The 106,085-nt window shown below is 33.5% G+C and overlaps 1 protein-coding gene across 4 annotated transcripts; it reads right to left on the reverse strand.

Annotated features, from left to right (window-relative positions):
- Positions 1–233: 233 nt before the first annotated feature.
- LOC143239985 (Golgi-associated PDZ and coiled-coil motif-containing protein-like) lies at positions 234–82,072 on the reverse strand. 4 transcript variants are annotated; one of them, XR_013021490.1, is made up of 11 exons: positions 81,715–82,072; positions 56,393–56,557; positions 53,959–54,134; positions 52,593–52,758; positions 50,250–50,339; positions 49,709–49,873; positions 36,308–36,399; positions 35,875–35,952; positions 31,446–31,760; positions 11,717–11,911; positions 234–7,785 (listed from the first exon to the last, which is right to left on the reverse strand). XR_013021490.1 is itself a non-coding variant. In XM_076481714.1 (10 exons), the coding sequence occupies exons 1-10, from the start codon at positions 81,928–81,930 to the stop codon at positions 7,746–7,748; spliced, it is 1,503 nt and encodes a 500-aa protein (XP_076337829.1). In that variant the 5' UTR covers positions 81,931–82,062; the 3' UTR covers positions 234–7,745. The 4 variants fall into 4 exon arrangements, 2 of the variants coding, with proteins under 2 accessions (XP_076337829.1, XP_076337830.1); XR_013021491.1 differs by lacking the exon at positions 35,875–35,952 and having other exon boundaries at positions 81,715–82,060; XM_076481714.1 differs by lacking the exon at positions 11,717–11,911 and having other exon boundaries at positions 81,715–82,062.
- Positions 82,073–106,085: the final 24,013 nt, after the last annotated feature.

Below are 106,085 nucleotides of genomic sequence, written 5' to 3' on the forward strand. Positions count from 1 at the left end.
GGCATAGATCTTTACTATGAGTAATTGAATATACTTAGGTGTCTGTCAATTGATATTTGTGAAGTCAAAATAATATTCAATGATAACTACAATGAATAAATTAACATAACATGGAAGCCACTGTAGATAAAACTTTATATTATGAATTAGAAATTGTATTACATGTATTAATTGGGAGCTTGTTTCTAAAACAATAATAAAATAATACACATTAAAAAAAAAGAACTAAGTCATTACTTCAGAAATACTTTTATTCTCAGAAACACCTAGTAACAATTTACCTAATTTTTGAAGTGGTCATTCAGTAACTTCTATACTAATTACATATTTGAAGCTGAAAAGTGTAGATACTTACTAAGAATACTCAGTTTCAAAAAAATAAATAATTACATTACAAAGAACCGAATAAACTGACTAGGCAAAGAAAATGCAGTAACATGTCTTGATCAATCAAAACAATGTTTGAAAGCACACTTTCCCTTACACTTCTGTTTTTTTTTTTATGTATGTAAAAGGATAAGTAGAACAGAAATCAATTAAACAGAGATTAAAATAAACATTTCCATCTTTAGAAATTAAAATTTACAAAAAAATGAAAGGATATTTTATCTTCAATCAGCATCTCATAAACCAACTGCATTTCAATCCAAATAAACCTAATTAATTTGATTTCAAAGTTTCCTCTCATATTTAATATTTTCTGCATGTAATGAAGCATGGCATGTACTCACTTATAACACTGACACTAATGCTAAAGAAAATTTTTTTCCGATAGTTATAAAAATCTTTGATGAAATGTTTCTTGGCAATTTGGTCCATCATTTTAATTTTCAGTTGCTAATGTTTTTATATACACATAGTCCTACTATATTGAGAATGAAATAATTCTGTAACATTCACATATTTATTAAGCTTAGGCAGAGCATGTACACAACTACAGTGTTAACTTTCTAACAGGCTGAATTTTAGATGTAAATAATGAAGCATGTTGGATTTACAGTGTCATTTCAATTGAATATTAGTATCAGATATTGGTTAATAGTAATTTACAACAGACAGTCAGAGATAAAAACACAGACATTCTTTTGACAGCTTTACATTTCAAGAGGTTCAATCTAAGGCCAATTTTCTGTTTATTTAAAAATGTCTTCTCTAAGTAATGTCAGCTTTTATTGAATACATATAACAAAAACAAGAGGGATTCTCAATAGTCACCAGTAATACTAGTAATGGGGTGCACATATAATCAATTCAGTTTTATTATACATTAGGATCTCTACCAGTGTACCTTTAACTGAAATTCTTATAGGAAGGATTACAGTAGATGAATCTTTGAAATTCTATGCATGGTCAAATGCATCAATTAAAAGTGTTTGACTTCCTGAGTACAAAACTGCAATTTGAGCTGAAACTGGTCAAGAGATAATGGTGCTATAAGCTAAAAGTTTATACATGAAAAAAAATCAAAACCATTCTGTATAATCCATGGCTAACAATAAAAAATACAAGATATTTACATTAATGCTAAATGGTTGGTTTATCCTTCATTTATTATCTAAAATAATTGAAGGAATGAAATTATTCTTTTATGTGTGTATGTATGTAAATGTTTATGTAAATAAAACTAAAAGCTGCATATTTTCAAGGAAGATGACAAACAGCTTCAGATATTTTTGTTTTTTTAATCTATCTGATGTTTCATCCTGTATCTTTCTTGAGGGTATCTGAACATCACAGGTTACAAAACTGATTTTAAATTATAGTAACCAAAATAAGTACAATGATAACATACAAAGGTGCATGGTGAAGCATACTAAAAGTACTGTCAAACACTTTGGAGTCATTGATCACAAAAGTTAATGTAAAAAACAGAAACAAAATAAACCATATAAATAATTATAGTTTACATGGGTCAGGCATTGTACCTTTTAATAGAAGGACATACTTTTCTTGTCAAAAAGTTGGCAAAAATCACAAAAGTTTTGATCCAATAAGGTGTCTTTGTTAATTATGTGATGTACATTGACAATGTTCAGCAGTAGTTACTTCAAGGCTGGCAATGGCATGAACATGTTCTATGAAACAATTATGTACTGGAAGTTAGGTTCACTAAAGTATATGGCTGAAAACTGTGTTGACATTTCACAGACAGTGCCCTTAAGTGTGCAAGATTACTCTAAACCATTGTTCTTAGTAAAGCACTTTTTAGATTTTACAAGATTGTTGTTATTGAAGGCTGGACAATAATAATATCCTTCATGCTTTTACCAGGTTCCTGTATGATGTGTATATTAAACTAGATATTCTAATCACTTGAAAGAGAGTAGTAGTTAAAGGTTCATACATAAAGAGCATAACCTATGAAACAGTGTTTTGATATGATGGTATGTTTTTTACTCTCATATACTAAAACCTTGCAAGTTAAAAGTGTGAATTGTCCTAGTAATGTAACTATAAGAATAGCTACTGATGTTGCAGATTTTCCAATTCTTTAAGTTGACCAATAATGATATCCCATTTAGTAGATGGTGTGAGTTAAAGTGTAGAATAATGGGTTTAACACATGGTTTAGAATATAAGGTACTAACAAGTTTGCTGTTTTCAACAGTCAGAGTCTCCAAAACTGAAAGAACCTCTCATACAGGAAGAAAAAGAGAAGTATGAAACCTGGTGGCCAGATATGTCATAGTTTTTGGATGAAGATAAGCTGAACTCTGTTGAGATGAGAGAAATAAAACATCTGAAGGTACAAAACATTGGATAGGTGTGAGAATAGATCCCAGGATAATTCCCCCTCTCCACAACCAAGTAGCCACAGCCTCCAAAGAATGGAGGAAGGGAAAGAGAAAATATCTCAAAAAACAGTTGAAGATAGGTCTAGAAAGGAATGCCAACCCCACACCATGAATATGGTAAAAGAGAGTTCTCACAATGCCAATAAATACAAGATGGGCCATCACTGAGTCAAAGGGATGGTAATACACAAAAGAGGTGGATATAACATAGAAAACGATGGCAATGGGAGAAGGGGCTGAAAGAAATGTGTAGGAAGGTGTCTGACACACCGACCATGACCAGCTACAGAATTGGTGAAGACGCTCATATATGGGATTGGAAGGAGGAGGAACAAAAAAGGGAAGAGAAAAGAGGAGCGAGGCCAAGGCAAAGAAATGAAAAATGACTGTTGTAAGAATTGAAACTGATAGCAGAAGAGATGGATACCCACAGAGTCTAACATGCATGACTGTCCTTAAGTACAAAAAGTGATGAACTAGACTACCAATAAAGGAAAAAAATAATGAATGCCTGGAATCAGGAATGGAAAGGTTTAGAGGAGACTGATTTAGAAAAGGAAAATGAGTAAAAGAGAAGGCCAAGAAAAATGAATAAAGCTGGGAAAATAATGAGGACAAAAGCCATATAACATTAGTTGAAGTCTCAATGGAGAAAGGAATACCATTGAAGGCATTTGGAGAAAAAAAATGGAACCAGATTAATAATAATTACACATGAAGAAATGAGTACAGCAAAGAACATAACCTGGACAACAATGTATGGAGGGATAGAGCAGCAGATGTGGAACAGACCAAACAGTAAAGGGATGAAACATCTACAGAGCCCCATATAAAGCACAAAGAAATACCCCAGATAAAAGACAGAGTTAATGGAGAGTATACAGAAGGATAGAGTGAAAAATAAAATGCAAAAATTAGAAACCAAAAAACAAAATACAAGGTAAAAAGCTTAATCCTCAAGTTGACCAGACAGATAACAATAACAGGAAAAAAGTCTACAAATTAAGATAAAAGGAGTCACAAATGTGATAAGAATGAGGCATTAGGACATAAGAAAAGAGCTACAAAAGAAATAGTATAAAACTAATAATCAGCATGAAGACCAGATAAAACCAAGAATCAAGGGTCAGAAACTGAAAAAAAGAAAAAAAAGAGAACATTGGCAAAAAAAAGATGGAAAGGACCAAACCTTACAATGAAATTCAGAAAGAGGTTGAATGATTAAGGTCATGTGATGAAGAGTAAAGTTTCCATGAGTGCAAATACTTAGAAGTTGTCGTTCATGGAGATGTATTGCTTTTCTAATGGTGGAGGGGTTTTGCTGCATTATGATGCCATTATGCAATAGTTAATTCACATGGAATTAGGTAGGAGTTGCCTTAAAGCTAATGGTGTGCAAATCTCTCTGGCAGATGTGTAAGGAAATTAGTTAAACTGTATGATGATGCGAGTTATCTCAGAATTCCCTATTTTGTCACTTCATGGAAGGTGCAGTTTCCATACATCTAATCTGATGTTATAAAATCTAGATGTATGCTTTGAAAGAATTTACAATATAGCAATGTCTAAGTGTACCGCAGTCTCTAATAAGGCTAGCAGGAATTCTTAAAGTAAATGGTACTAATGGAGAAACTTGTAAGAAAAACAAAACCTGTAATAAGAAGGAACATTATTATGATTTTGTTAGTCAGCCTTTGTCTTTAAAGGGCAAACTGGATGTCATCTGCAAGGCTGCTTCATTTGTAAAATTTAAACTTCAAGTACTTAAATTCCTCATAGCATATAAAAAGGAGATATAACCAACAGTGAATGATTTAGATATTACTTGCCAAGAATAGCTCACTGGGATTCATCTGTTCAATTGTATACATTAAAAGAAAAGTTTTTTTTTTTTAAAGGAAAGTGGTTTTATGTATTACACATGTTTGGAAGATAAGATTATGTAAGGGCTGGATCCTTGGTTCAACTTTCTAATGAACTTTAGTAAAATGAGAAATAAAAGTATCAGGTACAAAGCATGCATTTTCTTACTTGCCCATTATTGCTCAAAACTTGTTCAAACTTCAATGGTTAAGCAACACTAATGAAGTAATAAAAGCACATGTGGAACTTGTCACTGCATAGCTCTGAAACCAATACTTGAATTAATCAATATCTGGTTCTGAATCCCCTCAACCCAAAACACCTTGTTTGGAGTTTGATCAAACAGATAAGTCAACAAAGTTAACTTCTTTGAAAAAGTTCAAAAACTTTAAACATCTCTTTAAGAAATTCAATATAGCTACTGTACTTTCAGTTGGAATTAAAGGTCATGTTTACTATAATAGCTATTATTCTTTTCTCAAAGCATAACTATCTCTCCAATAAAGAGACTTTTATGTTTATTAAAATCACTAACTTCAACTAAAGCATTTTATAAACTTCTACCTTTTTTTAAAAAAATATTTTTAATCTTTGGAGGTAAAAACCATGATGTAAAAGCATTTTAAATATCAAGTTTAGTTAAATACTTTGTACTCTAGTACTGTGGAACCCCTCTAAAGCAGCCACCTTTGGGACTGAGACAAACTGGCCTGATTAGGGGGGTTCCACTGTATTTAGTATTTTGTATCTAAATACTTCTCGGTTAAGGTTTCATATTTAAAATATTTTTCTAAGTATTTTGACTTATCAGTGGTTTTCTCTTGTCATATCTATGACAACACTTTCTCACTGATATATTATAATTCACTGGTAGTACAAGACATTCTGTCATGCCAAGTCATAAAATACATAGAAAATATGAATCTGCCTCTGACAAGTCTAGATGTTGTTGCCAATCTTTTTTTTTTGTTAAAACCTGAGTTTTTCTCAGGTAAAATCATTTATATTCAAATTTAGTATGTATAAAAAAATATAAAGGGTTCCAACACATTATACTCCAGTATAAAGTACTTCAAGTTTCATGAGCAGAAACTTTTACATAATGTACATATTTTAAAAGGCTCACTAGTCTAACCTTTTAAGCTCTAATAACCTACTCAAAGAGCCAATCATATTTTCTTTTTTTTAATAATAAAGTAGAAAGTAATACCATTAACCTGAACAGTTAAATGTTATTCTATGTCAATTGCTTACAAAATTAAAGGAAAATTATTTACCATACTCCTTTTTTGCCAAATAATATACTAATAGCCACTGCTTGCAGAAACAGGTGAATATAAACCAAATTCCGACATTCCTTGAATTCTATCATATAGTTTCTTAATTAGCCTATTTTATAAATAACTGTTAACTATTTTATTAAAAACTGCTACAAAGACTATATTTTAAGCAATAGTTGATTTTTGTGACATTTTTTCTTTAATTATTCTAGTTAAGAAACCAATCACTTAAAAATAGATGTTATATTTTTGAGAAGTAAACTATTATTCTATGATAAATACTTAAAAAGTAAAAAAAAATATCTTCTCCTACCTCATGATATTGAAAGCTAAGAAATCGGTCTATAAAAACAGCAAGTTTGTGAAAAATTGGTTGTCAGTTTGTGCAAAAATTTTATTTCTTATTCTACACTTATAAAACTATAAAAAAAAAAATTGTCCCCAAATATTTTGGTCCTTAATCCATATTTAAACACCCAGTAGCTCTTGGTCTGACTTAAATTTGTTACAAAGTACAATAAAATATTTATTACTGTTGTTCACACAATTTCCCTTTGTTTATTTTTTAATAGGCAGAAAAAAGCTAAAAGACAGTGTCATTTCCTGGCAACAAAAAATTATAATCCAAGCAATCAGTACTTACATCTGAATGTTACACAAACTGGAAATCTAAACATTAAATTTGCAAAGAATATATGAAGATGTACACATCATTTCTAGTGCACTGATAATTAAAACTATGAACTACAAAAACACAACTCTCTCAACAACTAAAAAAACAAGTGCTGATCATTCTATCCAAAACACTTCCATTTTTTTGTACTTTTAAAATATTTTCATAAACACACAACTTGGTCTTTAGATTTTTAAAGAATTATCTGCAGCAAACCCATTTTTTTAAATTAAAGAAAGAAGTCAATGATATTCATCACACAATACAATAACATGGCTAAATAAAGTGTAAAAAAACAATAAAATACTCAAGGAAATTGTTAATATGATGACCAACAAAAACTCTAACTACTTAAAAATTACACAACATAAGAATAAAATTATCCAAAATAACACTTTTCAAATGTAACTGGAAGCATCAGATATGCAAGTGTAATATTATTTTAGCATAAAAAAGACCATTATCAATATGCCGACTTATCAGGCAAGCTGATGCTGTAAAGTTGATATTCTGAAAGTACTAGCTCTTGAATAATTTTCATATCTTTCTAATTAACATCATTATCTAATTGATTTTGTTTTTGATACACAATTTACTTGCATATTTGCCTCATTAGTATTAGTTAATATAATTTTAGTACAAAACAGATAAAATTAAAATGACATTCTAAAGCAACCAATAATGATTCAAACTTAAATTTCTTCCTTAGAAGTCCAAAACTAACTGAAAAATAAAATATAAACTTCATTTGTAGTAAATAATTGACATTCATACATACACATATAAAACAATATAACACCCACTTTTAGATTCACTGTAGTTGTAACTTAGTTGAAAGTTAACAACCTCTAATAATCTGTGGAGACAGTTTTATTATTTTGAATTCAATATACATGTTCTGATGAGAAAAAAGTTCAGATTTGCTATTTCTTTTGCTTCACATAGATGTAAACTAATGATACTAAAACATCCATAAAATTTGTAATTTTTTAAAAATATGTTTTAGAAACAAAGCTTCAGACATATAATGACAGGTAGATTGGTTCAACTAAAAGTGCTCAGGCAAGTCAAAAATATTACTTGTGCTAATATCAGAAAAGCTTCAATACTATATTTCAATGAGCAGCGACTTTGTTATTTTGTTGGTTCCTCTAAATTTTCACATGGCTGTTGCCTGCAAAGAGTAGAATAATGTGGATATTTAGAATATCATTGATATTGGTGCTTTTTAGTTGTAAGTCACAATTCACAGATTTTAAGGCTCACATTTAAAATATACTGTACAAATATATATTTCTTTGCTTAATATGACAACCTTATTCAATCTGATTTGTCAAGGTTTTGTAAGATTTAGTGTAATAAATAAGTAAAGAGGATTAAACTGCTTTAATGAGTACACAAATTTCTACTTGTGATGTTACTTACTTTCCTTCTACAGTAACTGAATGCTATTATCAGAACTCATAATTCATTAAATGTATTCACAAACATAAATTTCAATTTTAATTCTCCATTCTCCAAACTAATGAAAATTTGGATTTTTCACAGCAAATATACTTAGAAGTTTAAATCTATTTTAAAAAAAACTAAAAACTACATATTGTCCTGTGAAAATAATATTTCTGTCATCCACACATGGCACCAAACACCTATATAGCTAAACATAACTGTCATTAATCCCACAAAGATTTCCAGTGCATAGAAATACTTGCTTGAAATGCATGATTTTAATATTGTCTTTGTAAAAGAGCCTAGTAAAAATATAAAGATGTAAATAAGAAGGACTAAATCAAATCCATTCCTGATAACAGGCAATTTGAAGTACACTTGATTTTTAAGTACATTTTTTCTTAATACTTTTATCTTTCATTAGATTTATAATGAATATCACATCTGACTTTTTAAAATATTCAGAATGATGTTCAACTATACAATGAAAGTTATAGAAAATTTTATCAAGTTACTGGAGCTAATTAAGAAAATTTTTCAGTACTTTCCAGAATTATCAATATAATGTAAACAGTTATATATGCTATAGAATAGAGAGCCAAAAATTAAAATAGTATCTGTTTCAAAATTATACTTAGAATGTTTTTGGGTAAAATTTTTCTTCAGATTAATGCATAACTTTAATATATTTTTAAGTACATACATTCTATAAACAATGTTAAAATATTATTTGTAACAGTACTACAATAATTCCATGTTTTGTTTCAACAGTGGTATTAGGAACATATTTGACCAACTGAAGCTGCACACATGGAACACTAGGTGCTTGTCATCACTTTGCTGTGAGTAGTGAATTACAGCACAACAAAACAAAACAGCATGTTCATATGTGTTTGTCAATCATTTTCTTATCTGTTCCACAAAACATCTGAATGGTAACTATTAGAAAATGGGTAAACTAATTGGGCTATCATTTGAACATTTCTTCATCACATTTTGGGTGCTATTCTAGAATGATGCAAATTTCTATTTTAAGACATTTTTTTGCAGCCTCAGTAAATGGGTTGGGCATATTGGCTGTATATCAATATGTTATACAACTAGTTCTTAATTTACACAATAGTTACATTCCAGTAACTGGTTGGATAAATCAAACACTATTTGCCATAGCATATACACAATGCGTGCAATCCCAATGGAAATGTCATTAGTCAAGCCTTAATATACTGAAGGAGTGCTGCTTATGCTCATGTAGTCATCAAAATATACTTACAGAAAACATCAACTCCAGTGTGAAGCATAATAAATTGATTTTAATGACTTTGTTGTAAGACCAAATGGACTCCATAACCATCTGGTTACTGCAGAGATAAACATAATGTTACTGTCATTGTAATGTCACTTCAACTATCATGTGTTGTGTCATCGTGGATGTTATCATAATAAAGCATCTGCATCAGTTAAGCCTTCAAACACTGTTATACAAATTGCCCCAAAACTACATTAATCCAAATTTGCAAACGTGTAAATTGAGAAATGGTATTATTCCATCAATTTTGTCGATCCACAAACGTGTGAAATGAATTCACATAAATTGAAAAAAAAATACCTGTATTATCATTTTCTAATGTGCTAGCAGTGGCATAAATTAATCTTAATATTTAAAATGACTTGTACTTACAATTATTCCACAAAAGATAAAAAGAATTCTGTGTAATTTTGAAAATGTACTGAAATGCAGATTTTATTTGTTGGATCTTTTTGGAACTTTTCTTACTCACTGACTGAATTATTAAGATTATTCTAGAACTGCAATACAATAACTACTGTTGGTTAAAAATTACCCAGAAAAGGAATTCTATTGAAAAGCAATGAATTATTTTGTAGGATTAACATTTTTTAAAAGTAAAGTTGAGAGGTCAATGTTATCATTAATGAAAGTGAAAAATTTTATCAACAACACAAATTTTTAATAAATAGTGAAATGAGCTTTATACTGACATATTGTTACCAACCAAACATGACAGCATCTGGAAGAGAAAGACTGGGATTAGAGGTTTATAATTTGTTCTCAAGTTGGTAAAGTAGCTGGTGAAACTTCTTAGTCACATATTACAAGATTAATTAATCTTGTCCTAGAAGTTTTGTTATTATGAAATAAAAAATTCAGGGAAAACATCGGGCCACAAACAGCATCAGTCAAAATGTCATCCCTTTAATCCAGATCAGCATGTTTACTTAATTTGATAAAGGTTAAATCAATTGTATGAGTAAAGAAGATGAAAGCACTTCATTTTTCACACCATGAAAATGGAAAAGAGCCAGAGAAAAGCCTTTATTAATGTTGTGGATGTATAATGCATGAAACATACTGTGGCCATTCACAGGTGACATTGACAACTTGAAGAACTATTACCACAAATATGATTTCAATCTGTCAATACTACTTATAGATGTAATAAAAGTTATTTTAAACCATCAACATCACCTACAAATAGATACGTAAAACTGTAAGTTCTATAAGTGCAAGAAAATGCCAACAGTACTTCTAAAAAACTACTTACAAAAACACTCCATTCCATCAAAACTTGGCAAAATTTATTTACCTATTATGATTTGTTTACAAAGTGTCTTAAACATTTTTAAATTGCAAAAAAAGTTCTGATTACATTTGTTAAAGAAAGAAGTTCTGGTTGTTGGCTAGGGAGATTATTCTGATATTATTGATGAATGTGTTGTTAATGTGAAACTCAAAACTCATCTAGATCCTTTAATCTTTAGCTCAATTAATTATGCTATTATCTACATTGTTTAATGTTAAGCAAGAATTTATAAACAATGACCAAGCAGAAAACATTTCCTTATAAAACCCAAGAATAAAAGATAAACAATATCTTAAAAGAACTATAAAAGCAAGTTTCACCTCATCCCATAATGTAATATACCTAATCAATCAATGGTATTAAAGGTTTGATTTTGAACTGGATCAAGCATGTGACTTCATTATGCCCATTGCCAGTACCAAAGGGCATAAGGATCAGTTAAGTGTTCATAAAATGGTAGCAAATTGTAAAACATGAAACTGTTTAGTTGGGTGAAAAAGTTATGCGAGATTCAACCTAAGCTGTGGAGTCTAAAAATATCTCTCTCCATAATAAGAGTATAGGACTACATAATCCTTGTACTTTATGTACTGTGATAATAATCTTTATCTTTTGTTTTTAAATCACATGCAATGACTTTAACTTGTTCACTTAACTCTATCTCGACAGATATTCCTATGATTAGAGGTCAAAGAGCATGGCATCACATCTTATATATGTAAAAACAGCTGGTATGGATAGAGAAAGCACTATGTAGAGGAGCAAACAATGCTTTGACCTTCTTCGGTCATCGTTTTTGTGTCATCACATCTGTAAACTTACATTCATAATTTTATTTAGCTACTACATTATGAACATATGTCAATAAGTTTTGTATGAAATAGAGATTAAATGCAAATTTTAGTACTATACAGTAGTTAATTTCTTAATTTAAATGTAGATATTGATTTTGGTTTCATGTGACATACTGAATGCAGTTTTGGTTCATATTTGATATTTACGATATCCAAACACAAATTCTTACAAAATAAAAACTCAAATTACCAATCTGACCTGCTAGAATATAAAATTAAAACATCCTGTCTTTTCTATTTGCAGAGGTGTCACTTTATTTAATGAGTCAAACAAACTGGCTCCATCCACTCCTTCATTTTTTGAAAATACTCCCTTATGTGTACCTGCTTCTCTTTCATGGCTTAACAAATCAAAAGCTCAGAATCTCCCTCCCCACATGGTTTTCTCAGGCTCCTGGAGTTGGAAAATTCCCAATAATTTTACTTTTTGTGCCTTAACCACGAAGGAAAGGATAAGTGAAAATACTGTTCAAAATATCATTTTTTAAGACCAATAAAAACCTTAGTTACAAAGCTTTACAGTGGACTTTTGTAGTATTAATGTTTTAATTTATGATTTTTTTATTTCAAAATGGATGTATAAATCCTAAAAATTATTTTGTTTTGCTTCCTCTACATATGAAATTTAACAAAGCTTAGCAAATTATGGCAAGTGGCAAATGACTACAAAGCTAGTAGGTAGAAGAAATTATTGTTTTTTATACTTTATTTATTTTTCTATATTTTAATTAAAATAACTAAAATTAAGGAATTTTACTATTGGTTGTGTTGGCATGAATGCCAGTGCACCATATCATTGCAACTTCTGTAATGTTAGTCAGAAAAATCTGAAAGGTTAATAAAATAAAAATAACAAATTACACTTTTATGAGATTTAAGCTAATTAGACTAAACATTTGTGGTTTATCTTATAATTTGCAGCCATTCTAAAATGAAAAAAAGTGTAATTTATATCTATTTCATAATTTTTTATTGCAGATACAAGGTCAGTCAAATTAACCAAACCCATACAGAGACACAGTATTGAAAATAATGGAAGAAATATAAAGTTTTTGTATAACAAAAACATTTGATAATAACTTGGAGGTTATAAAGATTTTATATGTGAAATTTGCCAATTTTCTGATGCAAAAAAGCATTTTTAATCTTTAAGTTAAAATTACTCTTCATGTTGGACAGTCAAAATTTGAAAAGAAAAAATGCACAAGCAAATAATAAAAATAATAACTTTAAAATGTAATAAAAAATACCTGACATTTTCTTTACAAAAGCCTTGTAATGTTTGCTGATAATCTATAAACTTTTATGAAGATATGCACACACTATTACAAGTTATATGATGAAAACTATAAAAACCACAAAATGGTTACAAGATTAGTCTGTGGGACTGAGACCATAGTGACAGAATTAAGAAAAGATGTATGTAAGAGTAAAGTTGGTTACTGATGAAGGTAGGACTCTTGTAACTAATGAGAAACAGTGTGGCAAAAACATGGGAATATGGAGCAAATGGGAATGGAAAGTAAAATTTGTAAGCTGCAAAACAATTCTTAAATCACATCTTTATCAGCGTAAAACTGTCCTTTTGCATTTTAAGTAAAAAAAAAAGTAAATAATTATAACAACTAAAAGCAAAATACAGTTGTAATGTTTTTAAAAATGAGTTGTAAATTAGAATAAAACTTAAAAAAAAAACTCAATTTCTAAATGATAGACTGAGAGTATAATTAAATGATAGTCTAAGATCTAAAAACCATAATAGTAATTATATAACAACCTGAAACTGGTGAAATTACAGTTAAATTCAAATCTTTTACTATTTGAAATTAATAGTATATTTAAATGAAGAAACTTGATTTCTGAAATTTACTAACAATCTTAAATAATAGCTTATATGTATAATTGATGAAAAAAATGACTAAACCAAAATCCTAAATTTAGTGAATGTTATGTTAAAAACATTTAATAACAGACATTTTTGGCAGCATCATTAAATGTCAGACTATAAACTGTAACATGTTTTAATTTAAAGCCATCACTAATAATATACAGTAGAACAGTTAATTCAAAACCCATGATTGGTGAATTGCTTGTTCTGTTGAGCACACAGCCATGCAATGAGATATCTATGTTGTGGTCACCAAGTTAAAAGTCTATAAATCAAACACTAAGAAACAAATACACAGCAGTATTTTCCTGCCCACTGAAGGTTCTGATATCCCAAGTGTTTATGCTTAAAAAAACAACATCTCTTAAAGCAAGGTTTATTTCCAATGCATGTGCTGACTTACATTTTAGTTAACATTTTGTAATAACTTCCATCACCAAATGTTTCCAAAATAACCTTAATTTAAGAAGTACTATCTGATGCTACCTAATTTGCCCTCAAATCATTTATACTTAACATTTTGGCATATCCCAATTACCTAAATCAAATGATCTGTGTTTTAAATTAATCTCAGATCTGTCAAATGATGCTTTCTAATTAACTATAAATGAGCTAGTGTTTCCCAGTTACTTTCACATTCAATGGTTTTTAACTAACTAATGTTAAGTAAGAAAAAGCATCAACCTGAATCAGGTTATGTAATACTCCAAGAGATAACACTATAATAAATTGGAAATACAAGTTTGTGCAGACTTAAAATTAAAATGATCAAATGTGTGTACGTATATATATAAATATATATACTTACATAAATTAATATGTACTACCAAGTGATTAAAAACTATTTAATTAAAAATGACCAACAACAACAGACAAAAAAATTGTAAGTAAGAAATATACAATTATTGGTAATTCTCTGAGAATATCATCTGCTCTGGTTTGGGTGTTTCTAGTGGTTAGCATGTTGGGCTGAGATTGAAGGGTCTGGGGATGCAATAACTGTTCACTGGGCAAGTTTCAAGAAGTGAAGTACAATATACACAAGTAATGAAATAAGATACTTACTTGTTAAAGATAATTACTACACTACAGGATGGTAACTGGATGAAGGCAATATCCCAAGGGAGATAAAACTGCCAAACAGTGTAGATAACAGAACACAAAGATTTTTGGGTGTAGTTTATGTTCCAGTCTGGAGGATCTAGTTAAAAGGTCATCAAAAGTGTGACACTAGAGAGTAGGTGAAGTGGTGGATTTGATGTGATGAAATATTTCACAGCCTGCAACCATTGCCATCCACAGAAGAATAAACAATACATAAGAGATTACGAATTGATCTAGTAAGCACAGAGGATAAATGATCCTTGGAAAAAAAAGGGGTTACATAGCAAGAATAAATGATAATTGGAACCATAAAATGAAGTCATGCATGCCAAGTAGCACCTGACCACCAAGAATGGACACAAAAGGCAATCAGAGTCAGTTCAATCATGCAGAAGGCTAAGATTGATGGAAAAGATATGGGGAAAAAAAACATGATTTTCCTCCACAGCAACTCACATCTTAAAAGAAATAAACAACCAGAGAATAAAATTAGAGAAGACAGTAAAAGAAAGCACTAAAACATATTGGATACATCCATAATATAAAGAATCTGAAAAATCCACTAGAAAAAAAGAGAAAACAGGGTTTAAGAGAAAAATAGCATAAGAGCAAGAGATCAAGGAGTCAAACAGAACTTGAGTGAAAGCATGTAAAACTACATTAAGTTTCAGTTGGTCAAAAAACTGGAATACAGAGACAATGAATCAGGAATAACAAAAACAGTGAAGATAAAAATGGAAACATAGTAAAAAAGGTAAGTAAGAGTATTGTAGCAACTGTTGAAACAAAACACAAGCCACTTTATTGATGGACAGAAAGAGTAGATGGGCAACATGAACAGCATAACAGAAAACCTACATGGTTAAAGAAACCTGACCAGCATGCAAGAACAGACAAATTCCACACATACAGACAAAGAGATGACACACCAAGGTAAAAAATTGACCTAGGAGGTTGGACCAAGAGTGATTGAGATGGAGCCAGAGGAACCTTCCTTGATGACAGTCAATGAAGAGAAAGATACAAAGAATGAGGAGGCCAAAAAGATGCTATCAACAAAATTTGACAAGGAGTGTTACAAATAAATGGCAAGACACATGGGGAAAGAGAAAGGTGCACATACAGAAAAAGAAAAACTAATCTTAGTGGAGAGCATCCATAGCCAAAGCTGCCAGATGAAGTACAAGGGATCAAAGTAGTAAAAAAATCAATCATTGGTGCAACTCAGAGGGGAAAACCCAATGAAATAAAATACCTGAGGACAAAGTGACCACTCTATAGGAAGAAGCCTGTTCAACTGAGAGAGTCATTCCACAACTAAGTTTAAAGTTCCTGGAATACCACAGGTTTTCAGACTAACCTGATGCGAGTGGGCTCAAAGCAGAAAGTCAAATGTGTGGAAGTAAATATCCATGGAACAAGTCCCACCCTGGTGACTAATATGGAAAACAACCATAGAATTGTTAAAGACGATCACAACCAAGTGATCCTAAAGATGAGATAGGAAATGGAAACATGCCAAATAGGTAGTCAAGAGTTCCAGAACACTGAAGTGGAAGGTATGGTCACAGAAGATCAAACCCTCAAGATAAGAAGTGGGGTGGGGAAGGCAGTTGGTTAGTGAACCTAGTGTTGGCACAATACTATCAGCAAAACAAATCCTTAAGAAAAGAAGGCAGCAGTGTAGCAAGAGGTAATAGAGGATTGCAAGAAATTTTCCACTGGTTGCTTAAATTCCACTGAAGATACTTCATATGAGCTTGGCACAGAGGAACAAAGTGTTCTATACATATGACAGCCTTTAAAAAATAGAGAACCTCTCACATAAGTATATGAGAGTCAAGGTGACCAGATACCCCATGTGTGCAAATGAATGTGAGAACTTGAGTAAAAAATTTAAGAAAGCTCCAAAGTGGACTAAGTATTGAATTGGAATTGGGAATGACTAAGAAAACTTGACAAGACAACCCAGGTGAGTTGCTACTTAGGGGAGAAACTATATGATACAAAAAAAGCAAATAGAAACTAGTCATTTATGTAATAATGAAAGCAAATTCTTGACCATGAACATGGGAAGCAAACACTTCCACGACTTGGTTGAAGATGTAATGAGCCTGATCTTGGTAAAGGAAATAATGTAAAGGTGGGGTAATGAAATGGAATAGAGAGAAAAAAGTCCAAAATGTTGATCTTGGTCATCCATAGTCTAGAGGAAAAGGAACAAAGAAGAAGAAACTTCTTCATCTTGAACTGAGGAACCACCAGATAGTGGTTGAAAGAAGAATAATTGATGACATGATGCCAGTTTTTGGTTTCTTAAAGGCAACAAAAAGATGAGAACACAACCCTATAGATCTGTGAACACAGCCTTAAGAAGCAGAAGATTCTGTGGATTATATACCTTAATTAGAAAGCCAGATAAATTGCAGTGATTTTGTGTACCAGTATAGTAATTTGATAATGTTTTTGTTTCCTAAAATGTATCTTTGAAATTACAAAAAAATATTTTGATATTTTTCTCCACTTGAAGGAATAAATGAGGTACAGCAACACTTAACAAGTATCATGCACAAACACGTATCACCTCAATAACATTGAAGCTACTAGAAATCATTGGTACTATATTTATTTATTGTGCTATGTTTTAAGTAAAATAACTAAAATTAAGAATATTTTAATAAATATTAATGTATACATATTCATAAACACTTAGACACTTTCTACACCTATACTGATAAATGCTGACCATCAGGGAGAATAACTAACACCCCAATACCTGTTAAGTATATTGGATTGCCCAGAACCTTGTACAGAGGCATATCATAAACATTTTCTTGCACTTTTATTACTTTATACAGCTCTTGTTGCAATCAGTGCATTATAAGCAAGCCAATAAATCCTCTTCCACTGTATTTATGCAACCAGAACTACACTAAACTTTGTGGAAAAATTGTAGTAATTGCACCTCATAAGCTTATTTGCTAATGATAGTGTTGTATTACAGTGTCATGTAAATCGTATAATGGCATTGCTTTATGAATAGTAGATTTCTACTTGAACTGCTAACAGTCAAAAACACAGGAGATGGATGTGAAAAGGTTAGAAGTAGAAACTCTAAGGCAGAAGTACTCTGGAACCTTTAGTCAATATTAAAAAGGACAGATTGGTACAACTTACTTTATTTTGTATTTTTCAACCTGTCAGGTGTTACAATGGTTAAGAGGGCAGTCAAAGTGATAGAACCTGAACTGAGTTACAGTAGAAAAAATAACACAAAATAGTTTTTCTGAAGATTTAAAGATTATGCAGTTGAAATTTCCAGATGGTGAAAAGCATTTCTGATCTTAAGATTAAAATAAGTTGTCAATATTTACAGACAAATTTTGAACAAAAATACTTAATTAAAAAATCAGATTTCTTTTCTACAAGAGAATTGTTATGTTTACTAAAAGCTTGGCATATTTTATAAAGATACACAATACATGTTAAAAGCTCTAATACCCAATGGTTGATGTAATCCATTGAGTCACTGAAGAAAGAAATATTAGAGGCAATTTATGTACATCAAACACTGGTAACTGGGTGGTATACACCTTATGGACCCACATTTCTTCTTAGTATTGCTAATTAAACTTTCAGAAAAACAGTTCTTCAGATAATTTTTTATGTTACCAAGTTCTAAACGGAATTCCAGTTTCTTATTTGTTAATATAAAGACTATAAACTAACAAAACAAATTAACTTATTTTTGAAAACAGGTGTGAAGTAGCTATAATTAAAACAGTTGATTTATTATAACATGATATCTTTGTTTTGTAACTTAAATTTTTAAGGTTCAGAAATGTTAATACAGAATATTTTTCTTCTTCAAGAAAGTTAATATTTTATATTTCACATTTAAATACAATGAAAACTTCTGAATATGACAGTTATGTTTAAAGACTACAAATGTATCCATACAATATCTTACATAGATTTGGCTTTAAAACATCTGCACACAGCTGCAGTTGTAATTTTTCATGTTGAGAGAGAAAAGTATTAGGTAGGCAACATGGCTAAAGACCAAATTGCTACACTATCTATCTAGGCATGAAATTTTCCTTGAAACTGAAAAGGTGATTGCTCTGTTGTAAATTGAAGCAGTTTAGCTTTCTCACTATTAGCTTATTTATTTAATTATATCTGTAACCACAAAGCGGTCATCAGAGTTTCCATACCAGAAGTTCTCATACATTTTGTATCTTAATGATATTTTGCAAGCTTTCGGTAAACATTACAAGCCTTTCATATATAAAAATTAAGATTTTTTAATAAATTGCTTTTACCAAAAATTAGTCCATAATTATTTGGAGTCAGACCACTGACTGTCCTAAAAGCAAAGTGATTTTTCATCTTACGATTAAAAATACTTTTCTTTATCTAAAAATTATCTCTACCCTAACTCAATACTTATTCAGTCAATGTGGCCAAACTCAACCACCATAAACAAATATGAAATAAATCTAAGTTACTTTCTTTTCTTTCTAAATGACTACAGATTCTAACATAAAACTACAAATGTTTATCTTAAAAAGTGTGAACTTTAAACTGTTTACACTTAATCTAGTTGTTTTATTGCCATTTTAACCATGTCTAACTAATAATCCTGCTACACAAGTTGTAAGTCACTTGAAACATTGAGCATTTTAAATGCTTCAAGTATTGACAAAATATATGCAGTAAGTACAATACATGCTCACAAAGGCATAAAACATTGTTTTATATAATGACGATTGATCAAGAAGAGAAATGGTTTTGTTTGTGCTAACTACAAACGACATTACTGATATCATAAGAAAGATTATGAAAGTCTCATCAGAGAGGCTGGAAATTAGATCTTTATCAAGAGATTGGTACTACTACATCAGAAAGAAAGCTATTGGAAATATTTACATTATCTCGCACAAAGTTGTCAAGAAAGGAACAAGTCAGAACTATAATATAGTATCCACACAAAAAAGATACAAGTATACTGCTGATTTATTGACTTTATCAATAATCACTGAACAGGTGGTTTTGGTTCTGATTTTGAGAATTATGAAACGATGAAAGAATACAACCAATTAACTGTTAGACCTACTTGTGGCTCATTATGCACATTATCTGGAAAATCACAACAATATCAGAAAGATTTTATATAAAAGTCCATGTTTCAAGCTAGAAAGGCAGAATGAAAAGATGAAGATGTATACAGACTGAAAAGCAGAGATTGTGGAGGAGTTTATTAGTTTATTCCAATATATTTAATCAGTTGATTGTAACAACATTTTGTGACAAAGTATAATAAAACTGTTTCATTCTTAGACTCAAGAGTCAGATTTTTTACTCTAACTGTAAACTTATTCGAGCCAGTACTTGTGTGCTCTACTTGTCACTACATTCCTCAACTTGATATAAATAAATTGTGATTGGTAGTAATAATCAAAGCTCCAAAGGCTAGCCTACCAGCCTGCTCATTACACACTCAGCAAACATGCAGTTCACATTACCTTAATGAATTACATAACATATGAGCTAATTGCAAGCATATCTCATGAAGAATTTTTATCTTACCTAATTTAACTGTATCTAACCTAACGAGTTCCTATTTTTTACATTTTAGTTACAATTATAAGAATATATAAATAATACACATACTAAACAAGAAATATAGTACTTACCGGGATCCTTTTATTTTTTGCAATTAGCTATTGAAGAAATTTAAGTTTTTCTTTGTACTAATTGTACTAGTACACTAAATAATTTTTACTTAATGAAATAATGAATCTCAGAACACAGAGTAATAACATGCAAAAGTGAACAATGTCATATAACTGTTACAATTTTTCTGACTTTCTAACTATGTGATAAGAGCCTTGAAAAAATTTAGCCAAGTTTATCTGGAGGCACAATTGACAATTCTTTGTAAAAAACAACAAAAAACCATCATACAACAGATTAAACTTTGGCTTTCTGTTGATCATAAATAATACAGTACAAAACATTAGTGAGAGCTACTGGCAATTTGTGAAAGAGAAGATGTGATAAGTGGACTTGGTGAGTAGGTCTAATTTTGTAGTTCATGGTTCCATACACAAATAAGATTGAAGGCTAGAATAATTATGCTCTGCCTGAGTGATATCTATATTAGAGAAGAGGGAAGACCTAGAAAGCAAATGTCACAATTTTCATAACACTGAAGACTGATAACAATGAGAACTGTAAACATATATAAAATATCAAAATCTGGTTTATTAACTACATTTTGATGCCAAGTTTATTTAGATAGATTTACAATAAAATGGTTTAATTATATTTTGAATGTAACTCTTATAAATGTTATAACATGCTCACTTTGACCTGTCCACAGTAAGAAGGTTATGAAATTCAATTTTAATTATATCATTTACAGCTTCAAAATCCTTAAATATCAAGTTCGTATAGAAATTAGTCACTTCTTTTAACAGAATATTATTGTATAACAATACCAGATATATTCATAGCAGTAAAAATTATTTCTGAGTATTCATTAGTGGTTAATAACATATGAAATAAATCTAAATATTTTATTTTATAACACACGTACCTAAGTTAGTAGATATGATTGGTCAAATAGGTCAGTCAGATTATGAATTTTGTATAACCCATAAAGAAAAACATTATGAATCTATGGGTCTAATGCTATGGTAAATCTCTTCATAACTGAAATGGTATCACTATTTTTAAGAACATATAAATTTGAACAAAATAAATAATTCCAGTATTTACAAAAAATAAAATATTCAAGTAATTTGGAGCCCTGCAATATATTTCAGCATTCACTTCTCAGCAAAAAATCAAAGAATGCTGCAGATAAAGACTTCATATGAAACCAAGCTTAACTAATATTCTTTTGTCCTTTCTAATTTGCTCATCACAGAATTTTCAAAGGAGCTATTGAGAACCACTGTTTTTAATTTATTAGCCACTATGGAAATTGTATGATAGGCATAATAAAATATAAATTGAACAATAAGACAAAAAGTCATGCAATGTGACATGTAAAAAAAGAATATTTAGTTTTTTTCAATATTTTCTTTCAAACTAAGAAATTAAAACTTCTATAATATTAAAATATGGATTATAAATAAAACTATTTAACAAAATTTTTACTTTTTCTTGTTCCTGGGCAGAAAGTGTTATTTCCCAATTGCTAATGCCTAACATAAATGGAAAAGACCTATTTTTCTCTTCAAACTTTGTTTTTGTAACCTGGGTTATGAAATTTTCACATTTACCCATTTTCCAGGTAGATTCAGTGGCATGAACCCACTGACCACTCAACCAATTGCTACTTCTGCATGGTGGACCCTTCCAAATGTTGGGCTGGCAAGAATGCATCTGTTATTATGTATCTGGACCTTCCATCACCCATCGCCCCAGTGCCACACTGCCCTGAGCTCCCTGTACCCACTCTGCTAGAGAGAAACAGCCATCCTCAGAAGAGAGCAGCAAATCAGAAGAGGAGGTAGACGTTGAAGACCCAGATTACAATTTCAGAGGTGCAGCTGGTGAGAGAAACTCATACTACCCCAACGAAAGAGACCTTAATGACTTGATCAGAGATCTTGGTCTAACAAAATTGAATTCCAAGCTTTTGATATCTAGGCTCAAGGAGTGGAATTTGTTAGACAAAAGTGTGTAAGTCACAAGTCAGAGAAAGTGTCACAACATTTTTCAAGCTTCTTCACTTGTGAAGATGGGCTCTGCTTCTGCCACAATGTATCCGGTCTGTGCGAGGCAATTGGAATTTTTTGTAATCCAAACAAGTGGCACCTCTTCATTGATAGCTCAACCAGAAGCCTCAAAGCTGTGCTGCTCTGTAACAGGAATAAGTATCTGTTTCTTTCCCTGGCTCATTTGGTGCACCTCAAAGAGAAATACAACAGCATCAAGACCTCGCTAGAAGCCTTGAAGTATGATGTGTATGGCTGGGAGGTTATCAGAGATTTCAAAATGGCAGCATTCCTGATGGGTCTACAAGGAGACTTTAGCAAGTTTCCCGGTTATCTTTGCCTTTGGGACAGCAGTGCACTACAACAAGAAGCACTGGCCACAATGGACCGAGTTCTCTGTGGGAAGGCACAATGTCAAATGTGAGCCACTAGTGGACCTCCAGAAGATGATGTTCGCACCATTGCACATAAAATTGGGTCTTATGAAACAATTTATCACAGCTCTTGCCTTTAAGTACCTTTGAAACGTTTTCTCTAAGCTGTCTGAAGCAAAGGTCAAAGCTGGTGTCTTCGTTGGACCACAAATAAAGAAGATCCTGAAGTGCACAGGGTTCTCCAAGAAGCTCAGTAGGAATAAAAAAAAGCTTGGGGCAACTTTGTTGCAGTGGTTCGGGGCTTTCTTGGGCAATCACAAGGCTGAAAATTATATGGAACTGGTTGAGGTTCTGGTGAAGAACTACGGCAAAATGGACTGCAGGATGTCCTTGAAAGTCCATATTCTTGATGTTGATCTTGATACATTCAAGGCAAACATGGGAGCATACTCAGAGGAGCAAGGCAAGCACTTCCACCAGCATATACTGAAAACATGATGGGAGGCTATGTTTGGGGGCTGATATGTAAAAGTGATTTACGTTACAGTCACAAATCTCAAAAAACTACTCATTTCTAAATATTTTTCTTCATTTTTGTATAACTTTAATATAAATACATATAAATCTTAATTCATATGTTGTTTTATTCAGACCTTATGTAAATGAAAATGTGCAAATTTACCTGTTTTCACACAGAAAATAGGTAATTTCTAAATTTAATTATCCAGGAAACAAGAGCAAAGTTTGAAAGGAATAATAGCCATTTTCTGTACTTTTACAACATAAGTGATTAAAAAATAACACATACTATCCAGGATCAAAATTTGTGTTACATAGTGTAATATTTCAATCAATTTTCCTGAAGTATTTTGATAATATCGCTTTTAATTATATTTTGTAAATAAATCTAAAATATTTTGACACTTGTTCTTTGACCTATCTCTAGCAAGAGGGTTAATATGCACTAAAATGAAATCTCAAATTTCTTCTTCATATGAAATATGTTGACATGAAACTAATACTTTTACCTAGGTATGCTTCAACAAATTTATTAATATCAAAACTAAAAGAGATAAAATTCTTCAGATAAAAGCACAGTCTGAAAATTAATTTATACTCATTTCAGTCCTGCACCTCGTAAGAATGAATCACTAAGTAACACCAGTAAATAGAGTGCAAATATTGAAAAAGTGAAACATGTTATCACAAATGTAGAATTTAAAAAAGTCATATACCATAACACTCTTTTTGGTAAAAGATTAATGACTTATAAAAATTAATTTCCCTTGAAGTAAAAATGTATTTCAAACAGTTATGGTTATTAAAAACTTTTATTCAAAGAAAGTAGAGAAAAACATTTTTAACTTCCAGAGGTCATTTTCAGGTTAAAAAAGAGAAAGTTTGAATATGATCAGTGAGGGACATGTCTTAGGGACAAGAGCATAAATGGGTATGGGATTGTAGGGGGCGTTGCAGGTGAATGTTGTGTTATTAATTAATATAGGCATCAAGGTGTTCTTTTATATTGGTTTAATTTTGGTTTTAGATGGTATGTAAGTAGTGCTTCTTTGATTTTGCATTTGTTTATATTTGTTTCCCTACTTAATATCTGGGCATTTTCTATGATTATGTTGTGTTTCTTTGATTTGCAGTATTCAAAAACGAGTGAAGGTGGTTTTTTTTGTGTTCTTTGAATCTAGTTTCCATTTTGCTGCTTGTTTCTCCAATATAGAAGTCATGGCAGTTGTTGCATTGTATTTTATAAATTATGTTGATGTTATGTTTTTCAGTGTAGTTTTTACACAGTATGGATTTTACTTTTGTACCTGGTTTTTGAATAAATTTGGTGTTTACTGGAATATAATTAGTCATGGTTGGATGGGATGGGATAAGTGGATACAGCTATGTTACCCAATTCATCCAAATGTGCCTGGACAGGAAAGTCAAAAGGAAAAATGATAGGCCATCTATTCTGAAAAAGTATGGTCCTCTGAGGAAGGAAAACACAACCCTAGGTGGGATGCTGTGGTAAGAAACAAAGTTTTGAAGTGCACAGTAAAGACAGTTGCAAATAGCAAAGTTATAGAGAAGGTTCATGAGACACAGTGTACAAACTCTGGACTGGAAAAGTGTGGAAGGCCTCTGTGCAGAGCCTAAGCCCCTGATGGTGAACAGGGTTCAACATCTTTAAGGCCGATATCCTGGTAGAGCCATAGACAAAAGACTCATAATCCAGTTAGCACACAACATTGATGTGCTTCCCAAGAGGAGGAAGAAAGGATATGGAGGACGTTCAGTGTCCTTGTAGACAGACATGTAGCTGCTTGATGTGTGGAATAAAGATCAGCTTATAGACAAAGATAAATCCCAAGAACTTTGCCTCATGGACCACAGACAGCACAACTTCACCAATATGGAGTTCAGGATCAGGGTAAATACCCCATTAGCAGCAGAAGTGTATGTATATAGTTTTGGAACAAGAAAAGGTAAAACTGTTTGCTGTGGTCCATTTCAGTAAGAGATTGAGGGAAGTCTGTAGCTGCCATTCAATAAACTTCATGCTGTGTGAAAATATGGGAAAGTGTCAAAACTTGCAATCACTGGTTCATTGAAAAATGTTTAACAAAAACGGGTAAATGGCCAAGCAACCCATACGAATCAAGGTCTTGCAAGATGCCATACTTTCACATTGTATCACAAGTTTTCTGAATGTCAAAAATACAGAAACAAGATGTTGTTGCTTGAGAAATGTTTCCCTGCTTGACGTATCAAGTCGAATCAGGTAGTCCATGGTAGAGTACTGTCGTCCGAACCCACACTGGGTGGGTGAGAAGAGGTTGTTTGATTCGAGGAACCAAACAAGACGAGCATGAACGATCTTCTCTAAGATCTTTCAGAGATAGCTCGTCAAAGCAACTAGATGGTAGTTCAAAGGAATCTTGGGACCCTTCCCAGATTTAGGAAAAGGAAGTATAATAGCATGGTGCCAAGCATCAAGGAAAACATTCTTCTGCCAGACTCAGTTAAATGCAACCAGAAGAATAGCAAGAGAGAGATGTACTGCCAGACCAGTGAAGAGCAAGCTTGAGTTCCACCAGCATAAAGAGGCTATTATAGTTATATAGATGATCAGTCCAAAACAAAAGAGGTGACCATTCTGCCCATGTCTTGATGGCTAAGAAGGTGGAGGATGAAGCAGAGGTGCTATCTGCAGGAAAAAAGCTTTCACCAAAAGTACTGGCAATGCTAACGGCATCAGCAACTTCCTGGTCATTAAAGAGCAAGATTGAAAATGGGGCAAAAGTATCCTGTCTACTAACCAATTGAATCTTGTCCCATATGACTTTGAAACTTGTTGCAAAAGAGATGTTAGAGATGTATTTAATCCAAGATTCATTATGGCTTTGACATCTAACTTGCTGATCAGGTGCATGGGCCCACTGAAATGCAATGTGATTTAAGTGTGGAATACCTATTTTATAGGTATCTCAAGCCCATTTACAAGCTTTCTTTGCCATGTGGTAGGCAGGATTCCACCAAGAATGAGAATACTGTGGGAAAAGTGTCAAGGTTTTGGGAATACACTGAGTAGCTGCCTGAACAATACAGTCAGTCACTGTTGCCACACAGTCATCTATGGATGACAGGATCAAGTTCTGAGTGAGCAGTGAAAGAGAGCCAATTGGCCTGATCCAATTACCAATGAGGCATGTGGGTTGAGTGGCATTGAACATGGCCAGTCTCTCTCAAAATGACAGAAAAATGATCACTGCCTTATGGGTTACTGCCAACCTTCCAAAGAAAGTAAGAGAAAAGTGAAGGGGAGCAGATGGAAAGATCAATAGCAGTAAAAGACTGACTAGGTACATGAAAACAAGTATAAGAACCAGTACCGAAGAGAGAGAGGTTGTGTTTCAAGAGCATATGCTCTATGGAATGATCCCTCCCCCTATCAGTATCAGCACTGCTCCAGAAGGGATTATGTCCATTAAAATCCCCCAGGATTTTAAAATAGAGACAGTAACTGCTCAATGAGAGCATCAAGGTCTGTCTGATCATAGGTCTCTTCAGAAGCCAGGTAAAGAGAACAAATAATGATGGCACAACCAAAGGAAGGATGGATGTCTACAGCCTCCAAGGATGTATCAAAGATAGAGTAGGCACATGCTGATCAACCAGCAGTACCACCCCACCATGCACTTGTTCATCACACAACCTGTCATTTCTCTACAAAGAAAACTTCCAGAGGGTAGTTGGATCAGCAGGTTTCAGAAACATTTCTTGTAAAGAATGGTAAGAATCAATCAAATCCTTATATTTGAACGAACATCCTGACAGTTCCACTGGATTAAAGTGGCTAATTTTATTTATGTGGCAAAGATCCCTTCCATTTTCAACATATTTTTTTTTTCATTGGACAAAGGTTTAGTGACCTCTATGGATCCTGCCCTGGGTCAAGTAGGCAGGTCTCTGTCTGTGGACGAAGATTTCAGTGACTGAGGGTGTGAATGATTGGTTGTTTTACTTCTTGAAGTGTTGCAGTAGAGGACAGACCTAAGGAAATACCCAAACACAAAGCCAAAGGAAGTGTAACTGGGCAGTCACTGGAAAGAATGGCAGGAACAGAGATGGAAATCGATGTAGATTTGTCAATTATTTTAATCATGGATGGCAAAACATTCTTCAGATGTTTTACAAACTACTCTGCTGGAGGCTAGGAGTGATCTTTCTGCACTCCCACTGTGGAAGTGGAATGGAGTGCAGAAGCATATGTCTGAGATGAAGTGGAGGACAATAACTTCTGAGCCTCTGGGTAGGAGATACTGTTTATAGTCTTCAAGCATTTCACCTCTTTCTTCTCCAGCCACTCAGAGCAAGAGATAGAGTAAGAGGGTGGTTCCAGTTCAAACTCATAGGCTTTGTGTTCTTTGCCACCACAACGAGCACATGTTAAAGATCCACACATGATGCCCTCAAGTGATTGAACTACTAACAATGGAAATATCTAAGAGGATTGGGAATGTATGGCTGTACCTTACAGTTCAGATAACCTGCTTTGGCTGTGGCAGGAGGATGTAAACGTCAATATCAGAACATCAGTAGGTACCATAATGCTGTCTTTGCAAATGGTGATTCGGCACATGCAGAACACCTTGGATGGAGAAACTAGTGAGGAACTATGACTCAGGAATGTTCTTTAAATCCCTCTCAACAATAACTCCTCTGGAAGTATTAAAGGTTGTTAGGTATATTGTGGTGCAGATGTTTCCACCAAAATGTCTCCAGAGTGCAACTTATTCACTGACTTAGGAAAGTCAGCAAGCCCCTCTAATTCCTTTTGAATAAAAAAGGGGGACATCTGCCCTAAAGGTTTCTCAGATAAGGAATGGATAATTAGAAAATTGAGATACAGAATCTGACTGTGATTTTGACTGTACAACAGAGTCATCCATGAGTGGTCATTTTCCTATACTTTTTTTTTCTCCCATTTTTAATTATTTTTCCATAAATGGGGGTATCCATAATAAAGATGCTACATTTCAGTGCCCACTGACCTACCCACAACTAAGCCCTGCGAGGGGATGCACTATAATGCCAAACAAGGACATTGCAGCAATGCTAGGGTTCTGCGAGCACTATACCCTAACACCAGTATCAGACACAATGTCCACAACACCTGTTGAGAACATCCAACACTGGTACTTATTGACCCTAACCCAAGTGGACCAGCTAATTGACCCTGGGGGCCACCCCAAGGTTGCCTGTTTACAGAAATTCAAGGTCAAAGTGGTGTGTTGGAGTTGGACCTCTCAACCACCAGTATCCTCTCCTCCCCTTCATGGGTTGCCACTAGAGGCAAACACGTGGGTGGATGTTTAGATCCCAGAGGAAGTAAACATGAAGTATAGAACCTTCTTTGGGAGGTCCTCCTTCCACATATAAAATCCACCTCGAAGGGTTGTTTGTTGTTGACCGTGTTGCTGATCTAGGTGTCTGTGTGTGTATAATTTTTTCAACATCACTTCTCAATAAAGATCACAAGAACCGATACAAAATTGAAAACAGAAATCCAGAGAAAATCACCCATACTGGACTATACATTCCCCGGGACTCACACATGAAACAAACCAAAAACTTATTAAGAAACCAAATAAACACAGCCATGATACTATGATCATTGACAATATTAACAATGAAATCACCAAATTTAAGTAACACTTCATCAACATTAACAAATTTCCTCTAAAAATTGTTGAAAAAATTATACACATACACACACCAAAGTCAACAACAAACAAACAATAATAAATTCCAAGAAACAACAAACTACAAAACTTTACATTGCTGCATACCACATATTCCTGATATCAGCAAAAAAATAACCAATATTTGGAAAAAACTTAACATAACACAACATTCCAGTAAACACCAAATATGTTCAAAAACCAAGTACCAAACTAAAGTCCATACTATAAATTAATTACACTTATAAAAACAACACCAACATTATTTATAAAATACACTGCAACAACTGGAGAAACAAGCAGAAAAATGGAAACCAAATTCAAAGACCAGAAAAAACACCTTCACACATTTTTGAACACTATATATAAAAAATGGCTCATTTGGGTTGAGAAAATTTTTAGGTAGAGGAATGAACAGCGTTTCGAACTTCTTTGGTCATCGTCAGGTTCACAAAGAAAGAAAGAGATAACTAATATTTAAAAGGGGTTGTGTAACTGAGTGTCAGAATGTAGAGGGCATGCTTAGATGTTTGAATACATAATTTTATATTATTTATTTTATTATTATTATTTTTAATATAGGTATAAAGGTATTCCTTTGTATTGGTTTATTTTGGGCTTGAGTTGTTGTATAAGTAAGGCTTTTTAATTTTGCGTTTGTTTATGTTTGTTTCTTTATTTTGTATTTAAGTGTTTCCTATGGTTATGTTGTGTTTATTTGACTTGCAATGTTCGTAAACCTGTGAAGGTGACTTTTTATGTTCTTTGAATCTGGTTTCCATTTTTCTACTTGTTTCTCCAATGTAGAAGTCATGGCAGTTATCACATTGTATTTTATAAATAATGTTGGTGTGGTGTTTGTCAGTGTAGTTTTACATAGTATAGACTTCAGTTTTGTGCCTGGTTTTTGAATAAATTTGGTATTAACTGGAATGTCATATTTTGTTACTAGTTTTTGCCAAATGTTGGTTATTTTTCTGCTCATGTTGGGAATATATGGTATGCAGCAGTATATGGTTTCCTGGTGTTTTGATTCATGAGATATATTTACTTTTGTTGGTTAATTTTGCTTTCTGTCTAGGTGTGTGCATATAATGTTTTCTACAATTTGTGGAGGAAACTTACTGATGTTGATGAAGTATTGTTTTATTTTGTCTAATTCATCATTAATTTTACCTGGTGAGCATAGTTTTATGGCTCTGTTTATTTGGTTTCTTAGTATGTTGAGTTTCTGTTTTGTTTCATGTGCTGAGTCCCAAGGAATGTATAGTCCAGTATGGGTATTTTTTCAGTGGATTTCAGTTTTGAATTGTGTGTCGGTTCTTGTAATCTTGAAGTTAAGAAATGATATTTGATTGCTTTCTTCCTGTTCATATGTGAAGTTAATGTTGGGATGTATAGAGTTAATGTGATTGAAAAAATTAAGTGTGTGTTCTGTAGATCTGAATCCTGCAACCGTGTCATCTACATATCTGTACCAGTATAGTGGAGGATGTAATGCTGTGTTAATTGCTTGTGTTTCAACTTGTGTCATAAAAATATTGGCTAGAACTGGTGATACTGGGTTGCCCATGCTTTGGCCATTTGTTTGTATATAGTTGCGGTTGTTGAACATGAAGTTTGTTTTCATTGTGGTGAATTTTACGAGGGTTGCTAATTGGTTGCTGGGAATGTCTATAGATGGGTCAGGGTCTTGGATATAGAGTTCTAAGGCTATCTTGCAGGCTTCAGCACTATAAAATTATATATTCAAACATCTAAGCATGCCCTCTACATTCTAACACTCAGTTACACAACCCCTTTTAAACATGTGGTCAGCTTCCGGTCAGTTACCTCTTTCTTTCTTTGTGAACCTGACGATGACCGAAGAAGGTCGAAACGTTGTTCACTCCTCTACATAAAAATTTTCTCAACCCAAACGAGCATCTTTTACATATATATTTTTCTCTATGAGTGAGTTTTCTCAACATCACTGATTTTTGAACACTGCAAATCAAATAAACACAACATAACTATAGAAAATTTCCAGATACTAAGCAGGAAACAAACTCAAAATCAAAGAAGCCCTACTTATACAACAACTCAAACCAAAATTAAACCAATATAAAAAAACACCTTTATACCTATACTAATTAATAACGTAACACCTACTACAATGCCCCTTACAATCCCATACCTGTTTACATTCTTGTCCCTAAAATATGCCCAGCAATGGACAGTTGCAAATTTTCTTCGTTAACCTGAAAAGGTGATGACCTAAAAAGGTTGAAAAGTTGTTCTCTACTTTATTTTAATAAAAGTTTTAATACCCATGCCAGCTATCTTGAGACACATTTTTACTTCAAGTGGGTTTCTTGTCATCATGAAAGCATGAACAAATTATGCCACATCATACTTTCCTTATACTATGATAGATTTGTAAGTTAAAATAACACTGGCTACTTCATGTAAATCTGATATAAATAAAGATTCCAAAGGTCATTGTTTTCATTTTTTAAAAAAGTTATCTTAAAAGTCAATGTATAATTTTCTTTCAATAATAAGTATAGAAATTATGGAGCATTTTATGAAAAAAAATATTTACCTATTTTCAATTAGCTCAATTAGATTCTCTGTCTCTGAAGTTGGTGATAGCACAGATTTTTGATTTTTGGCATTCTGACTAGATCTGGCACTTAAGTCATGCTGACAAGTATTTCTGGATGATGATGACGATGATACAGAAGCAGCTCCAGAATGATGTCTTTTTGAAGAGATATTACCATTCTCAAATGATGGTAACTCACCACCACCTTGAACTATGCCTTGGAAATGAAAAGGACTCAACTCACTAGAATTGGTATTTTCTAACTCTTGGCTACTAGTTTGGCTGCAAATATCTGGGCTAAAATATTGGTATCTGCAAATTAAAAGTACATAAAATAGCAGTATAACTGATATTAATGTGTTTATTTTCTTAAACATAAATATGTCATAATAGCAGCAAAAACATGAACATGTTACTCTTATGTATATATGAGATATGTACACCACATACATAATATATATGTACTTCTTAGAGGGATGTTACATACATGAGAGAAGGCCATGAGAGCCAATTACCCCAAGTTTCTTACTGTGAGAGATTGAGAATTTTTAAAAATATTTTCTTATAAAATTAGAAACTTAAAACTCATATTAAAATTTGATTTGTTAGCTGTGTTTTGATGTCAAGTTTATAAATATATATATTGTTTTAGCTTGTTTTTGTTTATTAGAAAATGCTATTAGTCAGAGGTTGGGATTTGCTGTTTTTAATTCAGTCCCTCCTTTTGATTTATTTTATGTGATTACTGAGTCTTAATATTCTATATACAAAAAACAGAAAACAAGCCAAACCAAAAATAAAAAATGTTGTACAAATTAAAAGTATCCCTAGGGTATAGGCTATAATTTGGGACATAAAAATGTACCACAGGTTTTGAGGGTGACTATGGAAGTAGGACCCACGTTGCATTCAGAGCCTTTTAAGAAATTAGTAAAAGAGCAGTTTTACTACGCTTAATCTCACCAGCGATGGCACGTTGAGAGAGACCTTGCTTTTGCAGCTCGACAATTCTGCCAAGTTCAAACTCTGTCAACTTTTTAGCTTTTGCCATGTTTTTATCCAATGTAACGCAGGAGATGTCAGTGGGAGATGTTGACAACGCTAATGCTTGAACACAAATGACTAAATTTCATTATGTGTTTACCAATTAATGCTTCATTTCAGTATGGTCTTAAACTTTTGAACAGCTAGTATTTAGGCTAATTTCATAGTGTTCACATTTTCCCTATTAAATGCTAAAAAAGTTTTTTTTTTTCCTTTTCTTATTTTCATCTTTTGAAGCTCTACTCAATATGTTTTTTTGGCCTTAAGGTTTTGGCCAGCAGTGTGTGTATATATGTAAAGCACAAAATATTCTCTCTCTTTCCTTTACCTAGCTACTTGTAAGTTGCTTGGGCTAATCTCAAGAAAACTTGTGGGATGACAGTTTCAAACATGGGGAATGTTAATGGGGGATGGAGGGCACAAAAACTTCTTATATATCTCATTAATATTCTCTACAGAGGAATTCAATGGAAAAAAATGCTCTCACTATTGCAATACTACATAAATTAAGCTAAAGTTTGACCTATGTATAATGACACAGTTAATACTTTTGCAATATGAATATCCTTTCTCAGAAAGGACTAGACCAAATATTTTTGTTATAAGTATATCAGAGGTGCCATTTCACACTTTATGGCAAGTTCTCTATGAACAGAATGCATGGGAGCTAAACATGTCACCCATGACTCCATGAGCAATGCTCATGTAAAGAGCAGCATGACACTCCAGAAGCATATTCAGGTTATCCTTAACTGCATTAAACATATGTAACCCAACCAGAAGTTATGAAATAAATTAACATCATGAGATTTGTTTAATAACTTTCTATAAAAGAACAATATATATGTAACATGAAAATAATTATCCAGGACATAATGAAAACTGCTTGAAATCCTCTTACAACTAACTGACACATCTAAATAAATTTGTATAAGCTTTTGCATCTGTAATATAATAAAAGTTTTATTAATATTATCATTTCTCTCTCTCTCTCTCTCTCTCTCTATATATATATATATATATAGCTAAAACTAGAAATGGGAAAGAAATGGAATTTCATAATCAATTACTTGCATGAGACTTGGATAACCAAAATAAAAAAAATAAATAGAAACAACAATTTTAATTAGTGGATTACTTTCATGACATTTGTCAATTTCACTTTAATTTCAATGAATTTACAATACTAGTGATGTAATCAATTACAGTAATTAATCTTATTAATTCCCAGGTTTAGCACCTTTTGGTGCTGAATAACAACTTTTAATGTTTGGCATGGTGCTGAATATATATGTTTGACACTTCAACTAATTACAGTATCAGCACTAAAAGCATGATATCTCAGCAATAAGTCAACAAAAGTCCCTAAAACATTCAGTGATTGTACCCAATACTATATATGTTAAATCCAATATATAAGAGTAACAGGAACAAAGGATGGTCGCCTGCCGAGCTGAGCCTTCAAGTTGACAGCGGTCGCCAACTGAGCTGAATGGGTTAATTTTAATTCTAGTTAAATAATAACATTTAGGCAAATTGTAAAAAAACTGTTACAGCTAAACCTGAGAAACAGCACTTTTAATTTTACAAAAACTTTTTTTTCTCTCTAACAAGTTAAAATTTTTTTTTTTAACACTGGCGATACCAGATGCAATCAAACATTTAACAGTGGTCTATTAGTGTGACAAATTAAAACAGACCATTAACCAAATACAACAATACTCCTTGCAGCAATAAACACTAACCCAAATGATAAACAATTGGTAACAGCAATAACTCCACACCTGAATTTAATAATATTACAGATATCATTAACCCCAATCACGAAACCACAAAATAACTAGAGAGCAAAAGCCACATATTTAAAGACTACAGAAAACAGGCTATTTTTAGTGCTTGAATGTGTATGTCATATTGTATTAAAAAGAGCAAATAAAAAAAAATCATTAAATACTCAAGCTTATGTGGTTCTGAGCCATATTTGGTCATGGTTGGATAGCTATATAAAAACTTGTGGAAGCAGCACACAGCAAACCTATATCACACAAGGTAAACAAAAATGGCAACAGCAGGTGAAGAGAAATGTACATGTAATGATGTGTCAATCATACTGTATATATTTGAACCAGAGCTTACAGATGATATTGTATCTAATATCAACATTTGTAAAAGTGGCCAAAGACTGGCAAACTGTGTGACCTTTCTTGGTATGGAATTGTTTCAATAGTTATATGTTACGAAGTTATAAAAGACAGTTTTACAATGCTAATGTCAGGAAAATGGGACAAAATATACAGCTGTCAGTGTGGTCATGTAGGTAATAATATAACAAACCTATGAGTAAATTCCAGTCAATATTTGTTTTATCAAGTGCTGGATATATCTAGATATTTAGATGTAGATCTAATATCAGTTAATAGACTCCTGATACTGTATTATGTACACACTTTGATTTATATGTATAATGACTATGTATACATTAGCAATGGAAAAGGAAACATAGCTGTGATAATATTTCAATAATTAATATTGTACATATAGCATTTTTATGTTGTATATTGACATATCCAATAAAATTTAATTAAAAAGTGTAATAAACAAAAAATAAATCAAAAGAACAGCTAAATGTTTGTCCATGCCCTTATTACTTGGTAAATAATAGCTGAAAGTGAAATTTCAATAAAATTTTATGTTTTAGCAGATCTACTAGTGTGTTTATAAAACCTGAGTAGTTGCTGATAATTTTATATTGGCATAAAACTTCAACTAAACCCTGAATTTACACTTCATGCCTCTCATTTCTGAGCAGCTGCTTGGGCATGACCATCATCACTGTATTGGTGAGGGTGATGTGCCACTGGCATGAACCTGGCTGCTGCTTGCCATGCTTGTTGGATATTCCTTGTACTTTAGATACACACTGGCATTACACCTTTGTTTAGTGCCAGTTTTTTCTTACAAATCCCATTTAAAACTGTTGTTTATTTTTAAAGTCTGATTCCAAAAAGTATTCACTGGCAGTTTTATCACAAGTTCTTGATACAAACTTTGTCCAGACAATGTCAGTTTTAGATGAAAATTTCTGCAGAGAAACTTCTTTTCCATGGGAATGTACTCACATCCATAAGTAACACAGCAAATAACCATACTTGTTTACTCACAAACAACTGTATTAACTATGTCTGTTGAATGAAATCTATCCAGAAAAGTTTGTTATTTTAACCGTCCAACGTCTAAGTTCAATATCACTTTCAACTGCCTATATCTGAGTATAAAAAAGTCATAAACAGTTAAAGGCCACATAAGAATTAAAAGAGAAATAATAAAAACCCACAGCTAAAAAAAAACAACAACCAATTAACTGGTAGCAAAGGTCTCATACCTTAAGTGAAACAAATTACACATTGTAAATATCTCATATCCAAAGAAAAACAACTTGCAGGTAGCAAAAGTTTCATACCTGAAAAAGAACAAGTAACAGGTATGAAAAGTCTTGTAACCTAAAGAAAAACAAGTTACAGGTATCAAATTTATCATACATGCAAAAGAACAAATAGAAAGTACCAAAGGTCTCTTACCTACAGAGACTCAAGTAACAAGTACCAAGGGTCTTACACATAAAAAGAAACAAGTAATTCTCTCATACCCAGAGAGAAACAAGGAAAAGATACCAAAAATCTCATACTCAAAGAGAAACAACTTACTAATAGGAATAATCTCATAGCTAAACAAAAAAATTACACCTGCATTTGAACAAGTAATGTACCATAAGTGTCAATACATAATACAAGAAAGTATAGATAAAATTTATATACCTGAACCTAAATTCACCTTCTCCATCTTCAGTTTCTTCATCACTTGCTTCTTCTGGAGAAACAAAAACAACCTCCATAGTAATCTCTCCTTCCTATATTAGACATGTTGAAATGAAACTTTAGTGATAGTTTGTTTTAGTGTATACAGTGAAAAAAATTAATAATAATTAACTAAGTACCAATTCCCTTTGATGGCACAACCTTTTCAAGTAGATAATAAATTTAAAGTCAAATGCAGTCTTGAAATAGCTATTTCTTACACTTGCATGCAGCTGAAGAACGTGGAAGTTGATTATATTTAAAAATATTTTTAGCAAAGTATACTTTTAACTCATAAAATTCTACAATGTCATGTACTTTGATACTAATATAATATCAAATTGTTGAAATACCCAAAATACTTTACACACTACGTTCCTTAAAGTGCACTATCAACTGCTATATGACATAAATTACAGAATTGCATGAAAATGAGGTTATAGCATAAATCATTTGAATGCACTCTTAGATCACAAAGCCAATCAAAGCTACTGAGCAAAACAATAAAACTATTCATGCTTAGGCTATCAACTGTCAGTTAATTGACAAATAAACCCTTTTAAGAACAAACTGCATGGAATGTCAAGCCTGCATTTAGATTGCACATTAGAACAAATGTATTTGCCCTAAAATTGTTTCTTGCACTTTCTGCCCTAATTTCAAATATGAAAAGTACTTTACTATTATTTGTAATCCACTTATTATGTTTAAATACAGAATAGTTCTTACTAAAAATTATTCTTTTAACAACACAAAAAGATGTTAAGTTAAAACATGGGTTTTTATCATAAATAAAACAGTTAAATGGTTAAGCACAATTCATTAAAAACAAAAGCAGTGAAAAATACTAAATACAAGTGACCAATCATTAGTTATTCTCATGCAACTGTAACCATTATCTACTTATTTTATATACATCAGTACACTGAAGACAAATAAGCTTAACAGGTAAAACAACTGTACATTAGTAAACCTGATGTTATACAGTAAGCAAGAACAATTTCATTCTTCACGTATATAAGGCTTGGTCACTTTGACCAACCTTTTAACCATCACGTAACCATAAATATACACATACTATAACTTTTAATTGGCATGCTATTATTTACCATTACAGGTGTTTTGAACAAAGAAAAATGGATTTTTAATTATTTTGAATTAAATATTTCAGTGTGAAATTACAGATTCTCACTAGTTTGAGCACAAGTTAAAATTAGGAATAACTTTTTCATCTTATAGTAGTTTTTTCAGTGAAGCTATATTTTATGTAATTCCTCTAATCTTACTCTAAACATGTTTGGTACTTTTTACCAACCTTCTAGCTTCTGCAAAAAAAAAAAAGAAATAAATCTGTATTATCTTTTTTTTTTTCTATCCAAAATTAATGCAAATGGTAAAAGAAAATTACAATTATCTATCATAAACATCTCAAGCTTGTAACAGTTTACACATTTCTAGTTTCTTTTATTGCTCTTTGAACCATATATAACTACTGTATTTGTGTAAAAAATCTATTATAATGGCTTTACTATTATATATTTATATTAATATCAGTGTTTTTTTGGTTTAGTATATATTTAGAGATGCATGTAACTTATACTGTTAAATGTGTATTGCAACTGAGAGATGGCTTACACTGTCGGTTTACTACAGTTAGTATCTATAAACCTTGGAAACTATAACTATACATATCTGACCAGGAATGCTTGTTGATTTTAAAAATTAGAAACCTTTAACTTCAGAGAATTAATTTCGGACATTAGTATTTCTACAATGACATCAGGTATCTTTGTCAGTGAAAAGTTAGTGCGTAAAGGAAGTGAGATCAGCCAAGTAAAAAGAGCAGGCTAGCTACCTATTAAGTGAACTATACTGATATCAACTCAAAACTAATTCCCTTATCATGAGCTGTTGATAAAATATTCAGTTCCAGACCAGACAGAAGGCTCAATGTTGTAAAACTTTTGTATATAAAACATTATTTGTAGCAACTGTTAGTAATAACCATTATTATAAGTTGTACATTAAAATGTATTTGTGTTAAGAAAAGAAACTGTGTATATCAATCTTGTTGGCAAATATAATAAATTTGATACATGTCAATATTCAATTAACTTCTAGATTTAGATTCAAATTTCAGTCTTTTTCAAGTCATAATACATAACATATTAAATAAGAGACTCAACCAAAATAAATTATAACTGGCAAGTAACTCTATAAACAACCAGTAAGCAAACAGCTCAAGTATAACAAAGAATTGATTAACATCTTTTAAATGGCATTTTAACTAAGCTGTAAGTGAGTCAAGTTATTTCCCTTACCCTGTCAAGGTGAATGTGGCAATAGCAACTTTTAATATCTAGGCTGAATAATTAAAAAACTGTTATAAGAATGAGCTAGCCTATAGTAATGTGGTATACTAAAATATCTTCTTTTTAATGGTTGTAAATAACGTATTAACAAATGTCAGAAAGACTTACCGACATTTTTGTGACAGTATGGTATAAAAGGGCCCAAAATGTAGGTTTGGCTTTTTTTTATGTATGTAAATTGAGGTGGTTGGAAGCTATAATATTAAATTTTACCTTAGCAGTTTCTATAAGTTAAAATTTGTATTAAAACTCTGAAGCTCAAACAGAGATTGATAAATACCTAAACTTGGCAATTTTGAGTGTCTGAGTGTTCTGTGATACAGAGAAATTGACAAATATATTTTTTTGGAAATAAAGAAATTATAATATATTAGAATTTACATATTAACTATGTTTTGTTGCCAAGTTTATTTACATACATTGTTGATAAAAGTCATTAAATTAATTTTTTAATATAAGTGTAAAAATTGTGAAATGTGCACTTTTACCTATCTATATCCAAAGGTTATCAATTCACAAGAATCTTAAAAATTGTGTAGTAAAGTGCATTGAATATCCCTGTTGTTAAAAATATTCAAGTGAAACCCAATAAAACCCTAGAACATTCAACAGGTGTACCTGACATGCTCAGACAAGCCATCAATTAAAACAAGTTTTACAGTGTGATAACTCAATATCCAACAAAGCAGAAAAGTTTGGCCCTCAAAAACAGGAAGTTCACGGCCTTCACATGTAGATAAGTTTCTCAATAGGTGTGATGGTGTAGCCATACAGAATAAAACAGGATTTGCATATTTTTGAAAGAAATCAATCTTTATGTCTCCACAGAGAGGCATACTATTTTTCCCATTATCTCTTCTTCCAAACATTTTTCAATCAACTCAAAAACAGGAAGTTCATGGCCTTCACATGTAGATAAGTTTCTCAATGGGTGTGATGGTGTAGCCATACAAAATAAAACAGGATTAGCATATTTTTGAAAGAAATCAATTTTTATGTCTCCACAGAGAGGCATACTATTTTTCCCATTATCTCTTCTTCCAAACATTTTTCAATCAACTGCCATTCCTTCATTTCTTGTCAGATTGACTTCAAACTTGGCAAGATTATACCTTTGTCCAATACACCCAGATAACCTTTTCATTTTTTTTAGCTCCTTTGCAGTCACATTTATGGCAAATCTAGATGAAAATTGGCACAAGTATTAACATTTTCCTAAATTGAAAATGTATTTCCAAGTAACTATTTTACCTCAACTGACACATTAGCTACTCCTTGACCTTACTTTGCTCATCTAAGCATTATTCTCACTTGCTCCAGTCTTTTATATTCCATATAAATGTTCTTGGAATTACAAGACTCTCTCCACCCACATCAATGTATTTTCTATCCTGGCACTGTATATTAGCATCTTACTCAGCTAATATAATCACCTTTTCTAGACTTACACAATCCCAGTCATTAACACAAGCTCTTAGTGGGAAGGAAGGGTGGAAGAGTATCAAATCTAATCTGGTATTACAAGTACGTTCCTGCAGAGGCTAGTGCCTCTCCTACTGACATTTGAGAAAACATCTAGTGACCCAGATAGTAGGGCCTATGATCTTCCCTTCTTCTCCAAGAGTGAAAAAAACACTCCAGAGAAAAACCTTTTCCTCACCACCACAGTTATTGAAAACTGGATGTAGTAAGGAATCTTTAGCTCCACTAGCAGAAGCTGCAGATATTATTAACATTGGGAGTCCTGAAAAACAGTGCAATAGGTAAACTAAGTTCCCTAAATTTTTAAAAGCAAATCAACCCAGAATTATTCATTCCTATGAGTGACAGACAGACAGGATACTCTTTCAATTTACTCGTGAAAGTCCATAAGGGGCAGTCCAGCAAAATATGGTAAAATACCATTTGGTGTGTGCCTACCTGATCTTATGGAACACTTGCCTATTGCAACCAGTAAGAAGTATAGTTAAAATGGTTTCTAGTGCAAAATTGGATTAAAACACAAAGAAAACACCAGTTTGGGCAACAACATTTGGCAAAGAGTGAGATCCAATGACAAAAACCTAAGGAACCCTGAAAAGTAAAGAGAAAAAATGAGGACTAAAGTACTTTACCTTAATATCTAGCAGGTGGTATTAAAATGGCCACAGGGAAGAGTCAAATCCTCAGAAAAAGAAACTGCTAGATCATGTAAAGAATGTGAGAAAAAAGTATTGGTTTTGTTAGTTGTTTGATTTGGTGTTTTATGGCACAAAGCAACTAGACTACCTGTGCCAAACATCTGGCAAAAAAATAAAGTAAAATTATTAAAATCATAAAAGGAAATTCAGATAAAACAAAACAAAGTTGAATTTTTAAATTAAAAACGTAAATAGCATTAAATCCAATTTTTACATCTAGTCTACAGTGGTAAGAGACAAACTACAGAAATACAAGTTGTACAGGACTTTCTGCAGCATAATTGAAATTATTATAACTCACCAGGAAGATTAAAGGTTAACAGGTAAGTTCAATAACCACCATTAGTCACCTGAAGTTGGCCTTTCTAGTCCTGGTTTCAAGTTATTCAATGTTATGACCATTTTCTAATTTCAAATTGAACTAGATGTACTTTAATTCTTAAAAGCGAAACACATTAGAAAAAGGTCTAATGTATAAATTAAAAAAAAGTAAACAACTTAAACAGCATTTAAAAGATTAATGACCTTTTAAAAACTAAAGACATTTCTAAGGTGGACAATGTCACCATCGCCAATAACACTAATGTTATGGATAAACCTTAGGAAAAAACATGTTTAAAATGGCAAGAGACTACAATGTGGCTTATTGTAACCTGAGTGTTACACAGACAACACACTAGTGCATCAGTTACAGATAAAAGAAAATGATGAGTTAAAAATCTGTGATCACTGTGTAGTCTAGTTAGAACAACGTCCTCTTTCCTATCATTACGGTAGTGAGACAACCAAAGTCCAATCGAGGGTTTTATTCAGAAAAGCTTGTTTTCACGTTGCTCACTCCAAGTTAACTACCAACTGGCATGGAGCCGAGACATGAATACAGGACCATAGTCCATGTATGGAATTGGCACAGCAGTGATAGTGCCACAGCAGACAGATTTAGCTGGGATGCTGACGAGCCCATTCCTGCAAATACCAATGTGGCCAGGCATCCAGAAAAACTGGATAAAGGCAGATGTTAAAGAGAAATGGACCAGTCAGTTTTGAATATCGACGAGAACAAGGTGTGAACTAATGTGAAGCGATTCCAGGACCAATAGAGAACTGAGTGAGTCAGTATAAATAGTGCAATTTGTGTACTGCCTAGCTTTTATGTGATCCAGGGCAAGAGAGATAGCATACAGTTCAGCAATGAACACAGAAACTGTAGAGGAGATTCTGTGCTCAACCACCGAATCACAAACCATGGCAGAGCCCACACAGTCACCTGATTTTCAACTGTTCATATAAATAGGAATGGAAGGATGGTTTAAAAGATGTTCAACAAATAATGCAGAATTTCCAATTAGGAGTATCTGCTTTTCTCAGATTTCTTAAAGAAAGGTCACATTTGGGGACTATAATAAGCCATGGTGGGTTGGGCTGACCAGTGGATACAGCAATGTCATCCAAAGACAGACCCAATTCATCCAACTGTGCCTAGATATGAAGGCCAAATGGAGCAATGACAGATTGTCTGTTCTGAAAAAGTATAGCCCACTGAGGAAGGAAAACACAATCCCAGGTGTGATGTTCTGGTAAGGAATGAAGTTTTGAAGCATACTGTAAAGACAGTTGTAAATGGTGGAAGTGCAAAGAAGGTTCATGAGACTCTGTGTATAAACTCTCAACTGGGGAAATGTGGAAAGCCCTGGTGCAGAGATAAAGTCCCTGATGATGTATGGGACCCAGTATCTTCCAGGTTGAGGTCCTGGCAAAGCCATAGACCAGTGATCCATAGTATAGTTTCGATCAAGTAAGAGCACGATATATTTTTAACACAGATCATTGATCCGCTCTCCAAGTGGTGGAAGAAAGGATAGGGAGGATGTTCAATGCTCTTGTACGTTTGACCCATAGCTGCTTGATGTGTGGTATAAAGGTCAGCTTATGGTCAAAGATAAGCCCCAAGAACAGGTAGCACAACTTCACTAAAACAGAGTTCAGTACCAGGGCAAATACTCCATTGGTGGTAAAAGTATATGCATACAGTTTTAGAGAGGGATATAAGTTAAAACCATTTGCTGTGGTCCACTTCAGTAAATGGTTGAGGGCAGTCTGTAGCTGCCACTCAATATATCTCATATTCATATCTCATGAATGACATGAGATGTGAATGTCATCAACATAGAGCCCTTTTGCAACAGTAAGAGGGAGTTGTTCAGTGATGGCGTTAATCTTTATGCTGAAAAATGTGTCACTCAAAACACAGCCCTGAGGAACTCCAAATTCCTGTAGAAAAAAGTGGGAATCACCTGTCAATTGAAAATTTTTAATAAAGAATGGACAAATGGCCATGTAACCTATATAAATGAGGGCATTGCAAAATGTCCTCCATATTGTATCATAAACCTTCTCAACATCAAAGAATATTGATAAAAGATGTTGTCACTTGAGAAAGACTTCTCTGATTGATGTTTCAAGACAAATCATGTGGTCCATGGTGGAGTGCTGTTGTCGGAACCCACACTGGGTGGATGAGAGGAGGTTGTCTGATTAAAGGAACCAAAAAAGACGAGTATTAATCATCCTCTCTAAGGTCTTACGGTCTTACAGAGACAGCTCGTTAAAGCAATTGGATGGTAGTTTGAATGAATCTTGGGATCCTTTCCAGGTTTAGAGAAATATAGGACAATAGCCTGGTTCCAAGCATCAGGAAAAACATTATCCTGCCAGAAGAATAGCAAGAGAAGCAGGAGGTACATGGCACAGCATTTCCTTGTGTACATCATCATGTCTGACTGATGTACTGCCAGACCAATGATGGGCCAGTTTGAGTTCCATCAGCGTAAAGGGACGATTATAGTCATATAGACAATCAGCTCGAAAGGAAAGAGGTGATTGCTTTTCCAGTCTTGATGGCTAAAAAGGTGGAGAATAAAGCAGAAGTGCTAGATACCCAGCAAAACCTAGAGTATCAGCTATATCCTGGCCATCAGAGAGCAAGATCGAGAGAGGGACTGAATTATATTGCCCACCGATCCTTTCAATCTTGTCCCATATGACTTTGGAACTGGTAGTAGAAGATAAGCTGGTTGTGAACTTAATCCAAGCATCCTTCTGGCTTTGACACCTTACCCACTAAACATGTGCACTGGCCTGCTGGAAAGAGATGTGGTTCGAGAGTGTGGGATATGTACGAATAGTGTCTCAAGCCCCTTTTTGAACCTTCCGTACTATGTGGCAGGCAAGATTCCACCACAGACAAGGAAAACATGGAAAACATGTCAAGGTTTGAGGAATACATTTAGGAATACTTTATAATACAGTCAGTTACTGCCGAAACACAGTCATCTATTGATGGTTTAGAGATCATGGCAGGATCAAGTTCTGGGAGAGCAGTGAAAGAGGGATAGTTTGCATCTGGAAATGTGGGTCAGGTGGCATTAACCACAGACAGTCTTTCTCAAAATTATAGGAAAATGATCACTGCCTCGTGGGTTACTGTTCACCCTCCATAAAAATTGGGGAATAGTGAAGGAAAGCAAATTGAGAGATCAATAGCAGTAAAGGACTGACTAGGTGCATGAAAATAAGTATGAGAACCAGTATTGAAAGGAGAAAGGTTGTCATCAGAGAGCATACACTGTACAGAGCTACCCCTCAATCAATATCAGCACTTTCCCCAGAGGGGATGATGTCCATTAATGTTCCCCTGGATTAAAAAGGAAGACGGCAACTGTTCAATGAGAACATCAAGAACATATTCATCATAGGTCTCACAGGGCAACAGGTAAAGAGAACATACAGTGATGGTACAAACCAAAGAAATACAGATGGCTATGGCTATGGCCTCCAAGGGTGTGTCAAGTGGCTAAAAACAGGGTGGGCTCATTGTGATCAACCAACAGTGCCACCCCTCCCTGCACTCATCCATCACACAGCCTGTCATTTCTATATAAAAAAAACTGCCAAAAAGATGAGTGTATTAGCAGATTTCAAAATGTTTCTTATAAGGAAAGTCATACAGGATGGTAGAAAGAAATCAGTGCTTTGATACCATCCAGATTAGAACGTAAACCTTGACAGTTCCATTGTATCAAGGTGACCATTTTTATTTATGTGTAGATGAATTAGGTGGAGAGCCCTTCTGTTTATGTCCACTTCTTTTTTCTTTATTGTCTTTAAAGGAGGGAGGTCTGTCAACCTTTGTGGATCTTGTTCTGGATTGATTGGGCAGGTCTTTGTCGTTGGAAAAGGATTTTAGCAACTGAAGATGTGAACGAATGATCGTTCTGCATTTTGGAGTGGGAGAAGAAGATGTACCCAAAGAAATGCCAGTACCTGGAACCAAAGGAAACAGATTTTTGGGTTTGCTGGAATGTATGTTAGGGACAGAGATGGGTGTTGACGTTGATTCATCAACTTTTTTAACCATGGAAATCAAAGGATTTTTCATTTGGTTTGAGAATGATTCTTTTGGAGGCACAGAGAGATTCGTCTGCACAGCAACTTTCGAGCCTCAGGTAAATTAATGTTTTGGTTCATCTTCACATGCTGCACCTCTTTTTCTTCCAACCATTTAGGGCAAGAACGAAAGTAGGATGGGTGAGAGCCTTTGGAATTGACACAACGAGGTTCTGGTTTACACTCATAGGCATCGTGGTCTTTGCCACCACAATGAACACACATCAAGGAACCATGACATGATGCCTTCAAGTGACCGAGCCACTCACGCTGGAAATAGGTGAGGGGGTTTGGAATGCATGGCCGTACCTTGTAATTAAGATAACTTGCCTCGATGGTGGCAGGTAAATGTGATGATGTAAATGTTAAAATGAGGACATTGGTCAGCATCATAATTCCATTTTTGTGAGTTGAGATATGTCTTAATGCAGAAACTACTTGGATGGAGAAACCAGTGAGAATCTCTGACTCGGGGATGTTCTTCAAATCCCTCTCAACAATAACTCTTCGTGACAAGTTCAAAGTAGCATGAGGTGTAACCTCAATGGGTATATCCCCAATCACCTTTGAATGCAAGAGGAGTTCACTGTGTTGAGATGTGGATGTTTCCACCAATATGTCACCAGAGTGAAGCTTTTTGACTGACTTTGGAGAGCCAACAAGTCCCTCTAGTCCCTTCTGAATCAAAAAGGGAGACATTTGGCCTAAAGGTTTGTCTGAAAGACAATGTAGTATAAGAAAATGAGGTACAGGTGTTACAGATGCTGAAGATTGCTGCTCAGAATCTTCAAGATGTCATTGTTTACCTATGGACAGTTTTTTCACTATTTTATTTAAGTTTTTATTTGGAGGATCCATGATAAAAAAGAATTTTTCTGTGTCCACTGACCCCAACCCACCATGGAGTCCTATGAGGGGACTCACTATAATGCCAAACAAGGACACCCCAGCAATGCGAGGGTTTCATGAGCACTGTACCCAAACACCAAGCACCAGATACAACATCCACATCACCAGCCAACTGACCATAGAGGAGCCACCCCAAGGCTGCCCATCTACAGAAATTTAAGGCCAAAGTTATGTGTTAGGGTTAGACTCCTCAACCATCAAGATCCTCTCCTTCCTTTCATGATTCACCACGATTGGGTGAACGTTTAGATCCCAGAGGAGGTAAAATGAAAGAACAGAACCTTCCGTAGGAGGTCCCCTCACCACATACAGGAATCCAGACCAAGGAAATGTATTGGGAGATGCCCACATACCAGCCTGTAAGATGTTCCCCTGCAGGTAATTGAAATGAGCACCAGAAGACACAGAAATGTGATGAATCTGATAAGACATGACTCTCCAGAATAAGCAACATGAATATTTGCATATCCATATGATTTATGTAATTGTGAATATACCTCTGGTAACTGAAGGATCTCAATGAGCACAGATTCAAGTAATATAACAATGTGTAGGGACAACAAGGGACCTGTTGGTCCATCTTAACTGGACCACCCTCTAAGCCAAATTAAAAACAAACAAACTAACCCTTATAATTTATATATTTGTCCAGAATATTTTAAAACTCACTCAAATTGACTGCCTCCATAGTATCCAAAGGCAACCCATACCATTAGGCAATAACTCAATTTGAAAAATAAAATTGTCTCAGTTGAGAACAGCATATACTTTGCCTAAATTTATATTTGTGTTCCTTACTTCTATACTTCTAGCTGTTAAGTGTGAAAAATGTTGATGCATCAACATCATTAGTTCCTTTTACAATCTCAGACACTTCAATCAGGTACCCCTCTAACTCTTCTTTTTTTTCAAGAGTAAACAATTTTTAAGAATCTTAATCTCTCCTCATATAACAATCTTTCCATTGCAGGCACCATTTTAGTAACATTCCTTTGAACCATTTCCAACAATTCAATGTATATTAAGATAAGGAGTCCAAGACTGAACACAATACTCCAAATTTGGTCCAATGAGTGACTTCTACAGTGAAATTATAACTTCTTTATACTTTTATTCAATATTTTGTAAATACAATTTAAAATCGTATTTGTCCTACCATTAGCAAGAACACACTTCTTGGGTGGATTAAGAGACTGATTTACCATTATATAAAACTCTTTAATTTTATGACACTTTTAAGGTCATTCCCATCCAAATTATACTTATAATTCAAGTTATAACCCATGTGCAATATCTTGCATTTATCTTGATTAAAATATATCTGCCATTTATTTGCCCAATAATAAATCATTTTATAAAGTAGCAGCATACTCTTCACAGCCAGCAACACCTTGGACATAGAAATGGTCAGCAAATTTAAGTATTTTATTAACCATTCTTTCATCTGTGGTCACTAATGTAAATTAAAAAGAGCAATGATCCTAAGACTAAGCCCTGATATACATAACTTAAAATATTAATCCAGTTTGATTAAGCTCCATTTATAACAACCATCTGCTCTATTCCATCAAGCAACTCTTCCATCCAGTTAGTTAATTTATCTCTTACAAATACAGAGATAAGTTTATTTACAAGCCTTTTATGTGGCACTTTGTCAAATGCTTTCTGAAAATCCAGATACACCAAATCTATACCTTTACTCCAATTTACATATGCAGTAACATTTCATAGTGTGTTAAAAGATTTGTAAAACACAAGTTTCCCTTAGTGAAATCATGTTGACTATCGGATAAAATTCTAAACTTCTTTAAATGACTTTGCAAAGTGTCTTTTATTAGACTTTCCAAAACTTTTTCCACAACTGTTATAAGATTAATAGGCCTATAATTACTGGGACAACTACTACTACCTCCCTTCAAGAGAGAAGTGGCATTAGCTAATTTCTAATCTGTTGGTACTTGTCCACCATTCAAGAACAATTGTGGCAAGTGTCTCATTTATTCAATTCTTGACCTTTAAAACACTCAGGAAAATACTATCTCATCCAGGACCCTTATCATTCTTTAAACGCCCAATTTTATTTTAATAAACTCACAATTTATGCAGTTGTCATGTTTTCATCTGTCAGTTGTTCAAGATAAAGAATACTGCTGAAGTCTTCATTAATAGAAACTAAAGAAAACTTCAGAACTTAATAACCTAGCCATTTCATAATCATCAAATACAAGCCTTCCTTTTGTCATCCCTTGTGGGTCCTATCCCCATCCTAACATTTTGTTTACTCTTAATGTACTTTAAAAAAACTCATTGAACCTAATTTTTATGTTTTCATCCAAATTTTTTTCATACATCCTTTTGGATATCATAATTTCTTGTTTGTCCAAGTTTTTTATCTTTTACAATCTTCTATAATACCAGTCAATTTAGATTTCTTAAATTTGTGATGCTTTTCTTTAATTTTATCCATTATACCCTTTGTGAGCCAAACTGGATTTTTTACTTGCAGCTACCCTTTTCTTTCTTTAAGGAGTGTATTTGTTTTCAATATTGAAAATTTTTCCATAATTATTCAATGTCTCCAAATAACTCAGCTACCCAATTCACAGCAGATAATTCTTGTATTCCTTCAAAATTTGGAAACAAAACACATTGTTCCTGATTTCCACATAAAGTAAAACATAAAACCTAATAGCACAATGATCACTTGTATCTAGGTGTTCCTCAAATTCCATCCTCTGAACTATTTCTATATTAGAAGTTAACAATAAATCTAAAATATTATTTCTAGTGGGTTCCTTGACCAATTGGTGAAGAAATCCATCTTGAACAATTTCCAAAACCTTCTTCCCTTAAAACTTAATATGTCTGGAATTAAAATCACCTATAATTATGACTTCATTAACAGCTGAAATCTTAATCTAACTGTAAAGTTTCTCACTAATTTCATCACTTTCACCTACAAAAAACCTGTGCTTCACTCATTGGCAAATTCAAACAAATACTTAACAAAATTATGAGCAAAAGCCAAATGGCACCTGCACAAATTAAAGTGAAATGAACTCCAAAGTTACAATAAAACAAGAAGTACTCTCAGAAAGTAGAAAATACACAAACCTTTTACTGGCAACTAAAGGAAGAACTTTGAGTTCTTACACAAATGTAAAAGTTAGTAAAACACAGTATGAAAACCTAATGAAAATTTACTAAAATACTTGTAAAATTGACATGGAAATGAGTAAAAATTTTAGACAATTTTGCAGAATGACAAGTTAAAAAAGATAAAGTTGAGTTAAAGTATGATTTTTAATGCAAAATGTTACTGGATATAACAGCAACTAGGCTTTCATAATTTATTAGCTGGAATTCTAAGTCTTAACAGGGTTTATGACTAGAACACTTTATAAGAGAAACTTAAAAATATGCTACAAAGAAAAGAAAGAAAGAAAATAATTTACCTGACTAGATAAAATCTTCACTGCTTCATCATGACAGGCTTGCCGTAAATCAATATTGTTAACAGATAAAACAGCATCTCCAACAAATAAGTTACCACTGCGTGATGCTGGCTGGTTGGGATGAATTTCAGAAATTAAAATTGGAACACCGTGTTCCCTTCCTCCCTGAAAAAAAATTGGGTTGAGAAACTAAATAATATGTCTCTGAATTTAATAGTAGAATTATAAATAAAAAGAGAGAACACTTATAAATTTGGTAACTCACAGAGTAAAAAAAAAAGCTATTTAAACCAGATGTATCAAAATTACACATTCACCTTTAACCATTATCTTACAATATACAAGTCAGATAAAACTAACTCAATAACCTAATCAGTCAATACCTTCTTCATTTTTTCGTTTGTTTGTAAAAAAAACAACAAAAAATGAGAGAATTAGTTTAACATTGAAATAAACCTGTTTTATTTCATACTTTTCTGACGTTCAAGGTCTAAAGCTATTATTATTTGTTCACAAATAACACTATGTATAATACACTTACAGTGATAGATATTCCTAGACCTTCACTTTCCCCTTTTGTGAGATGAACAGTGCGAATTTGTCCAATACCCTGTCTTGAATGTTGGCTTTCCTGCATTTCATGTAAGAAAACAAAAATCAATTACACTTTAGGAAATATTAAAGAATTAACTAAAACAACGACAGAAGAAAAAAGACATATATATATATCCTGAAGAGTTTAATGCTTCAGTATGTACATAGATCTTTTCTAAATATTCAATTATATTAAAATAATGTAACTGCCATTCTTAAAGATAAGCTGAAAATTAACTAGTTCAATACAAGATATATATTTGTCAAAGTACAAGTAATATCACACAAATAATTTTTCATATCAGAGAAAATAACTTGAATTATAAAAGATGGTTGTTAATAAAAGCTCTATGTAACGAAATTAATTATTCTTGGAAACACTGTCTTGAGTTCCTCAATAAATGCATGGATTCTAATTGCAAAAAGTTTTAAAAACAAATAAAAATATTCCTATCACTAATATTTTACTATATGAATTAAAGAAAATTAATTAAAACTGAGGTAGGACCTTTTAGTTTTATATTATCTATATAGTTCTATTACTATTTAATAATTGATTCAGAATGTTTACTTACTTTTTCTGTATAATATATACAAGTATGCAGGGTAGGTTATTTTAATGTTTGAAACAGCTAAGGGCTTTATGTGATAGAAAAAATAAACACTAAGTTATCTTATGTTTTGTATTTCCAAATGTATATGATAATGCAACCACAACCAAATAAAACTAGATTTATCTTATGTATGTATACACACACACAAAATTTGTTATAAACAAAACCAAGCCCAAATAAATATAAAAAAAAAAAAGCACTAACTGAAAGGATTCCCAGGGTACAGGCTATTAAATTTGGAATATAAAATGTAATTAGGTTTTGGAGGTGACTTTGGAAATAGGACACATGTTGCAGAGAGGACACACTGTCTATCAGTCTTAAATTCCATTTGCCAGTCTCACATGAAGAATAATTAAATAATGAAATAAATAAATGAAAAGAAATAGAAATTAGGAAAGTGAGAAGTGAGTGTTCAAGCCCACCACATCCCACATCTCTATCATCCTTCATTCCCTTCAGACAGTTGTGGGAAAGTGACTGCTCTCCAAAGTAAAGAAGAAAAAAGAAGAAATTATTGCTACCTGAGAATAAGTAAGTTAAATAAACATACCTCCTGAACTTGGCATTTTAGTCCCCATTATGGTAGTAAGGCACTAACTAGCAGCCCAGTTGACAAATTATACTAGTATAAAGGGTTCTCACCACTTATCTAAACTAACTAGTAAAACGTCCAACCACCACCCATTAAGTCCACTATAATTACCAATTTTCCAGCTCTAAACAAGCCTTTATATGTGCTAAGATGTTCATCAGCATAAAGTAGTGTAAATGACATGACCTTATTAACAACTAAAAATAGTTATCAGAAACTTCCAGTAAAATATCCTTAATTTTACTTCTTGATATTTATTTAACACATTCTTATATGTATCATAGAATATTTTAACAATTTTTAGTTTTTATTAAATTCATTAAATATTAATTTTTGTATTAATATTTCAACATTAATAATAAAATATTGTAATTTATTAAAATTTTTCAAAATCTGAATAATTGTGATAATGATTATAACAAAATATTAAAACTGATATCATTATCAATTATTTTAATTTCAGTTTATGAAGTAATTTATTTTACTTGACTGTTGAAGTAATATTATTTTTTTAAAAACCTTTTAGTAAAAGCACTTGTAGTATTAATTTAATCAAGTTTGACTTGTGTGTACAATTTTACACACAAAATAAAATTACAAGCTTTATCAATCAAGGTAATAACAAATTGTCTTTGAATTTCTTTTACTTTTAAAATTACAAGCTTTATCAATCAAGGTAATAACAAATTGTTGTTGAATTTCTTTTACTTTTAAAGACATTAAAAGAAATATCTAATTTATACTGAGAAAAGTTTAAGGTTCTTTATAACTTCTTTATGGAATTAATAGAATAAATTTTCCATTCAAAAAAAGAAACATGAAGGATCATAGGACTGTTTACTTATTTTAAGATTTCTCATTTTTTGTGCATTTTAAAATTCTGTACTTAGTACCTTTTTTAATATTGATTGTAATTCTTTACCTTCAATAACTTCTAAATGTCCTGTAACAACATGTTGATGAAAGATATCTTAAAAAACAATTATAATTAATTAATATAATCATTAGTTAATAAACCATTCATGTATGCACCTAAATGCTAATACTAAATAAAACATTAATTCAAAAACAAAAAACTTACTTGCTCAGGCAGGGCAGGAAGTTTTGGATTAAGTCCAATCTGACTCCTACAAGCACGAATAACTGTTTTATGGCGATGGAGATGAATTTCAGCCTCAAGTTGATTCCAGAGATGGTTATGATCAGTTTTTCCAAGGTCTTGACTCAGTAACTGGATCTGTTGAATTCTTGGCAATGCAAATATGAATAATATTAAATTCTTAATGATCAAATGAAATATAATATGCAATACCTGTAAAATAATCTCTTTTTTTTTTTGTAAGTTCAATTGCTTCTTATTCAGAAATGTAGATTAAAAGGTCATCAAAGCATTAAATATTAAACCATAATATGAAATAGTTTTATCATAATAGTAAACATGAGATATAAAATACTTAAACTCTGGTTGATGGGAAAGCATTAATTTTTGCAAAAATAAACAAATAATGAAAATTCTCAATATTACATTAAATCTTTGATTCAGATACATATTTCACAGTTTTAACTAATAGTTTAATGTGGTTGTTTTAAACATTTATTGCTTAGTTCCAACCTATTTACCATTAATAACTGTTGATCATTCATGCATTTTATAAAGATATAATTGATGTATGATTGGTTCATACTAATACATGGCTTATAAATTTAATAAAACTAACAAGTACATATTTTTTTATAATCAAATATTTCTAAATTAATGTTTTACCATTTACTTTAAGTTTTACACTCATCAAAGGCTATGAGACAGCATGACAGATTATCTGTTGTATTTTACTGTATGCAGGATAAATATAATGCACATTAGTATCAAGATATCTGTTGACCAAAAACAGAAAACACACTAGAAAAATCAAATTCAACAAAATCTAGTTGCTTTTATCAATCAATAATGAAAATTGAAAATATTTTTCTTTTAAAATGTTTTCCAAAAAAACTAACATCAAATTAAGCTCAAACTAAACCTTTACTGTTTCAAGTGTATTTTCCATATGCACATCACAATTTCTGTCAGTAAATTTCATGACATTATTAAAAGTTTGTTTTAAATTATACTAAAAATCAAGAAGACTTTAATTACACATTTCTATTAAATTATACATTTCAGAAAACACAACCTCAACAAGGACAAATACAAGGTAAGTTAAGTCAGTTTCATGCTAGGTAATACACTGAAGCATTTTAACTTCCTGAGATAAATCTTTATAAATAAAAGAAATATTTAAGATTTTGTATGGGTATGAGAAACCATTACTTGCTTTATAAATCCTGTGACAGTAATGTGAACCCATATAACTCATTTCCTTGCTTGGAACAAGTAATTATGGAAGACTGTGTACAATGTGTGGAAGACAAACTACTAATATATTATATTACTATAAAATTTTTACCTTCCAGCTAGCTCTTTATCTAAATACTTTGCTGCTAATCGAGCTCCATAAAGTTCACTCTGTAAAGCCAAAATGAATTGATGCAATCTGTTGTTTTCTTTATTCAGTTGAGTGACTTCAGCTATTAACTGACTTTCTTTCTTAACATCTGTTCTATACTGTTCCATTTCATTCTCCTAAAGAAATATTATGAAAGACTTTAGAAAGTTAACATTTTCCTTACTTGAAAATGTATTTCTAACAGGTACTCTTCACATAACTTAGATTTCTTCTTCATGTGCTTGCATATTCTGCTAAAAAATTTGTAAGCAAACACCCTTATGAAAACTTCCAACTAATTTCACGTAAAACTACATGAAGTTGTGCCACTGCATGATGATGCCATTATGCAGCAGAACCCTCCACCAAAAGGAATGCAACACATCTCCATACATAACTCCCTATACATTTTGTGCTTGTGAATCCTCATTCCTTGATGTGGCAATAAAGAAATGTGCACAAGGAATGAGAAAAATGAGTAGGAAGAGGTATCTATTGGAAAAACATTAGCCTCAAAACAAATACCCAAGCATGTACACAGTTTGGCTTGAATCCCACACTAAGATAGTGGATGGACTTGTCTTCAAGGAGAGGTGTTACATCAAATAAGTTGTCAAAGGTTCATAAAGATCCTAGGCAAGAAAATGAAGAATGACATTCAAATTCTAATCAAGCAAGGGAGTCATGGATAAAGAAATGAAAATGGGTAGAAAGGACAGGTGAAGAAAATATCTTGCACTATTGAAAAAAGGAGAAGGTGGTAGATAATGCTGCCCAATAAACCACAATTGTAGAGACAGACAAGCCACAGTCAAGCAGCTATCTGAAGGAGGAGATAATATGTTGCAAGCTGAGTTGATTAGGATGGAAGAAGTGACTTCACAGACCAATAGCGATAAAAATACCATTGTTATTGGTACATTAAAAAAGTGGAAGGATGACAAAAATCAAACAATAGGAAATTTATGTGACTGGAAAGTCTGGCTTGACATGTAATGGACTGGAGAAATCTCATGAAAAGATGTCACTACTTGAAGAGTGATGTGGAGTTGTATCAGAAAGAACAGTAATGTTGGGAAGGGGGCTTTCATGAAAGAAGACACAATAACATACGACAAGGCATTAACAGCAGTGGGTTAGGTATTTTAGACCAAAAGAGTGGAAGTTTAGCAATAAGGGGTGTGGCAAAGGCATCCATTTGGAAAGTTCCATGGATTATTCTGTGGACATAACAGTCCTATTAAGAAGACCAGTCTGCAAAAATGTTCACTGCCCCCAGAACATAAGAGAATATTAGCTGTATCCATATGGAATGGGTCCAACAGAAGATGCCCAATGTCTAAGAGCATAGAGTCTTGCAGTGGGTGACCCTGCTGTCAAATGATATTAGAGTAACAGAAAGAACTGGACATTCTTGAGAAGTGAGGTTTTGGTAGTTGGAAGGGTCTGAGCAAATTATTCTTTGGGCAGATCAGTTTTCAATGCAAAACACTGAGGTGGAAAAATGCACTCAAGTCTATTGTCTTCTGTTTTTGGCTTGAAAGAAGGAAAACAGAAGTGCATGGAAGCTCCTTGGAACCCACCACATGATGAATGATGGCCACCATGTCCTCCACTGATAAACTTCCAGCAGAAATGATGGTGGTTTGTTCTGTATGAGGAAATTCTTCACTCACATCAACACTAGTAATTATTACATTAAGTAGTGAATTCATGTAGAATATAATTATAACTCAAGCTAAGTATAAAGGTAAAGTTGCAAATATCAGCAAAACTGGAACACGTCAGTGCACAATAGTGCCAAGAAAAGAATGAGGATTCACAAGCATGAAATGTATGGGGAGTCATACTGATGAAGGGGTTCTGCTGCATGATGATATTAACATGGAATGGGAGTTTTCACAAGGCTAGTGGCTTACAACTTTCTTTTCCAGAACATGTAAAAACATCAGAAAGAAAACCAAACTATGTTAAAAGGTAAGTAAGTATTAATTTCAGCAACAGTGATAAAGAGATATAATGTACTGATGAAACTGAGATTGTGCAACTTCAATTAGATAAGGCACATGTGACTATCAGAAAGAAATATTCAATTTTTTTTCTTATTTGTAGCACATTATTAAAAAATATTTTTTCATAAAAAACTGTTCAGCTATAATGATTTCAAATAAAATGTTAAAATTTCTTTACTTTATACACCACATACATGTATTTTGATTGAAACAAATAACATTCACATCATTATTAATATTACATACAATACACACTTTGGGTAAATTCTCCAAAATTGGGAAGATAAATCTAACTTATTTTGGCATAATTCCACAAAAGGTAGTATGGATTATTCCTTTTTCAAAACAATTATATGTAAAACTTTATTATAAAGAAAACTCACAAGCTTTTGTTTAATAAGATTGGAGTCTCCTGCATAGCCCATCTGAGAGCTAACCTGCAATTGTGCAGAATGAAGTTGGATCAGCAGTTTTTGGAGCTCTTTTTCTACAGCTGCATGTGAAGCCTGGGCTTCACAGAGCTCCTTTCGCATCACAGACAGTTCCTCCTGTAATTGAAAACAAACTTTGTACTTCATAATTCTTATGATTAATAAGTATTCGTAATAAAATGTTTCTTTTCCATATATATCAATATACATAAAAGTGAAATGTCAGTCAGTTGGTCGCGCTTGATTTTTCTAAACTTTATAAGCTACACGAGTTCAATTCCACTTTTTTCCCTATAATACTTCTTGTGGTTGTTTGTTCTCATTTTCTTGAATGTAATTACTATCATAGGCAGAAGTTGTTCCTACATTTTTGGCACTTTTTCTGCCATATAAAAGCCTGTCAAGAAGAAAGTTCTCAGAATTCGATTAGGCATGGCATTGTGTGTGTGACACCACATCATTATTATATCAAGCTAAGTAGAATTTAAAGAGGAAAGCCAGGAAGACTTCTGTGAAAAATAAGCCAAACATTAGTATAAGTATATGCTTGAGAATTATCATAAAAAAGTCTTTGTTATAACATACTGAAGATATCAATTATCTGTAGGGAAGAGAACAAGTTTTCCTCAGAAGAAGAACAAGTGTATATGCAATCATATTATCATCATGTTTTAATCTTTTATCCAAAGGCACCAATATGTAGCACAATTGCCGAGTCATATTAGAGGATTCAGAAGTAACGTAACACGTTGCTGGTAAAGGAAATTTTATATTTCTCTTATGTACTTCCAGTTTTATACTGAAGTTTTGGTTTCCAGTGGCTTCCCATCATTTTTGACAGGTTTTCATGCTTGCAGATACATAGGTATTGGTAGTTATTTCAGTACAGTTACAGTTAAGCCACTCATGTCTTCCAAACTATGTTACAGTGAAAATTGAAGGGGATCCAAGTTCAAATATTCAAGACAAACATTTTACTTAATTCATGAACTTTTTTACTCTATCTTTTTAACAGTTTAAATAGGTGTAAACAAATACATATCATTCTAATTTCTAACCATTTCACTTTTTTATTCACATTATCGGTTAGAGTTTGTTTGTTTGTTTTGGAATTTCGCACAAAGCTACTCGAGGGCTATCTGTGCTAGCCGTCCCTAATTTAGTAGTGTAAGACTAGAGGGAAGGCAACTAGTCATCACCACCCACCGCCAACTCTTGGGCTACTCTTTTACCAACGAAAAGTGGGATTAACCATCACATTATAACGCCCCCACGGCTGGGAGGGCGAGCATGTTTTGGCGCGAACCCGCGACCCTCAGATTACGAAGTGCACGCCTTAATGCGCTAGGCCATGCCAGGCCCTATCGGTTAGAAACATGACCGTTAAGACTTACATTTTACATTTAAGTGTAACAATCAATTATTTCACAATAATCTATACAAATGTAGTTGCATCATCTTTTTCACCTATTAAGCTTAGGTTGACAAAATTTTTCAATTCTGATCAATGATTTTCTCTGATTGTGTTCTGTTCTAATTTAAGCTGACCAATCTTGTAGTACATACTCCACTGAAAACTGTGTACCCAATAAAGACCAATAGCCACAGTAACCAGACCTAACTTCTGGTAATGATAGCTCAAGTTGCATATGTGATATCATCCTAAACTACAGTAAGTATAATAAGAAGAAAAACAGAGATAGCTAACAATGGCACTTAGCTTTAGTAATTTTGCCATAACAAAGACAGTATACACAAGTGCAATGATTAATTGCACTTAATCTATAGTTAAACTATAGATCTTTGAATTACAACCTTAAGTCAACAAAAATGAACAAACTTCAAGTAAATAAGCAACAACAACAAAAATAAAATCACACAAGGCTTAAAAGTGGACATAATACAGACTGCCCCTTATGTAGCTTTATGCTTATAATAAATACACATAACTGTAATATTTCAACTACTCAGATAGATGGAAGTTGACATTTTTCTAAACTGAAAACGTATTTCCAATAATTCTTATCTCCACTGACACTATAGCTATTTCTTAATCTCCAGGGTTTCCACTCTTTGCTCATCTAAGCATTAAGAATGCTTTCTCCACTCTTTTGTACTGACTCAAATGACTTAGCCATATTCAAATTTTCAAATTTCTCCACCAACTTCAATGTGCCTTCTATCTAAGTACTGTATATAAATACCTCATCCCAATATTTTAATAACTTTTTCAAGACATAAACTAGCTTTTAATGGAGTAGGTAGCATGGGAGAGTGCCGGTGGAAGTATTATTGGAAATACATTTACAGTTTAGGAACATGTTAACTTCCAAAACATACTTACCATCTGTTGATATTGTAGCTACAATTCCATACTGAGAAGGAGTATGGGCCAGTGCAAGTATGAATCATGCAAAAAGCACCTGCCTAGAACAGGAGTATATGAGAGAAAAATTGGTACAAAAGTGCGAGAAGTGCACTACAACCAGAATAGGTATGTTTTTCTCCTATATCAAAGATGGAACAGAATATGAGTAATTATCAGTATAGGTCATGTTGGTGGCTAAGGCTATTGGACTGCAATGTTATATATATACACATTGATTGGATCCCAACCCTTAGCAACAGAGTGATGCATTTCACACCACTAAAATCAAAATAGTTATAGGGATAGTAAAAAATCCTCAGAAGACATTGCTAGATCATGTAAGTAATGAGAGGAAAGTATTAGTAGTAATCCACATACCAACCTGTATAATGTCTTCCAGAAAATAATTCAACTGGGTGGTTAATGCCACAGAGCTATGAGGAATCAGGTGAAAATGTGATATGCAAAAGATTCCTCTCCTGTTATGATATTCCATTATAAGCCATGTGAATCAATTTACAAAGCAACCTTTAGAAGGTAATGGGAGATAAGTCAAAGGAAATAGTAGGATCCCAAAGAATGAACAGCTGGTTCCAAGCAACTTAAAATGAGTATGAGCCACATAACACTTGAGGATAAGACAAGTGATTGGAATTAAAGAAGTCATAGGGGTGAGAAATGGCTGGCAAATGAATTGGAGAGAAGGATCTCACCCCTTCACTGGCTGCCAATGTTTTGGGAACAAGAGATCTATCACAGTAGAGCAGGACAAATCTGGAATGATAAAAAGAATTCTATGCACATAGATTACAAACCACAAGCCAATAACAACAAAAAATAAAATTTAAGAGAGATGTGAAACAACAAACATGAAGGTAAAAGCTCAAAATGAGGATGAATCAACACACATAAATAAAGTCCAATTCAGTAATTGAAAAGGTTATTTAGGCCAAAGAATACAAAAGGATTTGAATAGACTTGATAGAACTGGATATTAGAACAGCTTACAATATTTAGAATACTTAAAAATAGTGGATAAGAATGCCTTATATAAAACCACAATAGATGAAGCAAGCCTCTTCTCAAAAACCCAAGTTAAAAATGGGATATGATAAATATTTTTGAATGAAGTGGGTTTAACTTTCTTTGAATACACCAATGATGATAGATATTCCATTCCCATTGATAAACAATTGTGGTTGACCTTCAAAGAGTTTTAATTAAGTACAAAGAAACTTTAGAAGTTAAACTCTTATGCTGGGCAAAGGACCACATAATCCCTAGGCATGTAGACTGAGTTTCTGAAAATATGGATGGAAAATGTCTGATCAAGATTATCTCAACCATCAAAACTGAAACTGGACTAACTCAATAGTATAAAGATTGTAGGTGTTCATTTTTATATTTCAAAGTAATATGCACACATTGTTGAATATGTACACTAAGTTGCAATGAAAGAAAAGTAATTTTCTGAATCATATTTTGTTAATTATTTAATTGTTAGATTCAATAAAAGGTTACGTTAATCAATAATTCTGTCATGAAATGGCTAAAACATAAGAAAAACTTGTAATGCTAAACATAGGATTTTGACACCCATGGTGTTGTGCACAGCACAGAAAGCTCACTCTGTTAACTTTGTAATGTCAACAAACAAACATGACAGCAATATTTATATTTAGATAGCTGGAATATTGAAAAATAGTAATAATCTGAAAACATGCTTTCAAGACATTAGTTAATCATTTTTGTAATTGTGTTCTACTTAATCATAATTTTCATTAATAGATTACATAACACCCAAAAGGAGAGCCATAAAGCATATCACCAACATTTCACAGTTTACATTAAAAATTTAATTAAACTAGTTTATTATTGAAGTATGTAAATGAATTTGTCATCAAAAGGAGAAATGTAAATAAATTTTCAATCTGTACCTCTCTGAATTATGAACTGTGACACTGTCTTCTCATTTACAGATTTTTTTAAGGTTATTGAATTAATTAGAAATATATATTAAAGATATTTAATGGCAAGCCAAAACATAAAATTTTAAATTCTTACCTTCTTACTGTACTTAGGTATAGCTATTTAATCAACCAACATGACACTTCCCTCCCACCTACTTGTAAATCAATCTGATATTTTTATTGGACATGTTTAAAACAAATAGAAAGAAGCTATTCTAAACTACATAAATCACACAGTTGCCTGTTTCATTTTATTAATCAAAGACAACAGTTTACAAAGGAGAGTTTGATATGTTTGGCCTAAAATACATTTTTCTGAGTAATAATGGAAATTTTAACCTTTATTTCAATCAATTAGTTAGAAAGCCAGATAAATTACAGTAGCTTTCTGTTTTAAAATGTATATTTGATAACTAGATAAATTATTTTTTGAGCAACCAAGATTATGAAGAAAATATTAGCTTACTGAACCATGTAAACAAGTGCACAAGTCCAAGGTAAAAGTAAGGGCAAATTTCTTGTTTTTCATGAATATTTTTTAATTAAAGTACTTAAATTGTAAAAAATCAAGTTAGACAAATAAACTAAAATTTCTTGTGAATCTTTTCCAAGGAACACACACACACAAAATGTCAGCACATAATGTATCTTGATAGTTTGTTTGCCCTCAACAGCTAATATATCACTTTTTTACACTAAGTAAAAACAGTTCAATGAACAATAAAATTAAATGAAGGACCTTATGAAAAGGTTAAAGGATTAAAGCTATTAGGATAAATAATTATATCCTTCTTTTACAACAGGGGTTTCCAACCTTTTGGCACTCGCGCAACCCCTTACCTAAAAGTTTGAAACCCATGTGTCCTCTTACTTAGGGCTTACTATCAGCAGCTTAATTTTTTTTTATTTTCTGTGAAGGAGAGGGAAAGAAACATCTAAAAAAAATTTAAAAATTCTGTAATTATTTATTAGCAAATTAAATCACATTGGTCCAACCTAAATTCACAAAAAGAACATATATTTCTTAAAATAATATTAACATAGGTTTGAACAGCTATCCAACCCAGCTAGTGAGATGCCTGATGTTGCATTTCAGCAGCAAGCTTTGAAATTCGTGGCCGATCATTTGTTAGAGCTAGTCTCATGTCACCTCCAACATCCAATCTGTTCCTATTCTTTGTTTTTATATTGACAAGAGTGGAAAATCCTGCCTCACACAAGTAAGTAGAAGCAAATGGAACAAGGACACGTAAAGCTATCATGCTGACTTTGGAGTATGACTGATACATAGCGCACCAGAACTGAGTCACGAGTTTCACCTTGAAGAGATCAAGAGCTGAAGAGTCGTTCCTTAGATCCAGAAATTCATCTTGGATATCATCTGGGATGCTGGATACATCAAGTTCAGTACAAAATGGGTTCCTTACCAGGGCCTCCTGTTCCTGTGATAGCTCAGGGAAGTAACGCTGGACTTCCTTTTCTAGAGACTGAAGATGTTCGGTAATCTCATCCTTGAGGAACTGATCCAGTTGGATCTGACACTCATCCGTCACTCCACAAAGTTTTTCAAACATAGCGATGTTTCCAAGATTGGTTTTCCGACGCCAGTTCTGCAGTTTGAAACAAAGGCCGAAGACTATCTTGAAAAAGGAGAACATGTGTTTCCTTTCCTTGAAGCTTCAAATTGAGCTTGTTCAGTTGGTCAAAATGTCGGCTAGGTAATGCAACCCTTTTATTCCATGCTTCATCTTGAAATGAGCTACAAGATCTTTCCTTTTTTGAGTCTCCAGGAATAGCATTATTTCATCTTTCATTTCAAAGACACGATTAATAACATTTCCTTTCGACAACCAACGTACTGCTGTGTAGAAGAGAAGGACTTTGTGGTCAGCATTCATGTCTTTGCATAGTTCTTTTAATAAACAAGTGTTGAGTGCTTGAGTCTTCACATAATTTACAATTTTGATTAGAGATTCAAGCACTTCCTGCAGAGAGGCAGGGAGAGTCTTACTGGCGAGAGCATATCGGTGAATCATGCAGTGGATTTGCTTGAGGTGCTAGCTTCTTTACTCTCGACTGGAATCCTGATTTCGATCCCAGCATAGCCGGTGTCCCATCCGCACAAACCCCACACACGTTTTTCCATTGAAGATCTTCGTCTTGAAAAAAGTTGAAACTTTTCCATGACATCATCAGCTTTTGTTGTGATTTCAAGTGCACTGCAGAATAAGAATTCGTCTTTGATGTCACCTGAATTAATATATCTCACGAAGAAAAGCAACTGAGAACATGAACTTACATCTGTTGACTCGTCGAGCTGAAAGGAGAACAAAGGGGAACCCTTGATTTCAGTCAAAACCTGTTCCTTCACATCCATAGACATTTTAGAAATGCGCCTCTGTATAGTATTATTTGACAGGGATACTTGCTGCATCTTCTTTGCACTGGCTTATCCAAGAATAAAATTTACTGCTTTCATCATGCAGGGTTTAAGAAGTGTTTCTCCAATCGTTTGAGGCTTTTTTGTTTAGCAATTTCGAATGCAATCTCATATGAAGCTTCCACTTTGGCTGCACTCTGCTGCTGAAACGATCCACTTCTATCGATTCTTTGGCTGTTTAAGACACCGTTCATGCCTTGAAAGAAATCCAAACCCTTCTTTGCACTCAGTTCTGGATGTTTCAAAACACACTTTGGTTTCTCGATGCTGTCGTTGGCAAGCACAGTGGTGAAGCCAATGTTGAGGTAGCATTCTGAGTATCTGGGCCGTTTAGCCATGGACACAACTCACCTCTACTGTTTACTTATCTCCTTGTTAAAATAAAATAAAAATGTTGAATAATGAATGCTTTGGCAACTGTAGATCTTACACTGACTACTTGTGGGGGGTGCAGGTAGAGTAATGATGGGATAAGTATTGGGAGGGAAGGGAGCGTGGCCAGTCGTGCGATTCGTCATCCACCAATCAGCAACGGACATGTGACTCACGTGTCGACAGCCAGCACACACACACTTAATCACAGCTAAACAGACACACAAGCATATGTACATGCGTGCACTCACATACTTGCTACTCACTAGTACACACATACATACAGTTGCAGACACATACACATTCACACAGGCACATTCACTCACAGGCACGCACACATACACCCATAATATCACCTAATGACATTGAACTAACGTAGCACATGTTTTGCTTTGCATCGAAACAAAAAAAAATGTAAGAGCATGAAAATGTAATTGATGAAATAAAATTTATGTTATCCCAAGCTACTTCTAACAAGGCTACGCGACTCCCCTCCCAAGTTGGGAACCCCTGTTTTACAATATGCAGTCAATTGTAGAAAAAAAGTTTTAATTTTATATTTTCTCAACTTATTGTTTTAATGTAAAATTATGATTTTGCTGCACTTATTATTTGGGTAGAGAAAGTAAGGGATAAAATATAAAGCTTTACTAAAAACAAACTCAGATGCTCATACAGGAGGTTCTTTAGGTTATGCAAAGGAAATACACTGTTGGCCAAAATCTTAAGGCCAATGAACATAAAGAAAAAATATGCATTTTGTGTTGTTAGACTCAACCACTTATTTAAGTGGAGCTTTGAAAGATGAAAATAAAAATAAAAACTTTTCTACCATTTAATAAGGAAAATGTGAATGCTATGAAATTAGTCAAAATACTAGCCGGTCAAAAGTTTCAAACCATACTGAAAGAAAGTGTTAATTGGTAAACATGTAACAAAATTTAGTCATTTGTGTTCAGGCATTAGCGTTGTCAACATCTCCCACTGACATCTCCTGTGTTACATTGGGTAAAAACATGGCAAAGGCTGAAAAAGTTGACAGAGTTTGAACTTGGCAGAATTGTTGAGCTGCAAAAGCAAGGTCTCTCTCAACATGCCATCTTTGGTGAGATTGGTTGTAGTAAAACTACTGTTGCAAATTTCTTAAAAAATCTTGAGGGATATGGAATGAGAATTTCAAGTGGTCAGCTCAAGAAAATTAGGCAGGTGTTAAACAGAAGGATTCGATGGGTTATCCAGCAAGACACCAGCAAATCGTTGAACCAGATTAAGACCCTAATAGATGCAGAATGCAGCTCAAGAACAATAAGACGGTATCTACGAGAGAAAAGCTTTAAAAACTGTAAACGTCTTCAGTGGCCACACCTCCTTCCACACCACGAAACAGCTCAGTTAAACTTGGCTGAGAAGCACCAAATATGGGATGTAAAAAAGTGGACGAAGGTTTTCTTCTCTGATGAGAAACAGTTTAACCTGGATCGTCCAGATGGCTTCCAACGTTACTGGCACAATAAGGATATCCCACCGGAGACATTTTCTACACGACACAATGGAGGAAGTTCCATCATGATCTGGGGTGCTTTCTCCTTCCATGGAACAATGGAACTTCAGGTTATACAGGGGCATCAAACAGCAGCTGGCTACATTGGCATGTTGGAGAGAGCATCCTTATTGACTGAAGACCCTCGTTTGTGGGGAAATGACTGGATCATTCAGTAGGACAATACTGCAATCCACAATGCTTGCAGAACAAAGGACTTTTTCATGACGAATAATGTGTTTCTTTTAGACCATCCAGCATGTTTGCCCGAACTGAACCCCATTGAAAATGTTTGGGGGTGGATGGTAAGAGAAGTCTATAGAAATGGACATCAATTCCAAACAGTGCATGATCTTTGTGAGCCATCTTTACCACTTGGAATAACATTCCAGCCAGCCTTCTGGAAATGCTTATATTGATCATGCACTGTGGGATAAAACTTTGTTTTAATAACTAAGACTGTAAAATTCCTCATTAGGGAACAAAAAGAAAATACTAAACAGAATGTTAACTTTTAATCTCAAGTTCAATTTTTTTTATACTGACAATATACTTCTAATAGGTACTTGCTTGTGTGTGTGTGTGTTTTTATAGCAAAGCTACATTGGGCTATCTGCTCTGTAGACTTACAGCTGTCCAAGTAGGGGACAGGTACTTATGTCCTCTCACATAAATAGTTATCCTAATTCAGTTCTGACCTCTATATGAAAACAAGTTTTTATGCATGCCACAAGCTTTCTATCTCTCCTTCATTGGAAATGACTGATTCCAATGCTTCTCTTATGTAAATCATCATGCATCAGTCATCCACCAATAAGAGTGTAACACACACTCCTGATGCATGTGACCATCTCTTTTCAAATGGAACTATCATTTTGAGTTTTGATAGAAAATGGAAATGCTGTTATTCAGTGAGGAGGAAGAGTGGAAAGTGAGAGAGGAAATAAATGTCTTTTGGAAATATAATCTCAATATAGGAAGATTATAACTTTCAATACAGTAAATTATATATACTTGCATAAATAACTAGAATCCCACACTGAATAGATGGAGGGATTAGTATGAGAGGAAAGCATCAGATGAGTACCCTAAAAAAATATATTTTTGCTGCAGAATATCATAAGTGGGAGACTGCATCACATTAGTACCAGTATGGAATGAAATGATAGGGTACAACAAAGGCAGGAAAATTCAACATGGGATAAACAAACAAAATGGGTAAAATTGATTCTAACTAATGGGAATCAAGAAACAAACATTCAACCAAATGGTAGGCCAAAGTTAACTTATCCAAATCCTATGGGGGCTGAAGCATGCTGACATCCTCAACCATTTAAGGAAAAGGAGAAACCAAATACTGAGAAGAGGAGGTATCATGTAACATAGAATGATATGAATAATAAAAAATCACGTAAATGAATAAAATAGAGCATATCAAAGAAATCATGTCTAAAAAGCCGTACTAGGCCTAGCTGATTTTGAAGTAAAGCATAGGAAGACAGTAAAATCATGTGTAAGAAGAAAGCTCTCAAAATCCTTCTTGACCTCTAACAGGTTTAGCACATTCAGGAGGAATAGTGGCAAAATCAGAAGAAGTGGGTTGACTGATATAATGATCAATCAGTGGATGATAGCTGATAAGTCCAAAGATAAATCACTCCCATCTGCAGCCTTTGCAAGTGTAGAAGGTATTACTAGTAGAAGGTATTACCTCCAAAGTGGTAACTTCAACTTTGGAATTCATTGTGTAAAAATTAAAATCAAACAATTGTTTGATGAACAGAAAAAAAAAAAAAAAAATAAGTTACCTGAAGAGTCATTAACTGTTGAAAAACAAAGGAAAAATAATCCATTTTGGAATAATAAAGGGGGATATCAAAAGGATAACAAATGTGCTGACTGAATGAGGGTACAAACCATAAACCATGGTTGAGCAGGCCAAAAATGTGGGATAAAAAGGATCTGACATGGAATAGACTGGATAATGGATAGAACTTGGGGAAAGAGATAAAGGTAAAGGAGGGGCTAATCATGACTAAATGTATCTAACACCAAAGCCAACAGATGTGGAATCAGGAACCAAAAGTGGCAGTTTGTCTTTGAGATGAGTGGCAAATGTGTCCAGAAGAGGAGAGGGACAAACAGAAGTGGAAACATTGGGCTTAACAAAATCTCACAGAATTATCAGGATCAAATATTAAGGTTTGAAAGTTGAGAAATGAAAAATCCAAATGGTATGTCAAAGAGTACTTATCCAATATATGAAGGGAACAAGGTATACTGAATATTCTGGACCTCAAAATCTGGAGAGTGAGAAAACATCAGCTAGTCAGAGGGAGAAAAGAATATGAAATAGAAGAAGAGGAGTAATACAAAACATAATATACCACAATACTATAACAAGAAAGGCTGAAAACAGTCAGAGGGCATCCAAAGAGGGTAAAGGCAGGAAGTGGAAAGAGGCTGTCTAAATTGTCATCTTCTCATACAAGAAAAGAAATATATGGTTTGAGATCATGAGACATCACAGGTCACATAGTGGACTCCAATTCATGATCTATTTAAACTGAGACCCACTCAGGCAAAATTGTGGATCCTGAATTCTGAGATATTGAAGGCTGAGGTGCAGTAGTAATATTAACTTTTGTGGTAGTGGTAGTAATTTGTAATTCAGAATTTAACTGAAAGTGGGTAACAAAATGAACAACCAAGATTAATTCAAGTTTAAAAGAAATAAAAGCAGAAGCAACAAAATTGCTGAAATAAATGCAAAAGCAAAATCCTAATTCAAACATGATCGAAATTGAAATTCACCTTCATACAAATGTGCCAAATCAAGAAGGGAAGACTGAGTTCTACAATACAGAGAAAGTCGCATATGCCAGGAAAAGTTTGTCAGATTCCTATTGATGGAGGGTTGGTCACATACTTATTTGCATGCTACAGCACAGCTGTACCACATCAAACATGTGGAGAAGGTGGGAGTATCAAGTTGAATGGTGCAGAAAAAGTTTTGCATATAGAATGCAACAATGAAAGATAAAAGTCATTATGCAAGTGGAGGTTAGATATTGTATCAGAACAATAACCTCTTCAAAGAATATCAGAAGATTATTAATGCAAATTTTTTCACTAGTTACACAATTTTAGATTTTGTTAATGCTTTCAACACAGGATTGGTTAACTTGACCAATTATGTTACTGTATTCGTTTAAAAAAAAGTATTTTTAGATTTAACACTTCTAACTTTTATAACAGAATTACTGATATATATATATATATTTCTTTTAATGTCATGTTACTTTTAGTTAAATATGTATTTAGAAATACATGTAACTCATACTCTTAAAAGCATATTGTGAAAGTCCCAACTATTCTCTAAATTTGAAGATGATTCTTAAGCATAAGAATCAACAATGTACTGAGTGCATATAATACTAGTGATTGCCAGTAATGTTGCTAAATGGCTCACACTTGACATTGTGCCTCCACACAGAGAACTTGGTCTGTTGTGGCCAGTGCTTACCTGTTGTAGAATGCCCTTGTGTCCCTGCTGCCCCAAAGGCAAAGATAACAGGGAAACTTGGTAGTCTCCTCAGAGACCCTTCAGAAATGCCACCATTTTGAAGTCTCTGATAACCTCCCACTCTTACTCATCACACTTCAAGACTTCTAGCAAGGTCTTGATGCTGTTGTAATTCTCTTTGAGGTGCATAAAATGAGCTGGGGATGAGACGGATACTTATTCCCGTTATGGAGCAGCATAGCTTTGAGGCTATGGATGAGCTATCAATGAAGAAATACCACTTGTTCAGGTTACAGGCAATTCCAATTGCCTCGTACAGATCAGATACATTGTGGGAGAAGCAGAGCCCATCTTGATGAGTGAAGTCCTACAACATTCTAAAATGTTCTTGACAATTCTTGTAAATTTGAGAAAATTCCCTATCAGCTACTCAGCACTGAATCTACCTGGAATGTTCTGGAAAATGGGTAAATTTGAAAATTTCATTACCCAGGTCACAAAAGCAAAGTTTGAAGAGAAAAATGGGTCTTTTCCATTTACTTTAGGCATAAGCAATTGGGAAATAACATTTCTGCCCAGAAACAAGAAAAATTTTGTTGCATAGTTTTATCACGATTTTCTTGAATCAGCTTCCCTTGAACAACTAAGAAATAAATAACAAAAGAATTGCTCAAATTTCCAAAATCTTAGAATAGAGGTTAAGAAATCAATGAGAAAAAAATGAAGTAAAATGCATATTATTGAAATATTAGTTGATGATGGTTTGTTGTTTGAGGAAGCATTAGGGGAATACTTAGTGTTTCCTCTAGCTGAGCAAAGTTGAGTGTTAAAGTTAGAAAACCAATTACAACTCAACAAATTGAGCTTTTACAGGATGGTATTGAAGCCAAAAAGAGAGAAAGAGCAAGGCCATACTGAAGCTGAAAGAGAAAATGAATATCTCAAGGCTGAACAAGCCTTTATTGAAGCCAAGAAAGAAATTAGGCTGAAATAACTGGAAATCAGACTCAGCTCCATGTGACCAAAGCAAAATGACAACTTTGAACTAAATTGATATATTAAAGTATTACAATTTAATTAAGTTGATAAATATTTCCAACTTTTTGAGAAAATTGCCAAAACCGTGGAACGGCCCACTGAAAAATGTTCATTATTATTACAGAGTTCTAGCTGGTAAAGCACAAGAAGCTCATGCCCTCTCTAGAAGATTATATGGACTATGATAAGGTCAAGGCTATTATTCTCAAACCATAGGAGTTAGTACCAAAAGTTTTCTTTAAAATGTTTTGAGGTTATCACAAGCTAGATAATCAAACTTATATGCATTTTGCCCATGAAAAAAAGGTATATTTTCATTGTTGATGTAATTCTCTGCATACTGGCAATAGTTTTGACAAATTAAGACAATTATGTCTATTTGAGAAATTTAAATGCTATACAAGTGATGACCTCAAAACTTACTTGGAAGAAAAAAAAGTTAAAACATGACAGGAAGCAGCTGCACTTTCCAATAATTACACTTTAACACATAAAACAACTTTTAATAACAATAAATTCCTACCATTTCAATAAAAACATGTATTTAATCAGTTATGTCGAGAAAACCCACTTGTAGAGAAATATATATGTAAAAACGGCTTGTTTGGGTTGAAAAACTTAAGTAGAGGAGTAAACAACGTTTCGACCTTCTTTGGTCATCGTCAGGTTCACAAAGAAAGAGGTAACTGACCAGAAGCTGACCACATGTTTCAAAGGGGTTGTCAGGTGAACCTGATGATGACCAAAGAAGGTCAAAACGTTGTTCGCTCCTCTACGTAAGAAATTTTCTTAACCCAAATGAGCCATTTTTACATATATATTTAAAAACATGTATCTGTTTAATCCAATAAAGTTCAGGATTTTTCTACAAATCTATTTTCTCTAGTTCAAAATCCCCAAACAGTCAGAATAAAACTTTATCAAAATCATCAATGCCTGTCTGCCATTTTTGTAAAAAACCTGGCCATGTTATTCCCAAATGTTGTTGTTTGAAAAAAAAAAAAAGTGACATCTAGCACATTCATGTCCGTCCGCATATGGACATGGCTTCACCTAACATTATTGATTTGGCCACTTATAAAAAGGGTGATGTAGTTAAGGATGAATTTAAGCCTGTTCCATTTTTGACAAAACACTACTAATTTCATACTCCTAGGTATTCTGTATGATACTGAGGTGATTTCATTATTGTTGTTAGAAGGTACATTGTCTTTAGATTCTTGTTCTGCCACTTGTAAGTCTCTTATTCCTCAGAGCATTGATGGTGGCTTTGTTAAAGTTCCTCTTCATAACATTTATTAAGCATAAGATCTAGTTTTGGGACCAGTTATGGTTGGAGTAAGAAAAAGAGCATCATTATCGTACAGAAATGATTTGACTGGAGAGAAATGTCGTTGCTGAGCCAAAAATGGTTAGGGAGCCAATCACTGTTTCATCAAAGGATAATGTTGTTGGGGAGAATATAACATAAATATAAAGAAATAAAAATTAGGAAGATTTTACTTAAAATTTTTAATAACTATTTTTAATTATGAATGAGGTCAGTTAACAACTTGGCACTACTTTATGAGGATGCACACTTTGCTGCTTATAAAAGCTCATTTAGAGCATAACAGTTGCAGTAGACTCAATAAATGAGTGGCGGTTGGGAACTATACTGTTTAGATAACTGGATGGGATGCTTCATACCAGTATAATTCATCTTCTGTGATATCAATTAGAGCCTTTCTACCATATTGTGGGCTGGAATGCTAATTTCAAGAGATAAATTTCCAACTTATTTATCCCCAAATGGTACTACTTATTTTCTTATTTTTATTTCAATTAATTTTTCTTCTTTACTTTGGAAAGCAGTCACTTTCCCACAACTGTTTGCAGACAGTAAAGAGTGATACAGATATGGGATGTTGTAGGTTTGAGAACCCACATCTTGCTCTACAAATTTCTATTTCTATAACTATTCTTTTAATTTTTATGTGAGATTGGCAAATGGAAGTTAAGACTGACAGATGGTATATCTCCACTGCAATGTGGGTCCTACATCTTCAATCACCTTCAAAACCTAGGGTACATTTTATAATCTCACATTATAGTTTGTACCCTGGAAGCTTTTCAATTAGTGCAGCATTTTTGTCTAATTTATTTTTATTGCAGCTTGTTTTTTAAGTTATAACAAACTAATATATACACAAACACACATATTTGTTAAAAACTGGCATAAGACAGTTTTTAATTCTCTATGAGTGGAAGTGTAACAGAATTACTAATGTGTATTTACTTTAATGTTGATATTTGCTTTTGTTAAATTTATTTAGAAATTCATGCAACTTGTATTGTGAAAGTCTCACTTGTTCTCTAAATTTATAAATGATTGTTGAGCATAAAAATCAATGTACAAGGCTTGTATGGAATACTAGTGATTGCTAGTACTGTTGCCAAATGAACTTTCGAGAACGTCTTCTTAAACTTTATAAATTAACATGTGGATAGTCAGTTTAAAAATATTGTTGGTTCTCTACAGTTAGTATACTATAAAGCTCAAACTATAGCTGTGATAAACACATTAATCAGGAAACTACAGATATTTGAACAGGAACATTTATGAATTTCAAATATTACACATGGTTTAACTTCAGTCAATTATCTTCAGATGTTAGTATTTCTATGAGGATATTAGATATCTTCATTGGAGAAAAGTCATATGTAAACATTATCAATATAGAATATGTTGCTCATGAAGTGTCAATAAATTATTTGGTTCCAGGCCAGATAGAAAATGCAGTACTTTTATAAATTTGTAAAACTTTTTTTATAAATCATTATTTGTATTAACAATTATGAAAACTGTATATTAAAATGTATAATTTTTGGCAAACCTCATAAATGTGAAACATTGACATTCAATTAAGTTCTAAATTCCAATTCTCAGTTAATTGAAATCTTAATAAGATACATAAATAACAATAAATTGGAGACTTGTCTGAGAGAAATTATAACATGTAACACTTTCAGTATAGTGTATGCCTTCACAAAATTTGTCTGTCTTTCAGTTAATGTCTTTCACATACAAAAAATCCTATTTTTTGTGAAGTATTTTTAATAGAAGAAAATAAAGATTTATCCAATGAATATATTGAGTATTTGTTTTGAATAGTCCATGTGCAAAGTAACTTTCATATCAAAATTAAAAATACTTTTCCTCATCTCAAAAATCTCATTTATTTTGTGTAATCCATAAAACCTAATAAATGCATATGAAGTGCTTTTTTAGTAAAACTTTATAGTTTATTTGTAATTTTCTCTATGCTATCTCAAAATGAAATTGGTCAATGTGACTGACCTCATAACCATCAAAAACAAAATCTAAACTACCTTTTCTTCTTCCTAGAATGATGTCAAATTGTAACATTTGCTTATCTAAATAGCTCTAAATACATAATAGTTTATGCCTATTCATAATTGAATTTTATTGTTTTATTGCCCTTTGAACAGTGTCTAACTACCATCCATGTCATCATAACTTGTAAATCTCTCGGGGCATTTGCAGCTCATATTAGGCTAACAGAATTAAGAGCTTAAAATTTACATACTATTAACATATGGACTATTAGCTAAAATTTTATGCTATTGTAAATACCTTATACCATGTGCAGTAAAGAATAAATATGGTGATAGGGTTAAATGACTTTGCAAAGCATTTTTAGACATGCAAAACCTCTTCTGGTCATGATGTGAAGCTAAACAGACCTATAATTAGAACATTTTTATCATGTCTTTAAAAAGAAGAGAAACACTAGCAAACTTCCAAAAATCACTTTATATTTTACCAGTTATTTTTTAATACTGAAACAGAATCTCTGTATTTGTTTGGCAGATCTGACCAATTTTAAAATCACTATAAAAATTTGAGAAATAAATACATTTATTCTAGAATGACTAGAGATTATATAAACAGATGTTTAGGCTAAATAATTTAAATGTCATAATAGTACATATTTATATAGATATTATTTTTATTATATTGACATTTTACCTATTGCTGGCTAGCATCATAGAACTTACAATGATGCAGCACAGATGCATTCATGTTACCATATCCAAGAATATAAGATAAACCTGTATAAATTGACCCATCTTTGCTGTGTTTTAGTGGATTAGTATTTTGCAAAATACAGTCACATTTCATTTATAAGAAATAATATAATAATAAATGTATGTAGATTATTACTATTTAGAAATAAGTTCTTAAATTCATGTTTCTCAAAACACAGAACAGTAAATAACTTTTGCAAACACATATATCTTTCATTTATGATGATGTTTGTACTCGATTTTCTGCTTGCTGTAGATTGCTAAGCCTTTTAAAGTTTTGTACATGGAGGACATAAAATGAAATAATTTTCAAGCTTTATATATACTTTTGAAATAACAAAAAAATAAATAAATAACTATATTGATACCACAAAATTCCACTATGATTTATCAAGATTAGTAACTAAATGGCATTTGAGTCATTTAGGAGATGAATTGAACACACTTAAAAATTGTTTTGAAAGCCACTAGAAGACATCCTGAAGACGTGATTGGTTATTTTAAGGTCACAAACGGAAGTGGAAAGAGATAAGTGGAGCCAATATATTTGGTCCAGCACACGAGTGATAACTCAGTAAATAGAAAAGACAGGAGATTATTTTATAGCTTAGTTTGTCAGTATCGATAATTTGAGTTACTAATTTGTACAAAACTATACATTTTATATTTTGACATCACAAACACCTAATTTAACCAATGTTGCATTCAACATACCATATAATATAAAAAGAAAATCAATGTTTAGGTGCATTTAATATTTAATTTTTAATTAAGAAATTAACTAATTTATGATATTAAAATTTGATAAATTTATAAACATAAGTTTATAAAATAGTCATTCAATTAAATGAGATGACATGGCTTTTGACCCATGATCATAGGAAGACTCATCTCAGTGTGATTAATAGCTTTAATCTTTCAAGTCAAGAGTCATATTGGTAACCTGTCTCTGATATTTTATAAAGTTTATAAATATTTTTTTTTATATTAGTTAGCAAAAATTTAATACAACACTCCAAAGGAGTTCTTACTACTTCTTAACTCAAACTTTCTGCAAATAGTTCTCAGAACCTTGTTTGCTTTTTCTACCATTTTCAAACATTGATTCAAGTCCTCCACAACACTAATACTTATTCCACATGTCCTTTTGCATAAAGGAAATAGTTTCCAAAGAATCATCATTATGCAGCAATTTAGTATCACAACAGATTTTTTGAAACCTTAAAACTTATAGTCCATATTAGTCTACTGTCATGTACATTTAAGGAAGCTAGTAATGAAGATGCATATGTGTAACTACTTTTTAGCTTGAAAAAAGTTACAAACTATCTTAAACAGTAAATTTTATAAAATGACTGCTCAATTTAAAGAGAAACTTATGACTTTTGCATGGGAAGGATATCATGGCTAATACTTATTTTTAGGAAGTAAAAAGTTATAATTTTCCTACACTGAAAATATATTTCCAACAAGTACTTAGTTCCATTCACAAACACAGCTATTCTTATTCAGTATTGCCCATTATTTTGAAAACATTTTTGCATGCCACGAACCTTTCACTCCTATGTACACCTTGATCCACATGGTTTAACAAATTCTTACTTCTAAATTAATATGTGACAAACTTTCACCAACAGTAGTACCACACTTTTATGTGACTCCTTTTATGCAATTCTACCTCACTATCACTTTGAGTTTAGGGAGAAATGCAAGCACCAGTTAACAAGCAAGGAGGAAGGGTTGGAAGTGTGAGTAAACATATATACTTTAGGGGTAGGGAAATTATAACTTTTGATGAGATACATTACCTCTAATTTCATATGTAGCTAGAATCCCACTTTGAACAGGTGTAGAGACTAGTGCAAGGGAGAAAGTACAAACGTCCTTTGAAAGCATCTGAAGGACACCCTAACAAAGGGACCTTCTAATAAGAGGATTATACATTGAAGACTGCACAACTTTTGTACCAGATTTGCTCTTCATCCAAATGTGGAAATGGTGTAATAGATTTAGGCAGCACATTGTGAGGAGTACATCCCAGTGGAAAGAAAATGGTTGTACAATGACCATAACCACAATATATTATAATGTTAATCTCCCTGATGAACAATATGGGCAAAATAAGGGATTAGCTCCAAGATGTAGAGGATATAGAGCATGACTAACTGTACACAACAAGTCAACTATGTTCAAAACTCAACCACCATGAACTGATATTCATGTGTGTGTCAGAAAATAAATCAAACTGTTTTCACCTCAAGTTTAGCTGAGGGAGGTAGAAATCTCACCACCAATACGTGAAGAGGGCACTTGAGAGCAGATATATATATATATATATATATATATATCTCACCCAAATGAAATAGACCAGAACCACCTCAATCATAATAACAATTTTGTCATAAAGACGTTGAAGAGTAGTGTAAGATGAGGAAGTGGAAAATGCAACACATGCACCTACTTTTGACCCATAACACTTGGATAGAGCACTCTAGATGAACTGAGTGAAGGCCCAAGGACATCCTTAACATATGTGTGAGAACTTATGTTGATTGATTCAGCTCTAAATCCAAAACTCCACCACAGGGAACTTACATCCACATAGGGGTAGGATGTGGGATCCCTACTGAAGAGGTGAATTGCATTTATGCCATCACTCTACATGTGTGAGTACATCATATCAATTGGTTTTGCTCTAAATCCAAAACTAAACTACTGGGAACTGACATCCATGCAGGATAGGATGAGGGATCTCAGACATTAGGACAATACACTCCAAAGCTATAACATCACTTTGAACAAACTCTTGCAGAGATGGAATGTCCTATTTATAAACTGAATCAAATACTTTCTAAATGTATTGACAACCAAGGTGAGGAATTAAGAAAGGAGTTAAATGTTTCACATGGAGGAGTACCCACGTAGTTTAGGTTAAGTCACAAAAGATTTGAGGATCAAGAGGCAACTTTTTGGAAAAAAGTTTGTTGGGACTGGAAAGGCAGTATGCAATGAGGAAGAAAGCACCTGGAACATGATCCATCAGGAGGTGCATGCTAAGCACATGTTCAAAAAGAGATATGTCTACCACAAAAGGGACAATAATGAGTAGACCCTTGGTGAGTGATATAAGTTACCACCACTGAATAGTCAGAATGAAGAATTACTAGTTAAATCCAGACAAGAGGAAGAAAGTGAACTAAAGCATGTGGAACTGTCAGGGTGTTAACATGGTAACACCTTTCATTCATAGATCACTGTCTTAAAGTATCCTGCTTATCAACCCACATCCTCCAAGTTTGAAATTGAGAATTAGAAAAGAGAAAAACCTAGACAAGAGGAAGGAATCAGTAAGGATGATGATGTAGGGGATATGTTTAACCAACATGCATATAGATGAAGAGGGTAGAAGAAAAATGTAAGAGGACAATTCAAAGAAACCCCAACAAGAGACAATGGGTTATGCAACAAAAGATTGCAAATGTGCCAATCCCAAATGGAGAAGTGTTCCATAGAAGCAATAACCCCCTGTGCATTAGAACCTCACTAGTAGTAAGATAGTGTACTGTACTGGTGTGGATAACAGAAATCTCCATTAAATGTCTTCAAGGAAAAGAAAAAGTGGTTTCAATGGAAGTGGATGTTTAAAAGTACACTTCAAAACTTGCCAAGATTAAGTAGGTGAAAGAAAACTTATCAAACTAGAAGATCCAACTACCTGACCTGCTTTTGTAAGAAGCAGATGAGCATGTTATGACCACTTCTCTTTGGAAGAAGCTAACCAAAGCCCAATATAAAACCTATAAAAGGGGGAGAAAAGTATACTGTGAGATGTGACTTAAAACAGACTGAGGTCTAGCAGATTTTGCAGTAGAGACTTGGGAAAACAAACCATAATTAGGTTGAGGAAAACTGACAAAAGCTAGGTCATCCTAAACAAAGTCAGTAGTTGTAAAAGGAAGGTGAACAATACCAGGAGAAGGTAGGGCACACTCCAGCCCCAGGTGTCCTCACAAGCTAAATAAATTGTAAGAAATAACATTACCAAGAATTATTGTTGGTTGGTTTGGTGTTTCATGGTGCAAAGCAACTAGGCTATCTGCACCAAATATCCAGTAAACAGTTAAAATTGAAGTAAAATTGGTAAAATTCATAAAAGGAAATTAAGGTGAAACAAAAAGTTTAATTTTTGAATTAAAAGAACAGAAATAGCATTAAATCCAATTTTTACATCTAGTCTACAGTGGTAAGAGAAAAACTACAGAAATACAAGTTGTAAAGGGCTTTTTGTAGCATAATTGTAATCATCATAACTTGCCAGGAAGACTAACAGGTAAGTTCAAGAACCACCTGTCAGTCACCTGAAGTTGGCCTTTCAACTCCTGGTTCCAAGTTATTTGATGTTATGGCCATTTTCAGAAAGTAAAGTGATGAAGGTTTTAAAACACCTGTAGCAAAATTTTAATTATAACTCACCAGGATGACTAACAGCGTTAGTCATCTGAAGTTGGTCTTTCTAGTCCTGGTTTCGAGTTATTTGACGTTATGGCCATTATCTAATTTCAAATCGAACTAGATGTACCTTGATTCATAAAAGGGAATCACATTAAAAAATGTCTAATGTATAAATTAAAAAGAAACCTTAAATAGCATTAAAAAGATTAATAGCCTTTAAAAAACGAAAAACATTTCTAAGGCAGACAGTGTCACTATCATTGATAACACTGTCTAATTTGATGGATAAACCTTGGGACAGAAAATGTTTAAAATGGTGTTGTCATTGAGAGTCATAACGATGACAAGATGGTAAAATGTGGCTTATTGTGACCTGAGTGTTACACAACAATGCATTGGTGTATCAGTCCCAGATAAAAGAAAACAACAAGTTATAAAACTGTGGCCAATGTGTAATCTAGTTAGAACAACTTCCTCTTTCTGATCCTTATGGAGCAAGATGCCCAGAATCCAATAGAGGGTTTTATTTGAAAAAGCTTGTTTTCACGTTGCTCACTCCAAGTTGACTGCCAACTGGAGCAGAGCCAAATCTTGAATACAGGGCCATAGTCCATGTATGGAATAGGTATAGCAGTGTTAGCACCAGAGCAGATACATTTAGCTGTGGTGTCGGCGAGCTCATTCCCGTAAATACCAACGTGGTCCAGTATCCAGAAAAACTGGATAGACATAGATGTTAAAGAGAAATGGGTCAGTTGGTTTTGAATATTGGTGAGAACAGGGTGTGAACTGATGTGAAGCAATTCCAGGGCGAGTAGAGAACTAAGCAAGTCAGTGTATATATAGTGCAATTTGAGTACTGCTTAGCTTCTACGTGATCCAGGGCAAGAGAGATGGCATACAGTTCAGCAGTGTATACGGAAACTGTAGAGGGGATTCTGCATGCAACCACTGAACCACAAACCATGGCAGAACCCACAGTCACCTAAGTTTCAACCGTCCATATAGTGGCAATACAAATAGATGTTTAGGTTATACCCATGTTAAATACAAGGCTATAAAGGTGATAATGTCATTGGTTAGGCTACATTGGAAGTACTATCTTAAGTATGGGTTTCTTACCTCAGAAAGGATTCTAATTTATTGGAAAAGATTTAAAGAAACACTATGATACCTGGGATGTAAAAGCTGACACATAAGAATTAGTTAAGATGTCTGAAACTTAATAAAGAAGAGTTAGAGCAGATCTGATTGAGGCATTTAACTTTAATACTGTTAAGAAAATTAACATTACTTTTTCTACTTAATGCTGTGAATGGATAGATTACGTGGACATAAAAATAAATTTTGCCAGTAGCAGGAACTATCTTAAGTTAATCCTTTTGCAATAGTTCATGCATAGGTCAAAGGCCATGTCATTTCATTTGTTGACTTGCATTCAATTTTCATTGAACTATTATTTCATGTAAATATGTTTGTAAGTCTGAAATCAAATTGTAGAATATAATTCAAACATTCATATTATATAAAAGTTAATTCTTAATTTAAAAAATAAATATTAAAAGAACACGCATAAATGCATATTTTAATGAGTTATGTGGTATGTTGAATGCAGAACTTTAAAATTAGATGTTTGTGATATCAAAATACAAAGTCTATAATTTCACACAAATTAGGAATTCAAATTACCAATATTAATAAGTTAGAATATAAAATAAATAACCTCATATTTTATTTTGCTGATATGTGGCTTATGTACTGAATCAAACACAGTGGTCCTATTCACATATTTCTATTTTTAGAAAGTCTCTTATATACTCTTACTATAACATATAACAAGTAAATAATCAATTGACAGCTTAGAATGTCCCCTAGTAGTTTTCAGAGCCATTTTAATCTGTAAAAAGTCTACCATGTTCTTTCAATCCAATATTTCAAGGAGGTAGGTAGTGCCTTAGTTACGAAGCTTAATAAATTAGTGGAATTATATAACTAGTTACTTATTATTATTTTTATTAATCAACTGCATTAAAAAAAAACTTCAAACATTTTTTTGTTTGATATTCTCCATGTGCAAAATTGTAAAAGACTTAGCAACCTATGTTCAGCAGCAGCCAAGTTCATAGGTTATAGCTAGAAGAGATAATTGTTTGCTTTACTTCTTGATTTATCATTCTATATTTTAAGAAGAATATTTTCATAACTTTTTACTAAATAGTAATAATCTAATACATATATAGTGTATAATAATTGAAATGTTACTGTATGATACAAAATATTAGTCCACTAATGCACAGTCAAGAGTAGGTCAGTTTTATATTGAATACAGTAACATCAGTGCAAGTGCACTGTATCAATGTAAGTTATGTAATGTTAGTTAGGTATGACTAGAAAACCAATATAATAGAAATTAATAAATATTATATGACATTACGAGACAGAAGCTACTTAGCCTAAACACTTGTATCTTTGTGTTATAATACATAGTCATTATAGCATGCACAAAATAATATAATTTATATTTATTTCTTAATTTCTTTTATGACAGGTTGGTCAGTTGACAGAACCCATAGAGTATAGAAAATAACATAAAGTTGAAAACAAACATTGGAAATGTATTTAGGAGGTTTTACAAATTATGCAAATAATATTTGAGATTTGTGGGACAAAAAATAGTTTTTAATCATAACATGAAATCATTTCACACTTGGAATAATAACCAAACAGACTTGATATTTTCAAACAAATCTTTAGTCAAAATATTTCATTAAAAAATCTGCCCTTTTCTGTACAAAATCTTATAATCTTTACTAAAATTCTCTCAAATTTTGTGTAGGTACACATACTGTATCAAAAGTTACAGGGTAAATACTTAACATGCTCAAATGTGTATATGCACTCTTGTATATTATAAAGAGCCCATTGTGTAGGTACACATACTGTATCAAAAGTTACAGGGTAAATAATGTGCTCAAATGTGTATATGCACTCTTGTATATTATAAAGAGCCCATTGTGAAAGGATTAAAACAACTTTTATTTGAAAACAAAAGTCAGGTCGAACAAATACTGTCATAATTGAATTATTTCAACCTTCACTGCCTCGAGATGCTTTAAATGTTTAATGTCAATAGCTTAATAAACCAACAATACATATTCATAATTGCAATAACAAAAGTCAGTTTAATTGAGTAAATCTAATTTCTACATTATACTCATTTAAATTAAAACTGAATTGGTAAATTAGTCTTATTAGTAACACACTTTTACTCAAACAATTACAATTTACTCTTACAGATACTGATTAGTCTTCTCTAAAGATTGTCAATAATAGCATAAACATTTATTTTTTATACGTTTAATGCCTAAGCCATTATTCTCTTTCTTAATTAAGATGACGGTAAAACAAAATTTATAACAAATCGCATCATCTAAGAGTAAGATTAGGAAAACTACAAGATAATTAACACAACTTACCTCTAATTTACCATTATTTTCAAACACAGTTACTGCTTTATGACACAACTGAGCAAATGCAGCACTAAGTGCTGTCATTTTCTGTCTTCCTTCGTACATGATTTCGCACTGATCTTCGTCAATTGTTCCAAGAACCAAATCGAGGTCAACAAAAGCCTTGTCAAACTCCTTTTCCAGTAAATTTAACCACTTTAATCCCGTTGTGGCAGCCGCCATATTCAATGCCCATTTAATTAAAACATAACTAGATGGCGTTAATAAACAATATTTTCAAAGAGTTATATTTTTTTTTAAAAGGGCGCACTTGCTCCATGTCCCTGCCACGAGAAGGAAATTTCCTGATATCATTAAGACGGGGAAGTATCAAACAGTCCGAGTACACTGCTTGATGACACTCATCTCTTAAAAAAATTAAGTGCCAGAAAGCTGTAAGCAGAATGTTTGAAGGAAAAGTTCTATTTTGTGAGATCAAAATCCAAGACATAATTTGCAAAATACATTCAGCATGAGAAGCATGCTGACACTAGGTAGGTCTGGGGCATATACCCCTTACAAAATTTGTAAAAAACAGGTGGTAGATAGGTATTTCATGTTTATTGACACAAAGCTACTAGGCTATTTGTGTCAAACAAGAGGCAGTATTTTATAATAGTATATGGGAATGAAAGTAAAAATACGTAAAATATGTAAAATTAAGACCTGCCAGGAAGACTGAAGCATTAAGTTCAAACTTGCTGTCAGTCACCTGAAGCTGGCCTTTCCAGTCCTGGGTTCAAATCAAAATAAAATTAAAATGTGTAAAATAAATCATGCTAAAACCGTGTATAGTCCAATAAAAACCTTGAATTAAAGTGGTAAGTTAAAAAACTGTGACCAATGCTTAGTCTAGCTAAAACAAGTTCCTTCCTTCGATCTTTACAGAAACAAGATGGCCAAAGAGCTAAAGAAGGCTTGATTTGAAAAAAAACTTATTATTTCGTTGCTCACTCCAGGTCGACTGTTAACTGGTGTATAGTCGGGTTTTGATCACTGAACCATAGTCCAGTGTTTTGGAATTTCGCACAAAGCAACTCGAGGGCTATATGTGCTAGCCGTCCCTAATTTAGCAGTGTAAGACTAGAGGGAAGGCAGCTAGTCATCACCACCCACCGCCAACTCTTGGGCTACTCTTTTATCAACGAATAGTGGGATTGACCGTCACATTATAACGCCCCCACGGCTGGGAGGGCGAGCATGTTTTGGCGCGACTCGGGCGCGAACCCGCGACCCTCAGATTACGAAGCGCACGCCTTAACGCGCTAGGCCATGCCAGGCCCTGTACGGAACAGGGACGGTGGTGATAGAGCCATAGCAGATGGACTTTGCCGCTCTGTCAGCTAGCTCATTTCCACGAATATCAATATAACCTGGTATCCAAAAATCTGGAGAGAGATGGGCCAGTTTGTTTTGGATATTGATAAGAATAGAATGGTAACTAACATGGAATGATGTCAGGGTCAATAGACAGCTGAGTAAATCAGTATAAATCGTACAATTTGTATATTGCATAGTTTGAATATGATTCAGGCCAAGAGAAATGACATACAATTCGGCAGTGAACACAGAAACTGTAGAGGGGATTCTGCGTGCTACAACCGAACTGTAACAAACCATCGCAGAACCTACAGAGTCACCTGATTTTGAATTATCCGTATACATGGGAATGGATGGATTGTTTGAAAGAAGTTTAGCAAATAAAGAGCGATGTTTCCAATCGGGAGTACCGGCTTTCCTCAGATACCTCAAAATAGGTCACAGTTGGGGATAGTAATTAGCCATGGTGGAAGAGGCTGAACTGTTAATACTGCTACGCTATTCAAAGATATATCCAATTTTTCTGATTGTGCCCAACTACTAAGATGAAAAGGTACAATGACAGATTTTCTATTATAGACAAGTGTGGCCCATTGAGGATGGAAAACACAACCCCAAGTAGGATGGAGTGGTAAAGAGCAAAGTTAGGAAGCATATATAATAAACAGCTGCAAACGGCGAATATACAGAAGAGGTTCATGGGACTCCACATCAAACTTTGGACTGGAGAAGTACGAAAAGGTCCAGTGCAAAGCCGAATCCCCTGATGGTGGATAGGATCCAGAATTTTCGGTGCTGAGATTCTGGTAGAACCATAAACCACATACCCATAGTCAAGTTTTGATCTGATAAGGGAACGATAAATTTTAAGCATGGAGTATGGATCCGCTTTCCAAGAGGCAGAAGAGAGGACACGGGAGATGTTCAGTGCTCTTATACATTTAACACGAAGTTGCTTGATATGGGAAATAAAGTTTGATTTACAGTCAAATATAACACCTAAGAATTTTGCCTCAGGGATGACAGAAAGTACAGCATCATCAATACGAAATTCTGGATCTGGATGAATACCTCGTTGGCAGAAGAAATGTACACAAACAGTTTTAGAGAGAGAAAGTTGAAAACCATTTGCTGTGGTCCACTGAAGTATTGAGCTGCCACTCAATAAACTGACATGAGATGTGAAAGTCATCAGCAAAAAGATCATTTGCAACTGTAGGGGGTAGCTGTTCAATGATGGCATTAATCTTTATAATGAAAAGTGTGACACTCGGAAAACAGCCCTGAGGGGCTCCAAGTTCCTGTGGGGAAAAAACGGGAAAGCGTTGAACCCACACAGAACTGAAATCGGCGGTTCATTAAAAATGTTTAATAAAAAGTAGCAAGTTGCCACGCAATCTCTATGAATGAAGGTCTCGCAAGATGCCATATCTCCATATTGGATCATAAGCTTTTTCTAAGTAAAAAAATGGAAATAAGATGTTGATTCAAAAAGTCTTCTATAACTGATGTTTCAAGGCGAATTAAGTGGTCTATCATGGAGTATTCTTTTTGGAACCCGCAATGAGTGGGTGAGAGAAGGTTGTTTGATTCAAGGAACCAAACAAGACGAGCATTAATCATTCTCTTTAAAGTCTTACTGAGACAACTCGTCAAAGCAATAGGAAGGTAATTCGAAGGAATCTTTGGATTTTTCCCAGGTTTAAGAATAGGGAGTACAATAGCTTGGCGCCAAGCATCAAGAAGTACATTCTTCTACCATTTCGATTAAAGACAGCCAGAAGAATAGTAAGAGAGGGTGGAGAAAGGAGGCGTAGCATTTCATAATGTATATCATCAGGTTCATCAGACCTATGAAGCACAAGTTTAAGTTCCATCAGTGTAAGAGGGCGATTGTAGTCATAGGGATGATCAGTCGAATAGGAAAGAGGCAGATGTTCAACTCGTGTTTTAATAGCTAAGAAGGAAGGGGATGAGTTTGAAGAGCTAGATACATGAGAGAAACATTCATCAAAGGTATTGACAATACTCTGAACATCAGAAACTTTATGGCCATTGAATATTAAGATAGAGAGGGGGCAGAAGTATACTGTCCACCCACCTTCTGGATCTTGTCCCATATGACTTTTGAACTGGTGGCTGAAGAAATGCTGGAGGTATATTTAATCCAAGATTTCTTCTGGCTTTTACGTCCAACTCGCCGAGCTAGTGCACGGGCTTACTGAAATGCAAAGCGGTTTGTAAGCGTGGGATATCTACGAAATTTATCCCAAGCACGTTTCTGAGCTTTTTATGATATAGAACAATCATAATTCTACCAAGTGCGGGGATGCCGTGGGAAAGATGTCGAGGTTTTGGGGATGCACTGAGAAGCTGTTTGGACAATACAGTTAGTTACTGTTGCTACACAATCATCCATCGATGATTTATATAAGATGGTAGGATCAAGTTCCGAGAGAGCAGTGAAAGAGAGCCAGTTGACCTGGTCCAACTTCCACTGAGGCACACAGTTCAGGTGGCACTGATCATGGCCAATCTCTCTTAATATTATAGAAAAATGATCACTACCCCGTGGATTGATGTCAATCTCCCAAGAAAAGCAGGTTAAAAGCAAAGGGGAGCACATAGAAAGATCTATAGCAGTAAATGAATGACTGGGTGCATGAAAATAAGTATAAGAGCCAGTATTGAAGAGAGACAGGTTGTGATTTAGAAGCATATGCTCTAAGCACGACCCCTCACATCAATACTAGAACCATCCCAGAGAGAATTACACTTATTAAAATTCCCCAAAATTAAAAAGAGGGTTGGCAGTTGCTCAATGAGAACATCAAGGTCTGAGGGATGATAATTTTTTTCCAGGGGTAAGGTACAGAGAACAAACAGTGATGGTACGACCCAAGGAGATACGGATGGCTACAGCCTCCAAGGGGGTATTCAATGACAAGGACCTGGGTGGGCATATATTGATCAACCAGCAGTGCTTCTTCCCCATTTCCTTGCACTACACATGACCTGTCATTTCAGTATAACGAGTATTATCAAATTTTGACTGTATAGTAGGTTTTAAAAATGTTTCCTGTAAAAAAAGACATTTGAGATGATAAAAATCAATCAAATTCTTGATGCCATTCACATTTGATTAAAAACCTCAACAATTCCATTGGATTAGCGTGTCCATTTTTCTTTATTTTGGAGGAGAATATGGCACGGAGACCTTCTGCTTGCAACCACACTTTTTCTTTACTGGATGTGGGTCAGTCACTCTCTAGTGATCCTGCTCCGGATCAAGTAGGCAGATCGGAGTTTGTAGACCTACGTTCCAGTGATTGGAAACGTGAACGAATGGATTGTTTAATTTTTGGGGTGTCAAAGAGAGGAAGATCTCATGGAAACACCTGGGCTTGAACAAGGTGAAGTTGGGCAATGACTGAAAGATGTGGTAGGGACAGAGATAGAAGTAGATACTGATTCGTTAACTTTGTTGATTTTGGAGACTACTATATTAAAATGCGCTGTTAAAGATACTGTAGGAGGCATGCAAAGCTCTATCTGGATTCTTACTGTAGTAGTGGAATGAATTACAGCAGCATAAATCCGAGATGGAATTGGAAATACTAATTTCCGAGCCTCTGGATAAGTAATATTATGAACTGTCTTGGGACGATCTACTTCCTTTTCTTCCGTCCATTTAGGACAAGAAGTAAAATAGGAAGGATGTGAACCATTACAGTTAACACAATGCAGTTCTAGTTGGCATTCAAAAGCATCATGGTCTTTACCAGCACATGTTAAGGAACCACAGCAAGATGTTTTCGAGTTACCTAATCGTTGATAATGAAAACACCTAACAGAGTTCGGAATATAAGGCCGTACCTTCAATTCAGATATCCTTCCTTGATTGTGATAGGAGGATGTGTTGTTGTAAATGTTAATATTAAAACATTTGTCGGCTCCATAATGCTGTCTTTATGAGTAAAAATTCGGCGCACAGCTGTAATACTTTGGCTGGTGAAACCTGCGAGGATCTCCGACTCTGGAATGGTCTTTAAATCCCTCTCAACTATAACTCCTCTGGAATAATTCAAAGTAGAGTGAGGAGTAATCTCAATGGGTATATCCCCAATGCCCTTCGACTTCAAGAGGAGTTTGAAATGTTGTGATAAAGCTGTTTCCACTAAAGTGTCTCCAGACCCTAATTCTTTTAGCGATTTAAGTGAGCCAGCAAGCCCTTCTAAACCCTTCTGAATAAAAAATGGAGACATCTGCCCTAAGGGATTTTCAGTTAAAGAATGTATAATTAAAAATCGCTGGACAGATTCAAGTTGTGAGTTTGACTGGACAGACTAATTAATGCGCGGTCGTTTGCCAGTAATCGGATTTTTCTCTATGCTGTCATGCTTATTTTTTTTACTTGAGGGGTATCCATAATAAGAAAGAATATTTCGGTGCCCATTGCCCCACCCACCATGGAGCGCTACGAGGGGACGCACTACAGTGCCATATAAGGTCACTGCAACGACGCCAGGGTTTCGTGAGCATTATACCTGAGCACCAGCATTAGACATAATGTCCACTACACCTGTTGAAAACATCCAACGCTGGGACTCAGTTGACCCTGGCCCAAATGGATTAGCCGATTGATCTTTGGTGGGGACGCACCACAAGACAACCAGTCTACAGGAATTCAAGGCCAAAGTGGTGTGTTGGAGTAGAACCCGTCAACCACCAGAATCCTCTCCTCCCCTTCACGGGTCATCACGCACGACAAACACGCAGGTGAATGTTTAGATCCCAGAGGAGGTAAACTAAAAGTACAGAACCTTCGAGGGGAAAAGAAAATTGGCTTGTTTTTTTGTTTTTTTTAATTTCGCACAAAGTTACTCGAGGGCTATCTGTGCTAGCCGTCCCTAATTTAGTAGTGTAAGGCTAGAGGGAAGGCAGCTAGTCATCACCACCCACCGCCAACTCTTGGGCTACTCTTTTACCAACAAATAATGGGATTGACCTTCACATTATAACGCCCCCACGGCTAAAAGGGCGAGCATGTTTGGCGCAACAGGGATGCGAATCCACGACCCTCAGATTACGAGTCGCACGCCTTAAAACGCTTGGCCATACCAGTCCACAAGACAATTGGTCTGGAAGCATTTTCCTAGAAGTAGAGCTTAAACAATTGCATGACTATTTACACAAAAGCCACGAAAAAGTTAACAAATCGTCATTCTTTGTATGTAATTCTGTGTGCTAACTTCTTAATCAGAAATTATCATTCTGTATCTCAGAACAGCAGGTATGGGTATTTACACTTTTATTGATAAGTAGAGAACAACGTTTCGACCTTTCTAGGCATCTTCAGGTTAAGAAAGAGAGAATTTGAATGCGACTGTTGACGGACACATGTTTTAGGGACGAGAGTATAAACGGGTACTGGATTGTAGGGGGTGTTGCAGGTGGATGTTGGGTTATTAATTAATATAGGTATAAAGATGTTCCTTTATATTGGTTTAATTTTGGTTTTAGTTGTTGTATAAGTAGGGCTTCTTTGATTTTGCGTTTGTTTCCCTGCTTAGTATCTGGATATTTTCTATAGTTATGTGGTGTTCAAGGGCGTAGATTTTTTACACCCGATGGGGATGATTTTTGAAACCATTTATATGGACTGTTCAATTTGCAAATTGGTAATCTCTGATTACGTGAACCTGAAAGCTGTAAACATGCAGTCACAGGGTAATCTTGTTGCCACGATACTTCAAGGTTTCCATGTAGGTTTGTATAAGTGAGGTGTTGTGAACAGTTTTCAAAATGTTAATATAATAAAGACAAATGTGTCACAAATTAACTGCGACATGAATTTATTTCTGCACACTGCACAGCATAAAAGATGGCCATTATACTTGACAAGGTTACTTATAACTTTCATTGCATGAATTACGTTTTCAAATATTAATAACATTAGTAATTACCCTTGATAAGTTTATATCTACTGAAAAACTGTTCATGTTGTTTGATAAAAATAATTAAAATGTCTTTGCATTTTGCACTCTTGAAAATTACACATCAGTACAATGCAGCACATAAGTATTCATACTTTTCATTGAAGTAAGATTCATTTAGTCCTCTAGTCTACACGTTCCCAAACATAGACCTCCTTTGTGATGATCTGTTTATGAATTATTTCATAAGCTCTTCTATATTTATCTTGTTTACCTCATCTTTGTGAGTGTGACAAACTGCCACGTGGTTGAGGCGGCATTGAGACATAGTTGACCTTAACCACGTCTTCAATCGTCTTAATGCATAAAAGCTACATTCACATTCGCAGCTGGATACTGGATATACAAGCAAGATTTTCATGAGAAAAAACACTTCACTAAACATCTGCTGGCTTGTTTCATGCATTTTAGAGTAAGCATCCTTCGCACCTTTCAGAGATACTGCTTTTGTTGTTCCTTTGAACATGGGCAACTGAAACTCGAGCCGTTGTGCAGAGATTTCTGGATAGAAGTTTATAACCGAGTTGTCAGTTTTGCCAGATGTGATAATGTTCTCAAGTGCCAGATATTGCCTCAAGTCATTGTTGTCTGCATTGAATCTAATAGGCTGGCATCCATTGTACGCACCACTAATGTTAGTGTCTCCATCATAAGTTTGTGATCTTAATCATGACAGTGGTAAATTGGGTCTAGTCAGTACATCAAGTATAGTGGAGGATATTGTTTCACCAGTTGTATTGTAAACACTGTACAAACCAAAAAGTGTCTCATGGACGTCAAGGTTCTCATCTACGTATCGTACACATGTTGCTTCCTGTTCGGCACCTGTAACATCTTGAATGCCATCAACCATTAATGCAAAGATTTTACTTTGCTGCACTTCGTGTGCTATGTTCCTCAGTATTTGATGGCTGAACATTACCATTATTTCATTCTGAGCCTGGGGTGATGTGAATGTGGTTTTCTTTGACAAGTAGGCCGTCAACAAGGATCTTCCTCTTACACGAGCTTCATTAACTGCAGGAAGTTCCCCTCCGTATCAGTATGTCCACGTATAGCTAAACCTTGACGCAGTAAGAAACGTAAAATTCTGAATATTTTGGCTAGACTTCTTTTGCATTCTTCCTGCTGCTTCTTTTTTCCATCATGTAGTTGGACAGCCACTGGAGTTACATCAAGTGAACATTCTGGAGATATAGCGAATCTGTGCTGAGAGGAGGATTAGTGTTCGTTGAATTTCTGTTCTGCCTTTTTCCAGTTGCAAAAACCGGTGGATATGAAGGTATACTCCACTAGCCTGTCCAATTTCCGTGTAAAATGGCCTCTATTTTCCCCCTTGGCACAATGAAAACATATGACTTTTTGAGTCTAATTGTCGAAGTGCAGCCATGGGAACTCATCAAACCACTTGTCCTGGAAGTTGATATTTTGAGATTTTGCTTTTTGTCGTTGTATTAGTTGTGCGTCTGGATGATATGGCTTTCCACACTGTATCTGTGGAGTGTCAGATTTTTCATTACTGCACAAACTTGTTCCACAACTATCTGGTGGTTCATGATGTGCAATAGTTGCACAAGCATTTTCAGTCTCGTCCTCTGATGAACATGGTATTTCCTCTGTATGGCAAGTTTCTATTCCTTTGCTTGAGGTTGTTGGATTATCTGCATCTGCATTGTCACTTGTAGTACTAGTAATTGGCTTGCAGAACTGTCTAATATCGGAAAGTTTCAGACGCTTGCTTGTTATAATTGGAATCTGTTTTCCAGATGACTCAACAGGCTAAAATACAGTCTTTATTGAAAAACTCTAACATACAACGAACGAGGATAGAACAGAACGGAAGTAGGACTGAACTGTACAATGTATTTAAGTCGAACGCGCCAACCTCGCATTGACTACCGAGTCGACTGAACGCCTGGGCATTGCTGGGACAATAATGTGTGATAGTTACAACACAAGTAATTGCACGTTTCTCGAAAAATACTTAAACAATCACAAATATATTATATTCTTGTTAAAGCTCATCAAAAGGCAAACACGTTGTGATATAATGTCTACAAGCACGTATATTAAATAAAAATACCTAAACAAAAACTAGTAATACAATTCGTAGAGACTTCAGGCCGTCGAAATCGCTCCTTTTGTGTTCTAATTATACAAAAAAATACAATATTTTTACTATATATGATAAGAGAATATATTGTTCTTTTACCTTGCGTGTATACTTAGGCTTACTGACTGATACTTCCGAACTATCGCTTAGATCGTAAAGCTTAGAAGCACGCCTATATTAAAGATGTACATTTCTGCTACTAAAAAAGCCTACATCTAGACTTAATTATGTAATTCGATTGGTAAGAACACGAAAATCACAAGAACAAACACACAATTTATAGGCCTGTGATGCAATAAAACAATTCAACAGACCAAACTGTAGGGGGATGATTGTATGCACCATACCCCCCACCTAAAATGAAGGGGTGTATCCCCCATCCTCCAGGATCTACGTCCCTGGTGGTATTTATTTGATTTGCAATGTTAAAAAATGTGTGAAGGTGTTTTTTATGTTATTTGAATCTAATTTCCATTTTTCTTGTTTGTCCAATATAAAAGTCGTGGCAGTTGTTGCATTGCATTTTATAAGTTATGTTTGTCAGTGTGGTTTTACACACTGTGGACTTTAGTTTTGTACCTGGTTTTGAATAAATTTGGTGTTTACTGGAATGTCATGTTTTGTTATAAGTTTTTTCCAAATGTTGGTTATTTTATGCTCGGGAATATCTGGAATGCAGCAGTGTAAACTTTTGTAGTTTGTTGTACCTTGGGATTTATTGTTGTTTGTTTGTTGTCGGTCTAGGTGTGTGCGTATTATTATTTCTTCTACGGTTTTTGAGGAAATTTGTTGATGAAATTTGTTGATTTCATCGTTAATTTTATCAGGTGAGGATAGTTTTATGGCTGTGTTTATATGGTTTCTTAATATGTTGAATTTTAGTTCATTCTGAGTTATGCGTGTTCGTAGGACAATGTTAGTAATAATATCAATTCTCTTGAATGATAGACGTTTAATAGAAGCCTTTAAAGCATTAGCAGCCTACGTAGAAGTACAATGATAAACAATCTTAGATTGTTTACTTAAAGTATCAATAGTTTTCACCCAGTTGTAAAATGATTTGTTTAGAAGTAATACTTTATCACGTCAATTTGCATTGAATTAAGGGCAGCACACAAAAGTATGCCATCCAATTTCGGTTGGTTTCATAATCATGGGTATTTTTCAAGTTAAGTTGTTTTAAACTCGCGGTTATACTCGTGATAAAGGTAGTAGGAAAACATTTGACGGTGACACATGCTTATAAAGATAGGAATTGTTTTAGCATTTGATAAATTACTATTTATCTTGGTATTTTTGGTAGGTAATTTTGTTGGTGTCAATAAATTGACAGTGTTAATATCATGGATCAGTGGCTTTGATTGCTGTAATGCAATGCAATGGTGATGTCCAGGAAGAATAGAATGCTTAAAGCAGTTTGAGGTTCAGTTTAACTAGTTTGGATGTTATCATTATCATCACCACAAGAATATAGCACAGTAGTATGAATCTCACAAGTTTCACATTCATTGCCGGCACAAGAGAAGGAACTGGGCTGCGTCATTAACAGCGTCAGAAAAGAAAAGCATATATTAATTTTAAAGAGGTATCTGCTATATAGCTTTAAAATAACATTGTAATTTAGATGATATATAAAATCTATAGTAAATTTGTTGTACTCATCTATATATACAGCACTATGCAAACTTGTTGGGACGAAGTCAAAAATTAGATTTCAAGCTACTTTCAAAGAATAATGGAAGGTAAATCACATGTGAAACATCAAAGTTTATTAATCTTCATATTAAGTACAATATAAACACAGTAGAAGTGCTTGAGTTCAGCAAACAGTTAATATTTTGTGTGTTATTCTTTCTTTTGCTTTAATAATTCTAAACAGCCTTTAAGGCATTGTTTCAATATATTTAATCAAAGTGTTCTTTGGAATTTCACTCCAAATGTCTCTAATAAATTTCCATAAAGTTTCTTTGAAAGTAACTTTGATTTACCCAGTTGGGTTGAGATCGGGCTTCTGTTGGAGTCATTACATCATTTAAATGATTCCAGCAGGCTATTTTTTAGATAAGTAAACTCTGCACAAGCTGAATGAATGTTTTGGGTCATTATATTCTATATATGTAAAGGAAATATCATCAGTCTCTGATGGTAACTGCGCTGGTACATTATTCCATCTATTTTGCAAATATCCCCGGTCGTCTTAATAGAAAAAAAACATCTCCAAATCATTACTCTGCATTTCCCATGCTTCATGGTAGGTAACAAGCATTAACGTAAGTATCTTTCACCTTTCTTCCGCCAGATATACAACTTTCACGTTGAACAAAATATTTAAAACTTCGACTCATCCATCCATAACACCATTTTACAACCATCAACAGTCCAGTTTTGTATTTTTTAGAAAATGTCAGCCTCTTGACAGAGTTTAAAGATCGGCGTAAGCGTTCTTTAACTGATACATGAATAACTATTCGATTCTAGTTGAGTCTTGATACTATAGATCTGGACACTTTTCTGTCATTTTGTACGTGGTTCTTTATCTCATGCTTGAGATCAGTAACAGTCTTACTTCTGTCCTGAAGGCCACATAAATGAATATATCTAAGAATAGTGTCATTGAGTTGAGGTGTTCTGCCTCTTTCTCAAATTTCCCTATCTCTGTTTCATGATCAAAGGTGTGCTTGATAGTGTTTGGGGAGCATTTCAAGTCTGTAGCAATTTTCAGAGAGTGCAATTGGCATCATGTAAACCTTTTGGTCTATTGACAATTCTCTAAGCTTTTTGGATTGTGGTATGACAACAAAACTTAATATATATTGTTAAATATTGTTTTTATCAAGGTTTATTTATGGAGTACTAATAAATTGTTTCGTCTAGCACATACCAGTGCCGCATCCTAAATTCTTGCTTGCTTCTTTCCATATTGTTAAGATATTGCATGGTGTATCATAACAGTAATTTCAGCCCCCAGATTTGATTAGTATCTTCATTGAAGCAGAACCATTATGATATACTCTTACAACAAGTATATGAAAAGTTTAGGAAATGATAAACGTTCTTCACCCTGGCTCTTTCAGTTGTCAACAGGGATCAGTAAAGCATTGCCACAGTGTTTAAATTTGCATTCTATAATGGCGTGGAAGAATCAGCTCTATAAAATGGAAATAATGTCAATATATATTCTTGTCCTTTCATCAAGAAATACTTCTCTAAGACCCATTATCTATAAGTAAGATGACGTCTCGTCCCTTTTTATTACTTCCTTCCTGTTTCTAGGGGATTACTGTTTCGGTAGGTAGTGGAGTTAACCGACTGGCGACTCCATCTTTTATGATCCTTTGAAAGTGGTCTCAATAGTAATTGGGGTTTCATCAGCAGGTTCTTTTTCTGCTTACAAATTCTTCTCTGGAGTTACCAAGTTGCTCATTTTTTCATTTACCTACTTATAAAAATAACCCAGGTGGATGACTTTCAGCTTGGATTGCCAATTATCCCAAATCCTACTAAACTTTGAAGTTTGTGCACTCTTGTGATAAGAACTGTTCAACCATACAATGCCAATGAAATTCAGGTGATTTAAGTCTTCTGTGGGTAAAATAATCTATGGTATCCTTATTCTTCACATCAATGAGAAATCCTCTCACCATCAATTCTTTGGAATACGCTGGACTACTTGGTACCGCTATGATTAAGTCACTAGACGAACAATTATTGCTAGAAACTCAATTCGTGTGTATTTTACTTCTTTTTGCCAAAAAATCAACATCTGGAATAGTAGTTATCATGTAGTACACAGGAATTTCCTCGTTTTAGACTGTGAAGTTACCTTAAGATAGCCTAACATCACATCAATGTCCGCATGAAATCAGCACACAATGTACACTTTTTCTCAATGTCAGTAACTTATAACTTATGAAAAACAGAAAAAGTCATAGAATAGGGGGTAATTTCCATCTTTCCTTTTGACCGAACTTTAGGCCTATTCACCGCTCACATCAATCTCATCTATTTTTTATCTCTAAAGGCAAATTGAGTCAAACAATTGTAGCTGAAGAATCAGTGTTAATTAGCAAGATTTTTCATGAATAAGCCCATGGACTCATGGACGACTTTTCTCAAATAATGAACTTCTTTTGTAATAATAATTTTTACAAGTGAATTTTGTTTCTTAAGTCCAACAAATTCAGTTTTTTCTTGAGGTCTCATTGGCTATGTAGTTCTCCTTTGATCTGATTAAATTATGGTTTTTGGCTAAGTAAAAACTTTGATTTTTTTTTACAATTTCTTCTGTAATGGACAGATTAACCAGATCTGTAGCAGATACTTCTTTCTGGTATACTTTTAGACGAGCTTTTTTTCAAAGAAGTATTTGCTTGCAGTTGCTGGCAGTATGTCCCTCCAAGTTACATTTAGAACATTTATTACATTTTAATCTATTTCCACCGTTCTATTTAATTAGTTGTCTTACTATTATTTTAAGTTTTTCTACAATATCAATATAGAGAATGGAAGTTTCAGTACTGCATGATCTAATATTCCCGCAACTCTTTACTTTTTTGGAATTTCGCACAAAGCTACTCGAGGGCTATCTGTGCTAGCCGTCCCTAATTTAGCAGTGTAAGACTAGAGGGAAGGCAGCTAGTCATCACCACCCACCGCCAACTCTTGGGCTACTCTTTTACCAACGAATAGTGGGATTGACCGAAACATTATAACGTCCCCACGGCTGAGAGGGCGAGCATGTTTGGCGCGACTCGGGCGTGAACCCGCGACCCTCAGATTAAGAAGCGCACGCCTTAACGCACTAGGCCATTCCCGTAACTCGTAGATGTTGTTGGTAATAGTTTATTTGCAATTATAATGGATTCCAGTTCCATTAAAACTTCAGAATTTCCTTTGAAACTATCATACTTCAGTTTGATTCTCGTATCCTTATCTGCTATAACATTCATAAGTTAGTAAAGTGCCAATGACTATACTATTTCACAAAAAATATGTGGGAAGAAAATGGGGCAAGCTTTTCAAAATCTTATGTAAGTTTAGCTAAGATATCTTCTTTTCTCTATACACTGTTTTGTATTTTTGCTCTGCATCTTTCTTTCTGTAATGACTCAGTGTCTAGTAGTTCTTGGTAATTATTATAACCCTCAGCTAGAAGGTTACTTAATGTTCTGAAAACTGGTCTTTTTAAATAATTCTGAACCTGAGCCTGGTATGATTTCCATCATGTATACCTTTGTCTAACGTTGAACAATGACAAAAACTATATCTTTCTTGTAAAAATGTGGTAACATTAGGAAAACTAATTATAAGGAAAGTCAGAATAATTCATAAATTATCCCTCTACACTCGTATTTTTTGTTTGTTTCCTTCAGTTAATAATCCATTTAACGTCAGATGAAAAACATGAAATCCACTGGTGATATAAAACAAATTAAAACTTTCAAGGTTTATCTATACACACACAAATAAAAGTTTGTTTGTTTGGAATTAAGCACAAAGCTACACAATGAACTATCTGGGTTCTGCCTACTACAGGTATTGAAATCCAGTTTCTAGCAGTGTGAATCCACGGACATACTGCTGTGCCACTGAGGAGTTGCAAATAAAGGACCATAATACAAGGATAAATAATAAATTGTTCATTATTAAGTAAAACGTTACCTGCACACTCCAGGTATCTAAGCCTGATATTTAGCATTATAAGCTTTTGGATCTATATCTGAGCCACTGGGGGAAAGAGCATATAAATTATCTCTTCTGAATTATCTACAATGTATACATGCACCCGAAAACACCACACATAATATTCTCGAATAGCAAAAATGTGTATAACCATAATAGAAAATACTAAACATGGCCTACATCAGTTACATCACTTCTTCTACAGGGAAGTTTCCACCGTAGGTACCATACTAAAGGTGCTAAAAATACTGCTGACACCATCATACCTATATTATAATACTTGGAAAGTCTGCAAGGAAAAGGTCTTTGACAGTTAGATATTGCTATTTACTTATTGTATATACACTTGGGCAATAATTGACCAATAATATTTTATTTAAAAAATCATAACTTATATATATATATAAATATCATGTAAACGAAGACCTGTAAACTGTCTCTTTGAACACTATCTGTCCTCACTATGAGCTGTGTAAAGAGTTGATGTAGTAGACGTTACACCTAATGGCACCAGCCATACTGAACTGTGTTGATCAAACATCTATCATAAATTATCACATGAATATCTCTTAAAGTGAATCTATGCTCAGCAGTTAATTATGGACTGCAAAGTCCTTTGAATTCCATTAATTTAGTGGTCAACAAACCATCCTAACTCCAACTAATTAAGAGATTATCATACATTGTACCTTAGAATATTATCCACTAGCTCAAAAAGCAAGGGCGGAAACATTTTTCCAGTCAGTCTTTGAACTTCTAGCAATTACCTTCAATTACGCAAACCAGTTATACACTAGGCATTATATTTAATAACACCAGCCATCTTAGCATAAGGATATTCAAGTGGAAATTATACAGTTTATTTAAAGATCGTTCTTCTAATTTTTATGCGTGAACGATAACAATACAATTTCGTGCACACATAATATTTTACAATAGCAACTAATAATGTAAATAACAAGAAACACTATTTCTTTTCAGCTATTGGCTTCCTGAACAAATGATCATCCTATATACTACATGGATAGTGACTGCACAACATAGTACAATTAGAGTCATATATTACCAATTAAAGGAATGAAAAGCAATATTCATATCACTCATTCATGCAGCAATCTTTCAACCACATTACCACGTTAGCTAGTGATGATCTCAGTCATGTAAGTTAGAAGGTCTTTGTTGTCGATTCCATGGATCATCAGAGCCGAGTCCTACCTATAGGTCCATCACTCAAGCACCCTAAAAAATAAGATAAGTGCTATCACCTCTTTCTCATGGTCATAATGGAAAAAACGATGCTATGATCTTCATCTGACTCAACTATCTTCTCTTCTGACTCTTGATCGAGCCATTTAATGAGAGATTCATTATTCACATGTGGACACAGTTGGCCAATGTGCACTATGAGTTTGGACGTGGCTCTTAACTACTGTAGCTCATGTACACATGAGCTAACGTGTTAAAGCACAAAATGTGGTCTTGTTTAGTTGGAACCAATAGGCCTCCAAGCTGTTAACATATACTAAAAGTTACACTCATTTTCGATTTCAGTACTTTCTGTACTTTAGTGTTTTGTTATAGCACCTCTTTTCTCACACACCAGGCTCTTAAATATTGATGTGCAAATTCATGATAGTCCACAAACACAAACTTTAACAACTCAACGCATTTATGTAGATATTGGAGAGGACAGTTGCTGTAGGTGGTGGATAATACATCATGTCTAAAAGGAGTAAGATGTCTTGATCAAACATTAACATATTCAAAAAAACAATCTCTGGGTTTCTCTTATACACCATTCGTGTATAAGGTAAGTGTTCATCCTTGCCAGATTAGTTGGAGTTAACAAATATAGCAAGTTTACATTTAATAGTAGATATTATCCTTCCTACTAAACTGTCAGATTGGAAATGATAAATTGAATTCACACTTCCCCACACCGAATCATGTCCGCTTCTATACACAGTGGGGAAAGTGAATCAAATCTGTCCTGACACACTGTTGTTCTTTAAGGGTTTTTTTATTCTTTTCAGTTGAAAAAAGAGTATCTGCATAGCAATTAGTAATGATCAATATTAGAAAAATACGTATTGCGATATCTACATTCGGAAATACATATTGTATCCTGTCTTCCACTAGGATATCATGAAGATCAATGTGATTGAATTTTGTTTTTCCTGTTTCTTTAAATTTTGCGAGTATATAACAGTGGAACTGCCGTAGTTCTCCACAGAGAATCGTATTTAAATCAACAGGGTATGAGCCAACTGGGTTTTGGGAACCTTGTAAATATTGTTCATCACATAAGTTCATAAGTTGATACTTCTTTGTACATTTCACCTCTCATCTTCTTGTGAACTTCAAGTGTATCAATTATAGTGTAGTAAGTAGATACACGAAATTTGTCTCTAGGATTCAATGCTGTTTCTGATGCACTGCCATCATTTGCTTGTTTTTTCCTCATTCACTTGCGGGAGTGGGCTTCTTTGTAGTTAGTATCAGGCAGGATATCGTTTGATATGTCTTTCAATCTTTTGAAATCACTCCTCAATGTGTGTAAGTTGTCTGCTAATGATTCATAGAGATCTGCACATGATTTCCAATCAAATTTTTTTTTTTTTTGGAGGGCTGGATTTGTGCTGTGAAAATGTTGTAAAATTTCAATCTACATGGCCAACATGAATACAATCTCTAGTTCTTGCATCTTATTTTCAATGTTTTCTGTCTCCCGCATAGTTTTCGTTTTTGTGATTGGTCTTCATCTATACTTTTTAATGTATCCACAGTCTTTGAGTAGGACTCCAGAACTACACTTGTTGCCACTACATGTGTCTCCCAGTGAGTATTAGAAAAAGATTTCAACACAAGATCATTGCCCAAATATATTTTAAGAACTATCCATCGGTGTGTTGAGGCAGAGAAATATATATCAAGTAACTGAACTGTTGAGAAAAACTAACTGCCATTGGGAAACAATCAACAGCATTTCGGCCAACAAGACTGAGAGAGCGTGCAGCACATGGTATGAATATTGCATTTTTGTTCTGTTCTAAAATCTTTTGTTGCATTCCTTTATAATGCCCTGATATGTTGGCAGCGTTGGAACTAAGAGTGATTTCTGCACTTTGAGAAATTTATTTTGCAAATTTGACACAGATAAAGCAGTACAGGAATTTTATAAATCATTTAACTGGTTTTCCAACTGCGTGAGACACATATCTTAATATAATACTCAATGGATCAATGTGTGAAAGATCAGGTGTAGAGTTGACAGATAAACTGCAGTACCCAGCAGTACTTATTTCATCAACAATAGCTTAACGGACTTTGTCACTCATTAGACCAATAAGTTCATCTCACACTGTCTTGGATAAGTATGATGGGTTATCTTTTCCAGCATTTTCATATTTTGATATATGGCCTGCTAAAAATGGGTCAAAATGAGCTACAAGCTCCAACAATCCCAAGAAATGTTTATTCTGCAATGATCCGGATGTCTCATTTGATCTTCAGAAAGACATAACACGCTCAGCTAATGTCTAAATAATAGCCACAACACGCTGCAGGACATTTTGCCAATATTCACGCTCCCCTTTAATTTGTTTTTCTAATTTTTGTGTCAATCCAAAGCCCTATCTTAGTTTTAAATATGTCAACACGAAATTTCTGTAAGTAGTGCTATTTTTATGTTGTTTAACTACAACAGTAATCCACCAGTCACTAAATCAATCTGCAGCAGCAAACTGAGATATTAAAAAATAAAAGATCCTGATATATGGATTGATTTTAGTATCAATGATGTAACTTACCAGATAGATCGTGGACCATATGACTATCAACACCACATATCAGTATCTTTTCTCCTTCACAGTGTGAGCAGATTCAGTCTCTGACACACCCACACCTTCTGGAACAATGTCTGTTTTACCACCAGGAGTCGGATGATCAATTACAGTCTTTGACACATCCACATATTTCTGGAATGGTGTTTGTTTCACTACCAGAAGAAGGGTCAATCTCTAAGACACTTACAGGTTTTGGAACGACGTCTGTACTACTAAGAGAAGATGTTGCTTCTGATGGATTCGCTTTGAAAAATGATGCCATCTTTGGAAGTTTTGGATAATTTCACAACTTTTTGTTTCCTTTCTTCCGCCAGTTTATGTTTCTGTGCTCCCCTCAGTTAGTTATGTTTCATCATGTTTCTTATCTCAATTATCTGAAAAGAACAAATTAAACAACATACACCGTTTGTAACAAACATACATCATACATGATATCTATTACTTTCACCAATTCCCACATACATGAGTGACACAATGACGCTGACAAAATTGGTGCTAAATTACAGAACTGTACACAAAGTGCATTTAAAACACACATACAACCTCATAAATTTTATATTGATCAATGCAGACCTGGTTTAGGTGAAGATAAGTTATAAAAAGAAAAAAATGATAGGAGAAGAGGGTGCACTGGAATGTAAAGAAGTCCAACAAGTTTTGATCTTTCTCGTGATGACTCGTTCTATGATTTCTTTAAAATATCAAATATCATATTATTTCAAAAAAGAAGTTTTCTTTTCGTGTGTGTGAGTCCCAGCTTTACTGGTGACCTAAGTACGTGGTTATTCTGCCTGTTGGATATTCCAGGACTGGAGGTCCTCAACAACCTGAAACATGGGGCGAACATACAGACAACACAGTGTATAAACACAGCAATTTCTGTGAAAGTACTTGGAATTCGATTCATAGAAAATAGTAAAATTCGCCGAAAATTTATTTTAAAAAATTCCTTGCTGTGTTGCTTGGGGCTGCAGTAATCGAACAGAAAATAGTGTTCGTTTGTGTGAGGTAATGTAGGTCGTATAACAGAAAAGAGGATTAAATTTCACTTATTTTAGACAAATGTTTCTAAAACGCCTTTGAAACGTGGGATAAAACACATCCTCATCACGGAAAAATTTACACTGGGATGTTTCAATATCACCTAACTTGAATCGGAGGTTGACATAAGATACTTAATTCAGGCTAAAACTGTGCTATGCCTATGATCATTAACATCAACTTTAGACTTCGATGTTGCATCTTGCTAACGTTTAAAGCAAAAATAATGTGATTGGAATACTATTACTATGCACTCTTATCATTTTTGAAACTCCTCCAGGGACTAGAATTACAAAGTAGTGTTTAAAAGTGTAATAAACCTAACAAAAGTATTATCCCAATTGTTTAGATTGTAGTAGGTGAGCTGTTACCATACAATATTCACTTTCAAACATAAATTTTATGAAAGTTTGATGGGACAAAAAGGAGCTTATTAATCCATTAAGGATGTTCCTTCCAGCTCCTGACTATAATCATCCTTTACTACAGATGTATTTATCCAATTTTTTTTTTATTCGGTTAAATTTTCTGCCTCCACCACCCTTGAAGGTATATCATTCCAAAAGCCGACTACTCTCTATGAAAAGTAATACTGTCTAACTGTCAAATGATTTCTGTGGTGCCAGAGTTTGAATTTATGACCCCTTGTTCTGTTGGTTTCACTGCTAAACACAAAAAATATTTGATGGATCTATATTATCAGTACCCTTAATAAACTGAATCACCTCAATCAAATCCCATCTAACCCTTCTCTTCTACAGATTAGATGAATTCAGACTCTAGGTTTAGTATCTCTTTAAAGGACAATCCTATCATCCTAATGGCTTTTCTCTGAACCTTCTTCAACAATTCAATGTTCTTCTTGAGGAAGGGAGCCCCAAACTATACACAGTATTTTAAATGAGGCCTTACAAGTGATCTATACAGTGAAACAATAATACCCCTTGTCTTGTATTCAATATTTTTATAGATGTCACTCAAAATCCTATTAGCTGTATTGCCAACTACAGTACACTCTTTAGATGATTTAGGTGATTTTTCAGTCACAACACCAAGAATTTAATTTGTAATAACCATTTGAACTGTAAAAATCTACTTTCATAACTTTACATTTTGGATAGTTAAACACCATCTGCCATGTACAGGACTAATGCATCAAATGATCTAAATCTCCCTGTTAGTTTGCAGCATATTTGATACAGTTAGTCACCCTAAAAATCTTAATGTCTTCTGAAAACTTCAACATTTCATTAGATATTTCACGGCATAAGTGTGTTAGTATAATACTTTATTGTTGTATATGAAGTAAGAGATTAAAAAAAATAATTGAAATATTTTATAATTCACAATGTTAAAAGAATATACTTGGACTGTGACGTTTACTGTTTATTATCTATATCAAAAAATGTATTTGATATAAAGAAGCAAACACAAAATAATATAACACTACAGTTTATTAACATTCATACTTGTATAACATTTACATTTATTAAAATCTTCTCATATATTTATACATAAAACAAAAATACAGATTTGTAACCACTGCTTTTTCTCAGATGCTTGTACTTTACAAACAAATCTTCCAAGTGCCATAGTTTAGTCACTCTATAATAGAACTGAAAATAAATGAGTGAGACAAGGCGAGCAAAATTTTAACATTCCAAGATGGCAACAATACATAACTTGTATTACAGTAAACAACACATCAACAAATAACAGATAAAACATAGATATGGACAAAAATAATTCATATAAATCCATTTCTCCCTGAAATAACCACTTTATATTTTTTATCACAATCAATCAAAATAGCAAAACACTGGGCCACTAGAGAATGGTGCAGCTTAGATTTTATCAGTCTTATTGTGATGCAATACCACATGATGCTGGTACAAAATAGTTTTATTATTTTTTATTTAATTATCAAGTAATAATAATTTTACTTAATTATAAAACTTTGTTTTTAATGATATTTATGACGTTGAAATTAACCAGTCACAATTTAAGTTCATTTTTCTATATTTTAATGTTTTAATTAAAAGTAATACATGAAAATATCCTCATCAGTGCACATCAAGAAATGTGCTAAGTTTCAGTTTTATATAAACTAAGAAATGTAGTGTGAAAAATGATTATATTTTACTTATAGTAACTGTCTGCATCCAACTACATTTTCAGGAACAAACACAGATTATCAGGTTCATATTACCTAGAATATGGAGTAACTGCACACATACCAAAAACTTCTACACTAAGAATTTTTTCACAAAACAATAAATTAAAGGTACTTCAGTTTTGTAGTCTGTATCAGTATTTATGATAATTTCCAAATATTTTTAATCATAAACTTACAAAGTCACATTATTTCTCAGTTAGAACAATGTCAATTATAAGTTAAAGTGAAAACTTATTAGTTTCTGCAGAGACTGATTCAATATGAGATAGCTCCATCCAATTAATGCTAACTGGAACATAAAAATTGGATTATTACAATATACAAATACTTTTGCTTTAATAATAGTACTAATTATAACATATTATTATTCAAATTTATAAATAAGATAAATCCATCTATAAAGTTAATATGGCATAACTTTTAAGATATTTGTTAGTAGGTTTAAAAATTATACACACATATAATGTTTCTGTTTGTCTTGGAACCAAGTACATCATTTATTAAAAACAGAATTAATCTATAAATGTATTTATTTCCACAGCAACATTGATAAATATATTCTTTAAACACAAGTGTTTTACAACATTTTAGAATAACTTTATTCACTGACTTAAAGCAGCAATAAGCTTCAGTAGTCTAAAAATGAAACATATTTTGCTTTGTTTATGCATAACTATGATAATTAAAATTTAACTTTACTTACCAATTACAAAAGTATAATTAAAGTTCAACTTTCATGATAAATCCATATTTCTGAAAAACTGGAACACATTTTAATCTTCTCTCTTGAAAATGAAACATGTTTCATTCCTCACAATATCCAGATATATTCTGATACTTGAAATCAATTTGATTTTAAAAGGTATCAACTTACTTATTGAACACACACACACACACACACACATATATATATACAGTTCTTGAAACAGTTTTTAGTAGGAATGTCATATTTATTTAATTACAAGATGCCATCTGTACTGTACATGATTGTGTCTCACTTTTAGAGATGAAATGTTGTACTCAAAAAGTATAATATTCCCACCAAGAGCTGTTTCAAGTGCCTTGTATATCTTTAAATATTCCATTTTGCAATTTCTTCAACAAAAAACTGAAAACACAGCTAGTTTCCAATCACATGTAAAACATCTTCAAAATAAATTTCAATACATCTAACCACGTTATACAATATATGTGAAGTACTATTTTATTTTACGAGAAACATTTTATAATACTTCATATTCAGAAAAAAAGAAATAAATTTAAAAAGAATAATACATTTACCAGTGTAAATTTCTCAGTAAATGTTAAATCTTTGTAAAAACTGTTTGCATTAAAACTGTTTTGAAACAACAAAAACTAATTTCTTGATTAATTGTGCTTTGTGAATAACAATGCAACAGATATGAATGAAATTTAATTTTTTAGAAGCTATGTTAATTAATTTTTAGTTTAAACAGCTGAATACACACAATAAACTGTTTTATAAAGGAGAAGCTGTCATTAATCGTCATCGGGTACAGCTTAATCTATTAATCAACACACGTTGATTTAATAACCCTCGTAAGTTGATAAAATCCTCGTGTACAATATTTGCTTATTCAATTCTTCTTGTAAATGAAATGTGCACTTAAAATATTTAATTTATAATGTATTTGATTAAAAATATTACAAAATTTCATATTATTATTTTTATATAGGTAAAAGATGCAAAACCTATGTATTGAAAGTTTGGTCAAATAGGTAACTGTTTTTGATTGGTAAAAAACTGACATATCCCCGCATTGGTGCCATTTTAGATACATTTCGAATCAATAGGCCCGGGATGGCCAGTGAGTTAAGGCGTTCGACTCATAATCTTAGGGTCGCGGGTTCGAACCCCAGTCGCAACAAACATGCTGGCCCTTTCAGCCGTGAGGGCGTTATAATGTACGGTCAATCCCACTATTCGTTAGTCAAAGAGTAACCCAAGAGTTGGCGGTGGGTGGTGATGACTAGCTGCCTTCCTCTAGTCTTACACTGCTAAATTAGGGATGGCTAGCGCAGATAGCCCTCGTGTAGCTTTGAGCGAAATTCAAAACAAACAAATAAACTTTATTTTTTCCACACATTTTAAATAATTTCGACCAATAACTTATAAAATATATTTTATTCCTAGTGTTGCAACT

Source organism: Tachypleus tridentatus, chromosome 13 (assembly GCF_004210375.1).
Source record: "Tachypleus tridentatus isolate NWPU-2018 chromosome 13, ASM421037v1, whole genome shotgun sequence".
In the NCBI taxonomy this organism is placed as follows: domain Eukaryota; kingdom Metazoa; phylum Arthropoda; class Merostomata; order Xiphosura; family Limulidae; genus Tachypleus; species Tachypleus tridentatus.

Excerpts from the sequence above, each read along its gene's own strand:
- LOC143239985 (XM_076481714.1), bottom strand. The coding sequence starts at position 81,930 with ATGGCGGCTGCCACAACGGGATTAAAGTGGTTAAATTTACTGGAAAAG. Across the intron at positions 36,400-49,708 it reads TGAAGATTTTATCTAGTCAG|GAAGGAGAGATTACTATGGA; the intron begins GTAAATTATTTT and ends TGTCTAATATAG. Across the intron at positions 31,761-35,874 it reads TGTAATTTGTTTCACTTAAG|ATACCAATATTTTAGCCCAG; the intron begins GTATGAGACCTT and ends TTTAATTTGCAG.